The 144179-nt window shown below is 44.7% G+C and overlaps 1 protein-coding gene across 1 annotated transcript; it reads left to right on the forward strand.

The window, feature by feature from the left end:
- Nucleotides 1-11243: 11243 nt before the first annotated feature.
- Nucleotides 11244-118605, forward strand: LOC137545045 (platelet-activating factor acetylhydrolase 2, cytoplasmic-like). The gene is made up of 10 exons (XM_068266147.1): nt 11244-11434; nt 11605-11758; nt 55772-55868; nt 60988-61056; nt 69870-70005; nt 93814-93927; nt 101812-101903; nt 101989-102159; nt 106037-106185; nt 118499-118605. The coding sequence occupies exons 1-10, from the start codon at nt 11345-11347 to the stop codon at nt 118603-118605; spliced, it is 1179 nt and encodes a 392-aa protein (XP_068122248.1). The 5' UTR covers nt 11244-11344.
- The last annotated feature ends 25574 nt before the right edge of the window (nt 118606-144179 follow it).

Raw genomic sequence — 144179 nt, forward strand, 5'->3', positions numbered from 1 at the left:
CACCTCTTTATGATGGCCTACCCACCTCCTACCACACAGTAACTCTCTAAGGAATATTTAACAGCCCCCCCCTAGTGTTTCCACCCCTCCCTTTAGATTGTAAGCCTCTGGCAGGGTCCTCCACTCCCTAGTGTAATCTACAGGATCATGTGCTCCTGTCCTATGACAGCCTGTACTTGTATTACTGGGCCTACCTAACCAGCCCATATTGCATGATCATGTATTTTGTACAATTTGTATGTATAACTTTGTTCTATGTGTATAACCCTATGTATGTCATCCTTGTATCATTGTATATATTTATTGTCCAGCGCTGCGTAATATGTTGGCGCTTTATAAATACAATAAATAATAATAATAATAATAAAAGGGTCGTGGTCCTGCTTCCCCCTCAAGGGGTCGTGGGTGAAGACCCGTGGTCACTTAGATCCTGTGCTTGGGTGGTCCGTCAACATAGTGGTGCGGTCAACAGCTCCCATCCCGCAATCCTAACAGTAACAAACAGCCATTATGGAAGGCTCTGGAGAGCGAACTCCGTTTGATGCCCTTTGTGATCTGGTGAAGCAACTGACCCAGTCTGTGCAGAGTGTCCAGAGAGACTGTGCCGAGATTCGTGGCCAATTTGCAAACCTACCGGCCCAAGGAACCGCAGCTGACTCTGCCTCGGCTCCAACTCCAGCTCCAGCTCCTGCCGTCATTCCTGTTCAGCTACCGGCAATCCCTGAGCTACCTGCTCCTGAACCTAAGTTACCTCTTCCGGAGCGCTTTTCTGGTGACCGAAGCAAATTTCGACTTTTCAGAAGCGCTTGCTACCTACACTTCTCCTTACTACCCCGAACTTACGCTGATGAAGGTATTCGAGTTGGAGCCATCATCTCCCTTCTTCAAGGAGAACCACAGGCCTGGGCCCTTCGATTGATGGAACAAGGTCATGTGTGTTTGCAGACTTCCGTGTCATTTTTTGAAGCGATGGCTGAATTATATGATGACCCTAGTAAAGAAGCCTCAGCTGATGCCGCCTTACGTGCCCTTCGCCAGGGTCGAAGATCCGTAGAGGAATATGTCCTTGATTTCCGTCGTTGGTCTGGTGATCTGGACTGGAACGACTCAGTACTCAAATCCCAGTTTCGTTTGGGTCTGTCAGAAGCGGTAAAAGATGAACTTGCCCGTGTGGGAATTCCAGCCACCCTCAAAGAACTTATCCAGCTCTCCATTCAGATCGACCGACGCTTGAGGGAGAGACGACAGGAAAGAGCCAGAATGTCTCGCACCTCTTGGTTTCCTCCCACTCCATTTTCTTCTTCCCCTTCCTCCGCAGCCTCTAACACCCTGACTACGGATGAGCCCGAGCCCATGCAATTGGGTCTTGCCTGTTCTCCGCTGACTCCCGAAGAGAGACAACGGCGTCGAGCTGCCAACCTCTGCTTGTACTGTGGAGCTACAGGACACTTTCTTCAGGATTGCCCTGTCCGCCCTCTAAGTAAGCCTGATTCCTCTCATCCAATGGAGCTCCACAGTCCTTTAGCCTCCTCGGCTCACATTCCTCTTTCTCTCCTTCTACAGGGTCCCAGAAGAAGGAACGTTAAACTCAAGGCCATCGTTGACTCTGGAGCCTGCTCCTGTTTCCTCGACCTCCACCTTGCTCAAGAACTTCAACTACCCATTCGCCAAAAGAACAAACCTTTACTGGTCCAGCTTGCCGATGGATCAGCTATTCATTCCGGTCCAGTTACCTTAGAGACATTCCCTCTGCTAATCACTATCAAGGATGATCATCAGGAATACCTCTGCTTCGATTTGATTCCTTCCCCGCTGTTTCCTGCCATTCTGGGAATGCCGTGGCTCAAGAGTCATAATCCACTGATTGATTGGGCTTCCGGGGAGGTGTTCTTCAACTCCTCCTACTGCTCCCGTTTTTGCTTTCCAAGCATCGGCCGTCTACTCTGCACTAACTCTGAGAAGGCCTCCTTGATCCCTGCAGTCTACCATGATTACTTAGATGTGTTTGACAAGAAAGGGGCCGATTCTCTTCCCCCGCATCGTATTTATGACTGTCCGGTGAACCTGCAGCCTGGAGCAGCCATTCCTTACGGCAGAGTCTATCCTCTTTCTGAGCCAGAGTCGCAGGTACTCAAAGAATACATCGAGGACAATCTCAAGAAGGGTTTTATCAGACCCTCCACCTCCCCAGCGGGTGCAGGTATCTTCTTCGTGGAAAAAAAAGACGGCTCTCTCAGACCGTGTATCGATTACCGAGCCCTCAATGAAATTACCATCAAGGATCGCTACCCACTGCCTTTGATGTCTGAACTATTCCAGAGGTTACGGTCTGCCAAAGTCTTTACCAAACTTGATTTAAGGGGAGCCTATAATCTAGTGAGGATCAAGGAAGGAGATGAATGGAAGACTGCCTTCAGATCCCGTTACGGACATTTCGAGTATCTGGTCATGCCTTTTGGCCTCTGTAACGCTCCAGCAACTTTTCAACGTTTCATCAATGACGTGTTAAGAGACTTTATTGATGATTTTCTCGTGGTTTATCTTGATGATATCCTCATCTTTTCTTCTTCATTAGAGGAACACCGGATCCATGTCAAACGAGTCCTCTCTCGTCTACGCACACACGAACTTTATGCTAAGCCCGAGAAGTGCGAGTTCGAGCGAGACACTATCCAGTTCCTGGGTCTTCGAATTTCTGCTGAAGGTATCGAAATGGATTCCAAGAAAGTGTCTGCCATCTTAGACTGGCCAGTACCTTCAGACCGCAGGGCAGTTCAACGTTTCATAGGATTTGCCAATTTCTATAGGAGATTCATTAAGAACTTTTCTAAGACTGTTGCTCCTATTACGCTCCTGACTAAGGTCAATCTTCCGTTTAGATGGACTTCTGAAGCTCAGTTTGCCTTTGAGGAATTAAAGTCATTATTCACCTCTGCTCCCATCCTCAAGCATGCAGATCCTTCCCGAGCATTCGTCCTGGAGGTAGACGCCTCGGAGGTTGCAGTAGGGGCCATTCTCTCCCAACGATTTGGCCCAAAAACCATCCTTCATCCGATAGCTTTCTTTTCTAGGAAACTCAGTCCTTCGGAGAAGAACTACAATGTTGCTGACAGAGAACTTTTAGCAATCAAAGCAGCCTTGGAAGAATGGCGCTATCTGTTAGAAGGGGCGATGCATCCAATCCTTATATTTACTGACCACAGGAACTTGGAATATTTACGTTCAGCCAAGCGATTGAGGCCTCGACAAGCCCGCTGGGCCTTGTTCTTCTCCAGATTTCGTTTCCACTTAACTTTTCGTCCTGGTGCCAAGAATGCCAAAGCGGATGCACTCTCACGCATGTTCCCTGACGATCCTGCAGCCACTTGTGCATCGGATACCATCCTCTCAGCCAATCACTTCCTCCTTCTCCAGACTGGGTTATTGGATCGAATCAAACAGATCACCTCTACTTTACCTGCGCAGGAAGTTCCTTCTCACCTAGTTTTCCAAGATGGCCTTTTTCTTCACGAAAATAGAGTTTTCATTCCTTCCGAACTCCATCAGGCTGTGTTGGCCAGTTGTCACGATCACAAACTAGCAGGTCACTTTGGAGTTACAAGAACTTTGGAACTTCTCAGGAGGAGCTTCTGGTGGCCAACCATGTCCAAGGACTGTAAACAGTTTATTCATTCCTGTGAGACTTGTGCCAGATCGAAGAGTTCCAGGTCCAAGCCCTGGGGTCTACTTAACCCGTTACCCGTTCCAGAACGACCTTGGGACAAGATAGCCATGGACTTCATAGTCGAGCTACCTCCATCTGAAGGGTTTACCACCATCTTGGTAGTGGTGGATCGTTTTACCAAGATGGCCCACTTCTTGCCTTTAAAGGGACTCCCCTCCGCTGCAGTAACGGCTCAAGTGTTCCTAAAAGAGATTGTCCGTCTCCATGGACTCCCTTCTGAAATTGTGTCTGATCGAGGAACACAGTTCACCTCTAGGTTCTGGAAGGAACTTTGCAGACTTTTGAACATTAATTCTTACCTTTCTTCTGGTTACCATCCTCAAACCAATGCCCAGACAGAGAGGACTAACCAAACACTTGAACAATATTTACGTTGTTTTTCCTCTGCTTCCCAGGATGATTGGTCAAATTTACTTGCCACAGCCGAGTTTGCGTATAACAACACCGTCCACGCTGCCACAAAACAATCTCCATTTTTTGCTAATTTTGCCTTTCATCCTGTACACTTACCTGGAATCATAGCTGAATCTTCAGTCCCTACTGTTCAAGACAGGCTAATTTTTTTAGTAGAAAATTTCAAAAAGATACAATCTGTTCTACTGGAATCGCAGGAAAGGTCAAAATTTTGGGCTGATAAGAAGCGTGAAGAAGGTCCTAGTCTTTCCCCTGGTGACCTGGTTTGGTTATCTACCAACAATCTACATCTCCGTTGTCCTTCCAGGAAACTGGGCCCTAAGTTTGTGGGTCCTTTTCCCATCGAAAGAGCCATTAATGCAGTGGCCTTTAAGCTGAAACTTCCGAACTCGATGAACTTACACCCAGTTTTTCATATCTCCTGTCTTAAGAGAGTGGTCTCTGATAGTTGTCATGGCGCGCACGGCATTGGGCGGTGCGCGCGTGCGCGGTGTGCACACAAGGTTGTGCGCATGCGCGCACAAGGTTGCGCGCACGCGCCCTCTGCACGGCGCGCTGCGCGCATGCGCAGGCGTTAATTTTGGCGCCCAAGCCTCTATTTAAACAGCTCTGCCCATTAGAGCAGTGCTGTTTGTTCTTGCAGCTTGTACCAGTGAACCTGCTAGTTATTTGTTGTCTTCCTGATATCGACCTTGGCTTGTGACCCCGACTACTCCTGATTGCTGCCCGTCTCGACCCTTGGCTTGTGTTACCGATTACGTCTGTCTGCAGCCTGCCCTGACCTCTGGCCTGTCTCCGATCTTCCTGACTTCCGCTTGCCCTGACCTTGGCTTGTATTTCTACCTCAAGACTCAGTTACCTGGCTCTCCACATCGAGTCATCCCCTGTTCTCCAAATCACTGTGGGGCTATCCCGAGCGCAACCTGGTGGGCACTAGGCAGCGAAGTTCCACTTCCCTCTCAAAGGGTCGTGGTCCTGCTTCCCCCTCAAGGGGTCGTGGGTGAAGACCCGTGGTCACTTAGATCCTGTGCTTGGGTGGTCCGTCAACATAGTGGTGCGGTCAACAGCTCCCATCCCGCAATCCTAACAGCCCCAAAAGGGAAAAATTCCTTCCTGACTTCAGATGGCAATCAGATAAAATCCCTGGATCAACATCATTAGGCATAACCTAGTAATTGTAGCCATGGATGTCTTTCAACACAAGGAAAGCATCTAAGCCCCCTTTAAATGCAGGTATAGAGTTTGCCATAACGACTTCCTGTGGCAATGCATTCCACATCTTAATCACTCTTACTGTAAAGAACCCTTTCCTAAATAAATGGCTAAAACGTTTTTCCTCCATGCGCAGATCATGTCCTCTAGTCCTTTGAGAAGGCCTAGGGACAAAAAGCTCATCCGCCAAGCTATTATATTGCCCTCTGATGTATTTATACATGTTAATTAGATCTCCTCTAAGGCGTCTTTTCTCTAGACTAAATAAACCCAGTTTATCTAACCTTTCTTGGTAAGCGAGACCTTCCATCCCACGTATCAATTTTGTAGCTCGTCTCTGCACCTGCTCTAAAACTGCAATATCTTTTTTGTAATGTGGTGCCCAGAACTGAATTCCATATTCCAGATATGGCCTTACTAGAGAGTTAAACAGGGGCAATATTATGCTAGCATCTCGAGTTTTTATTTCCCTTTTAATGCATCCCAAAATTTTGTTCGCTTTAGCTGCAGCGGCTTGGCATTGAGTACGATTATTTAACTTGTTGTCGATGAGTACTCCTAAGTCCTTCTCCAAGTTTGATGTCCCCAACTGTATCCCATTTATTTTGTATGGTGCTAGACCATTGGTACGACCAAAATGCATGACTTTACATTTGTCAACATTGAACTTCATCTGCCATGTATGTGCCCATATAGCCATCCTATCCAGATCCTGTTGCAATATGACACTATCTTCCTGAGAGTTGATGATTCTGCACAATTTTGTATCATCTGCAAAAATAGCAACATTGCTCACTACTGCATCTACTAGGTCATTAATAAATAAATTGAAGAGCACTGGACCCAGTACAGACCCCTGTGGGACCCCACTGCTAAGAGTCTCCCATTTTGAGTATGATCCATTGACCACAACTCTTTGTTTTCTGTCCATTAGCCAGTTCCCTATCCATGCACACAAACTCTTCCCCAGTCCTTGCATCCTCAACTTTTGCACCAGACTTCTGTGGGGAACAGTGTCGTATATCACATCTACAGCATTCCCAATATCCATATTAGCATTCACTACCTCATAAAAGCTGAGCATGTTAGTCAAACAGGACCTGTCTTTAGTAAACCCATGTTGATGCTGAGAAATAAGATTATTTTCTACTATGAAGTCATGTATAGTATCTCTTAGTAACCCCTCAAATAGTTTGCATACAACTGATGTTAAGCTTACAGGTCTATAATTTCCTGGATCAGATTTTTTGCCCTTCTTAAATAATGGGAAAACGTGGGCTGTACGCCAATCCACTGGGACTCTGCCAGTTGCAAGAGAGTCACAAAAGATAAGATAAAGGGGCTAAGCTATAACTGAACTTAATTCTCTTAGGACCCGAGGATGCATGCCATCCGGGCCAGGTGCCTTGTCTATTTTTAATTTATTTAGTCTTGCCTTTACTTCTTCCTGCGTTAAGTATTTAATATTACAGTTAGAAGATTGAGACTCTTCTGCCTCTGTAATTTGCAACAGTGCTGTTTCCTTTGTGAAGACAGAAGCAAAGAAAGCATTTAACCACCCTGGCGTTCTGATTAAATCGCCAGGGTGGCTGCGGGAGGGTTTTTTTTAAATAAAAAAAAAACTATTTCATGCAGCCAACTGAAAGTTGGCTGCATGAAAGCCCACTAGAGGGCGCTCCGGAGGCGATCTTCCGATCGCCTCCGGCGCCCAGAATAAACAAGGAAGGCCGCAACGAGCGGCCTTCCTTGTTTTGCTTATATCGTCGCCATAGCGACGAGCGGAGTGACGTCATCGACGTCAGCCGACGTCCTGACGTCAGCCGCCTCCGATCCAGCCCTTAGCGCTGGCCGGAACTTTTTGTTCCGGCTGCGCAGGGCTCAGGCGGCTAGGGGGGCCCTCTTTCGCCGCTGCTCGCGGCGAATCGCCGCAGAGCGGCGGCGATCAGGCAGCACACGCGGCTGGCAAAGTGCCGGCTGCGTGTGCTGCTTTTTATTTCATCAAAATCGGCCCAGCAGGGCCTGAGCGGCAGCCGCTGGCGGTGTTGGACGAGCTGAGCTCGTCCAGACCGCTCAGCTGGTTAATAACTCTGCCTTACCTTGGTCATCCACCATTGAGTTCCCACCCTCATCCTTTAGGAGTCCTATACAGTCAACCTTTCTTTTTTTAGAGTTGATGTACTTGTAAAACTTTTTTGGGTTAGATTTGATATCCCTAGCGATTTGATTTTCAGCTTCGATCTTTGCCAGCCTAATTTCTTTTTTTACAATTTTTATTGCTCTAGTTGTTCTAGAGATGTGTCTGCTGCTAGAACTCTGTGTGGCATTGACCTGGTCTCTAATCTGAGCTGCTGTTAACCTGTGATTTCTGAGGCTGGTGACTCAGATGAACTTATCCTCCGCAGCAGAAGTGACTCTTGGTCTTCCTTTCCTGGGGCGGTCTGCATGTGAGCCAGTTTCTTTGTAGCATTTGATGGTTTTTGAGACGGCATTTGGGGACACTTTCAAAGTTTTCCCAATTTTTCGGACTGACTGACCTTTTTTTTAAAGTAATGATGGCCACTCGTTTTTCTTTACTTAGCTGCTTTTTTCTTGACATAATACAAATTCTAACAGTCTACTCAGTAGGACTACCAGCTGTGTATCCACCTGACTTCTCCACAATGCAACTTATGGTCCCAACCCCATTTATAAGGCAAGAAATCCCACTTATTAAACCTGACAGGGCACACATGTGAAGTGAAAACCATTTCAGGTGACTTCCTCTTGAAGCTCATTAAGAGAATGCCAAGAGTGTGCAAAGCAGTATTCAAAGCAAAAGGTGGCTACTTTGAAGAACCTAGAACAGTGGTCCTCAAACTAAGGTCCGCGGGCCGGATGCGGCCCCCTGAGGCTTTTTCACTGGACCCCAAACACCAAATGTATAACTTATAGATGTGGCCCATGGCACCTTTTAATATTGGTGGCCCACATATAGAATAGCATTCCATGCCCCACCCATCCACATATTGTAGAAGCCAGCGAGCAGTAATTTGCTGGCTTCCAATCAGGTGACACTGCTGTCCAACTGGACGGCAGGTTGTCACCAGGGTATGCTTTACTGTCTGATGCACAAAGACATTCTTCGGGCACCGTATGACTGAATGGCTGCTGCTGGGAGTTCTCCTCCGGGCAAGATTGGGGGAAATCAATACGTAGATTCAATGTAATTATTATTATTATTATTTTAGTATTTATATAGCGCCAACATATTATGCAGCGCTGTACAGTGTATATATATATATCTTGTCACTAACTGTCCCTCAAAGGAGCTCACAATCTAATCCCTACCATTGCCATATGTCTATATTATGTAGTGTAAGTACTGTAGTCTAGGGCCAATTTTTAGGGGGAGCCAATTAACTTATCCGTATGTTTTTGGAATGTGGGAGGAAACCGGAGTGCCCGGAGGAAACCCATGCAGACACGGAGAGAACATACAAACTCTTTGCAGATAGTGCCCTGGCTAGGATTCGAACCAGGGACCCAGCGCTGCAAGGCGAGAGAGTTAACCACTACGCCACCGTGCTGCCCAATGTAATGTTTTTCAACATCATTTTATGTATGTTCTGGCCCCCAGTAGTCTGAAGTATGTTGACCCCGGCGCTTGACTGCAAACGTTTGAGGACCCCTGACCTAGAATTACATATTTTCAGTTGTTTCACACTTTTTGGTTATGTACTATACTTCCACATGTGTTGTTAATTCATAGTTTGGATGCCTTCAGTGTGAATCTACAATGTTCATAGTCATGAAAATAAAGAAAAAATTTGAATGAGGTGTGTCCAAACTTTTGGTTTGTACTGTACATGTCTTGTTGAAAAAGGCACAGAAGTGTGCAACTAAGCTCAGGCCCTAATACTGCTATATGGGCATAGCTCACAACTGTCCCTCTTTTGGAGGGAAAGTCCCTCTTTTGAGGACCTTGTCCCTCTTTCTTCCTCATTTGTCCCTCTTTCAGGACGGATGTGCTGATCTATGTAAATATATGTATTTTATCTACTGAAAAATGTGTTTTATTGACTCTAAGCTTAATTCCTATGCTTTAAATAGATATATTTCTTATTTTCAAATGTTTATAAGGATAATGGACCAGAAAAGAAAGCACTAGTGTGGTTTGAATTACAAAACAACATATTTTCCTTATGAAATCTTTATGGTATGGGTGACTAGGGATGTGCCAGGGGCGTGATTAGGGATGTGGCAGAGCTTAAGTATCCCTCTTTCTTATCTCAAAAAGTTGGGATGTATATGTATATGGGGGATGAGGGCAAAGGCTACCTATAATGCTACTTTATTGGGGAGGGAAAGCATGGGCCCCATTTCACTAAACACAGCCCTGACACCAATCACAGGAGAAGCGAGGGTTGTGACAATGGACAGGTGGTCAGCGAACTCCACTGTAGAGTTGAGGGGTTTGCGTGAGCAAAGGAACATAATTAGCATGTCAGCCTGTGTGCAGGGCCGGCCCTAGGTTTCACAGCGCCCTGAGCGAAACCTGGTTTTGGTGCCCCCCCCCCTTTTCATCCTCTTCGCACCACACCAAACGCTCAGATCTCGGTGACACATCACATATGTATAATAGAGAAAAACACTAATAACCACAAAATGGATGGAAAGAGTGCATTATCTTGAATACACTTAAAAATAAAGGCTAGAAACTTTCAGGAATATTAATAAAAACAATCAGTGGGACAGTTAACCCCCCTTCAGTTTGGAATGATAGCACAGCACCGACAATTTTCACCAGGTGTTAAAGCCGCAGTGCCCCCCCCCCCCCCCCCAAAAAAAACGCACTCAGACTCAGTGAAGGTAGGTAGCCAGGTATAGGCACTCAGTATAGGATCTCATGTGTAGGTGCTCTCAATATAGGTAGTCAAGCATAGGTGCCCCCAGTATAGGTAGTCGGGTGTAGGTCTAACCCCATAGGTAGCCAGGCGTCAGTGCCTCCAGTATAGGTAGCCAGGGGTTGGTGCCCTCAGTATATGTAACCAGGAGTAGGTGCCCTCCCTCAGTTAGATAGCCAGCTCTAGGTGCCCCCTTGGAAGCAGGCGCCCTGAGCGACCGCTCGGTTCGCTCAGGTCAAAGGCCGGCTATGCCTGTGTGTGTATATATATATATATATATATATATATATAGTACTTATCCGTTATTAGCCGGGCACATCCGGCAGGTGGCGCTGTTGATCTTAATTCCAATCATAATTACTTCACGTAACCCTGTGAATGTAAACGCCGTATGCGCCCGGCTTAACAGATCAAGCCGCTGCATTGCTTCGTGTCTCGCTCTCCTCCCCCTCTTGCCCTCTCTCCTATAGAACACTGGGGAGGGGACATGCGTGTCCCCCCAGAGTCGTTCGTCACAATGCCGCGACGAACGACTCTGGGGGGACACGCATGTCCCCTCCCCAAGGCTCATACGAGAGAGGGCAAGAGGGGGAGGAGAGCGAGACACGAAGCAAACCGGCGGCTTGATCTGTTAAGTCAGGCGCATCCGGCGTTTACATTCACAGGGTTACGTGAAGTAATTATGATTGGAATTAACATCAACAGCGCCACCTGCCGGATGCGCCCGGCTAATGGATAAGTACTATATATATATATATATATATATAATTTTTTTTTTTTTTTAAGGAAATAGCCAGGGAATACTGAAAACATTTCCCATATCCCTCGTATTACAATGCTTAGTGTCAGCCTCCATTAAATGACAGCAGGTACATGTGTTTGCACATCGGTAGTGAATGATACATATATTTGTGCAGGATTGCGGAAGACATGGCCACCAGTCACCTGAGCTGCTGCTGGGATTGCGAGTTGCCACTTGACACGGGAAGTCCATCCTTCCCAGCAGCTTGTCATGAAGTTAGGCTTGTGAGCGCCTGGTCTGGACTTTGTGCCGCTGCGACATGTACCTCGGACTCTCTGCTGTCCAGCACTGCTTGTCACAGCCGCACGGATGGGGAACCTGATATCTCTAAACCTGCCGTCCACAACCGGCCAGCATGTGGTGGGCTGCACAGATATCATGGTGGGAGCAGGCAAGGAGGTGAGCATGTAACTTTTCTGTGCCCCTTCCCTGCTCTCGTGAGTTATAGCCTCTGTAATGCTTTATATCGGGAGTACTGGGGCACGCACAAGAGCACTGTTCTATCTATGGGTATTATAAGTTTGATGTCTGCATTCTGCAAGTGACGCTTTTCCGCGTCTTTCCCCCAGGGTAGCTTCTTCCGGCTGTTCTACCCCTGCCGTCCATCTCCCTCTCAGAAGCAGCAGCCGCGCTGGGTGCCCCATGCCGAATACCTCGCCGGCTTCCTAGCAGTCCGTGGCTTAGACTCCAGAGCAGCACTATATGGAGCAAGTCTGATTATTGGTAATTGCATTGTGTGTGCGTCTGCGGATCGATTGTACTGTACTTGATGACTGTAAAATAGCATGCTGCACGTTTGCCACCAGGTGGTGCTGCAGTCCTGTGATTCCCAAAAGGTAGTTCTGATGGCATGAAAGGCCAACATACTGTTCTTTTTTCTTTGACCCCCTCCCCCCAAAGAAAGCCCCTAGTGGTACTTACCTTGGGAGTAGGGTTGCCACCTTTATGGTGAAAAAATACTGGCTTGTGGGTGTGGCTTGAGGGGTGTGGTCTAAAAGTGGGAGTGGTTTGTCACTGACTTTTTAAAGAACTGACCTGATAGGGATATGGAGGCTGCCATAATTTATTTACTTTGAAGCAACACACATTTCCTGGCTGTCCTGCTGATCCTCTACCTCTAATAGTTTTAGCCATAGCCCCTGAACAAGCTTGCAGAGCACAGTTTTCTGACTAATGCTGGGTACACTTGATACGTTTTTCCGCCCGATTCGATTTTCAACCCGTTCGTTTTATCCGCTCAATTCTGCACTCGATTCTGCTCTCGATTCTCTTATCTTCCGCTCGTTTTTCTTATCTTTTTCCATTCACTTCTATGAGAAATAGAATCGATCAGAAGGAATATCGGACATGATAGGAATTATCTATCAGATCTATCTATCGAGCGGAAAAACGTATTGTACATACCCAGCATAGAAGTCTGATAAGATTAGCTGCAAGCTTTTGTCGGGTGTTTGATGCAGACAAACTAATGCCCGAAAGCTCAGCTGGACAGCCAGGCAACTTGGCTTTGTTTTAAAGGAAATCAATATGCCAGCCTCCTTATCCCTCTCTCAGGTCACTTGACCGTTAATGCTTGGTACACACTATACAATTTTTTGACAGATTTACTGTCAGATCGACTATTTCCAACAGGTCCGATCTGAATTCCGATAGGTTTTCTGTTCACTTCTATGGAAAATCTATCAGAAATCAGAACAGAAATAGTCAATCTGACAGTAAATCAGTCAGAAAATTGTATAGTATGTACCTAGCATTAGGCTCAATCTGGGTCTCATAGAGGCAGCATTAATGGGTGTATTTATACTTACCTGGGGAGCTTCCTCCAGCCCTATGAGGTGTGGGGGCTCCCTAGCCAGCTGCTTCATTCACTTGATATGCTCCCCCTGGTAATATCTGGCTGGCCGCGCTTTTCTGTGCCATGCGTCTACCCCCTGTAGTGCTCCCGCAGCGGGGAGCATTACACACATTTGCGGCAATGGCTGGGTTGCGTATATGCAGATGCGCATGACTGGTTGTGACTGACCAGATTACTGGGGGGGGGCGGGATATCAAGTGAACGAAGAGGTTGCAAGTGAGCCCACAGACCTCACCTCAAGTATAAATACACCTATTATATCAGGTACACTTTAACCTCCTTGCGACCGACTAACGCTGATGGGCGGTCGCAAGGTGGCTCCCCCAGGACCGCCTAATGCCGATTGGCATCAAGTCCTGGGGGAGGAGCGGAGTTTTCGAGATCAGTTGCCTGTAGGCGTCAGCCTGTTTCACATTAAAAAAAATTCGTTTATTTACATGTACAGCCCTGCGATCTACCGCAGCGCTGTACGGGGGACAGCTCTGTCACTGAGCTGTCCCCTCAAGCGTGCCGCAAGAAGATCCCTCTCATAGGCTGATGCCTATGAGAGGTGATCAGCTCTGATTGGCTCTCCGGTGGGAAGGGAGGGTGGGTGAATAATTTAAATAAAATACATGATTTTATCTCAGCAGCAATCAGATGCCACCAACAGAAAGCTCTGTTGGTAGCAACAAAAGCAAGAAGTTTTGAATCAGGATGATACCATTTATTGGCTAACTTAGAGATGGATAAACAGTGAGCTTTCGACTTATAAAAAGCCTTTGTCGGACTGGTTCCTGACCAGAACTGAAGGGGGCAAGATTTAATTGGGTGCTAAGCTGTATGGTCCTGCAGCAAGCTGCAGTGGCCTGAATTAAAAAAAAATAGCCTGGTCACTAGGGGGATGTAAGCCTGTTATTTACTTTAGATCGCAAAGGGGAAAAATTAGTTGAACTTACCTGGGGCTTTTAATGGTCCCCCACAGACGTCCTGTGTCCGCACAGCCACTCACCGCTCCGGCCCAGCCGCCAGTTCACTTCCGTAATTTGCAACTTTTAAGTTGCAAAACTACTGGGCCTGCACGGGCTTCTCTTCACCCCCACTGACATCCCTGGGAGCATATTGCGCAGACGCAGGCCGTACAGGCGACAGTGGCAAATTCCAGAAGTAACCGGCGGCAGGGACTGGAGCATTGGCGAGTGGCTGTGTGGGCACAGGATGTCTGCAAGGGATCATTAGAAACCACAGGTAAGTTCGACTCTTTTTCTCCTTTGCCCAACAGTACTACTTTAAGCAGTTAAGAGAAGGGTGGGTCAGGTCTATCAGGGACAGGTGTGTGTGTGTGTGTGTGTGTGTGTGGGGGGGGGGGGGTTATGGCAGGACAACCAATGCAGAGGAAGCATGGAGGTGTTTTGCCCATGCTTGCTATGGGGTTTAGGGAGGGGGTGTTACACTGAAAGGGGGATGCAGTTTTTCATAAGGGAAACATTCTCCCAATACATACATGCTCTATGTACATACATACATGCTCTGTATACATACATGCTGTACATACATTCTCTCTCTCTCGCTCTCTCTCTCTATCTATCTATATCTATATATATATATACACATTCACACACACGCACGCAGATCACATCACACACACACTATATACTAACACACACATGCTCTATATACAGTACATACACACATACTCTATATACATACATGCTCTATATATACACGCAGATCACATCACACACACATGCTCTATATACATACATGCTCTATATATACATGCAGATCACATCACACACTATATACATACACACACACATGCTCTATATACAGTACATACACACATACACACATACTCTATATACATACATGCTCTATACATACACGCAGATCACATCACACACACACTATATACTAACACACACATGCTCTATATACATACATGCTCTATATATACATGCAGATCACATCACACACTATATACATACACACACACATGCTCTATATACAGTACATACACACATACACACATACTCTATATACATACATGCTCTATATATACACGCAGATCACATCACACACACACTATATACTAACACACACATGCTCTATATACATACATGCTCTATATATACATGCAGATCACATCACACACTATATACATACACACACACATGCTCTGTATACAGTACATACACACAAGCTCTATATACATACATGCTCTATATATACACGCAGATCACATCACACACACACTATATACTAACACACACATGCTCTTTATACAGTACATACACACATACTCTACTGTATATACATACATACATACATGCTTTATATATACACGCAGATCACATCACACACACACACACTATATACCGTACATACACACCTGCTTTGTATACACACAGATCCCAGAGACACACTACATTCATACACATCACGTCACACACGTCATACATGTACACACACTGCATCCACACACACACAGCAGTGACAGCACCTCTCCTATAGCAGCAGCATCTCCTGGCAGTCACAGCTTCAGCTCCATGTGTCTGATAGTGATGGGTCGTTCGCGAACGAGCCGTCTCTAAGAGCCGGCTCTTTGCTGCGAACGACAAGAGCCGGTTCTCAGTTTTAAAAGAGCCGATGCCTCAGCCGCCCCACACAGCTCTGATTTGCTCTGTAATAAAGGGCGCTGAGGCATGCTGGGAGATGTAGTCCTCCTCTTGCAGCTTGTAGGAGTGTATGGGGCGGAGCAGAGCAGTAGCAGGAGGGATTTCCCCAGTCAGAGAAGCATTCTGGAGTTGTCATGGAGACGGGGGCGGGGCTTTTACTCCGATTCTGAGTTGTGTCTAGTGATATTTAATGAAGAGCCGATTCAGAGCCGTAAGAGCAGGCTGTTTAATGGGAGCCGATTCTCTGAGAAGAGCCGGAATTCCCATCACTAGTGTCTGATTGTATCTCTCACCTCTCCGGCCGTCCTCAGTCTGCGGGAGGAGGGGGGGGGGAGCTGCACATTCCCCTCCTCCACACTGAAGTCAATCAATGTAATCAGCTCCGCAGTCAGCAGTGAGGGAGCTGTGCAATCACAAAAGAGAAAGGGGGAGAGCAGGCTGTAGCCTCATCTAAGTTAGAAAAGTATTGTTATAACAGACCTGGCATCTCCCCCTCTGTGGAATAGTCCAAATTACCGGGCAGATACATTGCCGGTAAAAACATTTTTCCGGCAGCGGCTTTTTAACTAATTTTCCGGCTGTACCGGGGAGATTCCGGCCAGGTGGCAACCCTACTTGGGAGGTGGAAGTATTTGGATCCTAAAGAGGCTTTCCCCTCCCTGGGACCCCCCCCCCCCCAAGGATCTCCTTGTTGGTCGCTTGTCGACATGCCCACATGCTCAGGAGCAAGCTATTTTTGCCACAGCCTGAGCGGAGAGCCGCTACTGCACATGTGCGCAGCTGCAATGATATGTTTTATTGCGGCTCAGTGTCTGGGGGATTCAGCTCTGGATCCCGATGGCTGAGCAGGACAGGGGAAACCCTTAGGAACCAGAGCTGTGTTGCCAACCGCCATTACATTTACGGGCAATCTGTAAAATTTACATACAAATTTAGCTACCCATAAATTCCGTAAGGAATTCGGCAGCGTCCGTAAAAGGGCGGCCAATCGCAGGAGTGGCAGCAGCACAGTGAAGAGGGAGCGGCGGGGGGTGGCTGTCTTCCCCCGCTTCCTCACTCCCACTACAGAATTAAGCTTTGTACGCGGCTGGCAGTGGGCGGGGACTTACCTCTGCCTTGATCCAAGCACAGGAGCGAGCTCTGCGGGCCGCTGTTCTGGTCTTGAACAGACTAGCGGCAATGCAGAGCTCCCTCTCGCGCCGTCAACAAGCAGAGGTAAGTCGTAAGCCGCGCACAAAATTTAATTCTGGAAGGGAGAGACATCCCCCCTTCCCTGCCGTTGTGCCCGCTCCTTCCCCTTCACTGTGCTGCCACTCCTCCTGCTGGGGGACACCTAAAGTCCTGGCTACCTATTCTGGAGACACCTATAGACCTGGCTACCTATTCTGGGGACACCTATAGACCTGGCTACCTATTCTGGGGACCAGGGCCGGATTTACCCATAGGCACTCAAGGCACGTGCCTACAGGCAGGACCATCTGTGAGAGGTGGCTAGCTAGTGCCCTTTCCTCCCTCCCTCCCTGCAGAGTGCGAGCGGAGCATTAGGTATGAGAAGACTAACCGGAATCGGACATGCCAGTGATGACAACTTCTCTCCCCACAGCCCTCCCAGTGCCATCTCCTATGTAACAGCGTGTCTCCTTACTGTGACGCGCCCGCATGTACTGGCAGCAGCGCGTCACAGTAAGGAGACATGCTGTTACCCAGGAGATGACGCTTGGCGTGCTGTGGGGAGAGAAGCGGTCATTGCTGACATGTCAGGTCCCAGTGAGTCTTATCATACTTCACGCTGCGCTCGCACTCTGCAGGGAGGGAGGGAAGCTGATTTTTTACCAGTCGCTGCTGATCTGAGGTCTGCTATCATGGCACCCAGCTGCACCTTACCCACCCTGCCCCAGCCAGCTGCACCTTACCCACCCTGTCCCAGCCAGCTGCACCTTACCCACCGTGCCCCAGCCAGCCTGCACCTTACCCACCGTGCCCCAGCCAGCCTGCACCTTACCCACCTTGCCCCAGCCATCCTGCACCTTACCCACCCTGCCCCAGCCACCCAGCCAGCCTGCACCTTACCCACCCTGCCCCAGCCAGCCTGCACCTTACCCACCCTGCCCCAGCCAGCCTGCACCTTACCCACCCTGCCCCAGCCAGCCTGCACCTTACCCACCCTGCCCCAGCCAGCCTGCACCTTACCCACCCTGCACCCAGCCCCAGACACCCTGCCTCCATACCCAGCCATCACCCTGCCCTCCAGACCCAGCCTGCACCCAGCTCAAGCCAGCATGCACCCTACCCTAGCCACCCTGCACCCATACCCACCCTGCCCCCAGACCCAGCCACCCTGCACACAGACCCAGCCAACCTGCCCTCAGATCCAGCCTGCACCCAGACCCATCCACCCTGCCCCAGCCACCCTGCACTCAGACCCAGCCTGCACTTTGCCCCAGCCACCCTGCACTCATATCCAGCCTGCACCTTGCACTCATATCCAGCCTGCACCTTGCCCTAGACCCAGCCTGCACTCTGCCCCAGCCACCCTGCACCCAAACCCAGTCTGCACCTTGCCCCAGCCACCCAGACCCTGCTACCAGACCCAGCCACCCCCTAAGAAAAGGGGGCGTGAATCAAGGGGTGTGGCCTTTGTTAATGGGTGGGGTTTGGGCACCAGAGATTATGTGCCTATAAGCTCCTGAGCTGTAAATCCGGCCCTGCTGGGGACACCTATAGACCTGGCTACCGATTCTGGGGACACCTATACACCTGGCTGACTATTCTGGGGACATCTATACACGTGGCTACGTAAACTGGTGACAACTATAGACCTAGCTACCTATTCTGGGGAAACCTATAGATCTGGTTACCTATTCTGGGGACACCTATAGCTGGCTACCTATTCTGGGGACACCTATAGATCTGGCTATTTATTTTGGGGACATTATACACGTGGCTACTTATACTGGGGACACCTATAGATCTGGCTACCTATACTGGGGACACCTATAGAGCTGGCTACGTATCCTGGGGAAACCTATAGACCTGGTAACCTAATCTGGGGACACCTATAGATCTGGCTACCTATACTGGGGGTACCTATTTTGAGGGAGCTGCTGTCAGATTATGTGTAATTTGGGGGAACCACTGTTGCCAGATTACGTTATTTTTTGATAACTGCTGCTAGATTGTGTATGTTGGGGGAACCACTCCTGTCAGATTACGTGTATTTTGGGTGATCCGCTGCCAGATTATGCCTACTTTGGGGAACTTCTTACAGATTATGTGTATGTTGGGGGAATTGCTTCTGCCAGATTACATCTATTTTGGAGGAACCTCTGCCAGATTACGTGTATTTTTGGTGAAATGCTGTCAGATTACATCTATTTTTGGGGGATACACTACGGCAGAGCTCATACTTTTCCAGCAGACCTTTTACATCAATGCTAAGGTCATGTATATTTGGCTCCACCCATTACCACGCACATGTTCTGTTGCATGACCATCCCCATTTTTCGGTGCGGCACAGGGGTTTTTGTCAGTAATTTTTATATCTTTGTCATTAAAAAATAATGTGAAAGGTTAGCAACACTGATCCAGAGGCTTTCCCCTCCCAAGGTATGTACCTCCCAGGGGCACTTTTTTTTTTTTTTTTTTAATTACAGATTCTCTTTAGATGCCATTTCTCTAGGCTACATCAGATCTAGTCTAGTCAGATTCTCTAGTCTACATGAATCACCTTCTTTACAATAAAGTTTTCTGTTTGCTTAATGTGAACCTAAAGCGAAAAAAAATTAACTCACCTATGGCTTTTACCAGCCCCCTGTAGCCATTATGTGCCCGTGCCATGATTCTGCGATGCTCCAGTCACCCAGCGCTACTCTTTCTTTCAGCCGGACGACTCATGCGCAGTGCCGGTTGTGGGAGGGATCTGCGCATGTGCAGCAGAGATTTTTGCGATTAGGAGGCGCGTGAACCGGGGCCTTGCATCCAGCTGAATGAGGGAGACAGCATCATGGAATCATGGCATGAGCACAGGACGACTGCAGGGGGCTGGTAGAAGCCCCAGGTAAGTTAAACTGTTTTTTTTTTCATTTAGGTTTCCTTTAAAGAGACTCTATATTTAACAAAAGCCCTCTGGGAGATGCCTACCTCAGGAGGGGGAAGCCTCAGGGTCCCAGTGAGGCTTTACCCTCCCCTGTAGCTGCAGGGAATCCAGCGCTGGCTCCCTGAAACCTCCCCCGACAAGCTTAATAAGCAGAGATTTATTTACCTCTCTGCGATCCTGAGCAGGCACACTAGCTCTGTATTTTTGGGGAACCGCTGCTCTTTGTTCGGGTTAGGCGGAAATAGCTGAGCACGATCGTATCCTCTCTACTCCGCATCCTCGCTCCTGGTCACATCACCGGGAGCATCCTGGGCAGGACGCCACTAATCTCCACCGGGCAGCAGCAGCTGCGCTGTTGCTGCCAGTCGGCGGCTAGTGTGCATGCACGGCCCCGAGCCAGGCGCACCCTGGTCATGCTAGAAATCGAGGGTAATGCTGCCACCACACTCCTTATTTAAGAGGCGGAGAGACCTCAGAACTAGCAATTGCTAAACGGAAGAAAACGGTTATTTGCAACCTAGCTAACAAATCCACAAATTATAAAAATAAGACAATGCGGTAGTGTGTCTTTGTTTGAGGACATAGATTTCTTAGCATTTTAAAACCATTTTTGTATTTACCATATACTTAGAAAATGTAGAATGCAATCAGGCCTGGGCCACGCATGACGCCACCTGAATTGCGTGCATCAGGAAGTGTCATCCAAGGGGCTTTCTCCCACCCGCCCTCTTTCCTCCACCCCCGCTCCTTAACATCTGCACCGCACTGTTCTGGCAGGCAGCGGCAGTACTTTAGTCTTCAGAGTGGTGATCCCCCACACTGAAGACACAGGTGATCGGCTGGTGGCCATGCCTGCAAGCGCGCGCATAGAGGAAGTGGCATCTTACTTCCTGTATACGCGCGCTCGCAGACACGGACACCGGACGCTCTCCTGTGTCTTCATTGCAGGTCACCGCTCTAAAGACTAAAGTACTGCCACCGACCTCCTTGCCTGACAGTGCGGCGGGGATCCAGACACGCGGGTGCCGGCCAGATGTTAATTAGCGAGGGCAACTGTACCTGGCTACCTATACTGGGGCTACTGTACCTGGCTACCTATACTGGGGCTACTGTACCTGACTACTTATACCGGGGCAACTGTACCTGGCTACTTATACTGAGGCAACTGTACCTGGCTACTTATATTATTATTATTATTTAGTATTTATATAGCGCCGACATATTACGCAGCGCTGTACAGTGTATATATATATCTTATCACTAACTGTCCCTCAAAGGAGCTCACAATCTAATCCCTACCATTGCCATATGTCTATATTATGAAGTGTAAGTACTGTAGTCTAGGGCCAATTTTAGAGGGAGCCAATTAACTTATCTGTATGTTTTTGGAATGTGGGAGGAAACCGGAGTGCCCGGAGGAAACCCACGCAGACACAGAGAGAACATACAAACTCTTTGCAGATAGTGCCCTGGCTGGGATTATACTGAGGTAACTGTACTTGGCTACCTGTACTGGGGTAATGGTACCTGGCTACCTATACTGGGGTAACTGTACCTGGCTACGTATACTGGGGCAACTGTCTCTGGCTACTATACTGGGGCACCTATGTCTGGCTACCTATAATGGGGCACCTATGCCTGGCTAACCTATACTGGGGGCACCTATGCATGGCTAACCTATACTGGGGGCACCTATGCATGGCTAACCTATACTGGGGGCACCTATGCCTGGCTACCTACACTGGGGGCACCTATGCCTGGCTACCTATACTGGGGGCACCTATGCCTAGCTACTTATACTGGGGGCAAGTGTGCCTGGCTACTTATCTTGGGGCACCTATACCTGGCTACCTATACTGGGGGTACCTATGCCGAGCTAACCTATACAGGGGGCACCTATGCCTAGCTAACCTATACTGGGGCCTGTATACCTGGCTACCTATACTGGGGCCCGTATGCCTGGCTACTTATAATGGGGCACATATGCCTAGCTAACCTAGACTGGAGGCACCTATGTCTGGCTAGCTATACTGGGAGCACCTATACCTGTGTACCTATATAGTAGAAAATAATCTTATTTCTCAGCATCAACATGGGTTTACTAAAGACAGGTCCTGTTTGACTAACATGCTCAGCTTTTATGAGGTAGTGAATGCTAATATGGATATTGGGAATGCTGTAGATGTGATATACTTAGACTTTGCTAAGGCATTCGACACTGTTCCCCACAAAAGTCTGGTGCAAAAGATGAGGATGCAAGGACTGGGGAAGAGTCTGTGTGCTTGGATAGGGAACTGGCTAATGGACAGAAAACAAAGAGTTGTGGTCAATGGATCATACTCAAAATGGGAGACTGTTAGCAGTGGGGTCCCACAGGGGTCTGTACTGGGTCCAGTGCTCTTCAATTTATTTATTAATGACCTAGTGGATACAGTAGTGAGCAATGTTGCTATTTTTGCAGATGATACAAAATTGTGCAGAATCATCAACTCTAAGGAAGATAGTGTTATATTGCAACAGGATCTGGATAGGATGGCTATATGGGCACATACATGGCAGATGAAATTCAATGTTGACAAATGTAAAGTCATGCATTTTGGTCGTACCAATGGTCTAACACCATACAAAATAAATGGGATACAGTTGGGGACATCAAACTTGGAGAAGGACTTAGGAGTACTCATCGACAACAAGTTAAATAATCGTACTCAATGCCAAGCCGCTGCAGCTAAAGCTAACAAAATTTTGGGATGCATTAAAAGGGAAATAAAAACTCGAGATGCTAGCATAATATTGCCCCTGTTTAACTCTCTAGTAAGGCCACATCTGGAATATGGAATTCAGTTCTGGGCACCACATTACAAAAAAGATATTGCAGTTTTAGAGCAGGTGCAGAGACGAGCAACAAAATTGATACGTGGGATGGAAGGTCTCACTTACCAAGAAAGGTTAGATAAACTGGGTTTATTTAGTCTAGAGAAAAGACGCCTTAGAGGAGATCTAATTAACATGTATAAATACATCAGAGGGCAATATAATAGCTTGGCGGATGAGCTTTTTGTCCCTAGGCCTTCTCAAAGGACTAGAGGACATGATCTGCGCATGGAGGAAAAACGTTTTAGCCATTTATTTAGGAAAGGGTTCTTTACAGTAAGAGTGATTAAGATGTGGAATGCATTGCCACAGGAAGTCGTTATGGCAAACTCTATACCTGCATTTAAAGGGGGCTTAGATGCTTTCCTTGCGTTGAATGACATCCATGGCTACAATTACTAGGTAATGCCAATGATGTTAATCCAGGGATTTTATGATCAACAGGGATATGTGAGGGAGCAGGCTGGAGTTGTACTTTGTACTGGTTGAACTCGATGGACGTATGTCTTTTTTCAACCAAAGTAACTATGTAACTATGTAACTATGTATATGTGGGCACCTATACCTGTATTCCTAAACTGGGGTCACCTATACCTGGCTACCTACCTACCTACCTATACTGAGGGTGTTATTTTTTTTTGGTTGCACCGCAGCTATAACGTGCAGTTCAAATTGTTGGGTGCTGTGCATTCATCCCAAAGGCAGCAAAAGGTCTAGAACCGACCCTGAATGCAATTTGATTTAAGCACTGAGTATATGGTAACTGCAAAAATGGATTCAATTTTAGAAAAAGAAAACATTGGTTTCAGCAGTTCATCAAAATAAATAAATAAATGTGCTGGCGTTGCTGGCTGCTGATAACTAAAGCCTATTAATGTTTTAATTAACCCAGGAATTGTTTGATGACCTCTGCAATCATCTTCTTTTCACCTTCTGGTGTAAGACCAACTAGTTGGTTTGGTGCGACTGACTTTGCAAATTACATTAGTAGAAGAAATCCAGGGGACATCAGGAGTTGAGGGGTAATAAAAAGAAGGTGAAGATCCAGATGGGTGAAAAATGTAACTTTCGCTTTATTTTCATCTTTATTTTTCCCCAAAACATACTTCAGCCACCATCTTTTGTTGTACATGGGAATGATATACCCTTTAAATTCATCAAATCAAACCTGTCTTCATAATGGATACTGGATAGCTGGTTGATGAGGGGGCAAATGAAAAGGGCTTAGTATAGTTTGATGAACAATTACAAAGCATGTTAAGGGCTTGTTCACACTATTAGTGTTTGTGGATTTTTTTAAGCGCTGGCGATTTTAGAAATAGCCCTAAAAGCGATTGTGTGATGATTTCTTATGAGAGTGTTCACATATGAGTTTGCGATTTTTAGCAAACGCACTACATGTACCATTTTCTGAGCGCTTTTGCTATAATGGAAGGTACAGTGGTTTGCAAAAGTATTCGGGCCCCCTTGAAGTTTTCCACATTTTGTCATATTACTGCCACAAACATGAATCAAATTTATTGGAATTCCACGTGAAATACCAATACAAAGTGGTGTACATGTGGGAAGTGGAACGAAACTCATACATGATTCCAAACATTTTTTTACAAATAAATAACTGCAAAGTGGGGTATGCGTAATTATTCAGCCCCCTTTGGTCTGAGTGCAGTCAGCTGCCCATAGACATTGCCTGATGAGTGCTAATGACTAAATAGAGTGCACCTGCGTGTAATCTAATGTCAGTACAAATACAGCTGCTCTGTGACGGCCTCAGAGGTTGTCTAAGAGAATATTGGGAGCAACAACACCATGAAGTCCAAAGAACACACCAGACAGGTGTAAAGTTATTGAGAAATTTGAAGCAGGCTTAGGCTAGAAAAAGATTTCCAAAGCCTTGAACATCCCTCGGAGAACTGTTCAAGCGATCATTCAGAAATGGAAGGATAATGGCACAACTGTAAACCTACCAAGACAAGGCCGTCCACCTAAACTCACAGGCCGAACAAGGAGAGCGCTAATCAGACATGCAGTCAAGAGGCCCTTGGTGACTCTGTACGAGCTGCAGAGATCTACAGCTCAGGTGGTGGTATCTTTCCATAGCACAACTATTAGTCGTGCACTGCACAAAGTTGGCCTTTATGGAAGAGTGGCAAGAAGAAAGCCATTGTTAACAGAAAAGCATAAGAAGTTTCGTTTGCAGTTTGCCACAAGCCATGTGGGGGACACAGCAAACATGTGGAAGAAGGTGCTCTGGTCAGATGAGACCAAAATGGAACTTTTTGGCCAAAATGCAAAACGCTATGTGTGGATGAAAACTAACACTGCACATCACTCAGAACACACCATCCCCACTGTCAAATATGGTGGTGGCAGCATCATGCTCTGGGACAGGGAAGCTGGTCAGAGTTGATGGGAAGATTGATGGAGCCAAATACAGGTCAATCTTGGAAGAAAACCTCTTGGAGTCTAAAAAAAATTGAGACTGGGGCGAAGGTTCACCTTCCAGCAGGACAATGACCCTAAACATAAAGCCAAGGCAACAATGGAATGGTTTAAAACAAAACATATCCATGTGTTAGAATGGCCCAGTCAAAGTCCAGATCCAAATCTAATCGAGAATCTGTGGCAAGATCTAAAAACTGCTGTTCACAAACGCTGTCCATCTAATCTAACTGAGCTGGAGCTGTTTTGCAAAGAAGACTGGACAAGGATTTTAGTCTCTAGATGTGCAAAGCTGGTAGAGACATACCCTAAGGCTGCTTCCACACAGGGACGTTACAGGCGCACGTTAGTGCAGCCTGTAACGCTCCCCCAACGCACAGCAATGTAACACAAGTGGGCTGTTCACACTGCCCACGTTGCGTTACATGTAACGCTGCATGTTGTAGTGAAAGTGCAGCATGCTGTGCGTTCTAGCGGCTTTAGCCACGTTAGACTGTTTGCACATGCTCAGTGGGGTGCGGAGAGGAGGCGGGGAGATGCCGCTACAGTAGCCGCGCACATGGCTACTTAATATGCACTGCACTGGCGGCCGCTGATTGGCCAGCGGGACCACGTGATGCGGCGTGTCTCGCTCCGCATCACGTGGTCCCGCCGGCCAATCAGCGCCACCCTGGGAGACCTTATGCGGATAGAGCCGCCTAACGCGGATCACTCTACCGTCCTCTCCCGCACCACCATGCGTTGCGTTAGGGGCACATTATGCGACCATAACGTCCCCTAAAACGCAACGTCTTGGTGTGTAAGTAGCCTAAAAGACTGGCAGCTGTAATTGAAGCAAAAGGTGGTTCTGCAAAGTATTGACTCAGGGGTCTGAATAATTACGCACACCCCACTTTGCAGTTTTTTTTTTTGTTTTTTTTAAATGCAAATGTTTGGAATCCTGTATGATTTTTCTTCTCACGTGTACACCACTTTGTATTGGTCTTTCTCGTGGAATTCCAATAAAATGGATTCATGTTTGTGGCAGTAATATGACAAAATGTGTAGAAGGACGCATGCGCGGCAACAACAAGATGGCCGCATAGACCCGGAGCTCCGGTCCCACGCAGCTCACTTACCGCCGCCCACAGCTTCCTCTCCGCCTCAATAGCGCGGCACAGACCCGGGATCCCCCTCCGAACACACAGGCAGCCGGATGGCAGCGAAAACGGGCTCCAAAACGGCCCCGCAGACAGGAGCCATGGAACGCTACCTCCGCACCCCAGACAGCCAAGATGGCGCCGGCCACGCTGAACAGCCTGACGCAGCTCTCTCACAGCAGGCCTCACAGGCCCCACAGTTCCCATCCTCGGCTCCCCTGACGGCTGATCTTCTGGAGGCCACTCTAGAGAGACACTACCGCTCCCTCCATGACTCCCTCCAACAGGTAATCCTCACAGCAGTAAATGACCTAAAAAGGGACATGAATAGCCTAGGGGAGCGAACCAGTACAGTAGAGGGGAAAATGGACGCACTTACTATAAAACACAAGGACTTAGAAGAAGATCAGAAACTGATGCAGTCTGACATTAAATTCTTAAGAAACGCACAAGAAGACCAGGAAAATCGAGATAGGAGACAAAACCTGAGAATTAAAGGTATATCTATGTCTGTTAATCCGGACCAGCTAAGCCACTATCTGACTGATCTCTTTAAAACATTAGCACCTGACATTCCAACTGAACTCTGGAGAATGGACCGAGCTCACCGCTCACTAGGAGAGAGACAGACTGCTTCACAAAGGCCTAAAGATGTAATAATCCGCATGCATTACTATGAAGCAAAAGAGGCCCTTCTAAAAGCAGCCCGCAAAGCGTCCCCGCTGTCATTTAAAGGGGATGACCTCTCCATCTTTACAGACTTATCTCTCATCACCCTGGCAAAACGCAGGGCTTTCAAGCCTATCACCCAACTCCTAAGAGATGCGAGAATCGACTACAGGTGGGGCTTCCCTTTCCGCTTAATGGTAAACAGGAATGGATCCTTTTTCACGCTCTCGGACATTGATGATGCCCCCATGTTCTTGAAGCAGATGGGAATCCGCCCACCCCCAAGTAACACTACCACTGAATACTTACGCTCTCTCTCTGATAATTCTCCACCCAGAAAGGTGCGCCATATTTCTCACTCAACAAATGCTCCCACCCGAAGCCTTACCTACCCTGACCCACTGGAAAGAATGGATTCCCAATCATCTTGAAAATCCCATTGATGCATATACGCTACTCGTCAATTGTGAGTAAAGGCCACAGGCCAGAATAGAGGATCCCGGACTAACCTTTCATTCTCCACGCTATTTAACATTACGGGCACCCAGTCTTGAGTCATGTGCCGACCCAATTGTTTCGCCCTCATGCTCCTCAGGAGAGTCGACCCTGAGGCCATCTGGTCCCGGGAGGAACCAGGAACTCTCACTCGACTCTTGATAGTGCAACTACTTTTAGTTGCTGCAATATGTAGCCACGTTACATCCAGTGGCTTATGCTACCTACTTGCACTCCTCCCATATTACGCAAATGTTTATTTGATCTTATGTTCCTTCCTTCTGTTTTATTCTACTGTTTCACGCCAAATGATTAATGTTTGTTTAGATAGTTACAGATTTCACATAGACAATGGTTAAGATACTTACTTTAAATTGCAAGGGCTTAAATCTACCTCAAAAAAGAAACTCTTTGTTGCGGGACCTGCGGAGACTGGCGAGTGATATCGCATTTTTGCAGGAGACACATATATCCTCACAGGACTCCGTGCGTCTCTACAATAAAGCTTACCCGGAAGTGTATCTAGCATCGGGACCCAAAAAAAAGGCGGGGGTAGCAATTGTATATAAAAAAGGCCTCCCGCTACAAATAACCAAAATCATCAAAGATCCAAAAGGTCACTATTTGATCTTGCTGGGCACACTATCGGGTAGACCTATAACATTGGCCAATGTATATGCACCAAATTCCAACCAAATTCCCTTCCTGACAAGCTTTCTCGTTAAACTTTTTAAAGTGACTAATGGGACCCTTATCTTAGGGGGGGATTTTAACCTAGCTTTCTCCTCTGTTAATGACAGATCAATATCCCTAGACGCACCATCATACCCCTCACATGACCGTCTTTCCAGGAAATTCAGGGCCCTGATCCGTAAATATAGCCTCCTAGATTTATGGAGAATTGCGAACCCCACAGACAGGGATTATACCTTTTTCTCACCCCCCCATGCAACACACTCCCGCATAGATTATTTCTTTGCCAAAATGCCTACTCTGCCATCCTTGATCACAGCAGACATTTCCCCCACTGCTTGGTCAGATCACCATGCTGTCCTAATTGAACTTGATTGGCTACACACGCCTCACAAACCTATGCAGTGGAGACTTAACGAATCTCTACTAAGGGACAAAACATTTCACACCAAAATGTCAGAAGAAATCCAGTCCTTCTTTACCACTAATATCCCTTCTGTCTCTTCACTGGGGATGGCCTGGGAAGCACACAAAGCCTTTGTTAGGGGTCACTTTATTGCTGAGGGCTCCAAACGCAAACAGATCTCCTCACGGAAATTGACCGAGCTCACGAAGGCCCTCAAAGAAGCATATATCCTATATAAACAATCTCCATCTCAAGACCTCTTCTCTAATATCCAAAAATTAAAGCTTGATATTAGGTCCCTTCAGACCACACAGCTAGAGAAAAGCTTGAAATGGACCAGGCAGCTGTTTTTTGAACGGGGAAATAAACCCCACACTATACTTGCTCATAAACTTAATCCCAGGGGATCTTCTCAGGGAGTCCACGCCATGAAAGATACTGAAGGCACCACTCACTATAACCCATCTAAAATAGCACAACTCTTCACCTCATATTACGAACAGCTGTATAATTTACCTGACCCCTCAACGGACCCCACATACACAGACAGAGTTTCCTCTTTTTTAGAAAATCTGAAACTCCCTAAATTGACAGATGAAGAACGCACAACATTAAACGCTCCAATTTCTAGCAAAGAAATTCTAGAAACACTCAAATCTCTTCCTTCCTCTAAGTCACCAGGCCCGGACGGCCTTCCCTATTCTTATTATAAGAACTTCCAAATGGTCCTGGTTCCTTATCTGACATCTCTAGCAAATAAAATCATGACAGGTGAATTTCCCCCTTCCACTTTCCTAAACTCCCTATTAACAGTAATTCCCAAGGAAGGAAAGGACCCACAGCTTCCACAGAGCTATAGGCCTATTTCACTTCTAAACTCAGACCTTAAAATTATCACCAAAACACTAGCCTGTCGACTAAACGCCATACTACCAAGGTTAATAAATAATGACCAAGTGGGATTCATCTTAAATAGACAAGCAGGGGACAACACCCGACGAGCCATAGATCTTATCTCCATTATGACCCGCTCAGGTAGGCCTTCTCTGCTTCTTAGCCTAGATGCAGAGAAGGCATTTGACCGTCTCTCATGGCCGTTTCTCTTCCATGTCCTCCAATATCAAGGATTTGATGGACCCTTCCTGAATATTATTCATTTTCTATACTCCTCTCCTTCAGCTAACATAAAACTCCCCATGGCCCCACATACTCCCTTCCAGATTCGTAATGGCACAAGACAGGGCTGCCCCCTCTCCCCTCTGCTTTTTGCCCTCAGCATTGAACCTCTAGCCAGCGCCATACGACTAAATACGAACATTTCAGGTGTCCAGATAGATAAACATGAATTCAAGATCTCTCTATTCGCGGATGATATCCTGCTCACCATCACAAACCCCCTTATTTCTTTGCCAAACCTACATGACACCATTTCCGCCTATGAATCACTCTCAAGCTTCCGCTTAAATCAGGATAAAACAGAGGCATTACCCATTAAAATCACACCCGATCTACTAAACATACTAAAACAAAATTATCAGTACAAATGGCAAACCCAATCCCTAAAATATCTAGGCATACATCTCACGCCCACATACTCTACCCTATATAAACACAACTACCCCTCTCTCATCCAACAAATACTTAAAGACCTGCACAAGTGGACCGCCTATAAGATCTCCTGGATAGGAAGGATCTATACTTTAAAAATGAACATACTCCCTAGACTTTTATACCTTTTTGAAACCCTGCCAGTCTTGGTCCCATCCTCTCAGTTGTCAATGTTACAAGCAGCCTTTGCTAAGTTTGTCTGGAATCATAAACGACCAAGAATACGAGCCTCAACCCTTTTATCTCCTAGAGAGCAAGGGGGCTTGGGACTACCCCACCTTAGATTCTATTATCAAGCTGCACACCTCCGTCAACTGCGTGAATGGACCAACCTTAAAGTTTATACCAAATGGGGCCTTATTGAGGCACTCACTTTACTCCCAATATCCCTGGCGGCCCTGATTTGGCCCAACCAACCACCCAAAATATCCCTATCTCAACTACTCCCCACTATAAAATTCACAGTACAAGTCTGGAGATCTACAGCTACATCAGCTAACCTGAGAACTTCTCCCTCCCCACTAACACCTATACTGGGCAACCCTGCCTTCCCCCCTGGATTGTCTAGAGACTTCATGTCCAGATGGTATAATCTCAACTTCTTTAACCTGCTTAACTGGAAAGACCCTCTCACTGGCCTTCTACATACTAGGGCCTCCCTAAAAGATAAACTACCATTCTCATCCCAAAACATACTAGAGTACACCCAAACAAAGCATTTTCTCCTCTCCCTACTGCGACACTCTCCCTCCGCCTCTATCCCCCCCCTAACACCATTTGAACATATATGTGACTCTAAGGGTTACCAAAAAGGTCTGATTTCCCAGATTTATACTCTGTTACACACCAAATCAGGGCTAGCCACTCCTGCCCACACATATATGTCCAAATGGGAATCCGCTCTATCTCAAACTATACAATTGGAGGACTGGGAGGAGATATGGGAAAACGCCAAGCACTCTTCTATGTGCATACAGATAAGAGAAAATATTTACAAAATTATGTTCCGGTGGTACCTTACACCAACTAAGCTATCAAAAATTTATCCAGAAGCCTCTCAGTTCTGCTGGAGAGGTTGCAATGAAAAGGGTAGCCTGGAACATATCTTTTGGTTTTGCCCAAAGATCTCCCCACTATGGTCTAAAGTGCAACACCTCATCCAATCAAAAACTGGGATATTAATCCCTCTTGACCCCATATATATGGTCCTTGGTAAACCCCCCCCAGACACCCCCAAACACACAGTACGCTTAATCACCCACATTTTAACAGCTACTCGTCTATCAATTGCCTCATCCTGGAAAAACATTGCTCCCCCGACTTTGGCAGAGGTCAAACATAAAATTGAATGGACCAAAGAGATGGAAAAAATGACAGCATCACTAAGAGACAATGAACCAATCTTCCATAAAGTCTGAAACCCCTGGTCCCTATCCTCTCCTGACCTACGGCCCCCCTGAATTATGCTCATTATTCCGGTTCATAGGATCTTCCCACAAAACATGAACCGGCCAGGAATTTCCTATCACTAAAGAGTCAAATACTCAAATATGTATCTTTAAGCCCTTGCATACATAAATACAACCTACATCCGCAGTCCCAATGGAAGGCCACTAGTATTCCTCTCCCACTTCCCACTCATAGGCCTTCCCCACAGTAGCCATTAATCTTTGGTGTGACCCCACATATTGTTATTGTTATTCCCCCCAGTTTCAGTGTTGTCTAGACTAACAGAGTCAGTGTATATTTTTTACCTATGTCAGCTATTTTGTTTTATATAATTTCCGCTACCTTTCTGAATTGGATGTACAAGATGACTAAGAATATATTTTATTATTAGCAATGAGTGGAAATAGTCTCTTCATAGCCCCAAAACGTCAGATTTCTATCCAAGCTGGACCAAAGCCTGAGAGATGAGCTGACCTTGGACATTCCTACAGTACATGAACCTGTCCTGACAGGCGCTGTTAACCCCTGACATGATTAATATGTACGCTCAACACTGAGTATTTTCTTTGTATTTTCTTTGATTTTCCTTTCTTTCTGTTATGAAAATTTTCTTAATAAATATTAGTAAAACAAAAAAAAATATGACAAAATGTGGAAAACTTCAAGGGGGCCGAATACTTTTGCAAACCACTGTATAAGTAAAGCACAAAACGCTTGATAAAGCACTTTGTATAGTTATTTCCAGAGCGCTTTTAAGAATAAATACATTGGGCTTGATTCACAAAGCGGTGATAACCTACTTAGCACGTCTAAAGTCTTTAGACGTGCTAACCAGGGTGCTAAGTAGGTTAGCACCGGATTTCTCAAAACCAGTGCTAACCTACTTAGCACCCTGGTTAGCGCGCCTTAAGACTTTAGACGTGCTAAGTAGGTTAGCACCGCTTTGTGAATCAAGCCCATTGTTCTTTTCTGGGTCAAAAAGTTCACTTTCTGACTGACGTCAGGAAGTGAAAATCTCAATCGCTCAGCAAAAGCGCTTAGAAAAGGGTTTTTCTAAGCTCAAAGCGCAGGAAAAAGTGCTTTGAAAAAAGCTCAATAAATCACTCAGCGCTTGCAATAGTGCTTGCGATAGCGCTGGCGATTTATAATGTGAACAAGGCCTAAAAGCACTCACAGTTCTGGATTTCAGGGTTGGCACAGCACAACTAAAGGTGCCCATACATCCAGCAACTTCATGGCCAATCGACCATCTGATTCAATAATTATTAACAAATCGGTGCCGCGAAGTTTAAATCTTTTAAATGAAGTTTTTTTTTTCATTTTACATTAACTAGTTAACTCAAATTGGATGTTTATATGCAGCCAGTTTGAGTCTCTTTAAATCAGTCAGGACATAGAAACAAGTTCTGTCCATCAGCAATGGGTGCGCGCGCATGCCTACCGCTGGTTCACGGTAGGACCTAAAGAGACTCTGTAACAAAAAAAACCCCCTCTGGGGGATATTTACCTCGGGAGGGGGAATCCTCAGAGTCCCAATGAGGCTTCCCCGTCCTCTGAAGCTTGGGGGGAATCTAACGATGGCTCCTCAGAAAGTCCCATGACAAGGGTGCACAGGCAATATTTACCTACCACAATCCTGCGCAGGTGTACTAGCGGCTCTTTGTTCGAGCTAAGGTGGAATTAGCCTAGCCCGATCAATCCTCTCTACTGTACAGTCGCAAAGGACTCGTGCCTGCGCTGTACAGTGGATATGATCAGATTCGGCTATTTTCGCTTTAGCCCGAACAAAGAGCCGCTAATGCGCCTGCGCAGGATCGCGGAAGGTAAATATTTACCTCGCTGCTGTACGGGGGTCACAGCGCTGAATTGCCGGGACATTGGAGGGCGGGGAAGTCTCGTTAGGATCCAAAGGCTTCTCCTCCCAAGGTAAGTATCCCCAGAGGGTTTTTTCCCTTACAGGTTTTCTTTAAAGTAAATGGGACTCGTTTGAAGGAAAAAAAAGAAACCAGATACTTACCTAAGGTGTCCTAAAGAGCCTTTCCTCTTCCGGTGCCCTCGGTGCAGGTCTGGCTCCACCATTTAAATTCCTCGCCTTGAGGGAATTCAGAAGTCTTCAGTGGCTGAGTCCTCCCGAAGACAGGCGGCTTCATACTGCGCACGAGCGGCACGTCTTCGGGAGCACTCAGGCTTCCAAAGACTTTCCGAAGTCACCTTTGTCTGGCGGAATGAGCAGTATTTGACAAAATTAGTGCAGCAGTGAGGGCACCGGGAAAGGAGAGGGAAGGCTCATTAGGACCCAGAGCCATCCCTTTTCTGAGATAAGTATGGTATCTGGAATCAGCGGTTCCCATTTACTTTAAAGGTCAGTGTCACAGGAGCCCTCAGTGGCTGACCGCACTTAGCCTTCTAAACGATGCCAGCGCACAGATCGTGCGAACTCTGGTCGCAGTCAATGCGCAGGAACCGTTAAGAATTAGCCGCAGACAGCTCAGAAGGGAGCCTGTGAGACACGGGTGATTACAACGTCACCCACTGGTTCAGAGTAAACTGCCACCACCGCGGTTACTATGGGACCGTGGGGCCCACTAACTGACTGACTAATCCTGCGAATAAAACGGTTAAACACACGATATTCTGTCTAGCCAACAACAAACAAACAGTAGCGTATCTTCAGAGACCCGGGATCATTTCTGTGTGTGCTGATAAGCAGGGTAGCGGAAAGTGAATGACTTGGAGAAAGTCGTTTATTCACGCAATATAAATAATTAATATATACAGACAATTATTAAACAGTAATAGCCAGTATGAAAAATAAAAGAAGGGAGAAAAATACTTAGTTCCTGGAAAGATGTCCTGTTTGTGGGAAAAATCAGAGTTCTGGTTTCCAATCAAGTTCAAGCAAAACGGTTTCAAGTTCTTAGAGTTCTTTGTTCAGATGGGTCAGCAAAATGGCCACCAGCCCTATGTCCTCTGGCTGGCAGCAGATTGTCATGAAGATGGTAAAGGGAGGAAGATCTTCTCAGGCAGCTCATTCACTTTTAATGGAGATGAGCTCAGAGGCGGGCTTCCAGAGTCGGCCCCCTAGGCCGGACTATGGTAATCACACCTGGGCAGGGCTTTAGCAAACTCATAATCCTGACAGGTTCCCTAGGCCGACCTGCGCGGCCGGCACACAGATAATAATTACATATTCTCGATCCCCAGAACCTACCGATTAATATGATATCAAACTTGGGCATGTTTGCATGCCCGGTTACAAAACGGTGGAATTCCCAGCGTTCTGGTTAGGCTAGGGGCCCAAATTTAATATCAAAACACTCACAAGCTCCGGACCAGCAGAATGATATAACTTTCACATTTCTCCGATGTATGGTACTTCTAAAACATGCATAAAGATCATAACTCTATGTTTCCCTATCCTGGCTGAATGGTTCCGCTAAGTCTGCCCCCTGCTGGGATTAGCTTCCTTGGCTCTGAAAAGACTCCTGGTTTGTTAATTAACATCTCCATGAGATCAGCTAAGTGTCACCTGGTTCCCAGAGCCAAAAGGGAAATTGTGCCTTCCACAGGGAATATGTCCCAGCTAATTAACAGCTTCCCCCCAGGCTGTCACTGTAGCTTAGGAACAGCTGGGGAATCTGTCTTAGCTGAGGGATACTGTCTGAAGCGCAATCGATGCAGGAATCGAGTGCGATCGTTCTTTACTTCACGGGCGGTGCCAGGACGCGCCTGCGTCCCCGCAATCGTCCGTGACAGCCCTCCCCCTTGTCCGTGGCTTAGCCACTCATCCGCAAGATGTGTGGCGGCGCCGCTAACCTGGCTGACGGGCCTCGAGTTGCCGGTACGGCGGGAAAACCTATTGGAGCCTGTGGCTCGGTTCCCCTGGACCGGTCGCGGTCTGCTACCCTCAGGGTTGACCCAACATGGACCGTTCTGGACAGGGCGTTTGCGCCACTGCAGTCGGACGTGGTGTCTGCCGGGACTGCTGACAACGGGCAGTGGGTTGGTTAGGTCAACAGCCAGCCCACGCAGGGTTCCCCTGCTGAGTGGCTGTGGACCTAAGGAAACCCCGCGGGAATCCCTGGACCTTCCCAGCTCCTGACAGACGGCACATGCCCTGCAGTAGTTGGCTACATCCCTGTTCATCCGGGGCCAATAAAACTGTTTCCGAATACCGGCGAGTGTCTTGCGGACACCCGAGTGCCCTGTCAGAGGATTACCATGTGCGGATTTCAGCACATGTCCCCTGAACGCACTCGGGACCACAAGCCACTTGGTATCCGCGTGGGATCTACCTGTAGGGGGCTGTACAGACTCACTGTACAGTCTCCCACCTTCCCAGTACACCTTGAAAGCGGCCCCGTCTGCGAGGGGCTCAGCGGCTTGCTGCCTGAGCACCTCCAGGCTTGGGTCACTTTGTAGTGCGGCTGAGAATATGGCGCTGTCAGTTTCAGCCAACTGGCTCATGTCACATGAGGCCAGCGGCTGAAAGGTCTCATCCCTGCGGTCAGAGGAGGGGGAGGAGGCCGGAACCCCCTCCACCTGTTCTGAGCTCGGGTTCTGAGCAGTGCAGCTGCGCGGTACTGCTAGCACAGGTACACTGTCAGAATGGCACAGACGGGCATTACTCAAATCATCATTGCATGCAGTAATGACATTGACAGGTATAGACATTTTTTCATTACAGACAGGTTGTACAAGAAACTCAGGTACAGTTACAGCATCATCACAACAGACAGCCTGTACATCAAACTCAGGTGCCTTTGAAGCAGGCACTATTGAACCTGGTACCCTTGAACTGGGCACATTCAACCCACCTCCCCCTGGTGCTCCCCCAAGTGTATAAAGTACCTGGTGGTGGGTGGAGAGTCCGTCTCCTTCCGTGAGCGACAAGGCGGTCGTGGCAGGTTCATAGTAGGACACAAGCTTGCCCAAATCAGTCCCCAGCAACACAGGGACTGGGAGATCCTTCATAACCCCAACAACCCTTTCGTGGACCCCTCCCACTCCCCAATCCAGCTTCACTCTTGCGTGGGCTATGTGGAAAAGGGTGCCCTCTACTCCAGTAAGGGCAAGGGATCGGCTGGAGCTGATGCTCTCCTTTGGCACAAGATGTGAGTGAACTAACGTGATGTCAGCTCCGGTGTCTCGAAATCCGGTGACAACTTTGCCGTTCACTCTAACAAGTTGCTGCTGGTCGGTTCGGTCGCGGATTTCCTGTCCGCGTGCAAACAGGACAAAATCTGATGATCCAGGCTGTGGTTCGCTGGCGGGTTGCCTCTGCTGTGGGTGAGGTGCAGGTGATGCAGATGATCCAGGTGCTGGTGGTGTCTGTCTCCGCTCCGGACAGTCGAATTTCATGTGTCCGGGCTGGCGGCAGTAGTGACAGGTGACCTCTCCAGGCGCTGCAGGCCTGGGTGCAGCAGCTGCGCTGGGTGGCCTCTGTGGCGGACGGCTCACAGGGGCAGGAGGGTCTGCCGAGGTATTGGGCTGACCTCCTCTCCAGCTGGATGGGACAGTTCTGCGGGTATCAGCCACCCGGGTAGTTGCAAAAGTCTCAGCAAGGTCTGCAGCGACAGTGGCTGAAGCCGGCCTGCGTTCTAACACAAACTGTCGTACATCAGCAGGGCAAATGTTCAGAAATTGTTCGAGGACTATCAAGTCCTCCAGGACGCCATAAGACCCTTTGGTGAGGCCTAGCGTCCACTGGCGGAGTGTGGTGAGCAAGCTGCTGGCCACATCTCGGTACGAATCAGAAGACTTTTTCTGCCAGGCCCTAAACTTTTTCCGATAGGCTTCTGGCGTCAGCTGGTACTTAGTAATGATAGCGTCTTTTATAGCAGCATAATCATTATCCTTCTCCGCAGGCAATTCTGCGAAGGCATCAAGCGCTTTGTAGCGCAGCAAAGGTGTCAGATGTCTGGCCCACTGGTCTTGGGACAGACGATACTGACGGCATGCTTTTTCAAAAGACCGCAAAAACAAGTCAATGTCTGTGTCTTTTTCAATATTAGCAAATTTAAATTTTGCACTTACGGGTGGTGCAGCTCCTTCAGCAGGGAGGCTGGGCGGTGAACTCCGGCTGGCCTGTTGCACTTTTGCCATGTTTAGCTCATGCTGTCGTTGGCGTTCCCGCTCCTCACGCATGTACTGCAGGTACTTGTCCAGGTCAGTGTCCATCAGCTTTTGTAATGCCTGCTGCATTAGCGGATCAGTACAAACGGACAGTCCAGTACTGGCCGGTTCCAGGCGAGTACTTTCAGAAACTCTGGGGTTGGGGTCCACACTGACATTCTCCTGCGTAACTGTTGATGCAGGGCCCTCAGGATGCACAACCTCTGTACGGTCAGGAGTCTCAGTCTCTGGTTCCCCTTGCCTTGAGTCGGATGGGTCAGCGTCTACCTCAGCAGACACATCCAGCTCCTGCAGTTGCTGGGTATCCCATTGAAACAATTCCGTTACCAGGTCCCCTTGTTTCTTGCGGCCGACATCAATGCCTCTCTCTTGGCAAAGATTTTGCAGGTCCGCCAGGCACATTTTCTTGTAGTTCCCGGACATTTCCACACTAAATAAAATAAAACTTTTGGGGAGGGGTACTGGCTACACAGTCTCTCTGTATATATAAAAAAAATATTGCCTTCCAGCTACACCAACGAATTAGTTCGTTTCTCGATAGCGCTAGCGCTATCGCAGATACTTTCAGCACAACACAGGTCCCAACCGCTGCCTAACACTGTCACAGGAGCCCTCAGTGGCTGACCGCACTTAGCCTTCTAAACGATGCCAGCGCACAGATCGTGCGAACTCTGGTCGCAGTCAATGCGCAGGAACCGTTAAGAATTAGCCGCAGACAGCTCAGAAGGGAGCCTGTGAGACACGGGTGATTACAACGTCACCCACTGGTTCAGAGTAAACTGCCACCACCGCGGTTACTATGGGACCGTGGGGCCCACTAACTGACTGACTAATCCTGCGAATAAAACGGTTAAACACACGATATTCTGTCTAGCCAACAACAAACAAACAGTAGCGTATCTTCAGAGACCCGGGATCATTTCTGTGTGTGCTGATAAGCAGGGTAGCGGAAAGTGAATGACTTGGAGAAAGTCGTTTATTCACGCAATATAAATAATTAATATATACAGACAATTATTAAACAGTAATAGCCAGTATGAAAAATAAAAGAAGGGAGAAAAATACTTAGTTCCTGGAAAGATGTCCTGTTTGTGGGAAAAATCAGAGTTCTGGTTTCCAATCAAGTTCAAGCAAAACGGTTTCAAGTTCTTAGAGTTCTTTGTTCAGATGGGTCAGCAAAATGGCCACCAGCCCTATGTCCTCTGGCTGGCAGCAGATTGTCATGAAGATGGTAAAGGGAGGAAGATCTTCTCAGGCAGCTCATTCACTTTTAATGGAGATGAGCTCAGAGGCGGGCTTCCAGAGTCGGCCCCCTAGGCCGGACTATGGTAATCACACCTGGGCAGGGCTTTAGCAAACTCATAATCCTGACAGGTTCCCTAGGCCGACCTGCGCGGCCGGCACACAGATAATAATTACATATTCTCGATCCCCAGAACCTACCGATTAATATGATATCAAACTTGGGCATGTTTGCATGCCCGGTTACAAAACGGTGGAATTCCCAGCGTTCTGGTTAGGCTAGGGGCCCAAATTTAATATCAAAACACTCACAAGCTCCGGACCAGCAGAATGATATAACTTTCACATTTCTCCGATGTATGGTACTTCTAAAACATGCATAAAGATCATAACTCTATGTTTCCCTATCCTGGCTGAATGGTTCCGCTAAGTCTGCCCCCTGCTGGGATTAGCTTCCTTGGCTCTGAAAAGACTCCTGGTTTGTTAATTAACATCTCCATGAGATCAGCTAAGTGTCACCTGGTTCCCAGAGCCAAAAGGGAAATTGTGCCTTCCACAGGGAATATGTCCCAGCTAATTAACAGCTTCCCCCCCAGGCTGTCACTGTAGCTTAGGAACAGCTGGGGAATCTGTCTTAGCTGAGGGATACTGTCTGAAGCGCAATCGATGCAGGAATCGAGTGCGATCGTTCTTTACTTCACGGGCGGTGCCAGGACGCGCCTGCGTCCCCGCAATCGTCCGTGACAGTCAGTAATTGGCAAACAAGTACATCTGTTCCCGGAGTCAATTAAAGTGCCTGCACTGCCTGGGAATGAATGAACATGCATCTGGTCAGGAGCCATGTTCAAGAAAAAGTTCACTTAAAAAGTAATCAAACACTTCCTGGTAATCCAGCATAGTGTATAGCGCCATCTTGTGGCCAAAACGTTAAATAAAAATACATTAACCACTTGAGGAACAGAAGTTTATACCCCCCTAGTGACCAGGCCGTACAATTTCGCACTTCACAACTTTAATGATTTATTGCTTGGTCATACAACTTCGCACCCAAATCAATTTCACCTCCTTTTCTTCTCTCTAATAGAGTTTCCTCTTGGTGGTATCTGATTGCTGCTGCTCCTTTTAGTTTTTTTTTTTATTTTTATTATTAATAAGAGTTAATTTTTGGCTTTTTTTTTTATTTCCCTCCCCCCCCCCCTAAACTGGCCCTGCACTATGATACATAGACTACACTATACATACATAAACATCAGCCTATGGTAGGGACTATGGTAGGGACTAGATTGTGAGCCCATCAGAGGGACGGTTAATGGGACAGTTAGATGTCAGCGCTATATGTAGATTAAAACATAAAATGCAAAAAAAACAGCCTGCCATCGCTGATCAGCCGCTGGCAGGCTGATCGCTGATGTCCCCTTCACGCAGTAACGGGAGCTCGAGCGAGCTCCTGCCTAATCTTGCTCCTCACGAGATGAGGGATAACCGATCCTCTCAGCTGCTGTGGATCTGCATTAGGTGGTCGGCAACAGGTTAACCAATAAATGCACTGTAGTTATTATAGTTATTAACCCCTTTTACACACACACACACACACACACACACACACACACACACACACACACACACACACACACACACACACACACACACACACACACACACACACACACACACACACACACACACACACACACACACACACACACACACACACACACACACACACACACACACACACACACACACACACACACACACACACACACACACACACACACACACACACACTCTCTCTTGTAAAAAAATAAAAAACCCAAAGTGACAGCATTTAAATCAAATGCATAAATAGTTAACTTAGGGGCTTTTTTTATTATTTTTTTTACTATGTATGCCATACGGATATAATGTTATTTTTGCAAATAAAAGTTTGTAATTATTGACTGGGTGCAAAAGAAGCAACACAAAACAGAAAATATAAACCTTTATTTCCAAATAATATAATGTTGCCATACACTGTACTAGGGACAAATGGGCAAATAAAATGTGTGGGTTTTATTTACATTAGCATTTTTTATTTTAAAACGATAGGGGATGGAATTTGAGAAATAGTGTATTTTTTTTTCTTGTTTTCCCCATAGTTTTAAGGGTGTTTATTTAACTCATAGATCAAGTACATATATAGGGCTTGATTCACAAAGCGGTGCTAACCTACTTAACACGTCTAAAGTCTTTAGACATGCTAACCAGGGTGCTAAGTAGGTTTAGCACCGAATTTCTGAATCAGATAATTCGGTGCTAACCTACTTAGCACCCTGGTTAGCACGTCTAAAGACTTTAGACGTGCTAAGTAGGTTAGCACCGCTTTGTGAATCAAGCCCATCGTGTTTTTGACGCAGGATGGCGGCCACAGAGTTGCTCTCTCGTTCCTCCATCACACCATAATGGCGTGATCTCGCGAGGAGCTCGAGTTCAAGCTCCCGTCAGTTAGGGCCTGAGCCCACTAACGCAATTGTGTCCGCTTCTGTCTGCTTTTCAGCATCTGTAACATTGATGTGTAACTGAAAAGTGGACACAACTGCGTCAGTGGGCTTAGGCCCTAAACAACATTTTTTCAATTACAGGTCAAAATATGTTTATATATAGCGCTGCGATCTCCCACTGTACAGAGGACAGCCTTGTCACTTAACTGTCCCACGCAAGGGCTCACAGTCTAATCCCTGCCATAGACATATGTCTATGTATGTATCATTAAGGCTGGTTTCACAGTCACGTTAGAGCAGCCTGTAATGCACCCCACCGCACAGCAATGAAAAATCAATGGGCTGTTCACAGTGCCCACGTTGCGTTACTCAGTAACGCTGCGCCATAACAGAACGTACTGCATGCAGTACTTTATAAGCGGCAGAGCCGCGTTAGACTGCTTGCACATGCACTTTAATGCTGCGGAGGAGCGGAGAGCGGCCAAGCACATGGCTAATTAATATTCACTGCACTCAGTGACGTGCAGTGTTTACTTCCTGGAGCGGCCGCTCTGTGCGGCGATTGGCCGGGCGGGACCACGTGATGCCGCATGCGTCCAAGAGTACGCATCACGGCATTACGGACGCCAGAGTGAGCTGCACAACGCGGCTCACTCTGACGTCCACATTAGAGAGCACCAGGCGTTGCGTTTGGGGCACGTTATGCGACCATAACGTCCCCTAAAACGCAACATCCTGGTGTGAAACCAGCCTAAGTGTATGTAAAGTAGTCTAGGGCCAATTTAGGGGGGAGGGAGGGAAATACAAAAAACTTTTTTTTTTTAAATAAAAATGTAGGTCTTTATTTATTAATAAAATAAAAAATAAAAATCTCAGCTGTGAGCTAATACCACCAAAAGAAAGCTAGATTTGTGGGAAGAAAAAGAGACTCTGTAACAGAAAAAGTGTCCCTGGGGGTACTTACCTCGGCAGGGGAAGCATCTGGATCCTATAGAGGCTTCCTCCGTCCCACGGTGGTTTCGCAGGGCCCCTCCGAAGCAAGAGCAGACAATTTGTCAAGCTGTGGTGAACTAGCGAAGTGGGAAACGCTGTGTTTTATGCAGCAATGTTAGTCTATGGGACGCAGAAGAAACTGCGTTTTACTGCGTTTGTACAGTATGCGTTCCGCAAACGCTGATAGTGTTGCATAATATCCAGGCTGGCTGCCAAAATGCACATAACGAAGGTCTATGGTAACGCATATGAATTGCGTTTTTCATGCATTTTTTAATATGTTTTTAATTCAAAAGTAACGATCTCTGATGTGTTTCCGCTTCCTGTTGCCTTCCTAATGATTTGCATAAATGTAAAAAAAACGCATACAAAACGCTTATGCGGTTTCCATTAGCGAACCACAAATGCATTAAAATACACGCAAAAAATGCGGTAAAAACACAATAGCAAATCGCAAATGCACCATCCTAAAACGCTACTTTGTCACGCTATGTCATATGTGAACCCAGCCTGAAGGTGAAAAAAAAAAGCGGGCTGAAGTGGTTAAATTAACATTTTCTGCATAAATGTTAAAACTTGTACTTCATGTATGACCTGAGCCCATTATGATCCCAAAATGAAACTTTGAGAGGGGTAAGAGTATAGGGCAAAGTCATTTTGTGATATTTAAAAATATTTATAAATTTCTGTTTTTTGAAAAATGTCATGCCACATACCAAATTAAAGCCCAACAAAAGAGCTTAAAAGGGGTCATTGCTCTTGACTCATCTGGTTCCTGGGAAAATGGCAGTTTAATATTTATGGACACACATATTTTTAATAAAATTAAATTAATTAGTGCCTATTTCCACTCGTAAGTACTGTATGTAAGAGCACTAAGATGCACCATTTCATATCAGATCAGATTTTCATACAAAGCTGTGTTGATTTGACATGGAATGCCTCGATTGTTTACTAACAGTTGTACCTTCAATAAGCTCCTTAAAGCGATTCTAAAACTTAAAAAAAAATAATAGTTATATACTTACCTACATACTCCCCCCCCCCCCCCCCCCCCTCCATATACATCACGATAGCACAATAGATCTGGAGCACTAGCTCGTCTTAGCCCAGTGCATTGTTTTCCTATGTACCCTCTCACTGAAACTTGCTTCATTCTGCCCTATGCCATCCTCCCTCCTCCCCCTCCATAGCAACAGAAGGAGATGCATCTGTACAGCACTTGGCTCTGAGCTGACACCTAAGGGATCGAGTCTCAGTGTCTGCAGGTCACAATTTCCGTGCATGTATGCACCTTTTAGGTCCATTTTCCACTATAAATTGCAAATGCATGAAATGCAATTGCATTTATTGCAATAGTTTTTGCTTGCGATTAAGAAATCAGAAGGGCTAGCACAAGCATAATCGTGATCGGAATCATGCAAGAATGCGATTGTCTTCCTAACAAAATTGAAACACATTAATGGAAATAGTGTTCTGTGATTTATATTTTACAATGCTGCCTACTTATGCAATTTGCAAATCACTTGCATTTTGTGATTCTGATCAGACTTTGTGGAAAAGGGCCTTTAAAGAGAGTCTGAAGCGAGAATAGATCTCGCTTCAGACCTCATATATAGCAGGGGCACTTGTGCCCCTGCTAAAACGCCGCCATCCCGCGGCTTAACGGGGGTCCCTGTCCCCCCAAATCCCCTCCGTAATGCGGGGGAGCGCTTCCGCATTGAGGCAGGGCTAGCCGCCTCAGCCCTGCCCCACGCGCGTCTGTCAGACGCGTATCTCCGCCTCTCCCCCGCCCCTCTCAGTCTTCCTTCACTGAGAGGGGCGGGGGAGAGGCGGCGATGCGCGTCTGATAGACGCGACTGGAGGCAGGGCTGCAGCCGTTAGCCCTGCCTCCAGGAAGGGCTAATCTACGACCAACCTAGCGACCAACTTTTGCGGGGGGTGGGTTGGGGGTGAAGGGACCCCCCTTTAGCCGCGGGATAGCGGCGTTTTAGCAGGGGCACACGTGCCCCTGCTATATATGAGAGCTGAAGCGAGATTTAGTCTCGCTTCAGTGTCTCTTTAAATGGAGTCTGGACTTACCTGGCACTTCCTGAAGCTCCCCGTAGCCTGCGAGGTCCCTCAGCATCTTCTGGTCCCCTCCGTGGTCTTGCTGATGGCTCCATTAGCCCGGTGACTTCAGCTGAAGAAAGACTGATGTTGACGGGCTAACGGAGCCGCCAGCTCTCTGTTCAGGGTCCCTTTAAGCCCTATATAATGTGTAACCTCTGTACAGGACTGCTTGCACAGGTATGGATGGAAGGTACATTTCTTCCGTCTGTATTGTTTGGTCACATTAAATCCTGTCTGTATCCGGAAATGAGTCCAGGAATTTGGATTAGCTACCAGGGTTGCTATTTTTGATAGTAGTTTGCAGGGCTGGACTCAGGGGTGAGAATGATGGATACAGACCAGGTTTTCCCACCTTACCAGCAGGGAGGCAGGTTATCTAAGTCAGGTGCAGACCTGTGCACGCTGGATGTGTGTGTAGCAGTGAGCTGCAAGCCTGTGTGTGTGTGCAGCAGCGAGCTGCAGAAACACTTGTGCTACAAATATCTGGAGTGATATCCCCAGCTTTCCATGAGGAAACTAAGCTGGACTGTGCAGGATTTGTGAACTTTCTGTTCCTATGGACTATTTACTGTGGACAATTTGGATGCTCTCCTATGGCTAAAGTACAGTAAGCCTGTTTCCTTGACATATGATGCTGGTTCATGAAACTTGTTTGTTTTGAGCATTCAATAAATAAACTGTGCTTTAATTTGACTCCTGCAAATCCTGCGTGCTGGCTGCAAGTCCCAGTTTCCCTGAATACCACACCTCATATACTGCACCAACTGTTCCCACATAACTGGCTTAATATATTAAAACAGTGGTTCTCAACCTGGGGTCCGCAGACAAAATGGCGGATCTCTCCCCCAGGAGAGAAGTGTCAGGCAGGGCAGGCTTGGAGGCACAGGCGCAGCAACTTACTTAGCCCCGTTCCTGCATGGACTCCTATCGCCGGGCTCTCCTCTTGTCCAGGCTCTCCCTGTCGACGCCTTGCGTCCTGTTGCCATGGTTACCCGGCAGCCTCTAATGACGTCAGAGTTGCTGCCATAGCAGGAAGACGCATTGAGAGGAGGAGAGCCCAGCGAGAGGAGTCTGTGCGGGAATGGGGCTAAGTAAGATTATACTGGGGCACCTATTGGCTCACTAACTACACTGGGGCACCACCTGTACCTGACTATTCTGGGGCACCACCTGCACCTAGCTAATCTTTTCTTCACATCTAGTAAGTGCATTTTTTATGTTTGCGCAGTTTGAATTTATTAAAAGGTGTCACACTACGGAGCGCTCTTTCCGTTTTGTTTTAATCTTTTCTGGGGCACCACCTGCACCTGGCTAATATTTTCTGGGCACCACCTGCGCCTGGCTATTCCATTCTGCGGCACCACCTGCACCTGGCTAATTTATTCTGGGGCACCACCTGCACCTGGTTAATCTATTCTGGGACACCACCTGCACCTGGCTAATCTATTCTGGGGCACCACCTGCACCTGGCTAATCTATTCTGGGGCACCACCTGCACCTGGCTAATCTTATCTGGGGCACCACCTGCACCTGGTTAATCTATTCTGGGACACCACCTGCAACTGGCTAATCTATTCTGGGGCACCATCTGCACCTGGCTATCTATTCTGGGGCACCACCTGCACCTGGTTAATCTATTCTGGGACACCACCTGCACCTGGCTAATCTATTCTGGGCACCACCTGCACCTGGCTAATCTATTCTGGGGCACCACCTGCACCTGGCTAATCTATTCTGGGGCACCACCTGCACCTGGTTAATCTATTCTGGGACACCACCTGCAACTGGCTAATCTATTCTGGGGCACCATCTGCACCTGGCTATCTATTCTGGGGCACCATCTGCACCTTGCTATCTATTCTGGGGCACCACCTGCACCTGGCTATCTATACAGGAGCAGCTATACCTCTCTGCCTACACTATAGCATCTGTAGCTGGCTACCTACACCTACACTGGGGCACATATAGCTCGCTACCTATACTGGGGGCATCTATACTCTGCTAACCTATACTGTGGGCACCTATGCCTTGCTACCTATTCTGGGGAACCTATACCTGAATACCTATACCTAGCTAGGACAGGGGTCCAGAGCTGACACAGGGGGACCTAGAAGGGGGGGGGGCAAAAGAGGCACAGGGAGAACAGAGATAATACGGGGAGATGAGGTGACACAGAAGGAGACAAAGGAGGCACAAACTGGGGTAACACAGAGGGGGACAAAAGAGGCATAAGGAGAACAGAGGGGGACAAAAGAGAATAGATTCGGATTAAAAATGGACATGGTCCTTATCTCATTTGTTAAACGGGGACTACCTGTATTTCGCTAGTATTTGGCTCAACCCACATCATGTAATGGCCACGCCCACTTTTTCAGTATGGGGTACATTTGCCTGGGGATGACTCACAAAGGGGTACATGTGCTAAAAAGGTTGAGAACCACTGTATTAAAAGTATAGTTTAAAAAAAGTTTATTTCTGCCCACAACAATAGTCAGATAACTTTTTAACCCAGTGCTGTAAGATTACAATTGGGAAATTATTGGCTTAATATACCTTCACTAGGGCAGTTTCTAGGCTAAATTGCACCCAGGGGAGCCAGGTATAGGTGCCCGCAGTATAGGTTAGCCAAGTCTAGTTGCCTTCAGTATAGTTAGCCAGCTATAGGTCCCCCCCCCCCATATAGGTAGCCAGGCATAGTTGCCCACAGTATAGGTTAGTTAGGTTGGTGCCTCCAGTATAGGGTAGCCTGTATAGTTGACACCAGTATAGGTTAGATAGGTAGGTGCCCCAGTATAGGTTAGATAGGTAAGTTCCCCCAGTATAGATTAGATAGGTAGTTTCCCCAGTATAGGTTAGATAGGTAGGTTCCCCCAGTATAGGCTAGATAGGTAGATTCCCTCAGTATAGGTTAGATAGGTAGGTTCCCCCCAGTATAAGTTAGATAGGTAGGTGCCCCGAGTATAGGTTAGCTAGGTAGATTCCCCCAATATACTGTAGGTTAGATAGGTAGGTTCCCCCAGTATAGGCTAGATAGGTAGGTTCCCCGGTATAGGTTAGATAGGTAGGTTCCCCCAGTATAGGTTAGATAGGTAAGTGCCCCAGTATAGGTTAGATAGGTAAGTGCCCCCAGTATAAATTAGATAGGTAGGTTCCCCAGTATAGGTTAGATAGGTAGGTGCCCCAAATACAGGTTAGATAGGTAGGTGCCCTGAGTATAGGTTAGATAGATAGGTGCCCCCAGTATAGGTTAGATAGGTAGGTGCCCCAGTATAGGTTAAATAGGTAGGTTCCCCCAGTATAGATTAGATAGGTAAGTCCCCCAGTATAGGTTAGATAGGTAGGTGCCCTGAGTACAGATTATATAGGTAGGTGCCCCGAGTGCAGGTTAGATAGGTAGGTGCTCCGAGTATACGTTAGCTAGGTAGGTGCTTCCAATATAGATAGCCAGTTTAGTTGCCCCCAGTATAGGTTAGATAGGTAGGTGCCTCCAGCGGCGAGGGGGAGTGAGCATAGTGTCGGAGGGAACGGGCATAGCTTAGTTACAATTCACCTCACTCATGTAAACCCCGCAGCTTCTATCGTCTTCCTGTTCTCGGCATCTGTCACGTTGGTAAGCGCCCCCCGCTATGATGACATGCGGTCACGTCATCACAGGGGGCGCTGTTACCAATGCGCCGTCACCGGGGAAAGGAAGCAGATAGAAGCTGCAGGGGATCACGTGAGAGAGGTGAATTGTAACTAAGCTATGCCCGTTCCCTCACCCGCAGCGCCCTCCTCCTGCCACTCAATCTGGTGCCCCGGGCAATTGCACAGTTCGCACGCCCATAGAAACGGCGCTGGCCTTCACATTGAGAGTTACTCATACAGCGCACATATACTGTAGACTGAATAAAGCTCCAGATGTCCTAATCTGAACATAAAATCGGGAATGTATCCCTGAATCAGGAAAAATCTATTGAAGCTCCTGGCTTAAGGTGCGTACACACATGCGACTATAGTCGTTTGTAACGATCGTTCCCCGATCTTTACCAACGACGATCGTTACAAAAAACGAACCACCGACTATTAAGGCAAACGACTAACGAGCCAAATCGCTACAAAAGCAAGTTCTGTCTCGGCGGATTGTAACCAACGACGATCGTTTGCAAAAGTAGTACATCGTTGCAAACGGTCGTTCGTACTAGGCTTGACATGCGCATTTCACTATTTCTCCCTGAAACTTCTCATTTTTATGCGCAGGCGCAATAGTTGCTTTACGTGATGTAACGTTCGTTCTAACAATCAGATCGTTACACACATTTAAAAACTAACTTTACTCAGGTCGTTCTTTCATCAATTAAAAGCTCGTTCGTCGTTCTCAACGAACGATCGTTGTCGCATGTGTGTACGTAGCATTAGACTACCTCCTACAGAGTGTGCTGCTGCTTGATGTCAACTCCACTAAAATGCAGTGCAGCTTGTATCTAGCATCTGATTGCTCCATGTTGGATGTCTGCCAGTAGAGGAACAGCCCTGGGTGCTGCGCATTTCTCCTTCCAGCATCAGAGCCTTTGCTCTAAAGCTGCAAACACACCAAAACATTTTTTCCTAATTCTTTCAAGTGAAAACCTAGGATGTCCAGGTGTCCTCTAACGTAGGAGCCACCACTTCTGCCAAGCCTGAACATTTTTGGCTGGCACTATTGTTTAACCAGCAGAGGGGTGCTTCCCACAGGATGTTAAAACCTTCTGCCAGGTGGTAAAATCACACCAGGCTAATGCTGTTCTCTACCCCTAGGGATAGAGCAACCATACCAAATTACTTGAGTGTGGGTATCATGTGAGAAAAGTGGGTTGGACAAAGAGTTATGACCATCTGTTACATGTTAAACACAGATGGATTGCTTTGCAGGCACTGTTATGACCCAGCTCATACTAGGACCATCATACCAGTCAGATTATAAGATTTAATCAGCATATATTAATTTTAGGGTGTATGGGAAATTTTCACACATGATTACTTTAAAAATAACAAACTACATAGTATTATAAGCATACTTGTATTTTTTTTTACTATGCTTAACAGAAAAACTAAAACATATTTTTATTTAGAAGTACATGAAATACTACAAATAAATGTTTACAATTATATGGTGAGAAGAAAAGGATTGAAGTAAAAAAATGTCTGTAACACTACAAGAGTGAAGATGTACAGTATCTTACTTCTTTACAAGAGTGAAGATGTACAGTATCTTACTTCTTTACAAGAGTGAAGATGTACAGTATCTTACTTCTTTACAAGAGTGAAGATGTACAGTATCTTACTTCTTTACAAGAGTGAAGATGTACAGTATCTTACTTCTTTTAACTTGCAAAAGTTGCCAAACAGCAGCGGGATCTCTGGCCAAACATCACATTTTTCCTTCTGTTTTTTTTCCCCATAATTGTCCAAGGAAAAAATTACCTTATAAAAATGTGTTTCTGTGATAACTTAAATAAATAACACAAAAATGAGAAGAATAACAAGTCACAGCCCAAGCAGTGGCTGGATAGTGTACAAGGCTCTAACTCAGGCGACCTGGGTCTGAATCTCGGCTCTTCCTGTTCAGTAAGCCAGCACCTATTCAGTTAGATGGCAAGACTTAGGGCCGGTTCACACTTGTTAAAGCTCTGCAGAAACGCAGAAAGCGGATCCTATGATAAAGCTGGTGCACACCAAAAACCGCTAGCGGATCCGCAAAACGCTAGCAGTTTTTTAAGAGGTTTTTCAGAGCGATTCTAGGCATGTTTAGAGCTATTTTCTAAACATGCCTCACAGTTTTGGAGCGTTTTTGTGTATCGTTTTTTACATTTCGTTACAGTTCAGTTGTATCTGAACAGCTACTGTAACAAAAACGCTTGGAAAACCGCTCTGATCTAGCGTTTTTCAGAGCGGTTTTCAACTTTCCTATACCTTACATTGAGGTAGAAATGCCTCAGAAATCTCAAAAACATCCGCGTTGCCCGTTTTTGTCGCTTCCACGTCGCCGCCATGATGTAATACACGGAACACGACACAGAATGATCGGGTATTTTGCACAAATCAGATGCAGAATGGACGGATCCGCCTCGCAGATGAGCGTTCTGTTTCTGTTCTGCATCCGCACAAGTATGGACTGAGCCTTAGGCAGGGGACACACTTGACTGTTTTTGTGTGGGTTTTCTGCACAGAAAATCTGATCTGAACTAAGGACTCATGTTAAAGGACCACTATCATGAAAAAAAGTAGGCAGTTAAAATCTGACAGAACCGTCAGGTTTTGGGCCAGTCCATCTCCTCATGGGGGATTCTCAGGGTTTTCTTTGTTTTCAGCAGCATTTCCTGAACATTAGTTTAACTGCCAAAATAGTAAGATACCAGCCAGCCTCCCTAATCACTTGCACACTATTTTTGCACACTATTTTGTCAGTTACACCTGCTGTTCAGGAAATGCACTACAATCTCTGCAGAACTTTTTATTTGCAGAGGTTTTATGAGAAAAAAAAAACACAATAAGGTAAAAAAGCAGTGATACCACAGAAATGTCAGCAGTAACTTACCACTATAGTTCTCCGCCCCTGAGTGTTATCTACAGGGCTGTTGAATCGGTACAAAAATCATCTCCTTAGGTTATGAAACCGTCAACTCCAGGTACCCAAAACTGCTCAGATTCCTTAGTCTAATACTTACCAGGGTTGTGGAGTTGGTGCAAAAATCCTCTGACTCCATATATGAAAATACAGACTCCAGGTACCCAAAAATTGCCCGGATTCTGACTCCACAGCCCTGGTTATCTATTGTTTAAATAATTTTCTCTGTTATGTATCTGCTGGGTATAGGTTAAGTCATTTGAGCTTGCAGCAAAATGCAGCAGTTGGCTATGAGAGGAAGAAGTACACTCCTATATAGAATTCAAACACAAACCCGGCTGAGATACCGCAATTTTAATTATGGGGCATATTTTGGGACACCAAAATAGAACTAAAGGTTTGTACACACATTGGGCTTGATTGACAAACCGGAGCTAACTGTTAGCACCGGCGTGCTAAACAGTTAGCACATGAAGTGCTGCTCGCTGTCTTTTCCGTGCGTAAAGTCCTGTGGCGGCCGATCGTGTACAAAAGTCTGTGTCCGATCGCGTGATCGTGGGACTTTGCGCTCGGAAAAGACTGCGAGCGGCATTTCACGTGCTAACTGTTTCTAACAGTTAGCACCGGTTTGTGAATCAAGCCTATTAGATCAAACTCGACCAAGGTGGCGGCTAAAGACCGCCTCTGTCAGGAATGTGTGTGTATGACAGACCCCGATGCGTTGACGAGAGATCATCTTGGCCAATCTCTGCCTGAAACATTTATTCTCCCTCCCTCCATATTTCTCTCTCACTCGCGCCCAAGTAACCAAGACAGGAGACTTGGCTGCCTAATTACAGAAGTAAAGTAAGACACTTTTCTGCTTACTGAACTTGCCATATATAAAGTATGTGAAGGTATAAAAATAAAGTATTCTTTTCTAATGTTTTATATCTTCATGATAAATATTTTTTATACTAAAAATACAATAAATCACATTTCTTCAAATCATGATATTCTGTATAGAATATTTAACACTATTCTCTGCTAAATATTGCTGATTGCTGAACTGTGTTTGTCTAATTCTCAGCCAGCAGTGGCATGGCCATTTTTAGAGAAGGACCATGTGAGCCCAGCTGACAAATCCAGGATTATCCAATTCATCACAACCTGATCATCATACTTGCTGTGATGATCTAGACTTAGGAAATAGGATAATCCTGGATTTATCAGAATGGCTCACATATTTTCTCCGTTTTGGACTACTGCCATATTTGTTGATCTTTGGAGTAGGTTTATCAATTACCCTACATTTAGCAGGATTTAGCACGATGCACTGCTGTGTATCTTATCAGCACCATGCAGCCTGTTTCATGACTCTCTCTTCCTTCTGATCACTATACACACTGTCCAGAAATCTGAGATTCCTCTGGCCAATTATTATGATTTTTTTCTAGGCCTGCTACATTCCCTGTAAGCCTACAAACCTATTGCTGATCTTACAAATCTGGTGCAGTAGATAATGCTTACATGCAACACACAAACAGGAAAACCTATAAAATCAGATGCTATAAGAGTGGAATAAAGAGAGGGATGTGGAGCATAGTGGGAGGATGGCCCTGGGAGAGGAAGGCAAGGAGACTTCCAGCACATGAAAAAGAGAAGATTGCAAAGATGGAAATGGAAAAGCAGCAGAGCACAGAGAATCACATAGGGGGCCTGAACGCATACATGAAATAAAGGCGCCGGGAAATTTAGGCACAAGGTTAAGCCGAAAAAATGTCTCGCTATGCTCCTGCAAAAGTCCTGGCGGCATTAAGTACTATTCCTCCTCCAGGTGCCATAGACTCTGTGTAAATACGTAATTCGGCTTCCAGCAATTGCTTGCGGCTGAACTACACTTTATCATAATTTGTGCTCCGTCTTTTGACGACTCTCAAATCACTGACTGAGCGCTGCTGTAGCCATAATTCACATTACGGCCTAGGGCTGCCCCCAAATTTCCACCGCAGTTTTTCCCTAATTCGGCCTGAACTGACAAGGAGAAAGAAAGGATAGAAGCACAGAGTGAAACCAGCACTGACTGTGATGGAGATAAAGGGAGTGGAGCACAGAGTGGGTATTGCCACTATCCGTGGAGGAAATAGGAACAGAAAACAAAGCAAGTGTGACATCAACATTAGAGTATTGAGAAGCACAGGAGAGAGCCAGCAGTTACTATAGAGAAGACAGAGGGGAACAGTGCGCAGAGTAGGGATGTGCATTGTCTGTGGATGAGAGAGTGAGACGCACAGAGTGGGGATGGGCACCGACTGTAAAGAAAGAGAGAGGAGCACAGAGTGGGGATGAGCACTGACTGCAGAGGAGCAGAGAGTGGGGGTTGGCACTGACTGTGAGGAGAGAGAGAAGAGCACAGAGTGGGGATGGGCACTGATTGCAGAGGAGAGAGAGGGTATCATGGAGTGGTGGTGGGCACTGACTGCAGTGGAGAGAGACACAGGAGCACAGAGTGGGGATGGGCACTCACTGCAGAGGAGAGAGACAGAGGAGCACAGAATGGAGATGGGATCTGACTGGGGAAAAGATGATGAGCAGACCACAGAGTGGGGACCAATACCAACTGTGAAGGAGAGAAGAATAGAGCACAAATTGGAAATTGGGGGAAGGAAGGAGGCACCCATAGACCTATATCAGTAGTTCTAGTAGGTGGTATAATAATTGTAAAAAAGGTTGTCTTGTTCCTACCTTATAGTAGTAAAACTCAAACGTAAAGTAGTAGTAAATACTTCTTAAATTTTATTGGGGCACAAATGACAACGCGTTTCACGGCCACAGCCGCTTCCTCAGGTCTATAGGTGTGCCTAAGGTGGTATGTCTTGCTATCTTGTGCGCCAGAAGGTTTCTGGGACTGCCATCTACTGCAGAGAGTAAAGAAGCACAAGGGAGGACCATCAATTATTGTGGTTGAGAGAGAAAAGCAGAATATAAACTGGGGGCTAACACTAACAGCTAAAGTGAGAGAAGTACAGAGGGGGACCTGCAATCACTGGAGAGAGAGAGAGCGAGGAGTGGAGTGCAACATGAGGACAGTGGAGCACACAGTGGCCATGGAGAAGAGAGAAAGGAGTGGTGGAGAACAGAGTAGGAAGTGGTAATAAAATCCCAAGAAAAAGAGAGAAGTGGATTACAAAGTGCAGAGTGCTGATTATAGAGTGCAGAGGAGCAGAGAGAGGGTAAACAAAAACTAAGGGATGAGGAAAGCGGATCAAAGAGAGGAATTAAATAGAGAAAAGAGTATTGCTTGGCACAGACAGCAACTCAGACCTTGTGACTTGGACTGAACTGGCCACAACAACCCTTTGTCTGAAATAATACAATGAATGGTTCAAAGCTTATAAAAGCATTTTCTACTGAGTGAGTGGACACACTATGTACTGTATTTATTGCAAATTCACCCCAACCATATGGCCACCTTATTCATCAGCTACCCATAGCAAAGGCCCTTTCTCTCATCCTTAACCATCTAATTGGTATTATTGTGCTACCTCTTGCATTCTTCCTTATTTGCCCCCTCTGGACTACTGTATTAGGGAGGCTGGTTGAGACTGCTTGCAGTCCTACTGCAGAGGTAAAAGCAGCCAAGTATTAGTGGTCCCCTGATAATACCTCCATTACTTCCTGTCTCTTCTTTTTCCCCTCGTCCCTTAACTCTACCTGCCTTACCTTTTGCTTGAGATGGGTGGGGTTTGCTCAACCTCAGCAATAAACCTCGTCTCTCCCTGACCTATGCACTGATGTCAACTTTATCCTGCCTAGCCTTTTCCTTCCCCCCACCATCCCAGTCATGCTGGCTTATTAGATTGGGCTAAGCCTGTGTGCTGAGTCGACCTGTTGACAAAACCAATAGCCGAGGAGTAGGAAAGCTTCTGTATATGTATTTGGCAGAGTGCTATGAGAAATATGCCTTGCCCTGGTTATAAACATGAAGGCATGGCAGAGCTGAATGGCCCTGTTTATAAACAGGTCTCTGGCAAAATCACCTTAGGCACTGTCAGATCACACAGTATGTCTAACCATCCCCCTGTATCTAGTGGACTTTAAGCCCAAATTCCAAGAAACTTTTCAGAAGGTTTCCAGCCTGCCTCATCTGATACGGCTCCTCAACTTTGGGGGTGAAGTACCCCTCTATGGCGACTGCGAGCCTCCACTCCATTGGCTCATAACCAGATGTTCATATGACACTGCATGCACACACACAAACTATGGAGGCAGGGCAATTGGCAGCCCAGCTAGGCCACCTCCCAAAATATTTTTGGGCTGCTTCCAAGGAGCCATTGTGGAAAATAGGGCAAGTACGGTAGTTGAGTGCAATGGGGTGTATAGAGGCTCCAACTGCTGTCCTTCTGAAAAAACTACAGTAGATTCCTGCCTTGTATTTTTACATGTTAGTGTTTTCACTAAATCTTATGACTGTTTTCCACAATGTGCTGTCAATGTGTCCAGTCTTGCGCTGTATAACCCAGATTAAGGATTATTTAGCCTCTCAATGATGTAGGACAGAGGGACACCTGCTAATTCTACTTGAAATTCCTCTTGGGGGTGTTAACATACTGCAATCTGCTTGTAAAAATGTCTTGGGTTGAGGTGCTACCCAGGAATAGTTTTTCTATACAAGAAAATTGTCACTGCAACATTCCAAAATGTATGAGTGATTTCTCTTAACCCACGTAAGTGTCATTGCTGAAGATCTTCCAGAGAGAGAAGGATTTGGTGGCTTTGTATTATTTTATGTGACTGTCAGTTATTGTTTGTTTTATATTTTACAGGAAGTCCTCAGGTACCTGTGATATGGAATGGAGACTTGATGCCTGGCAAAGACAGGAAACCACTTATCATCTTTTCTCATGGGCTTGGGAGCTTTAGGTGAGCCGAGTACCATATAGAAACTTACTGACTTACTAAGGTTCTCCTACTGTAGGTTTGGATTTAGATTATGAATGGTAAAAGTAATCATGTGCTATTAGGTGGCAAAGGTTGCAGATCCTCGCCTTGAACATGTGAGACCACAGCAAGAGTTGTTCAGAGCATAATGGTATTCACATATCAACAGCAAGAACCTCTTTTTAGCAAGTCCAGGTTGCCCTTTATTTATTAAAGTGAGGAAAAGAGGAGGAAAGGTATTGAATGCTTCTAAGTGTGGTCTAGGTAAAGAAATAAGAAAGTCTGCTCAATCAGTTTGCCTTCAGTTTGAGTACAGTTGTTTGATATTATTATATACACATGGGATGCAGTCCACTCTCTTACAGCTATCGCATTGTAGACATTCAAGATTAAGATGTGAACCTGTATATGCTGAATATATGCCCTTCTAGCGGTAGTGTATTCAAAACTCACATGGGTAGAGAAAGAGCAAGTGCTCCGGACCAAGCAACGCCTATCCTAAATATGGGTGAACAAAAGACTTCCACCTCCTGCAAATGCAGACTAAGCTTACGCTCTTCTCAGCCCATATACACAGGTGCTGAGTACTGCATGCTATGGAGACATCAGTTCCACATAAAAGCAATTGTGTTAGCAGGTACGCCTCGTGCAGGCTTATGTTATGTTTTTTTTTCTGCAGGCCGCTCCCAAGTCACATTGCATACTTGTTCCCCTAAGTAAATGAAGTAACGCTCGAGAGAGGTTAGGGCGGGTATCATGAGAGCAGCCTGCACGAGGTGTACCTGCTAACACGTATCACTTTTATGTGGAACCGATGTCTCTATTGCATGCAGTACTCAGCACCTGTGTATATGGGCTGAGAAGTGCATAAGCTTAGTCTGTGCATTTGCAGGAGGCAGAGGTCTTTTGTTCACCCATATATAGAACAGGTGTTTCTTGGTCAAGAGCACTTGCTCTTTCTCTACCCATGTGAGTGTATCCAAAACTGTAGGGCTTTTTTTTTTTTTTTTGACCGCCAATGAAAAGTGTTAGGCTGTGTGCACACATAGCAGAAACGCTAGCATTGTGTAAAAAGCTGTGTTTTTCCCACTAATGGAAGTCTATGGGCCGCAGGAAAAAACGCATATGCATTTTCTATGCGTTTTCAAACCTGCGTTTTTTAAAATGCTGGTTTTGTTGCAAAATATTCATATACGCATGAAAAACGCACATAATGAAAGTCAATAGGGCCGCAACAGTATGCGTTTTCATGCGTTTTTATGTGCGTTTTTTCCCCCAAAATATATATTTTTTTGCTGTATTTCAACTTCCTGTTGTCTTCCTAGTGATTTGCATAAATGGAAATATAAAAACACACGAAAAACGAAAACATTAACATAGAACAGCCTTTCACGCTATGTTATGTGTGCACCCAGCCTGAGGGCTCAAACCCACTAGAAGCCTTTTCTTAGCGCTAGTGATTTGAAAAAAGCTCTTGCTAATGCAATGCTATGGGGGATTTTTATAAAATCACATCGCTCAAGTGGGATCACACCCATAGCATTACATTAGCAAGAGCTTTTCAAATCACAAGTGCTTAGAAAAGGCTTCTAGTGGGTTCCAGACCTTAATCTGATCACATCTATAAAAAATCTATTCTAGCCTGCGCATTTTTCTTTAATCCCAGTTTCCTGTAATCATAAAATAGTCAAGCAGTATGGAAAAGTTCTGTCAATTTCTATGGAGTTTCAATAAAATAAATCAATTTAATGCATATTCAAAAAGTTATGTTACTTAGTCATAGTTACAATTGTAATTTTCACTGTAAGAATAGACTGCATTAAAAAATAACATCATTGTGCAGTTCATTAAAAGACACTATTCTCTGCTGGGATCATTAATTCCAAAGTGGGTCTATATATAGACCCATTCAGGTAGGCATTTTTTCTCCTCCACTTTTTCAAATCTGAATTGGCACTTTTATAACACCCCATCTATAGAAAGGGGAAACAAGTGTTGTTCCCTGATAATCTAGCTTTGAAAAGGGTACAAAAGGAGAACAGGATAGAGCCCGGAGTTGCAATCAGAAGCCTCATAGACTTGCATTAAAGGGAATCTGAAGTGAAAATAAAATTATGAGATAATGAATTGTATGTGTAGTACAGCTAAAGCTGGCCATACACTAGGCCGATTCCCCGCCGATCGACGGCAGATTCGATCACTGGGATCGAATCTTCTGTCACATCGTTCACGCTACACGCTAAATTTCGATCTATTTCGTCCCGAAATAGATTGATCACGTCGATCGCTCCGTGCGGGAAATTACCGTCGATCCCCCGCAGGTAGGGAGTGCGTCGCTAGCGGCGTTCGAGTGCTCGACGACCAACGCAATACAGCTGCAATACATTACTTGCTCTGCCGGCGCAACTCCCCAGGTCTCCGCTGTCTTCTCCGCTCTGGTCTGGTCTCCGGGATCTGTCTGTTGGTCGAATCTGATGGCAAATCGACCAGTGTATGGCTACCTTAAGAAATAGAACATTAGTAGCAAAGATATGAGCCTCATATTGTTTCCAGTACAGGAAGAGTCAGTTGTTATTTATGTAAATGAACCTTTGAGCTCTCTGACCAATTTGGTTCAAAGAGTGCTGCTGTTTTCTGAAGCACTTATACTTCAACGAAACCGTGAAATACAACTTCTGATAAGGTTTTAATACAGGTAAGTTCAAAGGTTCATTAGCTCTGCTCGGTTTCATAATCTAAAATATTAAGTGTAGTTCGTAAACTGCAAATAATAGAGAATGATGCAATGAAAAAAAAAAAAAAAAAAGCTATATAACTGAAAATAAAAATATAAGACTCTTTTGTTTGCTACTAATGTTCTATTCATTATCTGTGCTACCCATACAATTCATGATATCATACTTGTTTTTGTTTTTTTGCTTCAGTGTCACTTAAAGGAAAAAGAATGGTAAAACATTAGTTCACTATTCGCTCTCTCTTAGTCATTTTGTGCATTGTTATTGCAACGTTATGAACAGAGCCCTTCTGACTCTTGACATTCGCTCTTCTGGAATGTTATTTCACTAGTGCTGGTAAATAGTGCACTGAATAATAGAATTTCCTGCGTAGATCTTCTGAACTGCCAATTCTGAGTATTCTTTTAATTTTTAGCATGCATGCTGCTAATTACATATGTGTACCGGTATATTAATTGTGTGAATACATAAATATGCTGTAATTACGGTAGTATGCACATATTTAATTGGTGGCAAGAAAAAATAAAATCTCTTAATTTGGTAGTTCAGAATTTATGTACAGGAAACTTCATTATTCGGGTGCAAACACGACTAATAAATGGCCAAAAGCAGTACTTGGAAAAAACACTGCTTTCAGTTGTTTCTTAGTGCTTGCTTTTTTTTTTTCTCTTCCTTTTTGTGATTAGATTTATGCACGCACACGGCCACGGCCATGCAGCCGCAGTTGTATTAGAGGAATAATTAGACCAGGACCAGCGGCGGGGAACGGAGGATCGTAGGAGGACGGCGCGGGACATGACAGCTACAGGGGGCCGATAGAAGCCCCAGGTAAGTGCCTCTTATTTGTTCGGTAAAACCCTCAACAGAACCCCTTTAAGAATCCAATTTATTCCTTAGTACAGAAAAAAGGAACGGTATTCAGAGTGACCACGTCTCGCTCTATAGGGTACTTTCACACTGACACGTTGTATTGCGCTGTAAGGGACACTGTTGCACACTGTAATGCAGTGCTACTCAATCTATGGACAGTTTACACTTCATAATTGCGATGTAATGCAACGGATTATGTTGAGAAAACGCAGAACATGGAGTGTGTTGCTCAAATCACACTTGTTGACGCACACAATATTTTTCAATCATTGGTCAGTTTCTTCTTTGCCTGCTTTGCATTACATGTAAATGTTGTCTTTGATTGCATTATTTTTACATTATTATTTTTTTTTTTATTATTATTATTTAGTATTTATATAGCGCCGACATATTACGCAGCGCTGTACAGTGTATATATATATATCTTGTCACTAACTGTCCCTCAAAGGAGCTCACAATCTAATCCCTACCATTGCCATATGTCTATATTATGTAGTGTAAGTACTGTAGTCTAGGGCCAATTTTTTAGGGGGAGCCAATTAACTTATCCGTATGTTTTTTGGAATGTGGGAGGAAACCTGAGTGCCCGGAGGAAACCCACGCAGACACGGAGAGAACATACAAACTCTTTGCAGATAGTGCCCTGGCTGGGATTCGAACCAGGGACCCAGCGCTGCAAGGGGAGAGAGCTAACCTCTACGCCACCATGCTGCAATGCAATACAGCTCCCCATTGTGAAGGGAGCCTTAGCACACTTATCCCGCATTCCACATCCAATGAATAAAGGCTTAATAGCCTGCTCAAAACCACATTTATAAGGTCTCAACAGCAGTTTTCCATCAGTCCAGATTATCCCATGTAGCCATTCAAAGTCTATAAACCGTTCACAACTCGTTAGTTGTGCTGTGATGTAATGGATTCCGTAGTTACAACAAGGCAGAACATGAAGTGCGTGGCTAGGAATGCACATTGAGTATTTGTCAAGGAAGGTGCACATTGCTCAGTTACTTTGCGTGCATTGCACATCATATGCCACCACAAAGTTTCTTTTGTTTGTTGTAATGAGTATAATAATATAATGCCATGCCCTAGTATGAAACTAGCCACAGCGTGCGTCAAAACAAGCATGCTATTAGCATAAAGAATTTTGTTTGTAACATGCACAATATTGCACACGTTATCTAGAAACGCTCTATAGAAAGTGCATTATTGTAATGTGGTCCATTACAGTGCAGAGAAGTGAACATGTTCACACAATAATATGAGCAGTGAGCTCACACAGGCAACACAGTGCACAGCGCTTCTATGCATTTTTCAGCAGTATGTATCAGTCTGTACCATTGATGTGTTGTTGCAATCAGCACAGAAGTGCGGTTGTTGTGTTTAGGCCATTACTTGTGAAATATGAGCCTCATACTTGTGGCATCTTCCCCTTGTAGACTTTTTTGCTTTGTATTTTTGAAGGGCCATTTGCAAAGTTTGTCTTTTTTTTTCAGAGGAGCATACTCGTCCCTGTGTTCAGAATTGGCATCTAATGGCTTCCTGGTGGCTGCAGTGGAGCACAGGTGAATAAAAATTGAATGTCTTGTATAGTTCACTTAACCACTTCACTACTGAAGGGGTTTTCCCCTTCTGTACCAGAGCAATTTTCACCTTTCAGCACTCCTTTCATTAATTTGCCTATAACTTTATTACTACTTATCACAATGAAACGGTCTATGGGCCTGAGTCACAAAGCGGTGATAACTCCGTTATCACGCCTAAAAGACTTTAGGCGTGATAACCTTTGCACCGCTGAGTTAGCACCGCTTTGTGCTGGTTATCGCGCGCAATCTCGCGCGCAGCGCCCATAGGGTTTAATGGGCGCATCGCGCGCACTGCACCGTGCGCCGCGCGATTGCGTGCGCAAATCTTTGCACGCAGGAATTTCGCGAGAGTTTCATTTTATCACACCTAAACTGAGTTTAGGCGTGATAAAGGGCTTTTCACAGGCGTGCAAACACTTTGCACCGCTTTGTGAATCAGGCCCTATATCTTGTTTTTTTTCACCCCCAATTAGGCTTTCTTTAGGTGGTACATTTTGCTAAGAATTATTTTATTTCAAATGCATTTTAACTGGAAAAATAAGAAAAAAATTATTTTTCAGTTTTTGGCCATTATACTTTTAAAATTATACATGCTACTGTAATTAAAACTCACAAATTTTATTTGTCCCGGTTATTAAAACATTTAAAAATATTTCCCTAGTACAATGTATGGCGCCAATATTTTATTTGGAAATTAAGGTGCATTTTTTCAATTTTGCGTCCATCACTAATTACAAGACCACAATTTCATGAATAACATTAATAAACCCTTTTGACATATATATTTAAAAGTTCAGTCTCTAAGGCCCGGTTTACATTAGCGGTGGCCGTCCGGAATCGCCGTGCCGGAGCCGGACCGCTTGCAGAACGGACGGAACGGACGCACGGCAATAGCAATGAAAGCCTATGCGTCCGTTCACATGCGTCCGTTCTGCCGGACCGGAGCCGGACCGGATCCGGACTCCGGCGTCCGTTCCAACATGCGCTATTTTTTGGTCCGGCTCCTCCGGCAGCCGTATCCGGAGCGGAGCCGGACTGCACCATCCGGCCAATACAAAGCAATGAGAGCCGGAGAGCGCACAACACACTGGCTACAAAAACCGGACGTTCTACCCCACTTCCTATGCATTTTGGATGGGGACCACATGGGCCCAGCGTTCAAAGAGTGGGGCAGCAGCGATTTCATGCTGGAGCTCGTTTTGGCAGCAACATGTCTGATGTCTGATAACGAGGAGGCGAACAACAGGAAGGAGAGAATTCCCAGGTTTACGAGTAAAAAATGCCTGGATCCATGGTCCCAACTGCAGTCTCTGTATCCACGGATGGTCTCCACACGTCCACCTGTCTCCAACAATGACCCCAGACCCTTCTGCTGACCTCCCAGACCCCAGGTATTTACAGGATGTTATCTCCTTAAGAAACCGGATCCGGACCGCAACCGTGTTCACACCGCACGGAAACCGGATGCAAACGGACCGGATCCGGACCGGATCCGGATAGGAACCGTACGGATCAGGTCCGGTCCGGCTCCGGTGCGGTCCGGACATCCGGTGCGGTTTTGACAAAACCGCAAGTGTGAACGGGCCTAAGGTAACTATTTATGTATATATTTTTATTTGTCTTTTTTTTTTATTATATGCATATAATTTATTTGGGTACAATGGGAGAATTTGGGAGGTAAGTAGAGATGGTCTGAACAGTTCGTTGGCGAGCAGTATTCTGTGAACATACGCTGTTCGCATTCGCAGCGAATATTTGGCGTGTTCAATTTGCCCCCTGTACATCATCATTGAGCTCAACTTTGACCCCTTACCTCACAGTCAGCAGACACATGGCAGCCAATCAGCTAGCACCCCTTCCTGGGCCCTGCCCCCTATCAAAAAAGCAGTTACAGTATTAATTCTCTGCTGGCTGCTGACTGTTAGTGAGAGCAGGGTCACACTTAGGTAGGGAAAGCATTATATAGGCCTGTGTCCTTGTTCCTCACTAGCTGTGAAAGCAAACAGCCCTTTTGAGGGGTAGCACATCTGACTCCTGTGTTTTTTTTGTGTGTGACACTCCACAGCCCACTAACACCCAGTGCTGCGTGCACACTACTGCTGTTGCCTCATTAAGTTGCAGGCACAGAACCACTACAGTGCATTATTATTTCACTGTATTCTGATAGTACTATTGCATTTCTCAGTGTGAGACACTCCACAGCCCACTGACACCCAGAGCTGTGCATAATGTGATTTCTGCCCTTTAGGGATTAAAACCCGACTTTGCGTCAACACCGTAATTTTTGGTGAGACGTTTGGCATGGATCCCCCTTTGGCATGCCACAGTCCAGGTGTTAGACCCCTTGAAACTTTTTCATCAGGTTTGTGGCCAGAAACAGTCTTTGTAGGTTATAAAATTTAACTGCCCATTGAAGTCTATTGCGGTTCGGCAGATTCACCTGTTTGCAAACATTTTTCAGAAGTTCGCGTTCGCCGTTCACGAACAGAAAATTCTATGTTTGCGACATCTCTAGAGGTAAGGGGTTGATTTTAAATGTAATGGTGCGTCCTTTTATTAAAAAAAATGAATGTAGGTGCAATTTTACTATTTGGCCACTAGATGTCCTTGCACATTACTTCCAATTAGTGTATTATAAGTACACTAAACAGGAAGTAATGCGTGGATGTGTTACTCCAGTAGTCACAATGATCGCACCATCTCTTTTATGCCGGCGATCATTGAAACAGGGACTTAGATTAATGAATGGGAACTGCGTTCCCATTCATTTATTTCTCCACTAATGGGTGGCGGTGAGTACCCACGCAGGAGCAAGCGCGGGAGTGAGCGGTGGCCATCCGCCGCAATAGACAAATATCTACGTCTCTGGACAGGAGCTAAAGTCCTGCGGGAAGTAGATTTGCCGTCACAAACCACATACGTGGTTAAACTTCCTTTTTAAACATATTGTAATTTATTTATTGATTTCCTGTATTTATCCAGCACCAGTATATCATGCATCCGTTTACATTTAGAAAGGTTTACAACCCCCTTTGCCAAAACAACTAAGAGCCTAAAAGTGACCATACACAGCGATCTACATGAACAAGGTGATCATACAAAGTTCAAATCTTTTTTTTTTTTTTTTTTTCTTCTTGAATAAAACAAATTAGTCAAATAGAATTTTCCTCCCTGACCAATCAGGCATTTTTTCAGAATTTCTACAAAATTGATTCTAATAAGTGAAGTTTCAAATTTTTTCGTACAGTCAATTATTTTAGCGAATACACATTACAATCCAGTTTAGCTCCTGGAGAAATTTAATGAATATAGTCCACTCTATCAGTCACTAAAAATACTATTTCCACATTGCTTCAGTCAATAATATAATAAATAGTTAATATTAACTTTGTTTTCATTAACTGACTCTGGGTATTCAGGCAACTGAAACACATGCTGTATTTTTTGAACCATAAGATGCATTTTTTCCCCCAAAAAGGGGCAAATGTTGGTGCGTCTTATGGTCCAAATGTAGCACTGTGCCTCTCCTAAATCTCTGGCAGTCTAGTGGTCCCAGGCTCGCCTGCCCACTTGAATACTAAAGTCCCCTTGCTCCCAGCAATCCCCCCTCCCTCTTTTTTTATTTATTTATTATTTAGTATTTATATAGCGCCGACATCTTACACAGTGCTGTACAGAGTATATATAGTCCTGTCCCTTAACTGTCCCTCAGAGGGGCTCACAATCTAATCCCTATCATAGTCTTATGTCTATGTATGTATCGTGTAGTGTAGTGTAGTGTATGTATCGTAGTCTAGGGCCAATTTAGGGGGAAGCCAATTAACTTATCTGTATGTTTTTGGGATGTGTGAGGAAACTGGAGTGCCTGGAGGAATCCCACACAGGCACGTGGAGAATATATAAACTCCTTGCAGATGTTGACCTGGCTGGGATTCGAATCAGGAGCCCAGCGTTGCAAGGTGAGAGCGCTAATCACTAAGCCACCATGCTGTGCTGCACTATGCCCCCAGGATGCCCGCAATGTCCCCAGGCTAGTACTAGGCTCTCCTCGCTCCCTCCTTACGTCCGATGCAATAGTGTGCTGCAGCCTGCAGCAGGGATCGGTGTCAGGTACCCTATGTCCTGGGAGCGACAGCTCTGTTTTCCATACAATGGCAGGTGTTCTTCTCTACTGTGTCTTTAAGGGTACCTTGCTTGATGACCTCATCAAGCAAGGACTCTAAGCTAGAGTATAGGAGAACGCCAGACGACGTTTGGAGAGCAGAGGCTTGCCTTGAGCAAGGGGACACTGCTCCTTAGGCCAGGGCTTTTCAACCCTTTCCTCAAGTACCACCAACAGTGCATGTTTTGCAGAAAACTACAAACATGCACAGGTGAGGTAGTTAGTGGCTCAGCAGAGCTGATTAACTACCTCTGTGGATTTGCACAACACATGCACTGTTGGTGGCACTTGAGGACAGGGTTGAAAAGCCCTGCCTTAGGCTGCACCACACTGTGCATCGGAGGGAGGAGTATTAGCCTCGGCACATTGCTGCCGTCATAGAGCATGAGTACACAGTGCAGCACACTGCTCCAACAACCTGCAAGAGCAGTGTTGTGGCAGTGACCTCTTTCCAGCAGAACATGATTTATTCTCCAGTGAGATTACAGCACTGCCTCATGCAGCCATGATTAAGGGACCTGCTAAAGGTTTGACATGACAGGCAATGCAATGCTCAAACCGTCAGCAGACATTAAGCATAGCTTGTGGACTGGCCAATTATTGTAAAAATCACAGAGAGAATCATATCCAGCAAGCAATGCATGTTTTGGTAGATGGTCTCTCCAATGTGCTCCTTTCTAAATTGACACACTGCAATCTCTTGTGGAAGGATGTCTTCCCTTCATTCCTCAGATGATGGAGGTCTTGGGAAGGAAGTGGAAGGTCTACATTATGTCATCTTCCTCATATCTCCGACCTCAGGAGCTTGGGGGAGAAGCTCCACACGATGCCCCTGCATCATAGACACACCAGGTTCAGTCTATTTTTTTGTTTCCTGGTTTTGGTCTCCTTACCCTTGGTGCGTCGTATGGTTCAAAAAATACAGTAATTTAGCCTTCTTCCAACCGCCTTTGCACTATTTTCATGCAAAGTGATAATGCTTTACGGATATCAGTGTAGTTGGGACATGGCTTGTGTCTGAGCCAACTATAAACCACAGCATGTATTACAGCTCAAGCACCAACTACTTCTGCCACTAACAAACTACTCTCAGGGTAATGAATAGGAATGCTTATGTAACTGGTTACAGAGCAGCTTCAAATGCAGTTCTTCCAATCACTTGTTCCAAGAGGGGATAATTGTGAAACTGCTTTTGGCATCTACTTATCAAGCACCCGAATCTGCTCTAATTCCCTGAGAATGCAGTCTTTTGGGTATTATATGTTGTTTAACCACTTCAGCCCTCAGTCGTGTTTCACTTTATGCATCCAAGCAATTTTCACCTCCCATTCATTCGCCTATAACTTTATCACTACTTATCACAATTAACTGATCTATATCTTGCTTTTTCTACCACCAATTAGGCTTTCTTTGAGTGGTACATTTTGCTAGGAGCTACTTTACTGTAAATGCATTTTAACAGGAAGAATAAGAGAAAAACAGGAAAAAATTGATATTTCTCAGTTTTCGCCCATTTTAGTTTTATAATAATACATGCCTCCATAATTAAAACCTACGTATTGTATTTGCCTAATAGTCCCGGGTATTACACCGTTTAAAATCTCTCCCTATCACAATGTATGGCGACAATATTTTATTTGGAAATAAAAGTGCATTTTTTCCATTTTGCATCCATTACTATTTACAAGCTTATAATAAAAAAACTAGAAATATTTCATCTTTACATGGATATTTAAAAACTTTAGACCCTTAGCTAAATATTTACATTTTTTTATTGTAATTTTTTTTTGTTTTTTATTAAACACTTTATTTGGGTATTTTTGGGAGGGTGGGATGCAAATAGTAATTTTTTATGTAAATATGTGTTTATTTTAATTTTTTTTTAAATGTAGATGTAGTTTTATTATTTGGCCACAAGATGGCAACCATGAGTTTGTTTACATTATGTCACTCTAATCGTAACATACCCTTAGAGGGACGTAGGGGGGACGTAAGAGGTAGAAAAAGCGAGGCTTCCGAGAGAAGCCGTCGCTTTTTCTGCCGGGGAAAGGGATCAATGATTGGGCACCATGTCCCGATTCATTGATTCCCTGGCTAACGAACGGTGGCCCGGGTGCGCATGTGCATGCGCGCGATCGGCCACAGAAGCGCACATGCGGCCTTTTGGACGTATACTATACGTCCAAAAGGCCAAAGTAGTTAAGTACTTCTGCATTCTTGAGGCTCCTTGCACAGTTGCGCTGCGTTGCTCCCTGCCGCAAGGGCCATGCAAATCTATGGAGATTTGAACAGTTAACGCGATGCGTCGTGGTGTGCCGTAAGTATCCATACTGCCTCAATGCCAACGCAAAGTCTGCATGGCGTTACTGTGTGATCCATGCCTACCACACGGATTATTCAGCAATGCAAGTCAATGGGTAACGTAGTAAGAGCACATGATTTGCAATGCGCATACGCGGACCAACGGGTATCCCGGTGACATAATTCCTGTCCAGCAGGGAGTATGTCACTAGTGGGGATGGGGGGGGCGCAACACTATGCATATGACCTTGTCGCCGCACCATGGCACAGGGTCATATGAAGCCATTAATAGGTGTGCAACCGGCCTTAACAATATACAGTATGTTGTTTTGTTTCAAATTTTCAACTATAAACTGAACCTGAAAAATGTGAAACCACACGAATTAATGTTTCATATTTTGTCATGCTTTAACCCTTGGTTTGACTGGCTATTTTTTGTAACTGCGAAAGTTTTTATTTTTGTTTTATTTTAATGAAGTAAATATTCTGGCTGGTTTTACCAAAATTATACCAAAATATTACCAAATACCAATTACCAAAATGCCTTTTTAGAAACTTGTAAACTAAAGCCTCATATACATGGTAGACAGAACTCTATTAAGGTTAAGGCTCTAGCAAGCCAGATCTTTAAATCACAGCAATGACTGAATGCACAGTTCCAGTGTTTACCCAACCTAACAGAAGGTGCTCCATCATGCACTGCACCATGTTCCCTCTTCCATTGAGACAATACAAATCACTGAGGTATACCCAAGTGACATGATGTCTGTACAATGTGTACCAAAGGTACATACACACAGATTGTCACCTTCAGGGATCAAGACTCGGTCCCTTAGGCAACAGTGAAAGGCTGAGTGCTGCACAGAAGCCCCCTGAGGCTGCAGCATTACAATGAATTTTGCTGTTATGGATGGGAAGGAGGGACAAGAGTATGGCACTTCACAAAGCGGTTTCCGGCAGACAGGGTATTGTGGAAAACAGTGTGATCTCCCGACAATATCCAGCACTCCATGTTCTCGGCAGAGTCAACACCAATCCCACTTCAGATAACGATGTTTGAGTGTGTGTGCTAGTCTTAATAATGGGTGTTCGAGAGATAGCTAAAAAAAAAATTGGGTTTCCGTCATTAAGTCTGAAGTCTTATGCATTGTAATGCTAGAGACTGGTTTTCTCAGTGCCAATTCAAATGAACTGTAGTTCATGGCCGAAATCCCTGCCCTCTTACCACCTGCCTGCTGCTGCCAAGTTCATTCTGTGCTTGGTGTGTGGTCAGTGTGTCTTCTTCTTTGTGGTCCTGGCACACGGCCGCACCAGTTAATGACAGTCTTGGGGGGAGGTTGAGCAAAGTCACTGCTCATCACATGAAGTGATCCTAAAACAATAAAGCAAGACACTGTCCGGGTTATAGAACTTACCTGACAAACCAAGAGCTAAGATCTCTGAAAAAGGAAATACGGATTTGCAGCACTTCATAAGTGCAGAACATGAAATAAGGGACAGCAATAACAACTAGCTTAAGATCTTTCCTTTTTCGTAGTCTTTTTTTTTAAAAAATTTATTTATGTTTTTAATATAATATTTTTTACTGTCTGTCACTCTTCCAGCTTTCTGTCTGGACTAGACTCGACCAGACTCGCCAAATATTGTGATAGAGACATGCGATAATAATAAAAACATAAAACAGGCCCCAACTATCTTAGGCTACAATACATGTTTTCCCCTAATGTGGGCTTTGAAAGCATTTAGCTTTAGAGCATAAAATATTTTGGAGCATAAGGATTTTTTATTGGCTTTCAAATTCTGCTAAATATTTAGACCAATTGTGGAATTCAATATGGCTCTCTCTACATTCACATGAGGAAAAAAAATGTATGTGAATCATATTCTTTACAGCCACAGAAAAGGGTGAAGGAGGCAGAAATTAGTTTACTATTTTAGTTTACTATGTATTGTAAAGAATGTTCAAGTTCACATTTAGTCTGAAGTGAAAATGACATTATGAGGATATTGTAATAAGTTGGGTTCCCTGATTTGTGCTCCAAGATATGCAGCCATTGTTAACTGTGACCAAAAACATAAAAGGATAACGCATTTAGATTACCATCAATAGTACCCTATGACAATTTGATTAAGAGGAGTGGTGTTGTCCAAACTGTGTGGGTGAAAAAGTTAGGCATGGAAATCAGCGTTCCCAGACTCAGCTGGTCTTGTAGCCTGGAATAAAAAAAAGGATCTCAGTATGATCAATGTGTAGAATTATTAATTTGTCTAAATGTATGGTACATATCATTGTATTTATCAGCATGGGATCTATATAATCATCTCACAGGGATGGCTCAGCCTGTGCCACATACCATTTTTCAGACGTCTCAGCAGAAGGGACAAGCACAGCGCTCCAGGAGGTCTGGATCCCTTTTAGGAAGCCTCAGCCTGGAACAAGACTATTCTATTTCAGAAACTATCAGGTATCTCAGTTCATATCCTCTATCATTTCTTGTGTAATAATATGGCATCGATAACTGATAGCAGAGAAAGAATTACAGTACTTCAAATTTCAAAGTACCGTAATAAATAAATTGTTTTTGTACAGTGAATTCAGAATGCTTACACTGTGGCAATTGTGACACTAATTAAAGTATCCTCTAGGTATTCACACTTCTCGGACAGCACACCTTAACTTGCCTCGTTGGTCGTGCCCAGTCTAGTCCAAGTGGCAAGCCAGGACTTAGTAGAATCCAGAGTAAGAAGATGACCAACACCGACCGATTCTTAAAGTACCAGATGTTTATTCACCAGAAAGCATGTGAATAACACGTAGCCAGCAACATCCAGTTAGCATATAAGGATGTAACATATAGCTCTTAAATATTTAAAGAGCTATATGTTACATCTTTATATGCTATCTGGATGTTGCTGGCTATGTGTTATTCACATGCTTTCTGGTGAATAAACATTTGGTACTTTAGGAATCGGTCGGTGCTGGTCATCTTCTAACTTCAGTATGCTCTAGGTATAAATCTGAACATACCATTTGAATGCTCAGCGCTTGTACACGCTGTTGCTGTGCTGCTTTCAGCAATGCGTCCGGTCTCACTGTGCAATAGTGCATAGACAGTAATGCACACATATATGCACTGTGCAGCAGTGTGTTCTGACTCTTAATAAGCCCACCCTGCACCCTCAATGGTTACACACGGACCCTCTCTCCATACACCACTTCCTGCATTCCACATTTTCTTAACTATCTCCCCTCCAGACCCTCAATAAGCCCCTCTCCCTCTTTACCCATCCCCAGCAGCCTCCGTAAACTCATGCTTTTCTCTCAGGACCCTCAATAAGCCCCCTCCTTTTCCATCCTCACCCCCACTCCATGTCTCATTAGTAGACTCACTCTCCTTCTACCAGACCCTCAGTAAGCCCCTACTCTCTCTCTACCCACTCCAGCATCCTCAATAGCCTCTTGCTGTCCCTTCCAGTCCCACAATGAGATCCCCTCTATTCCCATCCTTGATCTAGCATTTGCAGCATAATCACTCTCTCCCCTGGAAACCCTCAGTAAGACCTCTCTCCCCATCTACCCCCAGCATCCTCATTAGCCTCACTCTATTCCCTCCAGACCCTCAATAAGCTGCAGTAGCTGCACTCCCGCAGACCATCAGTAAGCTCCTCTCTTTTCCCCCATCCATCCCCAGCATCCACTCTGCCTTTCAAACCCTTAAAGAGACTCTGTAACAAAATGTTCAGCCTTATTTCTTCTATCCTATAAGTTCCTATACCTGTTCTAATGTGGTCTGGATTACTGCAGCCTTTTCTAGTTGCACTGTCTCTGTAATATATCTAATCTTCTTTTCTTTGTCAAGCTTTGTTGACCCAAGGAGGAATGTGGTGCCTTTACTGTGATAGGGAGAAGTTATGCACACCCCCTGCACGCCCCCTCCAGACTCTGTGTGCTTTGTTTACTCCTCACAGACAGAGCTCTTTGAGGGGGAGGGGAGCTGCCTGTCACATGCTGAGAACTGTGAGAAATCCAGACTGGAGTGCAGATAATTCACTATGTAATAAAAGCTTGTAGTATACTGTAACATATATTATATATATATATATATATATATATATATATATATACACACACACACACACACACACACACACACACACACAACTTCCTGGTTAGCGGCCATGTTTTTTGTTGCCTAAAAATGGCAATTAAAAGCCAGGATCGCGGCGGGGAGTGGCGGAAACGGCAAAGAGGGATCCAGGAGAACATAATAAATAGGATGGTATGCTTTTTATTGTAAGAATTTGAGAGTACAGATTCTCTTTAATAAGTCTATCTCTTCCCACCCACACCCTGGCATCTTCAACAGCCTCACTGCCCCCACTCCTAGTCCTTTAACAACCCCTTCTGTTCTCACTCACTCCACAGCACCCTTACACAATCCTTACTCCTCCCAGACCCTATAAAGGTGCATACACATGCACATTAACTGTTGCCCATAAGGTGCAGATAGTGCCCTTGCCAGGATTCGAATCGGGGACCACTAACCACTAGGCCACCTTGCTGCCCATGTATATCCAAGTAATGTGCATGTTGCTAGTGCAGCACACACACTATTCAGCTGGCATAAGTAATGTCTGTGCGCTTCGTGTGCTTGTCAGTTTTACCACTGTTTAGTGAATATGCCCGATGTGAACGTTTGTGGATCATTTGTCTGTCATTTAATGACACAGTGTGGGGATCGAAATCCTGGGAGGCCCCAAAGTCAAGTTTCAATCAGGTCATTGTAAAATTGAGGCATGGCTTAAGGTATGGCAGGGGCAGTTCTTAGTGTCCCTTCTTCCTTGTTCCAAAAGTTAGGTTTGGTGCAGTACAGAACATTTTTGCATCATTGCAATATGGTTTCCCCATCTTATCCATGAAAGTATTCGTTTTTGCCACAGTAAGGATAAATAAAACATATGATTAGGTAAATACACATAAAGCTCTAAAACAGTTATACGAATACACTGATGTGGCCATCTCCTTTTATGGAGAAGTCATCTTCCCACTCACTCTCTTTTTTATAATCCGCGTCCACACATGCAGAAGTAGATCCATGTACATTTCCCTTCTACAGAGCAGCATAAGTAGTAGTAGTAGTCTCAGAAGACACAAGCTTCAGTACTTCTGCAAAACTCAGATCTACGCTGGGCCTACACTTCACAGTATGCCGCGTATATATATATATATATATATATATATATATATATATATATATATATATATATATATATACACACACACAATTTAGTTTCCACCAGTGCCAGTTCTAGAGTTTTTGCTGCAAACTTGTGATGCGACCCCTATCCTCCCCCCCCTCCCCCCCCCCCGAACTGGAATGATCACACAGCGCCCGACAATTTGCACCGCACGTTATAGCTGCAGTGAGCACCCCAAAAAACACCCTCAGTATAGGTAGGTGGCAAGGTATAGGTGCCCCCAGTATTGGTAGCTATTAACAGTGGCTCCTGGTATAGGTTAGCCAGGTACAGTTGCCCCCAGTATAGGTTGGCAAGGCACTCTCTTCGCTTCCTGTTTCTGCCTGGTGCTGCCCCCAGGCTTCTGCCGCCTGGGAAAGTCGCCTCACTTGGCATCATGGGCGGACTGGGCCTGGTTTCCACTAGGGCAGGGGTCGGCAACCCGCGGCTCCGGAGCCGCATGCGGCTCTTTTTCATCTTCGCCGCGGCTCCGGTGTCAGTGGCTGCGGCACGCGTGACGTGTGCTGTTGTCGCTGGCCGGCAGCCTATCAGAGAGGCTGCCGAACCAGTGCAGGGTTTCGGGCGGCCATTTTCCCGTAGCCCTGCAGGCAGGACGTGACGTAGGAAGAGGATCGTGGGAGTTGCGCGCCACAAGGTCGGGACCGGAGGTCGGGACAGGAGGAGATCGTGACAGGAGGTCTTCTGACTAGGTGAGTAAATGGGTTTTTTTTTCAGATCTGCTGAAGGATTGTGCATATGGGGGTCAGATCTGCTGAAGGATTGTGCATATGGGGGTCAGATCTGCTGAAGGATTGTACATATGGGGGTCATATCTGCTAACGATTTGTGCATATGGGGGTCATATCTGCTAACGATTTGTGCATATGAGGGTCATATCTGCTAACGATTTGTGCATATGGGGGTCATATCTGCTAACGATTTGTGCATATGGGGGTCATATCTGCTGAAGGATTGTGCATATGGGGGTCATATCTGCTAACGATTTGTGCATATGGGGGTCATATCTGCTAACGATTTGTGCATATGGGGGTCATATCTGCTAATGATTTGTGCATATGGGAGTCATATCTGCTAACGATTTGTGCATATAGGAGTCATATCTGCTAACGATTTGTGCATATGGGGGTCATATCTGCTAACGATTTGTGCATATGGGGGTCATATCTGCTGAAGGATTGTGCATATGGGGGTCATATCTGCTAAAGATTTGTGCATATGGGGGTTATATCTGCTAACGTTTTGTGCATATGGGGGTCATATCTGCTAACGATTTGTGCATATGGGGGTCATATCTGCTAACGATTTGTGCATATGGGGGTCATATCTGCCAACGATTTGTGCATATGGGGGTCATATCTGCTAACGATTTGTGCATATGGGGGTCATATCTGCTGAAGGATTGTGCATATGGGGGTCATATCTGCTAACGATTTGTGCATATGGGGGTCATATCTGCTAACGATTTGTGCATATGGGGGTCATATCTGCTAACGATTTGTGCATATGGGAGTCATATCTGCTAACGATTTGTGCATATGGGGGTCATATCTGCTGAAGGATTGTGCATATAGGGGGTCATATCTGCTAACGATTTGTGCATATGGGGGTCATATCTGCTGAAGGATTGTGCATATGGGGGTCATATCTGCTAACGATTTGTGGATATGGGGGTCATATCTGCTAACGATTTGTGCATATGGGGGGTCATATCTGCTAGCGATTTGTGCATATGGGGGTCATATCTGCTAACGATTTGTGCATATGGGAGTCATATCTGCTAACGATTTGTGCATATGGGGGTCAGATCTGCTGAAGGATTGTGCATATGGGGGTCATATCTGCTAACGATTTGTGCATATGGGGGTCATATCTGCTAACAATTTGTGCATATGGGGGTCATATCTGCTAACGATTTGTGCATATGGGGGTCATATCTGCTAATGATTTGTGCATATGGGGGTCATATCTGCTGAAGGATTCTGCATATGGGGGTCATATCTGCTAACGATTTGTGCATATGGGGGTCATATCTGCTAACGATTTGTGCATATGGGGGTCATATCTGCTAACGATTTGTGCATATGGGAATCATATCTGCTAACGATTTGTGCATATGGTTTTGCGGCTCCCAGTTTTTTTTCTCTTTTCGGAAACGGGTCCAAGTGGCTCTTTATGTCTTAAAGGTTGCAGACCCCTGGTCTAGGGGCAGAGTTTCTAGGTCCAATGTGGTGTTCAGGACAACGGAAAGTTACAAGTCCGAAATTCACACGCGTCATTGGGGGAAGCGCCATGTTCCTCTATAGAACACGGCATCGGAATTTTTGCTGCAATTGCGTTTTTTTTGTTTTTGTTTTTTTTCAGTCTCTAGGCATTAATGGGAATGATTTCATACATTAGGAGGAAACAGCCCAATGATTTTCAATGCACTGTTACACCTAATGGGAATTTCATGTGCGTTCGTGTCTGGGATCTGTCCGGAATGTGGAAACTCGGCCTTAGTGTATTTATCCTCTGAATATTGTTGTGTTTAATATTTAAAATACGCTCTTTTCATAAGTATCAGACTGTAAAATGATAAATATCACAGAAAAGTGATTTGTGTGTGTGGGTGCATGCGTGTGTGTCAAATAAAGATGTTTAGCCACCCCAGCAGCAGTTATGTGTCACACTATGTAGCAGATTAAAGCGCTTTGGTCATATAACTGTAGCAACCTGTATTTTAATATTGGACGTCAATGGATGATTACAATCCATTATAATAATGACATTGCTGTATTCTGTTTGTATTTCAGACATTATCATGCTATTAAGCTGCAGTTTGTAAGTTAGTGTTTGTTTTCCTCAGCTTTTATAAGTAGAATTCCCTTGTTTGCAGCTGACAAGCCTCTGCATGCACTCCATAATCTCATTAGAACAGTGCTAAGATGTGCTGAATACTTTAGTTACAGCTGGAAGATGACAGTGCTGTGATCTGCTACATACAGTGTTTTGAACTGTTTTGACTGCTGAATGGTGTTATTATTTCTGTTTAGCAGAAAAAAAAAATAAGATGGGCTTTATTTATAATCAGCCAGTGTGCTAGAAAAAAATGCATCAGTTCTGCTGGAATAACACTATTTTTCAGGTCTACAGACTTATGAAAGTAGGGAACAGCTGAAAAGATTACCACTTTTTGTAATAACCACCTTTTGCTCCGGCACCAGCAAACTCATCAGCAAGAGTTTGCAAACACGACTCCTCACACAGCAAGCAGGAGATGGACTTTTCTCAAGCTTCTTCAATGTTTAAGGAGTTTATTCAGAAAACAGATATACAGATAGATACAGTTCATCATATCCTAGCAAGCAAAGCAGATCTTCATGTTTCTTGGCGTTACAGCTCTTGCCTAACTCCCTGCGGAAGTTAGTCAGGTATTCTTATATCTACTCTATGTTACACTAGACTACCTATGTACAGCATACATCATATCAGATTACAGAAAGGAATGAACATACTTAGAGGTCCCAGTCAGTATTGAAGCATAGCAGGAATCAGAGAGCTCCCTTTTTCAGCTCGTCCAGCTATTAATACCGACTAGGAAAGAGTTAAATGTGATCTCATCTTCGCCACGACTATTGGCTGAGCCCCCTCGTGGTGTTATAATACACACCTACTCGATTAATATTCAATGAGGCTTCTGCCCCACTTACAAGGAATTTGGTGTTTAGTAAATATGGCTGATGTTTACTGTTCTAGTGGTGTACATGCACAGGTCAGGGAGACCTGTGGCCTTGTCCATAGAACAGCTTCTTGGTATGTTCTGGTTCTGCTGACAGAACTGCAGATTTTCTCTCTAAGAGAAAATCCCCTTAAAGGGCAGGTCTGCTCCCCAAGCCTTTTTGACTAACTCAGTCCAAATAACTGAGGCCTACTTAAATTATAACAATCCCCCCTAAAAAGGCTTGACCTGCAGATCCCAGCTTCTGAACCCACCAGTACCTGGTTTATTTTCTTTATGTTTCACTTTTCGATGTTCGTGCTCACACAACTTCTCTGCGCTAAGCGGTTATCCCTGGAAGAGAGAGAGCAAGACCTCTTGGTCTTCCTGTAACCAGGCTCTCTGGGGAGGCCCTACTTCTAAGTCCCTCTATACCACATGTGTAGCATTCACAAACTTGCATGACCACAGAAAAGTGAAACTCGTTTGTTTGTTACACACTGGAGCAGTGCCAGGTGCCTTCTAAAAGAGCGCCTTTATACAATCAGCTCCATCACCGGTACTACTAAACCTATACCCGTAACCCTGTATATCCCTTAATTTGGAAATATTGGTTCATGAGATTGTTTATGAGGCACCAATCTCTTGACCAGGTTAATTTGTTTTACGTAATTTTAACACACAACCTCACCTGGATAATGATGCCTAAAGTTGTCATCCCCATCCAGACGACCAGTGGGTGTAGGAAGAACTTTTGAACTGCAGAGGCCCAGTCCGAGTGTCCCTGGAACATCGCCGGAAACCTTTTCCACCAGGTCAGACTGGAACTCACCTGCTTATTTTTGTGTTTTACCTCGTTAAGATCACCTGGATCATGGTGAAATCTTACCTCTAACTTAGTGTACTGTTTGTTTAACCTTTGTAACAAAATGTGGTCGTCTTGGGTCAAAACCTGTTCCCCTTTGTCCCATGTCGTGTTATCTTTCAGGATGGGAACTTCAAGTGAAACTTTGAACTTTAGAGTTCTCTTAACAATTTGAGAAATAACGTCATCAAACTTGGATGACTCGATCCATATGGGATCTCCGCTCACACAATATGTTCCCCTTGGAAAATCCCCCTTATCGGAAGAATTATGAGAATGTAAATGTGTCCTTAGACTTTTTGTTAAAAAAACAAACCTTTCCTTCAGCCACCGGAACTATCGGTTTGGCTTCAGGGCGGATCTTTTGAATGGTAGCCTCGCATTCTGTGTTATTGAGCCAGCAGGCTTCTTCACTAAATTTGGCTTGCTCCGGCCCCCACAGGTACCTCTGTGAGAATTGCCCGCATGAGGACAACTCTACTCGTTTCACCTCCCCGTCTAGCACCAAAAAAGGTTGACCTCTCAGGTCCTGGTGTAAGACATGTGTTGAGGTGGGAACTAAGGAAGTGGCGGTGCCTAAAGGAATGTTGCACCGTTTCCATTTGTTCACCCAAACATCTCGAAGCTTCCATGCAAAAGATCCTTCTCCAGAAAAATCGATGTACCTTCCCTTGTCCAATCTCAGTTGTACAGGATCTTTATTCATCTCCCTGACAAAATATGTCCCCAACTGTCCTGATTGGACCTCTTCCTCCCTTATGTCCTGAGGCACAATATGTACCTGAGGTCGGGAAGACTGTACTCTCTGCAATCTTTCAATTAAGAGTACCTCTTCACTTACCCAACTAGCATGAGGATAAGCGGCTGCATATGGACTGTGTAATATCGTCCCCTGTTGTGACCCGTGTAGTGTGGATGGGGTTCCCTGTGTTGGCTTTCCCTCCCCCGGGACCGCTCTCCCCACCCTCTTTGTCACCTGGAAATGTGGCTTGATCTCGATTTTTACTTCTTGTTTCGAGAACCACCAACCCTCGGCTTTCCAACTTTTACGTGTGTATAGTTGTTTCAGAGGCACTCTCTGTTGGTAGTTCCAGAGTGTGATGTTGTCCCCTGCGTCTCTCTGGTCCAATCTGGAACCATCTCACTCTGCATAACCAAGACAAGGTACACCTGAATCACACACTCCACCTTTTGCATGTACCCATTGTACTGCAATGTACCTTTTAACAAAACTTTGGATCGGTGCATCGATTCTGGGAGTGTGGCAATCAATAGCAGATTTACACTGCCATTCAATTCCCACTGCCCGCACACCTGACCCTTCAGACCTTTCACCCACATTGTGCCATGAAATTTGTTTTCTCCTGGCACAAGTGCTCTTTCCCTCCATCCCTGCTTGGTCCATCTGTGCCAAGCGGAGGGAGGTGTGAAAGGATCAGTACCTTTGTCACCCAACATCAACATGTTTGGGCCTTGTATTCTCATTAACCCCTTATTATTCATGAGAATGTCCTCTCTTCGTTCTCCTAGGACGAAATGGCAACCTAGGATCACCATCAGCGCGGTACTCTTCATTAGGAAAGCACCTCCTTGGGAAAGAAAAACATTAGCACTTTGCATTATGCTTTGCTCAGACAGTTTTGTTAGTCTCTTTCTGATCTCCGAAATCTCGTTTTTTTAGTCTCTTTCCAATCTCAGGAATCTCGCTTTTTAGTCTCTTTCCCATCTCAGGAATCTCGCTTTTTTCCAAACTTAGATTGGCATCTGGAACCTTTCGCTTATCCGACTGACATCTCCATCTTTGCTGCCAGCACTGCAGCTGTCTCGATTCCATATTGCCCAACTCCTGAAATCGAAATACAAACAAATCAATTCTTATTAATGATTTGGGATTCGCCCTGCGGCTTGTACTCTGTACACTTTAAATTGATCAATATATACCGTAATTGATCTCGTTGCTTTATGGTTCTCATGAACTCTGTTTACTCTTTTTGGTAGATTGGAGTCACAACCTCTCTCCCCTACCTAAGTACTATCCTCAGTACTTACCTGTTTAAAATATGCTCCCGCGGACTTCACCTTTGGAAGCTCTCACCTCATTGCAAGCTCTCACCACACCCCCCCTTCTGTACATACGCGGCCGTCGTATGCACAGAGTACGGATGCCACACACCTGTTGCTGCTTTGCAGGTGAGCCTGCAATGCTCTTACTCATTTTCACATTTACTCACCTAGAACTTCATTGCGATACGAGCTCTGCTAGAAGTTCTGTGTGTTGTACCCTCTGACCAATGTTTGCCGTGCCACTACCCTCATACTACCAAAAAAACGGTTGCCTCCCTGTAGGAAGGAGCACTCTGCACTTAAACTACGCAGGGTGCAGGGCTAAGCATTCCAGCGTCAAATGCCTGTATGCAGATCCCTGAATGGCCACTTGGTAGGTAGTCAAATGGCAAACACTGTACTGATACACCGTCACTCTGTAAATGGCAATTGCTGCATCCCTATAATTGCCCCTTGAACTGCTTCCAGTTCTGTTCTGTGCTAAACTGAATCAGAGCTGGAGAAAAGAAGAGAAAGAAAAAAATATATATATTTATGACCAATCGGTGGGCGAGGAAAAACACGCTAACAGCCCAGCAATGACATCTATGTCAATCTCTGGTCCTGTCCCTGACACAAAACCCCCCCGAAACAAACACCCTGCAGTCGCAGCGAGTACACCTGGATTGGTCAACTCCTTTCTTTCTCTCTTTTCCTTTCCCCCCTCTCCAACTATGCACTATCCCCCTATCTCTATGGGGAACACATGCTGCACCGCACTTTAAGGTGCCTCACTTAAAGGAATAATCCCATAAGCAACCCCGTACAGATACTTCCCTGATCTGCGCAGCACTTGCAAATCACTCCGTGGGGACTATCTGACTTATACGTGTTTTCCTAGCTGGGAAACACTTCCTATCCGTGAGCCTGCAACTTGCTTGGCCCACGTATGCGGACACTCCCTGTGCCCAGACTTCTTCTGAGGAAATCATCTGGAAGCCGAGAAACTCAGTAGAATCTCTCTTCTGTCCCCACTCTGGACCCCCCTCCCAACAGCTGCTTCCGTGCACGGCGTCTTGTGCACAGCTGTGACGTGGGATCCCCCCAGCACATCCACCCCCCTGCCATCAGGGCGTGCCTATCAGTGGGCACTTCCCGCCCCCTCCCCTCCTAATACATCATGAAGGTGGGAGTGGCTTGCTCAAAATTACGACTCCAGGTTGAGTCCTGGCATGCCAGCAAAGATGGCTGCTATCAATCTCCCGTAGCAACCTCTTAATCCTATACACATTAGGAGAACAAAAAACAGTTAGAACATACAATGCATATGCACACTAACAAGAAACAGACCAATAGCACAGCAGTTTGAGAAGTTTCCTATCTTGGACATGTAGACGGAGGGAAAAAAAAAACATCCTGAACAGAAGGAATTCTCCACAACTACACCGGAACTTCAAAAAGCCGAATGAAATCATCCCCCTATTTTATAGCCTACGAGGGAGACACTAGCTGTCACTATATCTACGTCAAACTTTACTCATAGCATAAACCTTTGCCTGGAATGCGGAGTGACAAAACTGAACAAATCTTCCAGCTGTTAGCCGATATCCGCGGACACAAACCTTAACCGTGCTTCCCCCAATCTCTAGAGAGGGGGGTGGGAGTATGCCCTGTATTGGCCCCCCTTCACACTAAACCTACGCTCTGCGATCTGCAAGAAAAAAACAATAAAACCCATGACACGGAATCATGCTGAGATTACAGAAACATCACATAGCACTAACTAATAGCACTGAACTGGAACCAGCTTCCTCACTATTCTGGGCTCCCGTTACACTAACATTCCTTCTCTATTTCTCCCTCCAACTCCACTCCCCACTATCCACCATCTGCTTGACAGAGCACGAGAGAAAAATAAACACAGCTGGCCTCCCTCCCAGCCCAGAACTGCCCAGAGAGAAAACGAAACTATATACGCTGTCCACACTTTAACTGCTAGCTGCTACCAGCAAAACACAGAAAGATAACACACAGCTGGGAAAAAAAACACTGTTAACATGTAATACCAAACACTTGCATTACAATTAAACAAATGAAACACTATACTTGCCAGTGTCTTGAGACGTTCTCCCCAAATGACCGTCCGTTACAGCATTGGTCAAGTTTTGCTCGCGAAGTTCTGGACCCCCCTCGGGCTACTGATTCCTTCGTTCAGCAGATCGACACCACTACGGCACTTGCACCCAAGCCGCCGCCCGGGACAGCCCACGATCTAGATTTTGGCGTTAGGCGTGTGTACAATCACACCTATATTATTCAGTCCACGAACCTTCGCCACTGTAATTACTCGAACGTCATTCCGTGCGCCCAGCTTCCTCGCAGCCTGGCAGCACCACTTATCTCTTCTCGATAAGTTTCTAGCGAGCGTCTCAGCGTCTCCTCCGCTTGTTACTGTGGAAGTCCTGGAAAACTAGATAACAGACTGTTATCTGGCCCGGTCCCGGGTTTCGGCACCAATTGTAATAACCACCTTTTGCTCCGGCACCAGCAGACTCATCAGCAAGAGTTTGCAAACACGACTCCTCACACAGCAAGCAGGAGATAGACTTTTCTCAGGCTTCTTCAATGTTTACGGAGTTTATTCAGAAAACAGATATACAGATAGATACAGTTCATCATATCCTAGGAAGCAAAGCAGATCTTCATGTTTCTTGGCGTTACAGCTCTTGCCTAACTCCCTGCGGAAGTTAGTCAGGTATTCTTATATCTACTCTATGTTACACTAGACTACCTATGTACAGCATACATCATATCAGATTACAGAAAGGAATGAACATACTTTTAGAGGTCCCAGTCAGTATTGAAGCATAGCAGGAATCAGAGAGCTCCCTTTTTCAGCTCGTCCGGCTATTAATACCGACTAGGAAAGAGTTAAATGTGATCTCATCTTCGCCACGACTATTGGCTGAGCCCCCTCGTGGTGTCATAATACACACCTACTCGATTAATATTCAATGAGGCTTCTGCCCCACTTACAAGGAATTTGGTGTTTAGTAAATATGGCTGATGTTTACTGTTCTAGTGGTGTACATGCACAGGTCAGGGAGACCTGTGGCCTTGTCCATAGAACAGCTTCTTGGTATGTTCTGGTTCTGCTGACAGAACTGCAGATTTTCTCTCTAAGAGAAAATCCCCTTAAAGGGCAGGTCTGCTCCCCAAGCCTTTTTGACTAACTCAGTCCAAATAACTGAGGCCTACTTAAATTATAACACTTTTAAACCTGATTTTCCTTTTTTTATTTCAATATGTTTTTATTAACCACTTGTGGATGACATTACAGTATATATAGCATATTTATGCCCTTTCTGCAACCAGTTTTGGCAGGATGTAAAAATTAGTCTGTAGTGCAGATGAGCACAGCACCTGTGCTAATCAACTCACATGATATTTAGGGGGCTAACCATAGCATCCCACCCTGGTATCCGATCACCCCTCCCACTTTGGCACAGACTGACAGTGGGAAGTGGGGCTGGTATCTCTCCCCTCCCTCTGTTCTTGTGGCGGTCAGCGGTGATGGTCTCTCTCATAGCTCCTGCTGTAGCTGGCTTCCTGTACTTGCATGTATCAGCTCCGAGCTTAAGGGACAACTGTAACGAGAGGGATATGGAGGCTGTCATAATTATTTCCTTATAAAAAATACCAGTTACCAGGCAGTCCTGCTGGTCGATTTGGCTGCAGTAGTGTCTGAATCAAACCAGAAACAAGCATGCACCTAATCTGTCAGATCTGATAATAATGTCAGAAACACCTTATCTGCTGCATGCTTGTTCAGGGTCTATGGCTGAAAGTATAGGCAGAGGATCAGCAGGCGAGCAAGGCAACTGGTATTGTTTAAAATGAAATAAATATGCAGCCCTCTCATTACATAATGATATCCCTCTCATTACAGTTGTCCTTTAAAGCGTAACTGAAGAGGAGTAAGTGACACAGTTTGTTTTTAAATCCTCTTCAGTTCTGGTTTAAGAGGATAATGTCCAATTATTTTCTGTCACATCATGGAACACTCAAGAATGTTCACCCATCTTCAATGCAGGAAGGGGTGAAACCGTGGAAGGACAAGGTAATGCTTGATTCCATTAGAGATGAAAAAGAAAATAAGAAAAAACAACTTCATTCCTTCCTGGTACGCAGCAATGGGAAGAAGTGGGATGGTAATATACGGAATTAAAGGGAACCTAAAGTGAGAGGAATACGGAGGCTGTCATCTTCATTCTTTAATAAATAATTCAAGTTGCCTGACTTCTGTGCTGATGCTCTGCTTCTAATACTTTAAGTAACTGCCCTAGCATGAGCATGCAGAGCAGGCAGCTAAAGCCTAAAGCTCATCACTGGCATTGTCTATAAGGGAATGAGGATGGCAGCCTCCATATTTCTCTCGCTTCAGGTTCCCTTTAAAGAGGAAGTAGGTTGTACATTTAGAACGGCTAAAGGGCCCTTAAAGAAAATGTCCAGGCATGATTAAAAAAAAAAAAAGATCTACTTACCCGGGGCTTCCTCCAGCCTCTGGCAGTCGCTGTGTCCCACGCCACAGTTCTCTCTTTTTTTTTTTTCCTAGCTACCAACAGTGGCAGTTCTTGTAAAAGGCAATGTGAACCACGGCATCAATCACAAAGCTATTAGAGGGAGGGTGCCTGGCAATTACGCATCATGTTGCAGAGCAGAAGCAGGGTCCGTAGAAAAGGAGTAAACAGCAATCTTTCCTGAGTAGAAACACTCATGCACCCCAATTCAGATTAGCTCCTGATGCTTTTTTAATTGTCTCATTAACAGAAAGCCGCAATTGTTGAATGCTGGAACAATTCCATCATATATGTAGAAAACGGAAAATGGATTCATGTTGTGCCAGCTTATCTTCTAACGTGGTTGAACTTGATGGACATATGTCTTTTTTTCAACCCAAATAACTGTTACTATGCGGGGTAAATGCATTTAGATGCATTTTAACAGTGCTGCACCATACTCTAAAGAAGGCTAGAAATGGCCGTTCCTGTGGCATTTAACAATACATTGTGCTCTTGTAGCCTCTCAATGTCAAAATGAAGAGAGGCTTCAGGCCCATGTGAACTATCACATGACTGTGCATATACTGTATTGTTCTAGGGAATTCATTGCTGAAGCTGAATGTGCTACCACCAGCTCATACATGCAAGGAAAGTGTGCACACTGCAGGAAGGACAGTTCCTACATGCCATAGAAAATGTTATTGCCTCAGAAGTTTCATGAGTGACGTCCCCTTTTGTGATCAACAGATTGAGTGTGAATTTGATGCTAGCTGTTTGTTTTTTTGCTCTGGAAATTTATAAAATGTAAACCTACATGTAATGTCTCCAATCTTTAATGTAATCAGGTTGAACTGTGCAGGGAAAGGAACTTGTTTTTGTTTCAAACATGAATACATTCCGTCATTTACAGAGGAATTTGGAAAAAGAGGAAAAAATGATTTCTTTTAAAGTAAACCTGTCGCAAGAGAAACATGAAGGCTGCCACCGGTGACCTACTTCTGAGAAAGCTAGTTTAAACAAGAGAATGTGCTTGGCTAATAAAGTGGAATATCTAGCTTGAAGATAGAGAGATTAGTTTAAAGATAAGAAACAAAAAGACAGATATATGTAACGAAAGGGGATGAAATGGATTCTGCTACAATGAATCTAATAACCTCCATTACGTAACAAAAAAATGTTTCTGATCTTCAAATGATATAATCATTCTCAAAATAACAGCTGTTTTACTTGAGTTTAAAGTTACATATTTTTTGAATTGTTTTTAGTTATTTTGGATATTTCAATTATGTGGTTGTTGTTGCAAGTATTATTATTATTTTTCATTATTATTTAGTATTTATATAGCGCTGACATCTTATGCAGAGTATATTGTCTTGTCACTAACTGTCCCTCGGAGGAGCTCGTAATCTAATCCCTAACATAATCATATGTCTATGTATTTATCATGTAGTGTATGTGTCGTAGTCTAGGGCCAATTTAGGGGAAACCAATTAACTTATCTGCATGTTTTTGGGATGTGGGAGGAAACCAGAGTGCCCGGATGAAACCCACGCAGACATAGGGAGAACATGCAAACTCCTTGCAGGTGTTGACATGGAATTCGAACTGGGGACACAGCGCTGCAAGGCAAGAGCACTAACCTCTACGCCACCATGCTGCCAAATGTCATTGTGCTGCCCCAAATATGCTATGGCTCAACCTCTTCAGTATATGTATAGAGTACAATCCATACCTTGATACTGCATCAGCATGACAAAGGCACACATCTTTAACCACTTGCCGACCGCACACTCATAACGTGCTTCGGCAAAGTGGCAGCTGCAGGACCAGCGACGCAGTACTGCGTCGCCAGCTGCAGCCTAATTAATCAGGAAGCAGCCGCTCGTACGAGCGGCTGCTTCCTGTCAAATCACGGCGGGGGGCTCCGTGAATAGCCTGCGGGCCGCCGATGGCGGCTCGCAGGCTAGATGTAAACACAAGCGGAAATAATCCGCTTTGTTTACATTTGTACGGCGCTGCTGTGCAGCAGCGCCGTAAGGCAGATCGGCGATCCCCGGCCAATCAGCGGCCGGGGATCGCCTCCATGTGACAGGGGACGTCCTGTCACTGGCTGCACAGGACGGATAGCGTCCTGTGCAGCCCCGATCACCGGGGGAGGCAGCAGGTAGGAGAGGGAGGGGGGAATTTCGCCGCGGAGGGGGGCTTTGAGGTACCCCCCCCCCGCCACCCACAGCAGGCAGGAGAGATCAGAACCCCCCAGCACATCATCCCCATAGGGGGGAAAAAAGGGGGGCAATCTGATCTCCCTGCCTGCACCCTGATCTGTGCTGGGGGCTGCAGAGCCCACCCAGCACAGATCAATCAAACCAGCGCTGGTCCTTAAGGGGGGGTAAAGGGTGGGTCCTCAAGTGGTTAATGGTGGCCACACATGGTACAATTTATTTCATCCAATCTTACCAATTCTATGTAGTATAAGGGAACTGCCTAAATTATCCTATCAGTATATTCACTTAATTTACCCTTATACTACATAGAAATGGTAAGATTGGATGAAAAAATTGTACCATGTATGGCCACCATAAAGGTGGCCATACACCATACAATAAAATGATCCAGTTTTATGGCAATTCAAATAAAAGATCGGTTATCCTGAAAAATTAAAAGCTTTTTTTTTCATTCGTTTGAGAAATCTTGATCCTTGATACTGCATCAACGTGACAGAGGCACAAAACTGTAAAGGTGGCCAATTATTTAATTTTATGCCAATTCAATAAAAAAAGATCGGTTGTCCCAAAAAATCAAAAGCTTTTTTTTTTCATTTTTCGGGAATGTTCGATTTTTTTTATTTATTTTTTACTTCAAATTTGTATTGAGTTTTTACAGTGCACATTAAAGTGCAATATGCAAAATCGTAAGAATAGAGAGATCACTTCAAACAGTATATGCAATGCATGTAAAAGGCAGTAATAAATGGTGGGATTTACAATATACTATACAAAGTAAATGCTGTAACTCGGCAGGGAGAAGGCTCTCCAATCACTGCCCTGGCCACCAAGACCATACAACTACACCGTCAGCTATATCCCAGGCACCGCCCAATACCTTATAATTAGAATTATAATACCAATATCCTTATAATTCACATTCTGTACAACAGGATTACTGGTGATCCAAGAGGACCAATTATCCCAAACCTGTAAATACTTCTTGGTGAGATTGTTCAACCTTTCTCAGGTAATCTTTTTCATCACGTAAGTATTATGAATTCTCCTGAGTTATTTTACCCTAGGAGGGGGTAATGACCTCCAAGACTTGGCCAAGAGAGCAGTCGCAACGTTACATATATGGAATACCATTGCATTGTCTCTCTTAGATATACCAGTAACCTTCTTATGAAATAGGGCAGTTCACGGATTTGAAGGGACTGCCAAGTCTATAACCTGTGAAATAAGGTCAAACATATCAGTCCAGAACTGTTGGACAAACGTGCATCCCCACCAACAGTGAAGCTGGTCCGCCGGACCCTCTTCCTATTGAAAAAACAAAAGTTGGATTCAAAATGGCCGCCATGGTCACCACCCATCTTGAAAAGTTTCCCCCTTCACATATACTAATGTACCACAAACAGGAAGTTAACATCACCAACCATTCCCATTTTATTAAGATGTATCCATATAAATGGCTCACCCTGTAGTGAATCCCCTTAAAGTGAACCTCCGGACTAAACATCTACTCAGCAGAACTGAAAAGGATTGGTGTTTCTTTAATAGTTCCACAGCATCAGAACTTTGTTTTTCTTACCAAAGCATCATTTTTAGCTGCATTTTTAGCTAAGCTCCACCCATCAATGAAAACTGCCTGGGCTTTTTTCCCCTGATGCTGTGCAAAGCATGATGGGATTTCCTATGTTGTTATTCACGTTGCCTAGAAACTGGGAGGGGTGATCAGGACACAGGACAGTTGGAACTGTGTCTCCTGCTCCCTGTCACCTCCTTTCAACCAAAAAGATAGCTGCCCTCATGAAATCAAACATTTGCCTGTTCTTTTAAAACAGGGTGGATAAGAGATTATATTACCTATCTATTTTAATTAATATAACTAATGTAACTTAATGACAGTATGTTTGTTTAGGCTGAAGTTCCTCTTTAACCTCCTTAGCGGTATGGACGACTTAATACGTCCATTACCGCCGGAGGTCGACGCTCAGGCCCCGCTGGGCCGATTTGAATAATTTTTTTTTTAAACACGCAGCAAGCACTTTGCTTGCTGCGTGTCTCACCTGATCGCCGCCGCCGCAATGCAGGGCCCCCCCAGGCGAGACCCCGTGCGCTGCCTGGCCAATCAGTGGCAGGCAGCGCTGAGGGGTGGATCGGGTCTCCCTGTGACGTCATGACATCGCCGACGTCGATGACGTCACGACGTGCGTCGCCATGGCGACGGGGGAAGCCCTAAAGGAAATCCCGTTTCAGAACAACATCATAAATCCCATCATGCTTTGCACAGCATCAGGGGAAAAAAGCCCGGGCAGTGTACTTCTGTGCAGCTAAAAATGAGGCTTGTATAAGAGAAACAAAGTTCTGATGCTGTGAAACTGTTAAAGAATCACAAGGCCTTTTCAGTGCTGCTGAGTCGATTTTTAGTCCGGAGGTTCACTTTAAGTTTCCATTTATCCCATCCTCTTTCTGAACAACATGGCAAGAAGTTCTTATTATAAAATAGTGACTCTAGGGTAGAGCGTTGTTCCAGTAGGCCTCCAGACCCAAAGAGAATTGTCAATAATAGTGTTATCCCCAAGGTTCGGGGGCATGGAATTTTTCGTCCCACATGAGGGCTGAAATTGAAAAAGGGTTCATCAAAGCAACCTCAAGATCAACTCATCGAACAAGTCCTCGTGAAGCAGACCATTGGGTAATTTGAGCCAGCCTGGCCGCAAAGTAATAATGAATCAGTTTTGGGGCACAAATCCTCTTTGCAGTTTACCCCTAGCCAATAACTTATATCCTATTCTCGGTGGTCTCGCGTTCCATATAAACCTTGTGATATGAGATTGTAGGGTCTTAACATCTGATGACAATATGCAAATGGAAAGAACAAAATAGGTATAACATTTTGGGGAGCTAAGTCATCTTCACCGCCGCTATGCAACCTGACATGGAAATATTATAGTGGGTCCAGCTATCCAACAGTTTATGCTGTGATGCAAACATAGGGGTGTAGTTGACTGCATACAGTTGACATAAGGAGAGCATCACTTTAATCCCCAAGTATTTTACACTCATCTGTTTGAATTTAAAACCAAAAGAAGAGGATAAAGTTTGCTGCTGGAGTTCAGGTGTATGGAAGGAGAGCTTCCGATTAAGGCTTGGAACCCACTAGAAATCGCTGCAGCGCTTTAACATTGGTGCAGCAATTCCTAGGGCATTTGCAATGGCAATTGCCTAACGTTTGGAAGTGCTGTAAATTTACATGTACAGCGCTTCCGATTTGCGATTTCATTTTTGTAAATTTAACATTATTATACTTACCAGGCATCCTTTTTCTGTCCGTAGCCCCGCCCCCTAAAGGAAGGGGTCATAGGTGCTTATCTATGACCAATCAGAGAAGCGCCTGTGATAACTTCATTTAGGGGGCGGGCCTACGGATGGAAAACGGAAATACAGAGATCCGGCAAGTATATTAAAGTTTTATTTAAACGTAATCGCTCGAGCCCCCAAATAACTGAATAATCGCTTTGATAAGCGATTTATGCAGCGCTTATATACTTTGCATTGAGTGCTAATGGACTCAAAATGCTGCATGTCCTGCGATTGCGATTATTCTTAAGTGCACTAATGGGTTCCCCCTCACTCATCTTCATTGGCAAAGCATTTTTGGGAATTGCTGTTGATGTTCTGCGATCCCAAAACACTGCCAAAAAAGGCTCCTGCCTTTAGAGCTGTTAATCTTAAAGCCAGAAACCAAGGAAAACTCCAGCAGAGTCCTAAAGAGCACTGGTAATGACACGTGGATTCGTAAGCGAGAAGATGGTGTACTTCGCAAATAAAGCTACCGTACCTTGGACGTTTCCCGGCCCACCTGTACCCCTGTGATGTCTGGAGAGCCCCTCACCAATGACGCCAAAGGTTCAATACACAGCAAATATTAAAGAGGAACTCCAGTGAAAATAATGTAATAAAAAAAGTGCTTCATTTTTACCATAATTATGTATAAATGATTTAGTCAGTGTTTGCTCATTGTAAAATCTTTCCTTTCCCAGATTCACATTCTGACATGTATTACATGGTGACATTGTTACTGTGGGCAGGTTATGTAGCTGTTTCTAGCTGTTCTGGCTGTTAGACAGCTCTAAACAGCCATTTCCTGTCTGTGAACATTGTTACATTGTGGCAGTTTGCCAGGAGTACCGCGGTATTCAGAGCCTCTAGTGGGAGTGGTTTCAGCACAAAATCAGTCACACAGCGCCCCCTGATGGTCTGTTTGTGAAAATCATTCTATTTCTCATGTAAAAGGGGGTATCAGCTACTGATTGGGATAAAGTTCAATTCTTGGTTGGAGTTTCTCTTTAAGGGGGACAAGGGTCACCCTTATCTTGTTCCGTTTTTGATGGGGAAAGTAGACTAGTTTAGGCCCATGTTGGAAACCAGAGCATATAAACTCCGAATGCCATTTAAAAATACCCCAGAGATACCGAATTTCTGTAAAACGAGGCGCATATACCTCCAGTCCACTCTGTCGAACACCTTCTCCATATCCAATGATAGGAGCAGAGAAGGCGCTCGATCAGAGCCCATGTGATCCACCAGCCCCAATACCCTATGGATATTATCCATCGTTTGTCTCCCAGCTACAAACCCCATCTGGTCCAGATGGATAACTAACGGGAGGCATCCATCCAGCCTCACCGCTAGAACCTTTGCAAAAATGTTCATATCAGAGTTGATAAAGAAGATCAGGCAGTAGTTGGTGACCTCCGCAGAGTCTAGCCCTGGTTTAGTTTAGTTTACCTAGAATGCCAGGATAGTATAAATGTGCCTCCCCCCAAAAAATGACCCCATTTTGGAAAGAGGACACCCCAAGGTATTCACTGAGGGGCATGGTGAGATCATAGAATATTTTTTTTTTTTTTGTCACAAGTTAGCAGAAAATAACACTTTGTGACAAAAATAAAAGTGTTCCCATTTCTGCTAACTTGTAACAGAAAAAAATAAAATCTGCCACTGACTCACCATGCCCTTCAGTGAATACCTTGGGGTGTCTACTTTCCAAAATTGGGTCACTTGTGGGATACTTGTACTGCCCTGGCATTTTGTGCGGGGCTAAATTGTGAGCACCCCTGTAAAGCCTAAAGGTGCTCATTGGACTTTGGGCCCCTTTGCGCAGCTAGGCAGCAAAAAAGTGTCACACATGTGGTATCACATGGCAGGGTGGCCTCTTGGACGACAGGTTGTGTTGTCGTTGAAGTGCATGAAGCACAGGATGACCTCAAAATGTGCCCTGGACATGGCAGCAGAGTACATGGGCATGTGATGTATTGGGTCCATAGACCAATAGGACCGCAATACATTATTTTTAGTTAGACCCATGTTGAAGAGAAGGCCCCCCAAAATTTTACATTCAGAAACTGTGACTTGTTTCCACCCGAAAGGCTGGGCATAGTAGCTTTCCGGGTTGGTGGTGTTGTATTATGTGGCGTAACTGTTGGTCTCTGCTACGTCGTAGAGATCCTCTGCAAAGAACAGATCAAAAAAGTCTAGGTCTGATCCTAAATGATCTCTCTCCACCTGGATTCCAGACTGGGTGGTGAAAGGGGGCACTATGGGTGCAACGGAACCTGGGGGTTGCCAATCAGGATCTGCCAGCACCTCTGGGAGTCTAGGGGTACTACGGGCCCGTGTTTCTAGTGGCTGGGACAGGGGTCTTAATGCACGTGCCACCGAACCAGTTTCAACTGCCGTGCTGGTGCTCGGCACTTCACCAGGGTCTACGGCAGTACTGGTACAAAGTCCAGGAGGTGCTTCACTGCTGGTGTATGCCTCACCATGAAAACCTGGATCAGCGCTAGCACCACTCTGCTGCCCTTGAGGCTGACCCTGCTGTCCAATGACATGGGGTCAGGTACGCCTGGCCCTAGCAGGGACCCCAACCTCGTCCCTGCTATGAGTCAGAGAACCACTGCGCCGTAGTATTGTGCCCCGGATGATTTGTCGGATGAGACGTCCCAACCGCTCTCTGACTAGGTCAGAATCCTGTAGGCCGCTTCAGCAGAATACCCCTTTCTTGCCATGTTGGACTGGTAAATTTAGGGGGTATTGCTCTGAGACTACCCAGGAAAAAAAGAACACCTGTTTAGCAAATGGGGGTATTTGTGAAGTAAAAAGCTGCGATCGCTCCGTTTTGATCAAAAAATATCAAGACTGATCTTTAGAGCGCCACAGCTATTGTGTTTTTGCAGTGATCAGAAAAAAAAATTCTGTCACTGCGGTGGGGCGGGCTGAACGTAAGTGTGGGTTGAACGATCAGGCCTGATCGGACAAAAACTGCGTTTTTAGTGCAGCCTGCACTAAGGTGACCCTAATGTACTGATATAGATCTGACTGCGATCAGTACTGATAACTTATAGATACTATATAGCGACAATGCTGATTAGCTACAGTAATTATGCTAATAAGGAACTAATTAGTGACTGCGGTGCGGTGGGCTGAGCACTAAAGGTGGCCATACACTGGTCGATTTGCCATCAGATTCGACCAACAGATAGATCCCTCTCTGATCGAATCTGATCAGAGAGGGATCGTATGGCCACCTTTACAGCAAACAGATTGTGAACCGATTTCAGCCTGAAACCGTTCACAATCTGTTGTGGTGGTGCTGCTGCTCTACTGTTTAAACTTCCTGCCGGGCTAGAAGAAGTGAGGCATGCCGGACCTGGAGACCAGAGCGCAGACAGAGCAGCGGTGACCGGGAGACTGCAGTCGCGCCGGCGGAGCAGGTAATGTATGCGGGCTCTATTGCGTCGGTCGTCGGGCACTCGAACGCCGCTAGCGATGCGCTCTTTACCCGCGGGCGATCGACGGTTATTTTCCGCACGGCACGATCGACGGGATCGGACGAAATGGATCGAAATTCGGCGTGTAGCGTGAACGATTGGCAGCAGATTCGATCCCAGTGATCGAATCTGCTGTCGAAACGGGCGCAAATCGGGCCAGTGTATGGCCTGCTTAACTGATGCTAAGTACCTAACAAAGGGCCTAGCTAACTAACTGGCCTGTTAACTGTTGCATTATCTGCATGCAAATTCATATAGCAATGTATTTCAGGCGAAATTCGCTTCACCCTGCAGGTGAAAAAAACAATTTTCTGTGTGGTTTACATGTTTTCGTGTTACCGCATATGCATTTTACGCATGCGGAAGTCAATAGTAATAAATGGCGACGGTAAAATTGAAAAGAAAAAACGCTTATGCATGTTAATTCACTTGTAAAAAAGCCCACAAATGCACATGAATTCGCATACACATGCAAGTCCGCAAACATTTTTGTCTATGCGGATTTGCCTAGTTATAGTGGAAGCGTAGCCTTAATCAAGCAATTCTGAAGGCTGGGGAGAATACTATTCCACAGAAAGCTGTAGACTTAGAGTTACACTTTCATGTCCATTAATTACATTTATAGACTTTCTTTAATAAATTTCAGTATTTTGTTTAAATTAAATTACTGCTGTTTGTGTATTGATTCTCTCCCTATACTGTATAAATGCTTGGACTGTCCTTTTATCAATTTCAGTCCTGAACCATACTTAATTGTCCTTGCTAATATGTTCATAAAGCATTGCATTATTTTTAAAACAGGTTCACCAGAGAGCATATGAATGTGTCAGAGCTGCAAGCATCTTACAAGATATAGACACAGGAAGGGCAGTCTCCAATATCCTGCCATCAGATTTCAGCCTAGATTGTCTAAAGGTAGGATTCTAATAATTGTTTTTAAACTATCTTCACTTTCAGACTATGAACAGCATGTCCAATTCAATATTGCTGAATTGCCAGCATTTTCAAAACTAATCTGAAGCTCATATTGCATTTCTTAGCATATTTACTTTTGTATGCAGAGTGGACAGAAATTCTCTTCTTCCTGTATGAATTATTAGCTTTACAGAGCAGTTAATTGTTTGCACCTACATTTATCATGTGAATAGCAGCAGGCTCTGAAGCTGGCCATACGTCTAGCAATGTTGCGGACCAATCAACCATCTTATTCAATAATTTTCTACATCGATCGAGCATTCTGGAAAGATCTCGGTCCGAAGTGTTCAACAGGGTGCGTAGCGGTATGCACGATGACCGATGAACACGGCGGACCCCCGATTGCTGTTCCCCCAAATGTACTGCCTTGCAACCAACCCAACCCCACCAGTGTGCATGCATAATAATCTCACCTGCTCCAGCTGCAGTGACTCTTGGACTTCCCCAAGCGCTGCCAGGCGCGTGTGTGATATCACATACGTGCCAAATGCTATACATGTCACCATGTGGTGGCTGCGTGTGATGGCAGCACTCAGGGGAAGCAGGGGACGAGACTGTGAGTCACTGCAACTGGAGCAGGTGAGATTAAAATGCATAATGAGGTACTATAGCTCACATATTTTGACACAGTTAATCTGGAAAGAGGTTATTTCCTTTGATCTCCCTCTCGGTGGGAGTCCCCCAAGGTTCGGTCCTTGGCCCTCTACTGTTCACCCTATACACATCCTCCTTGGCAAGGTTATCTCCTCCATGGGTTTTAACTATCATCTGTATGCAGATGACACCCAGATCTACCTCCACACCCCTGACATATCCACCACTATCATGGACAAGGTCTCCTCCTGCCTATCAGCCATCTCCTCCTGGATGTCCGCTAGGTTCCTGAAACTAAATCTAGACAAAACGGAATTTATGATCTTCCCACCCCGGCCATCCATGAACCTCCCAGATGTGCATGTCACTGTTAACCACACTACCATTCGCCCTACCTCTCAAGCCCGTTGTCTGGGTGTCACCCTGGACTCTGCACTCTCCTTCACTTCCCACATCCAAAACCTCACAAAGTCCTGCAACTTCCACCTTCGTAACATCTGTAAGATTCGCCCTTTCCTGACCTCTGCCACCACCAAACTCCTCATCCATGCTCTCATAATTTCCCGCCTTGACTACTGCAATGCCCTGCTGTCTGGTCTCCCTATGACCCGAACAGCCCCACTGCAGTCCATCATGAATGCGGCAGCCAGAATTATCCACTGCTCCCATCGCTCCACCACGGCAGATCCCCTCCTAGAATCCCTCCACTGGCTTCCTATCCAGTCCAGAATCAGATTCAAGATACTGTGTCTGACCTACAAATCTGTCCACAAAACCTGTCCAACCTACATTTCCGATCTTACTCAGAGGTACACACCTAGCCGTTCACTCCGCTCTTCCAATGAACTTCGCCTAACTGCCCCCCTCATCACCCAGTCCCATGCACGCCTCCAGGACTTCTCAAGAGCTGCTCCAACACTATGGAACTCCCTACCTCCACCCATTAGGGCAGCCCCCTCCAACATCTTCAAGAAAGCCCTGAAAACTCACCTCTTCACTCTGGCCTACTACCTCTCACAAGTGCTCTAAACCTACAGCTTAACCCTGGTCCCCTACCGTTCGTGTCCTTACCTCTCCCTCTAGATTGTAAGCCTTTGGGCAGGGTCCTCCTCCTTTTGTGTCCTACCTGATTATGCACCTCCATTACTGTGAACCCATGCTATGCATCTGAGTGAACCTAACTTGCCTAATCTTTATGCTCCATCCAGTGACTGACTAAGCATTACCTGGTACTCATACTATGGTGTGTGATCTGGTTTTCTTGTATTCCTGTATTGTCATATTGCTGTATGCCCTAAATATTGTCTGTAACCTAAATTAATGTTCAGCGCTGCGTAATATGTTGGCGCTTTATAAATACAATAAATAAATAAAACTACAGTTCCGCTTTGATGTGATCTTGGTGTTTTATTGCTAAGCAAACTTCCTAAAAACCATTGTCAAATATACTGGTAGATAAACATCACCATATACTCACAGCAGCCAAATTTGCCATCTCAAAACAATGGAAATCAGCACTTGCCCCAAACAAGGACTACAGTTTATGTTTGAAAGACTTGAACTGATAATTTCTCCACCACTTAATTAGGGCTCGTACACATGCCCAATGCCGTCGGGGATCAGGAGCTGATTTCCTTGGGTGACATCATTGAGCCCTGCTGCACACATGCATGTCAGCTGTGTAGCTGGCAATGCGCTGTGTTGCTATGCGGAGAGGCAGAGAGACGACCAGTGGCGCATGCGTGACTTCTCAAGGCGGGCGGGGAACATTCAACTTCTCGGGGGAATTGGCGCCACTATCCATCCGGCGGATCGCTGATTGTCTGCGGCGGTCGTGATCGCCCACCTCAGCTGATTTAAAGTGGTATGAAACCCAGCATTTTTTCTTTGCTCTAAAAGATTATTTACAGCATATAATATACTCCCACAATTTTTTTTTTAGCAGTACAGCATTCAAACAGTTAAACACAGGACTTACTTTTTCAATAGAAAGCTCCCTGCAGTGAGATCCAAATCTGAATAGGAGAGAACATTATCTTTTGTTTACTTAATTGTAGCAAGAGAAGAATGTAAACATTCCCTGGCAGGTGTGAAACTCCTAAACGTATCTAAATCAGCAGACAGCTCAGAAAAATTCACTGGGTACATTACAATATATAAATACTGTAGCTATGAATAAAATGCAATGGCAGCTTTCAGAGCAAAAAAACTATACTTTGGGAATTTGTAATTTCAAAATGAATAATAATACTTGTGCACAAAAGCAAATATGATAACTGTATGGGTTATAAAAAGTAGGAAAACACATTTTTATTAAACATTATGCCAGAGTTTAATGTCGTTTTAAAGGGAACCAGAGATGAGAGGGATATGGATGCTGCCATATTTATTTCCTTTTAAACAATACCAGTTGCCTGACAGTCCACTTGGTCCTGTGTCTCTAATACTTTTAGCAACTGACCATGAACAAGTATGCAGCAAATCAGGTACTTTGACTCAGCTGACTTAGACTTTACTGAATAGGCCACATGCGTGCTCCGGGGTTTTGTTTCAGACACTACTTATGCCAAAAGATCAACAGGGCTACCAGGCAACTAGCATTGTTTACAAGGATATAAATATTGCAGCCCATATCCCTCTCATCTCGGGTTCCCTTTTAAGTCAGGTGTGTGTACGTGGCTTTAGATTGTAAGCCTATTTGGCAGGTCCCTCTTTCCCAAATACTTTTTTTCTGTCAGAGCTTTCCTATTGAATAAAATAATCACATCTGATCGTAAGGTATCACAATTATTTGAATGTTCTTAATATATCTATTCCATTCTAAATAGATGCAGTTGTTTTGTTGGAAGTAAAGTGGTGTCAGATGATTGATATTGAAACATCTGCAGTCAGCACTAAAATCCCATTATTGAATTGTGCAAGTTGCAGACTAATATCAGCTGTAATATAGCTAATGGACACTGTAAAAATAGAAATTAAAATGCCGGGCTAGTCTAACTTAGTGTCTTTGTTTCTGCTGTTTAGAAATTGCACTACACAGAGTATGTTAAATAACTTTGCCGTCGCAGCTGTGCCAGACCGTTACTGTTCACAGAGCTAGCAGGAAATACCACACCCAATTTTCATGCTTATCTGATATTTTCCTGTGTTACTGTGCACAGCATATCCAACGCTCAGAAAAGATAGTATCAGAAACATTATATTTCTTATGCAGAGCTCACTTTAGAATAGTAAGTTGAAAAAAAAAAGCCATCAGTGTACACAGCTGGGATTACACAGCAAAGGCTAAGGACAAAGGCCCCCTGCACACCGCAAATCCGATTTGCGATTTCAATTTACCCTGGATGCTATCAAAACAAGAAGAAAAACGCAGCATGCAGTACCGATTAAAAATTGCAAGTCGGAAACCGCATGTAAAATTGCATGAAAACTGCAAATCGGAATCGCATGTAATGGGCAAGAGGCCAAAAAGTGCAATCCACTATGTTACCCTAAGGCCCCTTTCACACTAGGATGTTTTCATTGCATTGTGTTACCCTTTTTTTTACTGCAGGGTAACGCATAAGCAATGAAAGTCTATGGGACATTTCATACCTGATGCGATGTGCTGGAAGCATTGCGCCTGATGCAAAAGCAGCGCATTACCATTTGACATCCATGACGACGTACTGCAACCAGAAGTCATATCATTTTTAAACTGTTTTGTGGTGCACATGTGTGAAAGTGTATTTTTTTAATACACTTCCGGGTAATTCTTATTTTGGCCACAGGAAGTGAGCGCTAGAGAGCCTCATTAATAGTTTGGCTTGCAGCCAGAAGTGAGATTACCACGCATTGCCGCGATACTCTCCAAAGCCTATTTTTAACATTGCGGTGCGATCGCACCACACCTATAAAGCTGGTTGCTGGTGTGATAGCGTCCTAATACTAACCCTTACACTAATGCAACCCCCAAAAGGCTCTCCTAATAACCCCTCTCTATTCTAATCAAATGCACACACCTGAACTAGTGCAAAAATTGATTTTTTGTTACCTGGAGCTTCTTGTAACATTTGTTTTCCTTCTCATTAATATGGATTTCCAATCACTTGTTTTCATCATATACATTATGGAAGGGTTAGATCATTTATAGTATGTAGGCTTTAATGCAGTCTGTGTCCTCAGATAAATGTCCCCACACTTTAATTGCCATCTCTTGCAGCATAAAGTGAGGGTGCGTCTCCAAGAAGGTAAGAAACAGCAATAAAAGTACTCCTTTTATTAGTGTGGGAAAGCATTGATCTTTCAGTTAGGTTTGTATTGCTGTTTCCCCGGGAAAACTATACCCTCACCTTCTATTGTTACTTAGGTCTTTATTATTTCAATATCATTTTACACAAGTGAAACTTGCATGTAACTAAAGTTACTTCACCCACACAGATTGATATTTCTGCTAAATGTAATATGATACTTCCCATGACACAGCTATCCCCTCTAAACTCTTCTATACGCTCCTTGATTTTCATTATAATCATGAAGAATTGTTTTCCAAACTGAACTATATGATCCGTCCTGCAAGGTCTATGTTACTGAGAAGGCCCCTGTTTCCTCTGCTTGGTGGCTAAGATGCCTGATATGACATTCCATGTTGTGGGGAGGCAAGTTATTGACTAGTAGTTGCATGATGGCGCTATTCCCTTGAGGGGTTCCCTCTTCTTGAAGTTTGCTGTGGGCTGTGGCCTGCTTACAGGTCCTGCAACCACAGCACGGTATTATGTTATCTTCTCTTTCTCCCATGTGTTATTCCAGCAATGTTCAGTTACCATTTACTGTGTTTTTCCATTGCAACAGCGAGTACATTTTGAATAGTTCTTTTAAAAACAGGGCATTCTTGTTTTTGGCCTATTCCTCTCTCATATTATTATTGTGTATTAATGTAGCATTGGCATTTTCTGCAGTGTATTACAGAGTGCATGGTCATGTCAGCAACAGTATCTCAGTGGAGCTTACAGACCAATACCTGTCACCATCATAGATAGTCTGTCTCTACCATAATGTAATTTTTAGCAATATGTTTTTGGGATGCGAGAGGAAACCTATTGTGATGATGCAGCACCACAGTCCCTTCTAACTTACTTCAGTTACCATCAGGGAATAGTCGCATCCAATGGCTTGAAAGACTGTTAGCAAGCTGACGTTAAAAAGACCGGTTGCTAGATCACAGATGATGATGTCACAAAGCGTGCCAATCCCGTCTAATCTGCCACCGTTACCATTCGGGGAATAGTTGCATCCGAAGGCTTGAAATGTGGTGAACAGCCTGACGCTAAAGATTGGTCGCACCGCTGTCGACAATGTGACATCCACCCACCAATACAATCTTACTAGGCCACAGTTGCCATGCAGGTCTCATTTACTGGGGACTTCTGGAGGGGATTTCACTGTGAGCATAGTAAACGTTTAAGATTGGTTGGTGGGCCCATACATGATACAATCTAGATTGTACATACAATCGGTAAAATAAAATGATCAATTACGCACTGGAAATCGATGGTAATGCTGCCACCACTGTCCATATTAAATGGTAGCAGACAGACTCCACCTAGCTACTCCTAAAAGGCAGAAACGGTCATTTTACAACCTAGCTAGCAAATCAACAATTTATAAGACAATTCGGTAGTGTGTCTCTTCTGAAGCAGAGTTTTAAGCAACGATCAGATAAGCATAAACAAGTTCAAGACTGAAATGATTCAGTCGTTAGTTTTATTATAAAACTATACAGACAAATATACTTTATGATCGTAAGGTAAAGATACCTGTCAGTCAGAACAGACTGGGGTTATAGAAATGACTAAGAGATGAAAAATGAAATAAAATGTCTATAATACAGTTCATTATTCTGTTATTGGAAGTCCATGTGATAATTGAAAGTCCATGCGGCAAAAGTCCAAGATGGCTGAGGCCATGCAGCCCGAGTCCACCTGGCCTGTCGATGATGGAATTCAACAACAGAAGATGAACAAGGACAATCAGGTATGGGTGTATCAACCTTTTTTTTAAAAAAAACCTTGTCCTGAAGGGAGGTGTTGGCATAAGAAAAAGTGACCTCCCTGCAAGAGGGGAAAAGTTTCAACCCTCTTACAAAGGAGCAGAAATCTGTCAGAACATGATTGTCCTGAGCCCATTAGTCTGATCAACAAACTGCGCGTCTGCGTTCAGTGAGGTGTCCCGAGTGACGAGTCTGCCAATATGAGACACGAGGCGTGCGACTCTTGTAGTAGTAACTACTTTGAACCTGTCTTACTAAATGATCTTTGGTCCTATCATTCTGGAAGTTTCCCAGAACGTGTGTTAGGCTGCGCCACACAATCTGTGTGTCAGTGAACAACATAGGAGTCTTCTATCCTATGAAATATAAAGACATATGACATAAAATATTAAAATTGGGAATTTGTGGGTCACAGTAGGTCAGTTGCTTCGAGGGGGACATTTACCTGATCTGTCCCTAGTGCAGCTCTTGAGGAAGGTGTCAAAAATGCAGACTATGTTCTTCTAGGAAACCTTGGTTTATGATATCTGTCACAGTGGAGTGATGATTAATGGCCAGTTAAACAGCAGAGATGTTTGGGCAATTGCACCCTTTGATATTAGCTGAAAGCAGAACAATGTTGAGTACTTATTGAAACCAATCTGAATTTAAGTAGCACTGGTCTCACTTAAAGAGAACCAGAGACCACAATAAAAAAAATGTTATACATACTTGGGGCTTCCTCCAGCCCCATAAGCCTGGATCACTCCCACGCCGCCTTTCTCCGCTGCCTCTGTCCGCCGGTACCGGGTCCCATCATTTCGGCCAGTCGACGCAAGCGCAGTGTGCTCCCTCCGTACTGCGCAGGCGCATGCGTACAGAGCCGGAGGGAGCCCCTGGGCATGCGGAAGACTGGTCGCGTCCGGCGGAAGTGACGGGACCCGGTACCGGCGGATAGAGGCAGTGGAGGACGGCGGCGTGGGAGCGATCCAGGCTTATGGGGCTGGAGGAAGCCCCAGGTATGTACGACATCTTTTTTCATTTTTTAGAGAACGTTCGTCTCTGGTTCCCTTTAAGTTAAATGCATTCTGAATGGTTGCTATGGGTACTGTAACTGTACATTGCTTTTTTGGGTTACTTTTGGATTACTTTATTGCACAAACCTATGAATATGAATTTTCATGTTCTCCCTGTTCCGTTTTTTCTACCTTTTTTTTTCTCAGGATAGGATAGATTTTACCAGAGTAGCAGTTATGGGTCATTCCTTTGGAGGAGCAACAGCCCTACAGAGCCTGATGAAGGGAGACCTTTTCAGGCAAGTGATAACCAATGTCTTCCATTCTCATTGGAGATCTGAAATTACAATATAGCTTTCATGTGTTCTTAACTCTTTTGTGTAGATGTGCAGTTGTATTAGATGCCTGGATGCCTGTGCTAGAAGAATCCTGCTACCCTTGCATTCAAAGGCCAATTTTATCCATCAATTCTGAAACTTTCCAAGATACCAAAAGTGTTCAGAAAATGATGAGACTAAATTCAGCAGGGGCAGAGCTGAAGTACCTCACAGTTCGGTAAGTGACAATATTGACTTTGCAGAAGGTTATTTGTTTCCTCATACTCATACCTGTTATCCGTTTCCTCATACTCATACCTGCAATCTTGAAGCACGTCTTTTCCTTAGGCCCTGTTCACACTTGCATTTTGGCAAGTAAACGGACCGGATCCTGATCGGATCCTGATCATATCCTGACCTGATCCTGATCAGAACCGTACGGTTCCGATCCGGATCCGGTCCATTTGTATCAGGCATGCATCAGGCTGCCATCCGGATCCGTGGGCAAAAAATAGTTAAATTTAAATAAAAAAATGTTGGGGTCAGCAGAAGGTGCACCTGGTGCACCTGTAGAATCAGGTTCCTCCGCTGCAGGCCTCACCTCCACCTCCGACATTCTGCCAAACAGCTCCAGCACGCCTGTCACTGCTGCTCCACTCCAGACATGCTTGGCCCATGTGTCCCCATCCGAAATGGCCGCTTGGATACGCCTAGGAAGTGGGGTAGAACGTCAGGTTTTTGTAGGCAGTGTGTTCTGTGCCTTCCGTTCCCCATTGGTTTCTGTGTTCCAGATGGTGCTGTCAGGCTCAGGTCAGGCTCCGGTCCGGGTGCGTGGGCCGGAGATCTGGACCCAAAAAATAGCGCATGTTGGAAAAGACTGTACGGAAGGGACACGTGTGAACGTCCGCATAGACTTTACATTGCTATGCGGAACGTACGTTCCGTTTGTACAGTATGCGGTCCGGATCAGATCCGGAAAATCCGGATAGCGAACGCTAATGTGAACCGGGCCTTGCAGTCTCTGACCTGTATAAAGAACATGACAAGGTCTGGTTGTGCTCAGAATACAGGTTCCACATCACACTCCCTTTGCAGGACAGAATCAATTTAGTATTGATACTAAAGACTAGTGGAGAACCATTTAATAATTTTGATCAGGTGTAAGATTTTTAAATGACACCCGAGGCGAAAATAAACTTATGAAATAAATGATTCTATCGTCTTCCTTCTCCTGAAAATGACTTTTTAAGTGATTCCACCGTGTTATTTTATGTTTAAATCTACTTTTTAAGTTTTAACTGTTTTATTGTTTTTGCTCAATGACACATTCATTGAGGTGTGCCAGAGCTAAAATTTATGAACTATTGACCCTTTTTTTTAATCTCTTTCTTGCTCTCAGAAGCCATTTTCTGCTAGGAAAGTGTTTTATAGTTGGAATTTCTTATCAGTGAGGGTCACACTGTAGTCACTTCCTGTCTAAGTCAGGACTGAGTCAGCTACTTACATACCACACCTGATATTTTTAGGCAGAGAAAGAAAAAAGGAGCACAGCATAATTATTTGTGTACTAGGCACTGTACATACCCATGTCTATGTAATCATGTCACATGTCACCTCGGGTATCCTTTAAAGTGGACCTGAACTCAGAACTTTGTCTCTGCTCTAAAAGATAAGCAACAGTATATTAACCGTTAAAGAAAAACATTTTTTATTACAGCTGTTGCAAATTCTGCAATAAATCTGCGAAGTGTCTACTTCCTGCTTTTATGGAAGCAGACATATTCTTGACATGCTGTGTTTAACAATTAGCAGTCAGCTGACACAGGTGAGTGATCAAATCACAAATTGTGATTAGTCACAGAGGGGGAATAAGACAGGCTAAACTCTATAAATACATACAGGGTGCATTTCTCTCTGCTTTGCTTCTGTCCTGTGCAAGAGTTCGGGTCCACTTTAAGGCTCTGCTCTGCTGCTCATAATTATGTGTTAAAGCAGAAGGTGGTCTCATAAAATTAGAGCTTTAAAAATCTATCAGCTGATCTAACTGATCATGTCTTTCTAGATGAATTTTTATAGACATAAGCCCATTTCCAATGGGGCTCTTTGTGCCCGATTTCACATGCTCAAATGCGGATCCAGAATCCCAGTCTATTGAAATTAATAGACTGCTTCAGAATTCTGGACAGTGTACCTGAATTCTCATAGCCGTGCATGGAACGGTTACAGGGGTTCGGATGCATAATCGACATGCACAAGTGCCGAAAGATGGAGACAGATTAGCCGGCGCTAGTGGAAACCCGCCCTTAATCATCTGCTGTACCATCAGACAATCCTATTTATGTTCTAGCAAATTATATTTATGGGAGGTTTAGTGATCTGTCTCTTCCAAGAAGACAGCTAGAGGTAACTATTCCCTTTTTGATCAAAGGAATTTTACTCCAATACTGTATAAAAGTATTCATAATCTGTGGACACACCCAGAACTAGTTTTGACAGTGTTTGGCAGATGCACGAGTTTGAAGCATATGTAGTCCCCACCTCATGAGATATGTTGCCTTACGTTTGCTTATGTTTGTTATATTCATTAACTTAGGCTGCTTTTCCACTTGCTGGAATCTGCTTCAAAAAGCGTCCGTTTTGCAAATCGCAACAGCATAGCAATTTGTAAATTCCGGTGCTCCTTTTCCATTAGCGTGATGCATATTTGGCCAAATCCCAGTTGCCAGCCTGCACTATCAGTGAGATGGCAGTCCGTTCCTGACAGCTTTACTGCACAATCGCGGTGACTGTAAATAGCAGGTTGCATGTTTGCATTTAGCGCAACTCACACTTTGTAAGTTATGCAAACGTTGCTAGTATAACTAGTGTTAAATTACTTGCGTTTTGCACTTTAACCACTTGAGGACCCACCCTTTACCCCCCCTTAAGGACCAGCGCTGTTTGTTTGGATCTGTGCTGGGTGGGCTCTGCAGCCCCCAGCACAGATCCGCGGCCACACAGAGCGATCAGATCGCCCCCCTTTTTTCCCCACTAGGGGGATGATGTGCAGGGGGGGTCTGATCGCTCCTCCTGTCTGGCATGTTGCGGGGGGGGCACCTCAAAGCCCCCCCCGCGGCGACATTCTCCCCCCTCCCTCTCCTACCTGCTCCCCCCGGAGATCTGGGCTGCACAGGACGCTATCCGTCCTGTGCAGCCAGTGACAGGCTGTCTTCTGTCACATGGCGGCGATCCCCGGCCGCTGATTGGCCGGGGATCGCCGATCTGCCTTACGGCGCTGCTGCGCAGCAGCGCCGTACAAATGTAAACAAAGCGGATTATTTCCGCTTGTGTTTACATCTAGCCTGCGAGCCGCCATCGGCGGCCCGCAGGCTATTCACGGAGCCCCCCGCCGTGATTTGACAAGAAGCAGCCGCTCGCGCGAGCGGCTGCTTCTTGATTAATTAAGCTGCAGCTGGCGACGCAGTACTGCGTCGCTGGTCCTGCAGCTGCCACTTTGCCGACGCACGGTATAAGCGTGCGGTCGGCAAGTGGTTAAAGGGAACATAAAGCGAGACAGATATGGATGCTGCCATATTTATTTCCTTTTAAACCATGCATATTACTTGGCTGTTCTGCTGACCCTCTGCCTTTAGTTTCAAAGATTTTTATTATAGAAAACACCAAAAAAGAACACAAAAAACATAAAAGCAGGAAATATCCACACACAGGGGGCAAAAGGACAATTTGTAGGTTGATCCTATGCCTTTAATACTTTTAGCCATAGACTGTGAGCAAGCTTGCAGATCAGGTGCTCTGACTGAAGTCTGACTGGATTAGCTGCATGCTTGTTTCAGGTGTGAGATTTAGACATTATTGCAGCCAAAGAAATCGGCAGTATAGCCAGGCAACTGGTATTGCTTAAAAAAATAAGTATGAAAGCCTCGCTTTAGGTTCCCTTTAAGCAACACTGGGGAGTCTGATGTAGCTTTGTGTTCCACGTTGTTTCTAAAAACATAACATTTTGTGCAGGCTAATTACAAATGAATCTGGAAATAGTACTGTTTTTCCATGTTTGAAAACATATCACCATACAATGCTACAATGCTTTGACAGGCGTGGTTACTTTTTTTCATTAGGGGCTGCTTCCATCATACTCAAACTGATTCAGCTTTCATAAGTGGACATCTAGCAAGTAAACTGATTGGCCCACCGGGAACAATGGATGCAAAGACTTGCCTAGAAATCTCTGTTGTCTCATCGCTGCAGTTTCTCAGGAAGCACCTAGGTAAGTGGTTGAGCAAAAAGAGATGGGAAAGGGGTTGCAAAGCACATTGCGGTCAAAAGACTATACCCTCACTTTAATAATATAGTTACATATTTATGGAGATGAGGACTTCTTGGACAACATTTTTAGCTGTGGGGAAGCTATGCTAGCTTCAGTGGTAACTGGATGATGTCTCATTATTAGCATTTTGCATTAACCCAGCAATGAATCACATCCATATTATAATTCTAGGCTTTCTATATGTTCAGCAAGAAGTCTTATGCCTAGCTTATTGTTTAAATCAGGTTAAATGATTATGGTGTGCTTGAAATTATGTGGCGTAAAATGGAAACAACATGTTTAAAACCAGCTCAGCGGTATGGACGAGTTGAGCTCATCCATGACCGCCGCGCAGGATTTCTCAGTCCCTGGTGGGCCGATTTTCCAAATTTTTGTATTCAAACATGCAGCTAGCACTTTGCTAGCTGCGTGTTTGTACCGATCGGCACCGAAGCGCCGCTCCCCGCCGCGTTACAGGCCCCCCCCCCCAGACCCCGTGCGCAGCCTGGCCAATCAGTGCCAGGCAGCGCTAAGGGGTGGATCGGGACTCCCTCCGACGCCATGACGTGATCGCCGCCATGGCGATGGGGGAAGCCAAACAGCAAGTCCTGTTCTGAACGGGATTTCCTGTTTGCTCTGATCGCCGGAGGCGATCGGAAGGGGTGGGGGGATGCCACTGCACAGCAGCTATCATGTAGCTAGCGCTAGGCTAGCTACATGATTTTAAAAAAAAAATTAAAAATAGTGCTGCGCAGCCACCCTGGCGCATTTAATAGAATGCCAAGGTGGTTAAGTATACTTGTTATCCTGATAGTTCTAGACATCAACTAACATCTTTGTAAGCCAGCTGGGCTATTAAATTGAACTTATTGTTATTGTAATACAACTGTTCAGTTATGTTTGTATACGAAACTTTAAAATAAAAATAAAATCCTGGATGGAAAGCTAACACTCAGACAGCAGGTATCGGCTGTTGTCAAGTCCTCATTTTTCCATCTGAGAAATATAGCAAGAATTAACCACTTGAGGACCCACCCTTTACCCCCCCTTAACGACCAGATCGCCCCCCTTTTTTCCCCACTAGGGGGATGATGTGCTGGGGGGGTCTGATCGCTCCTGCCTGCGGGTGTTGCGGGGGGGGGGCACTTTAAAGCCGCGGCGAAATCCTCCCCCTCCCTCTCCTACCTGGCCCCCCCTGGAGATCCGGGCTGCACAGGACGCTATCCGTCCTGTGCAGCCAGTGACGGGACGTCCCCTGTCACATGGCGGCGATCCCCGGCCGCTGATTGGCCGGGGATCGCCGATCTGCCTTACGGGCCGTACAAATGTAAACAAAGCGGATTATTTCCGCTTGTGTTTACATTTAGCCTGCGAGCCGCCATCGGCGGCCCGCAGGCTATTCACGGAGCCCCCCGCCGTGAATTGACAGGAAGCAGCCGCTCGCACGAGCGGCTGCTTCCTGATTAATCAGCCTGCAGCTGGCGACGCAATACTGCGTCGCTGGTCCTGCAGCTGCCACTTTGCCGACGCGCGTTATGAGTGCGCGGTCGGCAAGAGGTTAAACTCCTTATCCCAGCTGAAGACCAACCTGTGCTAGTTCATGCATTTGTATCCTCCTGCCTAGGCTACTACAATGCCCTGTTCGTCGGATCCCCAGATAAGGTTCTGCGCCCCTTACAACTAGTAGCCAGTAGCCAATGCCCCCCGCAGCTCACACATCTCCCCAGTATTGCAAACTCCTCACTGGTTGCCAGTAAAATGCAGAATCAATTTCAAGATCTGCCTGCTGACATTCAAGGCTCCAGACCACATGGGACCCAAGTACATAGTGGTTCTACTAGAGCTCTATGACTTTCCACACACCCTCCGCTATGCCAATCAGATTAATCTGGCTATTCCCAGGATCCACTTAAAAACATTTGGTGCTCGGGCCTTTTCCTATGCAGCCCCTATTCTATGGAACTCGCTTCCACAATTAGTGTGAGAGGCTCCTTCTCTGGACAGCTTTAAGAAAAGGCTAAAAACCCAACCTTTTTTCCCGAGCCGTTGAGACTGCATAACGCAGGTCACATTGCTTTGAGTCCCCAGGGAGAAAAGCGTATCAGCGCTTTTAACCACTTCCCAACTGAGGGGTTTTACCCCTTGACCACCAGAGCAATTTTCACCTTTCAGCGCTCCTTCCATTCATTCGTCTATAACTTTATCATTACTTATCGCAATGAAATGAACTATATCTTGTTTTTTTCGCCACCAATTAGGCTTTCTTTAGGTGGGACATTATGCCAAGAATTATTTTATTTTAAATGTGTTTTAATGGGAAAATAGGAAAAAATGTATTATTTTTCAGTTTTCGGCCTTTATAGTTTTTAAATAATGCATGCTACTGTAATTAAAACCCATGAAATGTATTTGCCTATTTGTCCCGGTTATAAAACCGTTTAATTTATGTCCCTATCACAATGTTTGGCGCCAATATTTTAATTGGAAATAAAGGTGCATTTTTTCAGTTTTGCGTCCATCCCTAATTACAAGCCCATAGTTTATAAAGTAACAGTGTTATACCCTCTTGACATAAATATTTTAAAAAATTCAGTCCCTAAGGTAATTGTAAATTTTTTTATTTTTTTTTTATTACAAAAAAATAATAATTGGGGAGTGTGGGAGGTAAGGAGTTAATTTTTTGTGTAACACTAATTTATTTCTATGTAAAAAATGCTTTAGGGTGTAATTTACTATTTGGCCACAAGATGGCAACAGTAACTTTTTGTTTAATACAACCTGCAAGCGTCATTTCGGACCCTTGCAGGAAGTACTAGGAGGCTGAGAGTTTTTTTTTTTTTCACAATGATCGCGCTGCTTATCGGATAAGCAGCGGATCATTGCGGGGCTTAGATCAATAAACGGGAATGGATTTTCCCGTTCATTGATCTCCGGACGAGCGGCGTGTTTACCGACGGGAGTGCGCGCTAGAGCGAGCGGGAGCGTGGGCAGCGGCGGGAGCGCGGAAAGTACGGATTTCTCCGTCCCTGGGGGTTAAAGGATGGAATAAGGGACGGAGAAATTCGTACGCGTGGGGGTAAAGTGGTTAATTGATTCCTGGGCTAGCGTTAGCCCAGGAATCAATGAATCGGGCCATGGTGCCCGATCACTGATTCCTCTCTCCCGCAAAAAAAGCGACAGCTTCTCTCGGAAGCTTCGCTTTTTCTGACTCCTATGTCCCTCTAAGCATACATTGTACGCTTAAAGCAGCCTTTCTCAACCTTTCTACCCTGGAGGAACCCTGCAAATAGCTTTTGAATCTCAAGGAACCCCTGCAAACTATTTTTTGATCTCAAGGAACCCCTGCATTTATTTTGCAGGAGGCATGGTCTTTAAAAGTATGTGTGGCTGTTTATTTCACTACCCCTATTACACTGCCACTCATTATACTGCCTCCTAAGCCCCTAATGTAGTGCTTCTTGTTACAGTACCACCTATTATAGTGAGCTCCATTATACATCCCCCACGATGGGGGAAAATGCCAAGGAACCCTTGCAGAGTACTCAAGGAACCCTGGGGTTTCAGGGAACCCTGGTTGAGAAAGCCTGGCTTAGAGTGACGTCATGTAAACAAACTCAAGGTTGCCATCTTGTGGCCAAAAAGTAAAACTACATCTAAAAGTTAAAAAAAATTACAATACACATATATTTCCCCAAATCAAACACTATTTACATCCCACCCTCCCAAAAATACCCATATAAAATGTTTAATAAAAAAAAACCACAAATATTTACCTAAAGGTCTAAACTTTTTAAATATCTATGTAAAGATTAAATATTTCAAATTTTTTTTTTTTATAAGCTTGTAAATAGTGATGGATGCAAAACGGAAAAAATGCTCTTTTATTTCCAAATAAAATATTGTCGTCATACATTGTGATAGGGACATAATTTAGATGGTGAAATAACTGGGACAAATGGGAAAATACAATACGTGGGTTTTAATTATGGAGGCATGTATTATTTTAAATGGCCGAAAACTGAGAAATAGTGAATTTTTTCAGTTTTTTTCTTATTCTTACTGTTAAAATGCATTTACAGTAAGGTAGCTCTTAGCAAAATGTACCCCCCAAAGAAAGCCTAATTGGTGGCGGAAAAAACAAGATATAGATCAGTTCATTGTGATGAGTAGTGATAAAGTTATAGGCTAATGAATGGGAGGTGAACATTGCTCGGATGCATAAAGTGAAAATGACTGAGGGCTTAAGTGGTTAAATGTAACTTAAAGGGGAACTGAAGAGAGAGGTATATGGAGGCTGTCATGTGTATTTCCTTTTAGACAATACCAGTTGCCTGGCAGCCCTGCTGATCCTCTGCCTCTAATACTATTAGCCATAGCCCCTGAACAAGCATGCAGCAGATCAGGTGTTTCAGTGGTTCAGACTTATAAGTCTGATCTGACAAGACTAGCTGCATGCTTGTTTCTGGTTTTAATCAGATACTACTGCAGAGAAATAGACCAGCAGGGCTGCCAGGCAACTGGTATTGATTAAAAGGAAATAAACATGACAGCCTCCATATACCTCTCTCTTCAGACTCTGAAGCGACTTTAAAAACAGCTTTTTACCTTATATTCTACATGGGCACGTTTTCCCCTGCTAAAACGCCGCTATCCTGCGGCGGAACGAGGGGTCTTTTCCCCCCAAATCCCCCCCTGCAAAATCCAAGACCAACGTGGTCGTAGATTTTGCTGCTCATGGAGGCAGAACTTTCGGCTGTAGCCCTGCCTCCATGCCCGTCCATCAGCGGCGGATCTCCGCCTCTCCCCCGCCCCTCTCAGTGAAGGAAGACTGAGAGGGGCGGGGAGAGGCGGAGATACGCGCTGATAGACGCGCATGGAGGCAGGGCTACAGCCATTAGCTCTGCCTCAACAGGAAGCGCTCCCCGGGCACCACGGAGGGATTTGGGGGTAAAGACCCCTCGTTATGCCGCGGGATAGAGGCGTTTTAGCATGGGCAACCATGCCCCTGTTAAATATAAGGTAAAAAGCTGTTTTTAATCTCGCTTCAGATTCTCTTTAATTTATGTTAATTTCTTCTGATGTATTGCTTATTATTAATACTTTGTTAATCATCTTTATGGATGTGTGCCCCTCAGTCTCAACTTAACTTGCAGTCTTCACTACTGGGAATAGGAGGCACGGATCTACACAGCTCTGAGTATGTGCGTAGCCTGGGAGGTCTAATTGATGGGGATATAAACTTCAGAACTCACATCTCTGCTGTGGTGACATCATCCTATTTTCACCCGAAGAACATTGCAAAAATCAAGTACCTCATCCCTGCAGTAGATCTGCCACACTTAGTCCATGCCTTCATTACATCCCGACTGGACTACTGTAATACTTTCTACCCCGGCCTTCCAAAAAACGTTTGGACTTGTACCGCCTACAGCTGATACAGAATACTGCTGCCAGACTGTTAACCAACCAACCCCGGCACTGCCACATAACACCAGTCCTGCACTCCCTTTACTGGCTACCTATAAAATGTAGGGTCTATTTAAGATCGACCTACTGACATTTAAATCACTACATAATCTGGGCCCTGGATACATGAAAGAAATGTTGCAGCTGCGTAGCAATCCCTGCAATCTCAGATCCACAGGTTCTATTAATCTAGTCATACCCAGAGTCCACCTGAAAACATTTAGTCCCATAGCCTTCTGTCATGCTGCTTCTATGTTATGGAACGCCTTTCCTCAGCAGATCAGGACAGCTCCATCTCTGGACATGTTTAAATCCAGATTTAAAACCCACCTGTTCAGTTTGGCATTTGCAGAAATATAAGTTTTGTTGTGTGAATACTTCATCCTACTACCAACTACTGAATCTGAGAGAGCCTAAGCACTTTGGGCCCTATGCAATTCACTTTTTCACCTGAGTTTTCTCCTAGGAGATAATTTTTCATCTTCAAATTAAAATACATTTCCAGTACTTTTCAACTAAAAAAGTACCAAAAAGTAAATGAAAAAGTACTATCAAAATTATTTTGAGCAATTTCTTGCTTTCTGATGGCTTAAAATGTATTTTATTGACAAATTTAAAAATATCACCTAGGAGAAAACTCAAAAGAAAAAGTGAATTGCATATGGGCCTTTGAGTCCTATGGGAGAAAAGCGCTATAGAAATGTTATTGTTATTGAACTGCTCACTGCAATACAAAGCTATGGAGCCTTGCTCTCTTGATGCTCATATCTGTGATGCCCCCAAATAATTTATTTTTTAAATTAGATTCTATGTTTATTATTAGACTATATGTTTCTATAAAATCTAATGTCTAATCTATTACAAAGTACAATAGTGTAACCTTCAACTGTCTCATGCCATGAGCTGAACCGTTCAAACAGGAGCATGCATGTGCATGCGCGCTCCTGTGCTTTAGTGGTATAGTTGGACTTTTATAAACACCCTATTTGCAGGAATGGGTTAACACAAACTTGTACTGAAAATAAACGTATGAGATAATTAATTCTATGAGCAGTACTATTGGTAAATTGAACATTAGTAACATATAACAGAACACATATTTGTATTTTCAGTTTGAGGACTTAAACTTTAGGACTAAATTCTAAAAAGCAGCCATGACTGATGTAAAATCTGCTTTGCTATGTATTAACACTTTAATTTCTTTTAGCACTAAAACCTTATCAATTGTATGTCCTTAGTCAAACTGTTTAGACTTCTGTTTACTTTTCAGTAAACCAGGCTGAATTCCACAAGCTTGACAAGCTCATTGGCATAGATAATAACTCTAGTTCTTTAACACTTGCTCTCCAGGAAAATAGAAAAGGAACTTCAGTCAATTTCTCAGTAAGACTAGTATTATATATACCTATTTTATCTCACTATGCCATATGTCAGTTGAGGTACTTCTTATGGGTTATGAGCTCTATTACAACGGCTTGTCTGGTATGTGGCTCATGTTTCCACTGAAAACACATTAGTAGATATGTGTGGGCTAAGGTTAATTGTTTAGTTAACATTGTTTGCAATATTTCGAGTTGATCTTGCAGCCATTTAGATCCTTTCCTAAAGCATCAGCCCTTACTAGTTTCAGGATCTGCCACAGCTCAGCCATGCTAAAGGTCAAAGTTTATGCAGCTGCTTCTCCATTCAAAAGGCTCACCTAATGCCCAGCTCCCATATATAAGCTCCTCCAAAAGCCTCTCACCTTGGCCCATATTAACTTTTTCTCCTGAGTTTTCTCCCAGGTAATATATTTTCAAACTTGTCAATAAAATGCCTTTTAAACCACCAACAAGCAAGAAAACACTCAAAATAATTTTGATAGTACTTTTTCAACTACTTTTTGGTACTTTTTCAATTACAAAGTGCTGAAAAGTTATTATAAATAGAAGATGAAAAATAATCTCCTAGGAGAAAACTCAGGAGAAAAAGTTAATTCCAAATGGCCCCTTGCCTTTGTATCCTATGCCTTTCCTATTCCCTATCCTTCTCTAACCTTTCCACCTCTCTACCCACTCAACTCCATGGCCCAAATGCAATTGACTTTTTTTCCTGAGGTTTCTCCTAGGTATTTTATAACAAGGTGTGAAAATATCACTTAGGAGAAAAAGTTAATTGCATATGGGCCCTTGTGGCTTTTTTATGCTATGCCTGCGCTTATGCTTTTCGCATCTCCGGGCCACATTTTTTGTAATTTAACCTATTTTGGTTCCTGGACGTAGAAACTACGTCCAGGAACCATGCGCGCTAACGCGCGCTCCCGCGGCCGATCGCACGCGTGCACGCGCACTCCCGGCCGCGGATTCGGTAGCCACGGAATCAATGTATCGGGCTATGGTGCCCGATCACTGATTCCTCTCCCCCGCTGAAAAAGTGACAGCTTCTCTCGGAAGCTGTGCTTTTTCTGGCCGTTCCCTCCCCGATGAGTCACTCTAAGCGTGTGTTACGCTTAGAGTGACGTCATGTAAGCGTCATGTAAGCGTCAACAAAAAGTAAAACTACAACTAAAATTTAAAAAAAAAATAAAAATAACACACAATTACATTATAAAACTATACTTTACATCCCACCCTCCCAAAAATACCCAAATAAAATGTTTAATATAAAAAAAACAAAAAAAAACATTACAATAAAGAAAAAACCATGTAAATGTAAACCTAAGGGTAAACATGTAAACATGTAAACCTAAGGGTCTAAACTTTTTAAATATCAATGTAAAGATGAAATATTTCTATATTTTTTTTATTTTAAACTTGTAAATAGTGATAGATGCAAAACGGAAAAAATGCACCTTTATTTCCAAATAAAATATTGTCGCCATACATTGTGATAGGGACATAATTTTAACGGTGTAATAACCGGGACATATGGGCAAATACAATACGTGAGTTTTAATTATGGAGGCATGTATTATTTTAAAACTATAATGGCTGAAAACTGAGAAATAATGATTTTTTCCGTTGTTTTCTTATTCTTCCTGTTAAAATGCATTTACAGTAAAGTGGCTCTTAGCAAAATGTACCCCCCAAAGAAAGCCTAATTGGTGGCGGAAAAAACAAGATATAGATCAGTTCGTTGTGATAAGTAGTGATAAAGTTATAGGCTAATGAATGGGAGGTGAACATTTCTCAAGTGAAAACGACGGAACCTGAATGGGTTAATAATATTAAACTGTGCAGGATATAGACTGAGACCAAAAACTACCCACATGCACAGAACAAGAGTCACTGTTACTCATTTCCAATACCTGCACATAATATATTGGCTCTCAGCAGATTCTGACACTCCTATATACCAGTTTGTTAAAACACTGCGGAATGACTGTTTTGTATACACATAAAAACACATTAAACTGAATGTATTACTTTTTTTCAACAAAAATTAGAATTTCCTCTAAAGGTCAAATTACAGACGGTGTGTTTTTATGTAGGGGCGTTTCTAGGTTCCTGGGAGACCCGGGGCACCCCTGGTCACCAAGAGGGAATGAGTGTGCGGCGGGCATAGCGCGCCACAGTGAGAAGTGGGCGTGGTCGTAGGTGTGGCCATATGTACATGAACATAGCAGTGGCGTAACTTAAATATATTCAATAGGCAGTATTTCACATATAAAAGCCCCTCACCTGGCTTCTGTCTTGTGTTCGGCTGGCTGGCCTGTGCGCTGTACTCGGCTGGAGGTTATGCTGGGCTGCCTGGCTGGTGGTTATACTACGCTGTGCTGGCCTGTCTGGCGGTGATGTTGTGCTAGCCTGGCTTGCGATGATGCTGTGCCAGCTTGGCTGGCGGTGATGTTGAGCCGGCCTGGCTTTGCTAGGTGACTTGCTGGGGGCTTTGCTGGGCTGGGCAATTTGCTGGGGGCATTTTGGGGGGCTTTGCTGGGCTGGGACCAGGAGGCTTTGCTAGGCTGGGGGCCTCTGTTCAATACCCTTAGGTTCACCTAAAAGTGTACTCGAGGCGATATGTAACATGAGATAAACATGTATATGTACAGTCCAAAACATATTAAAAACCAGGCTGTTTTACTTGCTTGATTTTGCTTCCTGAAAGAGTTCATATCTAAACATGGAATGAAAGCTTCTGTTTTGTTGGTACCTTGTATCTTGTTGAAATATAGTAAACATCACTGCTAAGCAAAATACAGTCATAAAAGTTTTCCTGGCAGAATACAACTTCTGAGGGCAGGGAGAGATAAAATACATGAAGTATTGACCTTTTCCTAACCCTGGGACACTTAATAGGCTGCCACTGATTAGAGACAGTAAAACATTCAACCTCCCTTGTAAATGTTTAAATATAAAAGAAAACCATGGGATACTTAAAAAAGTAATTTTTAGGAGAGGAGGATGAATATAATTGTTTATCTCATCAGTTTATTTTCACCTCTGCTTCACTTTAAAGGGACACTTAAGTCAAACAAAAAAAATGAGTTTTACTCACCTAGGGCTTCCAATAGCCCCCTGCAGCTGTCCGGTGCCCTCGCCGTCTCCCTCCGATCCTCCTGGCCCCGCCGGCAGCCACTTCCTGTTTCGGTGACAGGAGCTGACAGGCTGGGGACGCGAGTGATTCTTCGCGTTCCCAGACACACTAGCACCCTCTATGCTGCTATATGGTATATGATATATGCTATAGCAGCATAGATGGCGCTATTGTGGCCAGGAGCGCGAAGAATCACTCGCGTCCCCAGCCTGTCAGCTCCTGTCACCGAAACAGGAAGTGGCTGCCGGCGGGGCCAGGAGGATCGGAGGGAGACGGCGAGGGCACCGGACAGCTGCAGGGGGCAATTGGAAGCCCCAGGTGAGTAAAACTCATTTTTTTTTTTGACTTAAGTGTCCCTTTAAATATCAGTCTTTGGTTAAATACTTGCAGAGTCGTTTTAGGTTAAAGGCATATTGATATACCATATATATTTTTATTATAGATGTAAAACTATCCACATGATTTTAGTAGGCAGACCTGACAATGCAGGCTGACCATAAATGGCACAAATTCGCCCTGCTCAGTGTACCACTCAAATAAGAACTGGGCAGTGTAGAGCTAACATAAGATAAGAAATTGAGGATTTATAAAGCACATTATCCATTGCACTCAGTGATTTTTCAGCTTTCCTTTAAGAATCACTGACAGTGATGCTGATCCCCTTCCCTGCACTGCCCCCCTCCCTTCAGGAAGCCCAGGATGGGAGAGTGTGTCTTTGCATACACCATTCCAGATTATCAGTAGATGCAGATTGGTGAGCCCTCACTGGTCAGATGATGAGCAGATGTCTTCCCACCAAATGTTCTCAGGGAGTAGTGTGTGTCTGTCAGTAATTGCCTTCCTTTTCAGCAAGTGCACTGCAGTGTCCTATACTATCTGCAAAAGCTGTTATCAGAAAACACAGCTTGTTAAAACCCTTGCAATGTAAGGCATACAGTCAAAAATGGCGCAGAGTGAAAAATGGCGCACCGTTCTGCCGATCATAAAACGCTACTTACCGTTTTAATGTAAATACATTAAAACGGTAAATAGCGTTTTATAAAACAGAATAGTGCGCCATTGAAAAATTCAGGGAGCTAGTCGGGCTGGAGGAGAGGCAGCGGGCAGTGGGCTGGCAGCGGGGGTCGGGCTGGAGGAGAGGCAGCGGGCAGTAGGCTGGCAGCGGGGGTCGGGCTGGAGGAGAGGCAGCGGGCAGTGGGCTGGCAGCGGGGGTCGGGCTGGAGGAGAGGCAGCGGGCAGTAGGCTGGCAGCGGGGGTCGGGCTGGAGGAGAGGCAGCGGGCAGTGGGCTGGCAGCGGGGGTCGGGCTGGAGGAGAGGCAGCGGGCAGTGGGCTGGCAGCGGGGGTCGGGCTGGAGGAGAGGCAGCGGGTAGTAGGCTGGCAGCGGGGGTCGGGCTGGAGGAGAGGCAGCGGGCAGTGGGCTGGCAGCGGGGGTCGGGCTGGAGGAGAGGCAGCGGGCAGTGGACTGGCAGCGGGGGTCGGGCTGGAGGAGAGGCAGCGGGCAGTGGGCTGGCAGCGGGGGTCGGGCTGGAGGAGAGGCAGCGGGCAGTGGGCTGGCAGCGGGGGTCGGGCTGGAGGAGAGGCAGCGGGGTGGAGGGAGTAGGATTAGGTAGCATGTGTATACATTACATTGTCCCGGCCGGCAATCGCTCCTCACTTCACAGCTTGCAGGACTCCTGCATCCAGCCAATCACCATGCGGCTTCAGTTTCCGCATGGTGATTGGCTGGATGCAGGACTCCTGCAAGCTATGAAGTGAAGGAGCGATCGCCGGCCGGGACAATGTAATGTATACACATGCTACCTAATCCTACTCCCTCCACCCCGCTGCCTCTCCTCCAGCCTGACCCCCGCTGCCAGCCCACTGCCCGCTGCCTCTCCTCCAGCCCGACCCCCGCTGCCAGCCCACTGCCCGCTGTCTCTCCTCCAGCCCGACCCCCGCTGCCAGCCCATTGCCCGCTGCCTCTCCTCCAGCCCGACCCCTGCTGCCAGCCTACTGCCCGCTGCCCTTCCTCCAGCCCGACCCCCGCTGCCAGCCCACTGCCCGCTGCCTCTCCTCCAGCCCGATCCTTGCAAAAAAATAAAAAATAAAATAACATATAAAACGATAAATATCGTTTTAAGTGCAGCGCCATTCTGACACTATTGGCGCTGTGCGCCATTTTTGCCTGTCCCCAATGTAAGTGGTTGACCTGGAAGGGAAGTGAATTGCAGTTTACTCACAAAACTTATTCCATGCCATTATCTCTATTCATATTAGTCAGTACAGAATCACATAAATCTGCTGTCTGTGTTTCAGATCTGGCTGAAAATGGCCTTCGGTTGGAAAATCTGAGTGAAGAGATCCAAGCTGAAATCATTCCAAATTTCCCAGTGATTTTTCAGCTTTCCTTTAAGAATCACTGACAGTGATGCTGATCCCCTTCCCTGCACTGCCCCCCTCCCTTCAGGAAGCCCAGGATGGGAGAGTGTGTCTTTGCATACACCATTCCAGATTATCAGTAGATGCAGATTGGTGAGCCCTCACTGGTCAGATGATGAGCAGATGTCTTCCCACCAAATGTTCTCAGGGAGTAGTGTGTGTCTGTCAGTAATTGCCTTCCTTTTCAGCAAGTGCACTGCAGTGTCCTATACTATCTGCAAAAGCTGTTATCAGAAAACACAGCTTGTTAAAACCCTTGCAATGTAAGGCATACAGTCAAAAATGGCGCAGAGTAAAAAATGGCGCACCGTTCTGCCGATCATAAAACGCTACTTACCGTTTTAATGTAAATACATTAAAACGGTAAATAGCGTTTTATAAAACAGAATAGTGCGCCATTTAAAAATTCAGGGAGCTAGTCGGGCTGGAGGAGAGGCAGCGGGCAGTGGGCTGGCAGCGGGGGTCGGGCTGGAGGAGAGGCAGCGGGCAGTAGGCTGGCAGCGGGGGTCGGGCTGGAGGAGAGGCAGCGGGCAGTGGGCTGGCAGCGGGGGTCGGGCTGGAGGAGAGGCAGCGGGCAGTAGGCTGGCAGCGGGGGTCGGGCTGGAGGAGAGGCAGCGGGCAGTGGGCTGGCAGCGGGGGTCGGGCTGGAGGAGAGGCAGCGGGCAGTGGGCTGGCAGCGGGGGTCGGGCTGGAGGAGAGGCAGCGGGTAGTAGGCTGGCAGCGGGGGTCGGGCTGGAGGAGAGGCAGCGGGCAGTGGGCTGGCAGCGGGGGTCGGGCTGGAGGAGAGGCAGCGGGCAGTGGACTGGCAGCGGGGGTCGGGCTGGAGGAGAGGCAGCGGGCAGTGGGCTGGCAGCGGGGGTCGGGCTGGAGGAGAGGCAGCGGGCAGTGGGCTGGCAGCGGGGGTCGGGCTGGAGGAGAGGCAGCGGGGTGGAGGGAGTAGGATTAGGTAGCATGTGTATACATTACATTGTCCCGGCCGGCAATCGCTCCTCACTTCACAGCTTGCAGGACTCCTGCATCCAGCCAATCACCATGCGGCTTCAGTTTCCGCATGGTGATTGGCTGGATGCAGGACTCCTGCAAGCTATGAAGTGAAGGAGCGATCGCCGGCCGGGACAATGTAATGTATACACATGCTACCTAATCCTACTCCCTCCACCCCGCTGCCTCTCCTCCAGCCTGACCCCCGCTGCCAGCCCACTGCCCGCTGCCTCTCCTCCAGCCCGACCCCCGCTGCCAGCCCACTGCCCGCTGTCTCTCCTCCAGCCCGACCCCCGCTGCCAGCCCATTGCCCGCTGCCTCTCCTCCAGCCCGACCCCTGCTGCCAGCCTACTGCCCGCTGCCCTTCCTCCAGCCCGACCCCCGCTGCCAGCCCACTGCCCGCTGCCTCTCCTCCAGCCCGATCCTTGCAAAAAAATAAAAAATAAAATAACATATAAAACGATAAATATCGTTTTAAGTGCAGCGCCATTCTGACACTATTGGCGCTGTGCGCCATTTTTGCCTGTCCCCAATGTAAGTGGTTGACCTGGAAGGGAAGTGAATTGCAGTTTACTCACAAAACTTATTCCATGCCATTATCTCTATTCATATTAGTCAGTACAGAATCACATAAATCTGCTGTCTGTGTTTCAGATCTGGCTGAAAATGGCCTTCGGTTGGAAAATCTGAGTGAAGAGATCCAAGCTGAAATCATTCCAAATTTCCCAGTGATTTTTCAGCTTTCCTTTAAGAATCACTGACAGTGATGCTGATCCCCTTCCCTGCACTGCCCCCCTCCCTTCAGGAAGCCCAGGATGGGAGAGTGTGTCTTTGCATACACCATTCCAGATTATCAGTAGATGCAGATTGGTGAGCCCCCACTGGTCAGATGATGAGCAGATGTCTTCCCACCAAATGTTCTCAGGGAGTAGTGTGTGTCTGTCAGTAATTGCCTTCCTTTTCAGCAAGTGCACTGCAGTGTCCTATACTATCTGCAAAAGCTGTTATCAGAAAACACAGCTTGTTAAAACCCTTGCAATGTAAGGCATACAGTCAAAAATGGCGCACCGTTCTGCCGATCATAAAACGCTACTTACCGTTTTAATGTAAATACATTAAAACGGTAAATAGCGTTTTATAAAACAGAATAGTGCGCCATTGAAAAATTCAGGGAGCTAGTCGGGCTGGAGGAGAGGCAGCGGGCAGTGGGCTGGCAGCGGGGGTCGGGCTGGAGGAGAGGCAGCGGGCAGTAGGCTGGCAGCGGGGGTCGGGCTGGAGGAGAGGCAGCGGGCAGTGGGCTGGCAGCGGGGGTCGGGCTGGAGGAGAGGCAGCGGGCAGTAGGCTGGCAGCGGGGGTCGGGCTGGAGGAAAGGCAGCGGGCAGTGGGCTGGCAGCGGGGGTCAGGCTGGAGGAGAGGCAGCGGGCAGTGGGCTGGCAGCGGGGGTCGGGCTGGAGGAGAGGCAGCGGGTAGTAGGCTGGCAGCGGGGGTCGGGCTGGAGGAGAGGCAGCGGGCAGTGGGCTGGCAGCGGGGGTCGGGCTGGAGGAGAGGCAGCGGGCAGTGGACTGGCAGCGGGGGTCGGGCTGGAGGAGAGGCAGCGGGCAGTGGGCTGGCAGCGGGGGTCGGGCTGGAGGAGAGGCAGCGGGCAGTGGGCTGGCAGCGGGGGTCGGGCTGGAGGAGAGGCAGCGGGGTGGAGGGAGTAGGATTAGGTAGCATGTGTATACATTACATTGTCCCGGCCGGCAATCGCTCCTCACTTCACAGCTTGCAGGACTCCTGCATCCAGCCAATCACCATGCGGCTTCAGTTTCCGCATGGTGATTGGCTGGATGCAGGACTCCTGCAAGCTATGAAGTGAAGGAGCGATCGCCGGCCGGGACAATGTAATGTATACACATGCTACCTAATCCTACTCCCTCCACCCCGCTGCCTCTCCTCCAGCCTGACCCCCGCTGCCAGCCCACTGCCCGCTGCCTCTCCTCCAGCCCGACCCCCGCTGCCAGCCCACTGCCCGCTGTCTCTCCTCCAGCCCGACCCCCGCTGCCAGCCCATTGCCCGCTGCCTCTCCTCCAGCCCGACCCCTGCTGCCAGCCTACTGCCCGCTGCCCTTCCTCCAGCCCGACCCCCGCTGCCAGCCCACTGCCCGCTGCCTCTCCTCCAGCCCGATCCTTGCAAAAAAATAAAAAATAAAATAACATATAAAACGATAAATATCGTTTTAAGTGCAGCGCCATTCTGACACTATTGGCGCTGTGCGCCATTTTTGCCTGTCCCCAATGTAAGTGGTTGACCTGGAAGGGAAGTGAATTGCAGTTTACTCACAAAACTTATTCCATGCCATTATCTCTATTCATATTAGTCAGTACAGAATCACATAAATCTGCTGTCTGTGTTTCAGATCTGGCTGAAAATGGCCTTCGGTTGGAAAATCTGAGTGAAGAGATCCAAGCTGAAATCATTCCAAATTTCCCAGTGATAAACACCAGCAAGCTCTGAGTTCAGCGCAGGAAGATGCTACTCTTCAGACCTTGTGTTTGGGGGAGACAGCTACAGAATGGTGCTTTGTTGTTGCATTGAGAGTCTCTTGTATTCAAATAAAGAAAAGCTGCACTGTTGTTCAAATATATGGCTCAGTTACTGTGTTAGTACAATGTCCCTTGGTCTGTGAGTGTCACAGAGAGGCTGCTGGGTGCACTCACGCTGCAGTCATTGCTGTGACAGATACACGCTATGTAGAGGACACGCTGCCCGTAATAACCAAGCTCCAAACATAGAACATCATCAATTGTGCAACAGTGTTATATAAGCACGGGGAAGAGCAGGGAGGTGCAGCTAAAAGGGTTCACATGCAGAATATGGAACTGTACGCGTAGCCAACAGAAATAAGATTAGCACAACACCGCTGTAGATACCCAGCCACATTAACATAAGCTTTGTTTGCCTTATGATTTTGGAGTCAGACTTATAAATGTTTAATAAAGTCAGATACTGACGTAAAAAGAAAATTCATTTGCCTGTCATGCAGTTCAAAGTACAGTCACAGGATTTTAGCTGCCAAAGCTTGATATAGCCTATGTTTTTCACAGCCTACTTTTATATCTGTGCCAAGTAAACCCCTTGGGGCTGGTTCTCATGTTTCATTTGACCACTGATTACTTGTAGTCTGTGAGCAACAGTAACCATATCCAAACACAGTGATAATACATTTAATTTCTTTATTACTGGTTTCATGTGAGATGTTTTCTGCAACTCCTGTCCTTCATTAAGCAATAATATTTCAAGTGGGAGGTGGGGGCATCACATCATTCCAGAATTGGCACACACGTCATAAATTCTGAAAACTGCTCTAGTGATGATTAGGCTAAGCAGTATGTACATTTGCCATACTTATGTTTTTTTCTTTCACATGCTAGATGAATAAAGTAAGGACCAGATCCAAGTCCTGATTCCTGCTTTATATTTTTTTTATTAAAAACCATGAAATTTCGAATTTGCTCATGCTAGATATGTGGTACAGGGAATCACATACTTCTGCACAGAGAACACAAAGTCATTTATTAGTGATGGGTCGTTCACGAACGAGCCGGCTCTAAGAGCCGGCTCTTTGCTGTAAACGACAAGAGCCGGCTCTCAGTTTTGAAAGAGCCGATGCCTCAGCCGCCCCACACAGCTCTGATTTGCTGTGTAATAAAGGGCGCTGAGGCATGCTGGGAGATGTAGTCCTCCTCTTGCAGCTTGTAGGAGTGTATGGGGCAGGGCAGAGCAGTAGCAGGAGGGATTGCCCCAGTCAGCGAAGAAGTCTGGAGTTGTCATGGAGACGGGGGCGGGGCTTTTCCTCCGATTCTGAGTGGTGTCCAGTGATATTTAATGAAGAGCCGATTGAGAGCCGTAAGAGCCGGCTCTTTAATGGGAGCCGATTTAGAAGAGCCGATTCTCCGAGAAGAGCCGGAATTCCCATCACTATCATTTATCTCTTACTGATTAAAAGGCCATGAGTAGAGGAAATTAATTGAGGAAGATGCCCTGGACTGTTACTGGTCAATTACGGTGTCATTCCTGTGACTATGAACAACCAATGACAGGAGCTGAAGCCATCTCTAATACAGAAAATACATAGTTATCATGGTCTTACAAAACGGATCATTAAAATAGAATGCTAGAACTGCTGGTCAGCTGTATGCTTGTGAAATTGGTGCTGTATTTGAACAAAATATACAATAGACAACGCTACATAGTCCAAGCACTAATCATGATTAAGGTGTACAGTGTACACTTCTTCCGCATAAAGCAGTTAAAAAGCTCCACTTCAAGCTCGACTTAATACACCTCGGTTAAAACACCAGGCCATTCAGGCGAAGGATCCTTATAACTTAACATGAGCACCACCATAACACCCTCTAGCTGAGGAACGCACTGTTAGAAAAGACCCAATAATGTATGGTTCAAACAGCGCTTTTGGGGTAGTTACACGGGTTTTTCACCTCAACCTCAATATAATCTCTGGATCATTTCCTTCGTTGTATTTTCAATACATGGACTAATTCACCTCAGAAGAAATAATACTTGCCATAGTATAAAATCATTTGCAAATTTATAAAAAAAAATGTAGTTGTGCACTTACATAATTTGTCTTCTACAATGTGCATGAGTTTTTACAGGCTCTCCCCCGCTAGTTGACCACTGAACTGCCTCCTGTCTTGCGCTTCTAGCAAGGATGCCAGAACCATGCTGCCACACTTGCTGGTCTGTGCAAAGCTCCTCCCTACATGTTTTGGCACGTAATGAGTCAGGTGACACAAGTGCAATAAAGAGTGGAAACAAAGATCCACACATACAAAGGGGCAGTAAAACACAAAGGGGCAGTAAAACCTGCCATCTCCCAAATTATCCATCTCAAGTTCATTTAAAAAAAAAAAAAAGGAAGGAAAGAAAAATTCCTAGAATATCATCACTTCACCCGAAGTTCATGTTAAAGTACAGAATAGGTATCTGCGTCCATACCAGGGATTTCCAGATCAATCCAAGGTTGCTTTATCCACAGGAATGTTTTGTGAGTCTATTAGGATACTCGTCAGTTCTTATTGAGGAGAAATTCAGTCATTCTGGCCTAAGGGCCTATTTCCACTACACGCAGATTGGAGGCAGAATGGATGCAGAAAAACTGACTCCAATAACAGCCTATGGGCCTGTTTCCACTAAATTCGATTTTTCTGATGCAGATTTTCCCATAGGCATTCATTGGAGTTTTTCTGCATCCATTCTGCCTCCAATCTGCGTGTAGTGGAAACAGGCCCTTAGCCTTTGAGAAGTTTGTGGGAGTTTTCCTCCAGCTCTTAGCAATGGTCATTTTTTTCAGGTAGGAACAGGAAATAGGCTAATTTGTTTTGAGCCCACATGGAATAGAGACTGCAACAAGTCGAACGTCCTGCACCATACCCTAATGAGGCTGGGGCAAGACCACCAAATGTGGAACATAGTGCCCTTGTGTCCACAGCCCCTGTAGCATCTAGAATCAATTGACCCCACAGTTTGGACAGTCTAGCTGAAACTAGACACCATCTGGTCATTATCATCTATGCTGATTCTAAGGCAAACACATTAATTGAACACTTAGAAACAGATACTCATCTAAGGAGGGGGAAGACTCTGGGTCCTATAGAGCCTTCCCGTTCCTCTCCTGGTCCTCCCATTCCCCCATTATCAGTCTCCGGCCGATCGGTTAGAGACTGCTCTCTGCTGCTGCCAGAGGCTTCAGAAGTCTTTGGGAGCCCAAGTGATCCCGAATAAGGGCCACTCTATACTGCACATGTGCGAGCACGCTCTTTTGCCCACTCACACATGCGCAGTACAGAGCCTCCCGTCTTTGGGAGCACACAGAACTTCCAAAGCCTCCTGCAGCTGGAGATTTGAACAGAAAAGCCTGCAGGGGAACAAGGGGACCAGGAGAGAAATGGGAAGGCTCTATAGGACCCAGAACCTCCCCTCTCCATAGGTGAGTATCTGTTTTTTTTCCAGTATTGCTTAAAGAGAATCTGTATTGTTAAAATCGCACAAAAGTAAACATACCAGTGCGTTAGGGGACATCTCCTATTACCCTCTGTCACAATTTCGCCGCTCCCCGCTGCATTAAAAGTGGTTAAAAACAGTTTTAAAAAGTTTGTTTGTAAACAAACAAAATGGCCACCAAAACAGGAAGTAGGTTGATGTACAGTATGTCCACACATAGAAAAATACATCCATACACACGCAGGCTGTATACAGCATTCCTTTTGAATCTCAAGAGATCATTTGTGTGTTTCTTTCCCCCATGCACTGAAGTTTCAGGCTGCTCTTTTCTTCCTGCAAACAGCTTTGCCCTTGTTTATAATTCCTCAGTATGTGAAAGCCCAGCCAGCTCAGAGGACGATTTATCCAGCTTGTAAAAGAGAAGAGAGAAGCTGCTCTAATCTAAATAACACACAGGCAGTGTGCAGAGAGGGGCCGGGAAGGGGGAGTTCATAGCAGAACCACAACACTGAAGAACTTGGCAGCCTTCCAGACACAGGCCGACAAGTCTGACAGGGGAAAGATACATTGATTTATTACAGAGACAGTGATAGTATAAAGTGCTGCAGTAAGCCACAACACATTAGAATAGCTTTTGGAACTTGTAGGATGATAAAAAACAGGATGCAATTTTTGTTACGGAGTCTCTTTAAGACTCACTTTAAGTCCAGTTTAAGTTCATGTCAAGGTAAAAGGCTAGCCTATCCTATATCAGCAATTTGGAATAATTCCCTGGATCAGTCTCCCTAATTATGCTATTTACTGATTATAGTTGCAGATGCTATTTCTTGCCAGCGGAAATGCTATTTCATTGCAAGAGATAAATCTAATACATTATTAATCCTATTATGAAATGAACCATAGTGTTGAATCAGTGTTGAATTCCCCAATCTATATTCAGTTTTGTGTGCTTGGATTGAAGAAAGTATTTCCTTTAGTTACAGAAGTTTCCCACATTTAAGTGTCAAGAGGTAGTAATGTGCTACAGTGAATGGGTAGTTTGCAGTATGGGTAGTTATGAGCATATTAAAAACATTTCTAATTACCATATTGCAAGTCAATTTAAGCAGATGGTTGCTTGAAGTGAAAGGGGACCTCATGCTAGGTGGGCACAGATTGAGTTTGCAGCAATGGAGCCTTATCATCCCAGTGTTTTAATGTAGGGTTTAGGCCTTGCTAAGTAAATTGCTCCTTAGATTTATTCTTCCATAAGTTCTAATGTACGCTTATGGTCCATCCTGAGTAGACAGATGTCTATTGCCGTGGACCTCAAACTTGCTCCCTGTATTTGGTAACCCAAACTTTCTTCCTGATTTACATTGTCACTCAACTTCCATATGGAAACAGAGATGGATCTGCTTTACTGGTAATTAATTGGATCCTCTGACTGGCAGACTTTACTCTTTTTCAGATCTCAAGGATCGTCTAATGCTTACTGAAGATTACTGTTTGCAATATCTACATATTTGCCATTTTCTTAGTTCTTTTTCTTCAAACTTGGAATTCCCACGTAAATCTGATTTGGAAGCTATTTGAGATGGAGGCCTTGCGCAAAACGGTCTTATATTTATGTTTTACACATGGATAAACGATCCTGCTAGACGTACCCCGGGTTACCAACATAAATATATGCTTTACTGAGACCAAACTTTTCAAACATCTACTTCTTTAGAGTCTTGGTCCAAGATTTGGCAAAATGCAGCTAGGACTTCCATTTATGTGCAGACGAAAGAGAATATTTATAAAATGATTATGCTCTGGTACAAGACCCAGATACATCTCCACAAGTGGCTACCTTCTATACCCCCGGTGCTGGAGAAACTGTGGGGACCTTGGCACTATGCATCACCTGTTTTGGTCCTGTCCTATTATACAATAGTACTGGGACGATGTTATAGAATTTATACATACCCATACTGAGATTTCCATTCCCAAAGACCCTTGGATCTGCAGCTAGATAAGCCTGTCCCTAAACAGAAAAGTGCTCCTCAAAGACTGGTGAACCATTTCCTTACTGCCGCTAGGTGCCTGATATACAAACACTGGAAAGATCCTAAGCCACCTACCACTCAAGAACTGCACGCTCGGCTGAGCTATGTTTATAAATCAGAACAATTGAACACGAGACTTCAGAATAACTTCCATGTTTTTTTTACCAGGTTTGGGGCCTCATCTCTTTTTAAATATGTGTGATACTTTATCTCTCCTAGATATGGTGGCATTCCACTCCATGGCTGGCTTCTTTCCCTCATTCTTCCTAGATTCTTTCTTTTCTTTATTCTTACCCTACCTTTTTCTTTATTCTTTAATTCTTTTATGGCCTCCATTGGCTCTTCTCAGGTTCTGTACAAATTAATATAGGCGTGCTTGGTATGCCTCTTTTTTTTGTTCTACCATTAGCCTTTTTAGAAAGTAATGGGTTGCAAATATGCACAGAAAACAATAACATACCAAGCTGTGAATATTATAATTCTTGTTTTGGAAACAGATGGCTGGCAAAAACATAAAAAGGAATATTTATTAACAAATTAATGTTGAAGCACTTAGACTCTGTGTGAACCTAAAGGCTTCAGCACCTCTAGTACTTTGGACCGCACACAATAAATTAGGTTTAAAAAGTCTCCAAAACTAACATTACTGCAAAATCTGTCAGAATTAGCATACAAAAATAAAGTGTGCAAACTCCAGGAATCTTGGAAAAGAAGAGAGGGCAAAATGGTCACTGTTGCTAGGTGGCCAGCCTGTTCTCTAGGACAAATGTTGTTTGCAAATCATAGATTCCTGTGTTTGTTCTGAAGCATGCCAGCAACCTACGGGTAGCACCAACTATTCAACAGACTAGAACACACTGTAGATTGCTTAGCAGAACTGAAATATGTCCATCACAGAAAGCCTGTAATAGTAATTAATTAAGGTTCGGCAGGTTGTGAAACTATTTGCAGCTTTAAATATAACTTATAATAGGACTCCTTTTTGCTGTGCTATAGAGGAAGGACAGAAAGGAACAATTGATATGATGAAAAGAATAATGATGACTCTGAAGGACAGCTACCTCTTCAAGTAACTATAAAAAGGAATGGGAAAGTGTCATCCACAAGTAAATCTGAGTACACTAGACTAGTAGTGTACCATGTGTGTTGTTCTATTTTCATTAAGGATGATGTGAATACTCCATATATAAAGACAAGCAACTGTCTTCACTGCTAAGGCTACGGCCACCAAACAGAGACTTTACTTTATGTTGAATGAAAGTTTAGTAAACCATTATGTCAAAAGCTAAACTCAAGCGTAAATATCCTAAGCAGAACTGTAGTTAGAGAATAGGGTTGAGAAATTATGTTTTAATTATTGTAATATAAACAGACTGTGGGAATAAAATAATGAATAATAATCTTAAGGCCAGTTTTACATCTATTTTTTTGTGCTGCGGTGGGAATGTGAACCCCCTGTAGCATCCCAACGCAAAAAATTACAAACATATAACCCATGCCACACCTGTCCTTGATCCGTCGTTTACACTACGTGTGTGGCCCATAAACTACCATTACCCCAAGCGTCATGTATTAAGCGCAGTGCTTGTGGTAACGCGCTGTTGCCCTTGTGTCAGATCAGACACTTCTGGCACACCACAAGGGGCCGCAATACGTGTGAATGTTTACATAGACTTTCATTGCTTTTGCAATGCAAGTTCAGCCTGCAAGTGTAAAAGGAGCCACTGTAGCCAGCGATTAATTTCTGGAAAGGCACATGCCTTGGGCAGCTGAAGCCCAAGGGGACACCTGGACATGAAAAAGAGGTTGCTACAGATGAAAGAGGAGGCTGAAATGGGGTACAACACTAAAAAAGGGGAACTGGTGCACAAGAGAGCTGTTCATGAAAAAGAGAGGCTACAGTACATGGATGTGACACATGGAAGAGGGGGCTGCACATGGAATGGGAGGAGCGCTGCTGCACATGGAAGGGGAGCCACAACATACTTGGCCTAGGGACACAAAAAAGTATAAATCCAGCCTTGACTGTAACGCAGGTATATGCCATAGTGATTATTTTTACGTAGATGGGATTTTACTTTTAAGAATTCCACGGGCAGCATTACACACAGTCTTATGCTGGCAATACACGGCTCGATTCTGAGCTGATAAGATGGCTCCACAGATCATTTCCGACACGTTCAATCACCGTTCGATCATTTTGCCACTCGATTCATCATTGAAATGAATTGAAAAAAGATAAGAAAAACGAGCGGAAGATAAGAGAATTGAGGAGGCAAATCGATCGGGCGCAGAATCGAGTGCCAGAATCGACCCGTGTATTCCCAGCATTAGAAGTATCAAATATTATCTTCTTATGATCAGATTTATTATAGTCTGGAGAAAAAAGTCATCAAGCTCTAAACTGAGATCTAAGATCCAGTTCTATTTATTACTATTTTGTGGCCTTCTAAAGCGTGCTAAAAATTAGGGTAATTAGCATCTCTGACAAAAGGTATAATGACATAAGAGCCATCAAAACGATTAAATATTTACCAGTAAGTCACCTGGTCTTGATAGGTTTTCTGTAAAATGTTACAGTTATTACACTCGTGTTAGATAGTAATATGGTAGCCCTTCATCAGTTCTTATTAGAGAAGGAACTTGCCTGAGTATTGAGATACAATATTTGTTATCATATTTGACACAAATGTATTACTGTAGTTAAAGAGACACTGAAGCGAAAAAAATGATGATATTATGATTTGTATGTGTAGCACAGCTAAGAAATAAAACATTAAGATCAGATACATCAGTGTAATTGTTTCCAGTACAGGAAGAGTTGAGAAACTCCAGTTATTATCTCTATGCAAACAAGCCATTAAGCTCTCCGACTAAGTTAGTCCTGGAGAGGGCTGTTATCTGACTTTTATTATCTCAACTGTTCCTGGACTATTTACTTTTCCTCTGCTAGAGGAGAGGTCATTACTTCACAGACTGCTCTAAAAGACTCATTTTGAATGCTGAGTGTTGTGTAATCTGCACATATTATAGAATGATGCAATGTTAGAAAAAACACTATATACCTGAAAATAAAAGTATGAGAATATTTTCTTTGCTGCTAATCTTCTAGTAATTATTCATAGTACACAACCAATTCACTATATCATATTTTTTTTTCGCTTCAGTGTCTCTTTAATGCTTTCACGCATTTAGCACACAGTATTTGGCATATTTTTTAATGTTCAGTGCATCATTGCTCAGTAAGCCCATAATTTTGCTCTAATATATTCACAAAGTATATCTTTTTTTTAGATTAGAAATTAAAGTTGTAGTCCAGAGGGACCTAATCATACATCTCTAGAGATCAGTAGTGTTATGAAATGGTCTGTCAGCTAGGGAACATAGGCTAAGAATCTGCTAAGCAACACCAAAGTGGTACAGGAATTACTTGCACAACAAAGTTGTACATCGATGTTTTGCATGACCTTGTTTGCTGCTTAATACTTTTAACATAACAGTAAATATTAGGTACAAAGGGTATTCCTGTTGAAATCAAGCATCAGATAATGACCAGGACTAGAGGGCCTCCAGAGTGGTGTGGTCTTTAGTGTACAGTTGTAGGATAAACTACTCTTTATAAATGTTATAGAAATCAGGAAGACTATAGGTTATGCACATATGTCAAAATAGTCTATAGTATACAGGACACCTGGAGCTAATTTATGGCCAGTTGTGAACTCTAGAGGCAGCCAACCTTATGACCTTGTGCCTACTGTATATCTACAATAAATGTTATAAGAATATTATACCATATATAGGCACTGTTTGCTGGAAAAAAAAGCTTTCCTTATGTAAAGTAGCAAGTCTCTCCTGAAGTAGTGGTTCAGGAACATGACCTCTGACAGCAGTTCTGCTATGCAGTGTTAAAGGCTGCTTGGGGCACAGGAGTTATTGTGGTGCTATGACTGTGTAAGGACACTTTGCGAGACAGCAGAAAAAAAAAACATGAAAAAAAAGGTTGGCTTCAATAAAAATTGCTTGCAAAGACAATCAATAGCTTTACAGAAATAGCTGCTAGTACATTTTGAGCTTGGTCCCACACCTTTGACATTCTAAGCCTCCCTGTTAATGTGACTGACAGCTACACTAACCAACTTCAATGATGGAGTAATCATTTTTACCACCAAGCTACATTTCCGATGCCACCTTTCCACCATCCATGCGCTGCACTTTCCCCTCCTGTTCAACAGTTTACCCCTTATAAGTGTATCAGTCACCCCATGTTTCGTGCACCCCCTTCCGGTCTAGCAACTCAGAAAAAGAATCAGAAATCGTTTATTGGCCAAGTACAATGTTTGTCGTACCGGAATTGATTGTGGTACACATGGCAATTGGCAACAGAACAAACAAGAGAATGGCACAGCAGACATAGGACAGCAATACAATAGCAATAGAAGTAGGCTAACGAAAACATATAGTTAGTCATCCTCTGCATTTAAGTGGAGCATGAGTGGGCAGACAATAAAACATTGTAAAACAGACAATAAACAAACAATCATCAAACCTGTGCAGGCAATACAGCATTGTAGGAGACCTTAGGAGACTGCTGCTGGGAAAGAGTGCTGTGCCCGAGTGGTGCTTAGAGGGGTGGGGCGAGCACAGGGGAGACTTTAAAGACCAGTTAGTGGCTGCTATACAGACCTGTAACGCGGCTATAGTCTCTGTGTCGCAACAAACAGGAGGAATAAAGGAAGAGTTGATGCTTCTGAGACAAGACATGTCCAAAATAAGAGAGAGAACTGCAGACCTAGAGAAAAGGGTCAGTGATATAGAAGATACTGTTGGCCCAGTAGTGAGAGATCTGAAGAGAGTGATCAAACACTCCATTGCGAATACAGACAAGTCTGACGACATTGAAAATAGACTTCGTCGAAATAATGTACGTATAATAGGGCTTCCAGAGAAGACGGAGGAAGCGGACCCTACAGCTTTTATTGAAAGATGGCTAGTGGAGGTGTTTGGTGCAAATGCCTTTTCCAAGCTATATGCGATTGAGAGAGCGCATCGTGTTCCTGCGAGACCCCCCAAGCCAGGGGCCCCACCTAGACCAATGCTAGCGAAGGTACTTCATTATCAAGATCGTGAAGTCATTCTCAAGCAGGCAAGGCTAAAAGGCAACATCATGTATGGAGAACATAAAATCTCTTTCTATCCCGATTTTTCAGCGGAAGTCCAGAAACAGAGAATAAAGTTCTATGACGTCAAACAACGCCTGCAGAAGTTAAATCTTCAATATGCCATGCTCTACCCGTCTAAGCTGAAAGTTATTGCGCAGAACGAGGCTCACTTTTTCCAAACACCTAAAGAAGCCACACAGTGGCTTGATGAAAATGAACAACATCTGCGCCGGAAGTCTTCACCAGAGAAGGACTAAGTATTAAGAATGCAGGTAGATCTGATATCTCAAGGACTTTGTGTATAATATACAGTTCTCTCACTCAGTTAGACCCTATGGACATAAGGGCATCATAAGGTACCCCCTGGTTCATCTAGGTAGATACTCATGATTATACGTAATATTGTTATGTAAGTAAATATTCGTGTCTATTAATATGCGCTATATTTTACTCTTCTACTCTATAATTTTGAAAGTAAGGGTTACCGGTTACATGGGATTGCATTATCCTTTTTGGAATTCTTATTAGGTTTATACTAAAGGTAGGGAGCAAAACACAGGGTGGTGTTTTAGCTCCAGAGTAGTTTCTTCTCTTGTAGAGTAGCAGACTACCGCTACAGATCGTAAGTGACACTATTGAGCACACAAAATTCTATTTAACTATTTCTTTTGAATATTTGCTTATTATGGGCTCTAATGATAAGGGAGGTTTTACCCTGAATATCAGGTTTTGTTATAGTTTCCTTTTTATGTTTTGGCGGATCCAGTACAGTGAACAATTCTTTGACATTAGGCAGTGTGAGTACTCTAAATTCCCCTTCACTATACACTAAGAGAAATATGCCAAGTTTCTCAGTTATTAGCTGGAATGTGAGAGGGTTGGCTGATCAAACTAAACGACAGGCAATATTGTCTTTCTTGCAGAAACAGGGCCCTGCTGTGCTCTGCCTGCAAGAAACGCATTTGACCAAAGATAACCTTGCCTGGCACTCCAAAAGATGTATCTCCTTTGGGCTCCACTCCACCCATACGTCATATTCTAGAGGGGTCTCTATCCTCATCCATACAAAACTGCAATTTCAATTAACAGCTTCCCATGTAGACACTGAAGGTCGTTTTGTGATAATACATGGTCACTTCAATTCAGTTGAATGTTTAATAGTAGCTACATATTCTCCCCCTCCTTTCTCACTTTCTAATCTGCACTTAATCATTGAGCTAATCCAGGATAAAATGCATCTACCTGTACTTTGGATAGGAGATTTTAACATGTATTTAGACAGGAAAGTGGATAGATTTAGATCCAGAGCGCAGCCCAGTCAATTATCCCCACTAGCCAAATTTATGGAGGAGTTAGCGTTAACAGACATCTGGCGTAAGTCACATCCTACAGATCTGGTCTACTCTTGCTTTAGTCGGACCCACATGTCTCTGTCCAGAATAGACCTGGCAATTGGCAATCAAGCCTTGCTGCCCCTAATTGAGAATGTTAATTATTTAACAAGAACACTCTCAGATCATTCACCTCTTAAAGCAACCTTCTTTAATCCTATACGTATGATTAAACCTAGAATGCCATGGAAATTAAACCCTTACTGGTTAACACTACTAGAGTCACATGCTCAAATTACTCAAGAGCTAAGGGCATTCTTTATATATAACAATGATGTATCCAAGCGAGGTATATCTTGGGAGGCTTTTAAGGCCTTTTTTAGGGGCTTACTGGTAAAGGAAATTAATAAAATTAGGTCGAAAACTAGAGAGAGACATGATTACATAACTAAAAGAGTGATGGACACAGAGGTCTTATTTATAGCGGACCCCTCAGATATCAATGGGAATAACTGGATTCAAGCTCAGGACTCTTTGAAGGAATATCTTGTCACTAAAGCGAACCACAAACGATTCTTCCTTAGACAGGCCTTTTTTGAGCAAGGAGACCAAACGGGTCACTTACTCTCTGTGATCACAAAGGCACAATCCCCTCCAAATTACATTAACGCTTTGGTCACAGAAGGTGGAAACATTATAACAGACACTAATAGTATTGCAGGCGAGCTACAAAGATTTTATACAGATCTATATACATCCAGGATAGACTATACTTTGCAAGAACTCATAATTTATCTGAATTCTATTCCCTTTCTTGAAATTGGAGATGAAGATCGAGCCATGTTGGAGGCCCCACTTACTTTGGATGAACTAGAAATAGCAGTCTCTGCTTTTCCAGCTCATAAGGCACCGGGTGGAGATGGCCTTCCGGTCTAAATTTATAAAAATTACTCTGAATTCCTTCTTCCGCAGTTATTGGAAGTCTTTGATGAAACATTTAGAACAGGTATATTACCTCAATCTATGACGGAGGCAGTTATAATTCTAATCCCAAAACCAGGAAAGGACCCACTTAAAATGGATTCATATAGACCCATATCACTCCTTAACGCAGATGTTAAGATACTGTCGAAGGTCTTGGCAAATAGGCTAGCAAAAATTATAACTACAATCATAAAACCAGATCAATCAGGGTTTATTCCCTCAAAATCTACAGCCATTAATGTTAGACGGGCTTTTTTAAATATGCAGCTGCAAGCTGATTATATGGGGGATAGAGCTGTTCTTTCTCTTGATATTGCCAAGGCCTTCGACAGCGTAGAGTGGCAGTACCTATATGCAGTCCTCGATAGAATGCGATTTGGACCATCCTTCAGTCGGTGGATTAAAATCTTATACACGGCTCCAGTAGCTAGACTCAGGGTAAATGACTCAATGTCAGCGTACTTTAAACTAGAGAGGGGTACTAGACAGGGTTGTCCCCTGCAACCCCTGCTATTTGCAATTGCTATAGAGCCACTTGCAGAATTAATAAGGACCGACAAGAGGATTAGGGGTTTTAAATATGGAGATATAGAAGAAAAAGTTGCTCTTTATGCAGATGACACACTACTATTCCTGCAAGATACTAATGAAACGTTAAAAGCCGTTATGAGCACTTTATCAACGTTTGGTAGATACTCTGGCCTCACAATAAAATTGGGAAAAATCCTCAATATTGCTTCTAGATAGACAAGAGGCTGTACTTCCAAATTGTTGTGCTCAAATACAAAAAGTTAGTTCCTTTAAATATCTCGGTATAGTCCTCTCTGCGGACATTGAGTCATTTGAATCCCTGAATATCACACCCCTATTGTCTAAAATTAGACAAAAAATAAAAGTTTGGTCCAAACTGCCTCTTTCCCCGGTAGCCAGAATTAATCTAATTAAAATGGTAACCATGCCGCAGTTACTATATCTACTACATAATGCTCCAATATGGCTCCACTTAAAACTCTTTAAAACTTTGGATAAGATCTTCAGGGATTTTATCTGGGGGCAGGGTAGAGTTAAAATTAAGCTCCAATTGTTACAATACCCCAAGGAAGAGGGAGGCCTAGCAGTACCAAACCCTTGGGTCTATTATCTTGCTGCACAATTACAGCATATGGTGGGTTGGGGGACCAGAGAACTGATAGATTCAAGCAGGAATTTATTAAACTCAGTGTTAAAAACTGATTCATTATATGAAGCTATGGAGGCAGGTAGGGTCGGTCACAAAAAAGGAAAAGAACCCACTCTTCTACTTATGCAGAAACTGTGGGAAAGAGTGAGACATATGCAAGACATCCAGGGGATCACCAAATACACTCCTCTTGATGCTTCAGTCCGATTTCCGGAATTGGCGAACCTCCCCTTTTTAAAGTCCTGGGCCAGGAATGGTATCTCTTCCTTATCACAAGTATTGGGGGACCAAGAGGTGAGGCCACTGCAAGATATCTTAGCTCTTTTAGAAAAATCTAATTCACCCTTGTTAAACTTTCAATATATGCAACTAAAGCACGCAATCAAAAAACAATGCCTATCACATACTTTGCTGATGCAACCATCTCCTATCTATAATCTTTTAAATCAATGTAAAGAACGCAGTGGCTTCATCTCAATGTCTTATTCAATGCTGCTTAGTTTATTTTTGAAAAAGTACCCTCTCAGTTGCTTTGACAAATGGGCGCAGGACTTGGGGGGATTGGAAACAGAAGACTGGATAGATATTCTTCAGAATGTCCCCTTGGTCTCAACTAACGCCTCGCAAAAACTATCACAGCTTAACATTATACATAGAACTCTGTTAACTCCTAAAAGGCTCTTTTCTATGGGCTACAGGGATGACCCAATATGCCCCAGATGTTGTAGAGACCACGGGGACCTTTTACATATGTTGTGGAGATGTCCTAAACTATTTAGATATTGGGAGCAAGTTCTAAATATTATTGATACTGTCTCCAAACAAAAACTGAACAGAACTATAGAACTTTGTATCTTGGGTTCGTTGGTGGGTTTAAACACTCAGGAGGGCACGCAAGTGATGATAACTCGCTTATTATTCCAAGCAAGGAAATCAATCTTAGTGCACTGGAAGGATCCAAACCCCCCAAACGTAGAAACTTGGATTAAACAAGTAAATACATACCTAAAGTTGGAGAAAATAATATACCAGCATAGAAAAGCTCCCCAGAAATTTGATAAGATTTGGTCGCGTTGGCTGGACACCCCGGGTCTGCCTGATTTTTCCCTAATACAGGATAGACTGTTTGCTGGCCTAGGTTGATTTGTTAATCCTAAGATAAATGTAAAGTCTAGTACCCCCTGCCAACGTGTGTGTTTTGTGCTTAGATAATCGCCACTCTTTATTATGAATAGGCACAATAAATGTCGTTCATTATTTTTCTACCTTGGTATGAAAACTGCTTAATTGTCAAGTTGTGATTCTAAGGCATATTCTGAAAATCATTTTAGAATGCTGTACTGGAAACGTGATATTTCTTCAAGTTGATTGTATTATGCTATTATGTTTAATAAAGGCTGTTTTATAAAAAAAAGACCAGTTAGTGGAGTTCCGCAGAGGGACGACCCTGGTAGGTAGAGCTGGAGTTCATCTCTAATAGGTGCAGCTTGCACTCCATACTCAGCATTCCCCCCTTCCTTCCATGTTTAGCAGCTCACCTCTTGTAAAGCAGCTCGGCACCCCACTTTATTCAGCAAACCCCCTTTCATGTCCATTCTGCTTCCAATTTCAGAGCCTGAGGAGAACACTGCGTAAGATAACAATTGATACAGCACACCAAAACCAATCAAGGATAATCACAGTGTCAGAGGTGCAAGGAGGGGACGGGAAACAGTGTGTTAATGCTCAAAGCATCTATAGAAGTGATTATTGCCAGCACAGGACCAATAAAGAGCTAGTACTGTGGTTAAGGGTGAGCCTCTCTGGCCCAAGGGCTCCGATGTGGTTGCAACCTCTGCACCCCCAATTGCTACGCCACTGTGTAGCACCGCTCTTTCACGTAATACCCTGTTATTAATGAACAGTGGTCCCCCTTTCCATATGCAGTCTTCCTCTAAAAATTTGCACCCACCTCTTGGATTGACACTATGCTAGGCCATGGATAGGCAGTGCAGCTAGGCTCACTCTACTTTCACTTTGATGTTTAGCAGTCAGTATGTGTTGAACTGCCCATCATTTATGTTGAACTGCCTGCCCACATGAAATTTAACTCTACCTTTACGGTCTGTTTTCCCTCCTTTTTTCCTCCTTTTCTTGTCACTAATACAGCTTTCTTTTGGTGCTATTTGATTGCTGCTGCGATTTTTAGTTTTTATTATATTCATCAAAAAAGACATGAATTTTGTCAAAAAAATGATTTTTTTTAACTTTCTGTGATAAAATTTGTCAAAGTAAGTAAAATTTCTGTATACATTTTTGTCCAAATTTATTGTGCTACATGTCTTTGATAAAAAAAAATTCAGTGTATATTTATTGGTTTGGGTAAAAGTTATAGCGTTTACAAACTATGGTGCAAAAAGTGAATTTTACCATTTTGAAGCATCTCCGACTTTTCTGAGCACCTGTCATGTTTCATGAGGTGCTAAAATTCGAGGATAGTATAAATACCCCCCAAATGACCCCATTTTGGAAAGAAGACATCCCAAAGTATTCACTGAGAGGCATGGTTAGTTCATAGAAGATTTTATTTTTTGTCACAAGTTAGCGGAAAATGACACTTTGAGACAAAAAAAAAGTTTCCATTTCTGCTAACTTGTGACAAAAAAATGAAATCTGCCACGGACTCACCATGCCCCTCTCTGAATACCTTGAAGTGTCTGCTTTCCAAAATGTGGTCATTTGTGGGGTGTGTTTACTGTCCTGGCATTTTGGGGGTGCTGAATTGTAAGCACCCCTGTAAAGCCTAAAGGTGCTCATTGGACTTTGGGCCCAGGGATGCTCAAATTCGGCTTCGGGAGATATCCGGATTTTTGCTATCCGGATATCTCCCAGTAATGCTGTGCGGGCTGGGCGGGGGGGTCAAGCTTACCTCTCTGACGTCTTCTTCGGTCGTCCCTCAGCGCCTCCCACGATGCGCTCCATGCGCGTCACGTGATTACAAACACTTCCTCCTTCAACCCGCTTGGAGCGCATCGTGGGAGGCGCTGAGGGACGACCGAAGAAGACGTCAGAGAGGTAAGCTTGACCCCCCCGCCCAGCCCGCACAGCATTACTGGGAGATATCCGGATAGCAAAAATCCGGATATCTCCCGAAGCCGAATTTGAGCATCCCTATTTGGGCCCCTTAGCGCAGTTAGGCTGCAAAAAAGTGCCACACATGTGGTATTGCCGTACTCAGGAGAAGTAGTATAATGTGTTTTGGGGTGTATTTTTACACATACCCATGCTGGGTGGGAGAAATATCTCTGGAAATGACAATGTTTTGATTTTTCTTACACACAATTGTTCATTTACAGAGATATTTCTCCCACCCAGCATGGGTATGTGTAAAAATACACCCCAAAACACATTATACTACTTCTCCTGAGTACAGCGATACCACGTGTGGCACTTTTTTGCACACTAACTGCGCTAAGGGGCCCAAAGTTCAATGAGTACCTTTAGGATTTCACAGGTCATTTTGAGACATTTGGTTTCAAGACTACACCTCACGGTTTAGGGCCCCTAAAATGCCAGGGCAGTATAGGAACCCCATAAGTGACCCCATTTTAGAAAGAAGTAACCCAAGGTATTCCGTTAGTAGTATGGTGAGTTCATAGAAGGTTTTATTTTTTGTCACAAGTTAGCGGAAATTGATTTATTTATTTTTTTCACAAAGTGTCATTTTCCACTAACTTGTGACAAAAAAATAAAAACTTCTATGAACTCACCATACTACTAATGGAATACATTGGTTTAGGGCCCCTAAAATGCCAGGGCAGTTTAGGAACCCCACAAATGACCCCATTTTAGAAAGACAACACCACAAGATATTCTGTTAGGAGTATGGTGGGTTCATAGAAGATTTATTTTTTGTCACAAGTTAGCGGAAATTGACACTTTGTGAAAAAAAAAACAATAAAAATCAATTTCTGCTAACTTGTGACAAAAAATAAAATCTTCTATGAACTCACCATACCCCTAACGGAATACCTTGGGGTGTTTTTTTTCTAAAATGGGGTCACTTGTGGGGTTCCTATACTGCCCTGGCATTTTAGGGGCCCTAAACCGTGAGGAGTAGTCTTGAAACCAAATGTCTCAAAATGACCTGTGAAAACCTAAAGGTACTCTTTGGAACTTTGGGCCCCTTAGCACAGTTAGGGTGCAAAAAAGTGCCACACGTGTGGTACGCCGTACTCAGGAGAAGTAGTATAATGTGTTTTGTGGTGTATTTTTACATATACCCATGCTGGGTGGGAGAAATATCTCTGTAAATGACAATGTTTTGGTTTTCTTTACACACAATTGTCTATTTAAAGAGATATTTCTCCCACCCAGCATGGGTATGTATAAAAATACACCCCAAAACACATTATACTACTTCTTCTGAGTACGGCGATACCACATGTGTGGCACTTTTTTGCACCCCAAATTGCGCTAAGGGGCCCAACGTCCTATGAGTACCTTTAGGATTTCACAGGTCATTTTGCGGCATTTGGTTCCTAGACTACTCCTCACGGTTTAGGGCCCCTAAAATGCCAGGGCAGTATAGGAACCCCACAAGTGACCCCATTTTAGAAAGAAGACACCCCAAGGTATTCCGTTAGAAGTATGGTGAGTTCATAGAAAATTTTTTTTTTTTGTCACAAGTTAGCGGAAATTGATTTTTTTTTCACAAAGTGTCATTTTCCCCTAACTTCCCCTTCCCCTAACAAAAAAATAAAAACTTCTATGCACTCACCATACTACTAACGGAATACCTTGGGGTGTCTTCTTTCTAAAATGGGGTCACTTGTGGGGTTCCTACACTGCCTGGAATTTTAGGGGCCCTAAACCGTGAGGAGTAGTCTAGAAACCAAATGCCTCAAAATGACCTGTTAATAGGACGTTGGGTCCCTTAGTGCACCTAGGCTGCAAAAAAGTGTCACACATGTGGTATCGCCGTACTCAGGAGATGTAGTATAATGTGTTTTGGGGTGTATTTTTACACATACCCATGCTAGGTGGGAGAAATATCTCTGTAAATGGACAAATGTGTGTAAAAAAAACCCAAAAATTGTCATTTACAGAGATATTTCTCCCACCCAGCATGGGTATGTGTAAAAATACACCCTAAACACATTATACTACTTCTCCTGAGTACCGCGATACCACATGTGTGACACTTTTTTGCAGCCTAGGTGTGCTAAGGGGCCCAACGTCCTATTCACGGGTCATTTTGAGGCATTTGATTTCTAGACTACTCACGGTTTAGGGCCCCTAAAATGCCAGGGCAGTACAGGAACCCCACAAGTGACCCCATTTTAGAAAGAAGACACCCCAAGGTATTCCGTTAGGTGTATGGTGAGTTCATAGAAGATTTTATTTTTTGTCACAAGTTAGTGGAAAATGACACTTTGTGAAAAAAACAATAAAAATCATTTTCCGCTAACTTTTGACAAAAAATAAAATCTTCTATGAACTCGTCATACACCTAACGGAATACCTTGGGGTGTCTTTTTTTCTAAAATGGGGTCACTTGTGGGTTTCCTATACTGCCCTGGCATTTTAGAAGCCCAAAACCGTGAGGAGTAGTCTCTCTCCGTGAGGAGAAGTCTTTGGGAGGTTTTAATAGGTGGGGGGGTATTGGAGGGATACTGTTGTGAATTTGACTTGTGATCAATAAATTAAGCATTGGTAGATGAGTGGCGGTCCTTAAGTTTTTTGCTGATCGAATAGTGCTGGTCCTGCCTTCCCTCACATGGTGGGGTTTACCAATGAAGTGAATGATCTGTGCGCCAGATCTTAATATATTGTGTATTCTGCTATCTTCTGTGAAGCACGATCTTGAAAATAATTAATAGTACAACTGACCTCATATACCCCCTATCTGGGTGGGATTTTTATTATTACTTGAATTGTCCTAGTACCATGGCATACGTGCTGGGGTCAGAGATTGATTCTGATATATCATCTGCATTTCAGGAAACCAGTAAAGAGAGTCAGGACGACCTTAAAGATCTAAAAAGATTATTTAGAATGCATAAAAAATTGTTATTAAGACATCTAAGATGAAAGTGGAGTGTCCAGACTATGCAATCTTATGTGGATAAGGGGGTAGTACCGTGGGGAATGAGAAACAGGTTTGTTCCTGCAGGACTTTTAAGAAACCCCCGTTTTATGACTAAATGGAAAAAGATGGCAATTGAAAATGACTTAAATGTGATGCGTATAATGATTGAGGAAGAAACCATTCAACTTGATACGCTGAAATCAGAAACTGCAGAAAGTATAGCACATTTAGAATGTCATAGATCCCACGCAGAATTTGCAAAATTAATTGATATGGTTAAACGTGAAGTGGAGGCAACCCAGAAAAAGATTAAGATGGTCAAACAGAATAAATTTCAGATTGATGTCAGTGAATGGAAGGATGGGGAATTTTATAATTGCAGCCATGGTAGAGCGAGATCTAGATCCAGAAGCAGAGGGAGGAGACTTCAAGAAGATGACACCCCTGACAGCTCACCTACCACCTCAGGAAGATCTATTTCTTTTTTAGGAGATGGAGAGGACATAGGAGAGGAAGAAGAAGAAGAAAGAGAGGAAAGAGTAGGAAAACCAGACAGGAACACGACACGGGGGAGGGGTCAGAGAGGGAGAAGGAAATGGGACAAGGAAATACAGCCCATTCTAAAGAAAAGGATACAACCAGACAGGAAAGGCAAAACGCACAAAGAGTAGACGAGTATGAGGGACTTGAAGACAGAGAGGACAAAAACAATATTGTGAATTTGACTGATTTTGAATTAAGGAATCAGCACATTTCTGTGCTCAATAAAGGTCTATCTTTCTCACCTGTAATAGGTGGGGATCCCTTTGACACCTACAAGGATTTTCAGTTTTTTCTGAGAAATGTTTTGTTTAAAAAGATGTTTGCAAATAAAGAAAATCTGTCCTCTCGGCCTGAAGAGACCCCAGAATTTGAACCTATAGGTAGATCTATAGAGGAGAGGTCACTCTTAAGGGATCTAGAAGGTTTGATAGATGAAGGGAATCCCCTCACTAATGTGTCGCAGGGAAGTATGGGTAATGGTGTTGTCTATTCAGACCTCAAAAAACGGTCAAGATACATGCCTCCACTCTCCATGGATAAGAACATTAAAGTGTTCTCGGAGTTGGTTAGTAGGGACCTTGAGTCCATTCATTGGGGACCCAGGTTTGACAACTTGTCCCCCTTGGAGAGACAGGCAGTTCTTGAATTAAAAGAGGCAGATGACATCAATATCAGAGGAAGTGATAAGGGGGGTAATATCGTGTTATGGAGTAAGGAGGCATATTTTGAAGAAATGAATAGACAGTTAAACTGCAAGGATACATATATGAAGCTACATGACAATCCATTCCCGGGGATAGTGAAGAAAAGAGATGAGATTTTGGAACAGGCCTTAGGGGAAGGATCAATATCTGCGGCTGAATATGATTTTATGAAGCTGCAACATTACAAAATCCCGGTACTATACTTAATTCCAAAAGTTCATAAAAACAGGGATAATCCCCCGGGGAGGCCCATAGTAGCTGCAATAGATGGACCATTAGAAAAGGTCGGGGTCTTTATAGACGAGAACCTAAAGAACTTAGTGGAAGAATTACCATCCTTCATTAAAGATACCACTGAACTGCTGAATCTGATTAGAGAATTCCAAATTGAAGATGACGATTTGTTAGTTAGTGTAGACATAGAATCCATATATACTTCAGTCCCCCATGAGGTAGGAATTGAAGCAGTAAGGTACTTTTTAGCACAGTACAGAGGATGGATGTCTAAGAGAAATTGTACAGTAATTGAATTATTTAGGCTGGTTCTGCAGGAAAATTGCTTTATGGCAGATA

This window comes from Hyperolius riggenbachi, chromosome 2 (assembly GCF_040937935.1).
Source record: "Hyperolius riggenbachi isolate aHypRig1 chromosome 2, aHypRig1.pri, whole genome shotgun sequence".
Taxonomy (NCBI): Eukaryota; Metazoa; Chordata; class Amphibia; order Anura; family Hyperoliidae; genus Hyperolius; species Hyperolius riggenbachi.

What these genes read in the sequence shown, in the direction of transcription:
- LOC137545045 (XM_068266147.1), top strand. Translation starts at nt 11,345, where the DNA reads ATGGGGAACCTGATATCTCTAAACCTGCCGTCCACAACCGGCCAGCAT. An exon ending in TGGAGCAAGTCTGATTATTG is followed by an intron (nt 11,759 to 55,771) that starts GTAATTGCATTG and finishes TATATTTTACAG; the next exon opens with GAAGTCCTCAGGTACCTGTG. An exon ending in GTTTCTCAGGAAGCACCTAG is followed by an intron (nt 106,186 to 118,498) that starts GTAAGTGGTTGA and finishes TCTGTGTTTCAG; the next exon opens with ATCTGGCTGAAAATGGCCTT.